The sequence below is a fragment of the Lonchura striata genome, chromosome 5 (genome assembly GCF_046129695.1).
Source record: "Lonchura striata isolate bLonStr1 chromosome 5, bLonStr1.mat, whole genome shotgun sequence".
NCBI classification, from domain to species: Eukaryota; Metazoa; Chordata; class Aves; order Passeriformes; family Estrildidae; genus Lonchura; species Lonchura striata.
In genome coordinates, this window is record NC_134607.1 from 33,842,599 (window position 1) to 33,986,777 (window position 144,179).

Below are 144,179 nucleotides of genomic sequence, written 5' to 3' on the forward strand. Positions count from 1 at the left end.
TTACTGATTTGTGATTACTGACTTAAATATATTGTTAATAAAAACCAACCAAACAGGAGTATATACCTGGCATAACAGCAGTACCCAGAGACAAAACCAAGAAATGTACCCAGTTCTTTCACAACATTTATAAAATGTTTTTCCTATACAATTAGTATTTTCATCATCAAAACTAATTCTTTCATTACCTTATGTAAAATTCATACCCCGTCTTTCAATAATATTACATTATTTAGAGTTTAAAATACAGAAGCCGGTGGTTTTAGAAATGTGATGCTGCAAAATAAATTCATCTACACTTTCTAGTATAATGTATGGGTTATTCTATTCTTTTCTGCCCTTTAATTACATTTTAATAAAATGTAATGGCAAACCAAAATCTTGCGATCTGTGGAAATGCTGCACTATATTTCATTAGACATCTTGGTATTTGTTGCTTATTTACCTCTTACCACAGTTACTGAAAAGATGGTTGTCCATCCAGTAATCACTGGTAGTCCAATAAGATTATAAATGTCTATTTTTCCTCTAATTACAAGTTAGACTTGTAAAACCCACACTATTATAACTCTACAATATCAGTGAAACACTCAATGCCTTTTGCAGCAAGCTCTGTACAGATATAGTAAGCCATATGGCCATTCAACAATGAAGTGAGAAACAAGGAGTGGTTAAGTAACTGAAAATATGGGGAAAGGTGTTAAGAAAGAGCTAACTGCATTCAGCATACTATCCAATACCAAATACACACCAATAAAACAGAGTAACTGTCCAGCTCTGAGAATACCAGCCAGCTGAGCACTAACCACAGAAGGAGGAGATTTGTTTCACCATTTTTAGCTACTTATCTTTTAATTAATAATATCACTTCAAGAGAATAATTTGCCACTTCTTTATATCACTCTTACAGTTTCTCAGCTTCTCTAAGATAAGGGCTCTGCCCCAGATTGGTACATTATTTAGCCATTCCACACCCACCAATTAAAAAAAAAAAAAAAAAAAAAAAGGTATATTTACTGGGACTAAGTATGTGAGTACATTTATAATATTGATGTTTGTTGGGCTCCTTATATATCAGCACATTAAGTCTTTGACTTCTTATGAAAAAATCAGTATCCTAATGACAAAATACATGTTCAAGATACCTCTTATTGGAATTATTTTTCTTTTTTTTTCTTTGCTAGCCTTCTATAACTTCAGCTGAAGTTCTTGTCTTGAAGTAATAGATTTTTATAAATAAAATTCTCATCCCAAGAAGATACATGGGAAACATATTAATTCTTCATACTGTGCAGCATTTGGGCTGGACCATTCACACCCCCCTGGATTCAGCCAGACTGGTAAAGCTGGTTCGAGGTACTGGTTGGTGTCACTGTTTCAGAATTATGGGGAACAAATGACCATGTTCGGGTGGAAACAGATTAACTTTGCAAACAGCCACTAATAGCCATATCTAAAGCTATTACCCTGAGCCTGTGGGTTTTTTTGGCTGTTTTTTTCCCACAACTGCTTCAGGTGGAAACCAGTCAATCACTTTAAAAGGGAAAGCCCATGAAGGAATAAGGGCAACCTCTTTCATTCTGAGTGGAAGGCAAAAGCACAGGGGCAGGATCATCCTAAATCACCACATATGGTTGTTAAACAAACATGTATCAACTAAACATCTGCAAAAAGTTTAGTAATTGGGGAGTAGCCATCTGTAAAGGTTCCATAGGGTAAAGCAAATTAACAAGTTTCACACATAGGAGAAGCAAACCACTAGAGTTCAGTGGGGAAACAGCTCTGTAGTCACGCAGCAAACATGGTGGGATAAGAGTCTTGTCATCATGTTGTCCTGGTGAATGGGCTGAAGATACTGCTAAACAAGCTCACATGCTTATGGGTGCAACTCTAGCTACAACAACATAATCTAATTATGCTAAATTACCCTATCACAGAATGTAGATTAGAACCTTCCATTTCCTTAGATTAGAAACCTTAGTTTCCCTTCTCCAGTGCAACTTTGAGCTATGATTTGAATATCCCTTTTGACTGGACTATATTCTGCACAGTGTCTCTGTATCGTGGGAAATAAGGCTTGGTTTAAAGCAAAGTCCATTGTCTAAAAAGGCTGCCTACCAAAGGTAGGTGTTGCATAGTACTTCTCAGACATTTTAACCTCCTGGAGAGTATTTGGGAGGTTTTGCAAGATTGTTCCTAGGTGTTGCCCCCTGTTTTTTATCTGGACTACTCCAAGGTTACTTTTGGCGAAATCAGAACATGCCCAAAATAATCCACAAATATATGCACTTTATGTCATGTCTTCTCCTGTATGAAACAACTATCCCAAAGAATCACAGATTTATGTGCAATGGACTTTTTGCGTGTACCACCCATGCCAGGGACTCAGTTCCTCAGCAGTAATATGAATGGATATTATTCCTATCACTTGCAAACTGGTGGAATTACAGCATGTTTCAGATACGGAGCAACAAAAAGCAGGTCTCTAATTTCTGGATGTGAAAAGACACATATTTTAATAGCCTCATATCAGATGATAGAACAAGTCATCAATAAAGAAAAACCTAGTTCCAGTTCACACCCTGGTTCAAAAGTGGATGGGAGCTCAGAAAAATGGCCACATACAACCCCTAAGATATGCAGAACTGTATTTCAACGAAGATAATTCCTCTAAAGCACTTGGCATTGCTGTTGTGGAGCTGTTTTAAGTAACTACATAGGCAACACTACTGCTGAATTTCGGAGGCACAGCATACCTAATGATTATGGGAGGCACTTAAGAAATACACACTCCCATCAAAATACAACTTTTCATTTTAGAGGCTCGACAGTAACAGAATTGTAGGATTGTATAGGTTGAAAAAGACCCTTAAGGTTGTCAACTCCAATTATTAAGCCAGCACTGCCAAGTCCACCACTGAATAATGTCCCTTAGTGCCACTTCTGCACATCTTTTAAGTAGTTCCAGGGATGGTGACTCAGCCACTTCCCTCGGCAGCCTGATCCAATGCTTGACAAACCCTTCTTTGAAGATTTTTCTCTTATTATGTGGTATAAACCTCACCTGGTATAACTTAAAGCATTTCCTTTTGTCCTATGACTTGAGACACAATTTCCTTTTCAGATCATCATGGAAAGTTATAAGGTCTCCCTGCTGTTTCATTTTCTCTAGGCTAAACAACCCCAATTCCCTCAGTCATTCCTCATAAGACTTGTTACCTTCCAGAATAGATCCCTAAATCAGCAACCAGGTTTCCATACGATCACATAATGAGTATTTGGTTAATTAATTCACAAGTCCATTCAGCTTCAGAAAAGCACCAATTTTGAGCACTCCCATGGTTTTACTTGACACCGGATACTTCACCCAACCTGACCATTCTATCGAGTCTCCTGACTCTTCACCACAGCAGTAGTCAGTAGCATGGATGGAGAGCTGCACCTTGCTGCTTGATGGTGGAGTCAGTCGTACAACCAACAGTTTTGTGCCTAAAATGTCCACAAAGACGTTGCTGCCACTAGATGGCATAAGGTGCCCATGAAAAGCAATAGCGTATTTCTGCGAGCACAAGTAATGGTCTCTTCATTTAGAGGAGTTTACACCCTCATAGGGAAACAGAGGTAGGAAGGCAACAGGACAGCACAAAAGCCCTGCCTGAGTACATAGTGTCTTTGAAAAGCTGTACTGTATCCCAATGCTGTCTAATTCTCCACCTCCCATTGCATCAAGCTATCATCAAGTTCTAAAGCTGTTTTATCATCAAGTTTTAAAGCTAGCTAACAACAACAAATGCAACAACAAATACAACAAAGTTGTACATCCCAAAGGATGTTCAGGGAAGCTTTAAAGACAGTGTACAATAGAGTTCAGAACTCTGGGTGCAAGAAAATATGAAGTTGTGAGGATAGTGAAAGATGAGGGAACATAGGAAAATCCCTAGCCAGTTGAAAGGATTTACTCCAGAAGTCTTATTGTTGACTTGTGGAGTCATTATGGGACACACCACATGATGTGAACAGAAAATAACACAAAATGACCTCACCTACACTAGGCCTGGGGACAGGCAACACTGTGAGAGTCACTTGAGAAAACACTGGCACCAAACACCTATTACCACAATGATGGTGATGTAAGTTTTCTTTTCCAAACATACAGGGGAACAGATCTCCCAGCATATTTCCCTCATCTATACAGCATCATCTCCTTTTAACACTAGGCTGGGAAGTGACTCTTACTGTCATTGCACCTTTGTGAACACTGAGATGTCTCTGAGGGCTGAATGACTGCAAGGGTCACATGTTAACAGTGCATCAAGGACTTGAGCTATATACATCCTGGCAGGTCTGCTACAAAGGACTGTTTTAGCATTGCAAGGTGGTAGAAATGCTGAAACCTTATTTGAGACATCCCCTTCAGAAGCCACTCAGAGTAAGGCCACAAGAACAGCCATTTCATGTCCATGCACACACACACTGGAGATAGCTCAGCAGAGGAAAGATAGGAAAGGTCTTTGCATTATATATTCCAGCAAGGGTTTTGTTACATCCATCATGCCAAACGATCCAGAGACAAAAGACCAAACCATGTGGTGTGCACGACTTAAGTGTGGGGTCAGTAACCAATGACCTGAGGGCAGAGGGGTGGGCAAAGGGCAGGGCAAAGGGCAACAACCTGTAGGGGGGATGAGGGATGAATAATTGGGGTGGACAGTGTCAACTGGCCAATGGGGGAGGCAATCTAATGTAGATTGGCTGTAGTGCTGCAGGGCATCATGACTTTAGTCTTCTCTATCAGCCTATGTGGGGGAAACTCTATTATATAGAATTCCTTGACGGGGAGGAGTCAGAGGATCCCACAAAGGACCACATTATTGGCAAGTTTAATTTCTTCTGGCACAGTGCTACACACTGAGCCCTTTCATCAAACCCCCTTTCCAAAATTTCTTCAGACTAAAAGACTTTGCAACACCTTGCAAAGTACAATGACTCAAGAAAGGGCAAACTGAAGATGCCCAGAAAGCAAGTGCAGAACCTCTGGACCTTCACATTCTCTTGTGGTTTGGACCAACAGGGATGTCTTTTCAAGTGTGTTCGTAGCAGGCCGCACGCTGTCGCTTGGCTGGTGGAGCAGTGGAACACAAAATCAGCATTGGCACCTGGCATAGCAACACGTGTCAGCAGTTACGATGGTGTAGGGGGCCAAAGGGTCTGTCTGGTCTTCAAGAGGGACAGAGAGTTGGAGAATTGTCCTGGAACTCCGGCATTGCAGCTTTGGAGCGATCATCTCCGAGACGACTGAGAGCTCCGGGGGACCCTGCCGCTCGGAGTAGGATCCGAGCCCACCCTGACCTTCATTCCGAGGACGCGAGCCCAGCGACGCCCGGGCCATACGCTGAGGGAAGAGCCCAGAGCGGAGGAGGCGAGCGCTGCTCGAGTGCCGGCCGCAGCCTCCGGCCCGGCCGGAGCGGCCCGGGGCATGTCCCGGGGCAGCCCGAGGCGGGCCGCCGCCTTCCCGGGCCCCGCCGTGCCCTGCCCGGCGTCTCCCCGCCCGCGCCGCGGCCTCTGTGACGCGCGGTGAATCCCGCGTGCCGCCGCAGGTTCTGCCGGCGCCCGGAGCCGCCCAGCCCGCTCCGGGGGCAGCGGCACGGCCCGCGCTGGCAGCGCTGCGCCGCCTCGGAGGATCCGGGCCGCCGCACTGCGCGGGGCTACCTTTTCTGCCTTGTGCCGAGTGCCTGTTCTGGTCCTTTTCGCTTCCCTGTCCTTCATCCTCGCCCTGTCCCTCGTCCTCATCCTGTCCTTCATCCCCATCCACACCCGGGGCCAAGCAGCCCGCCGGGTGCTTCCTGCTGCTGATCGCCCTCAGCCGGGCCATGTCGTCGCACGCCCTGCGGAAAGGAGTCGGGTGGCTGTTCAGCAGAAGGCGACAGCGGTGGCCATCCAGTAGCCCGTGTGGGCAGCCCTGTGCCGCCGCCGCTGGTGCCTCCGAGCTCAGTGACAAGGTCCCGGGCAGGCTGCACAGCCGCGACGTGCCATGGCTGAGGCGGTGGCGCTGCTCTTTCAAGAGGTTCGGCAGGGACCCGCGAGGCCAGCGGAGGCGGTCAGTTCTGTGCGCCACTGATGGGACACCTTGGCTGCTGCTGGCAGGCGCTGCCGCGGCATTTTCTGAGCCGAGCTTCGCTAGTCCTCAGCAAACTTCTCTTGGGGAAAAGGCATCAGCATGGTGCGACCACCTCCTCTCCCCAGCGCCTTTAGATGCCACGTGGAAGCACCCGCCCTTAAGGCCGTGTGTGGGGTCGCGTTCAAGCTAATGGCTTGAAAAGCGAGATTTGTCCTGTCAGCTGGGAGAGTGAACTCTTAGAGTTTTTTGTGGCTTGAAGTGGCCTGGATGGTTCGAGCACTGTTGGAACGCGTGCTGTCAGCCTGCCGCTTTGCTGTGGACTCTGCAGGACTGTTTCGCAGCTGCTTAGACCTCACCCATACTCTTCTGTTCTGTGGTTCTTCCAGTGTGACTGGTAAATGCAGGTCTGCTCTTGGCTGCTCAGACCTTCAATAGACTTGTACTTTGTCTGCTGAGGACTGCCAGAACGTGTTGTCTGTGGTGCACTCTCCTCAGATAGACCCAAACTCACTGGGAAACTTGCCATTATACCAGCAGCAAGGTTGCTCTGCTTGGGGGGTTTTAAGGGGGTTTTAGCAAAGGACCTAAGTGCTATGAATTGGGAGCATTGGGAGAAAGAGAAACAACTTGTCCAAGGGGACTTGATGGATTCCAACCACACATGAAGCGAAAACATCTTGCATATAGATGATCAGGCAGCTGAACAGCTTGCCCCAGGAGTTCATACAGCTGCATATGGGGGGGATTTTAAAGAGTAGTTCAAGGAGCACTAAACAGCATGGCCTTACCCTGTAGTAAAAGCTCCACTGCAGAGGCAATAGAACTGGAGACATCCTGAGGTTCCTTCTAAGCTGAATTCTCCAAGCTTCCATGTACATGGCTGTCCTTTCATTGTACATGCAGTAAAGAGGGTAAAAGATTTGGGAGCAAGCAGGGGGGAAATGATGATGAATTTGACATGTTTCCTAACAAATTTTAGATGCTTTAGGACTGCTCTTGAGGTTACTACAAGCCATGAGGCTGATGTGGAGGAAGACAATCTGTGCTTGCAGGAGGAGTTGGAGAGGGTTGAAATGGAGGTATGGAGAGCTTGTTCCTAAAGAAATAAACCATAAGGTGCTTGATGCTTTCCTGTCCATCACAAAAATGGGTAAAAGAGTATCCTGTGAGCCAAAAGAAGAGAGATCTTAGGAAGTGGATGTTAGTGGATGTTACATTGATGCCTACTGCCTTTGTGTCCCACCATGCTGAGGCAGAGCTGCCTCTCTTCAGGGTTTCACCACTTCCTAGTCAGGGATATAGGATTCCTCTCTCTGCTCTACATTCAAGATCTTCCTGGTTTAAGAACACTACCCAAGCACCCCAGCATGATTCCCAGCTCCAGAGCAGGTCTGACAGCGTAGTTCACCTGGGAGCCTTTGCTGAAGTGGTGCTCACCAGGATATAACTGCTGCCATCCCTCCTGGTCCCACCATGCTGAAGCAGAGCTGCGATTCCTCAGGAATCTACTGCTTCCTGTTCAGTGGGAGCTGGCACCTCTCTCAGTGCTGCATTTGAGGTCTCTGCCACTTCAGAAAACTCCCCATGATGCCATGCTGTGCTCCAGAGCAGTTACGGCACAGCAGTAGCAAATAAAGTGAATGCAAAGAGTATTATCACAGGTTCCCAAAAGGGTTGAAGCAGCAGTGTCAGTGCTTAGAACCATGTTCTAGGAAATCTGTGGAGGGATGGGAGAGGCCGCTCTAGAATATTGGGAAGTAACACAGCTTGTGTTCATTTGCTAGTAGAAACAAAGCTTTGAAGGTACTTGAGATGATTTAGAGTTCTTTGGGCAGTGGGTATGGGCAGATATCTGCAGCATGTGAATCCTTGGGCAGTAGGTGACTGCCCTGTATAAAAGCACAACTGAAGACTGTGGATTCTTTCTGTGATTTCTGTGATTTGACAGTTGCGAGAGGTGGAAGAAAAATACCTAAATTCTGAGCGTTGTGTTCGGAACTTGATGGCTACCTTGAATGATAAGGATAGAGAAGAGCTAGCTGCTGCCCAGGAACTGCAGGACCAGCTGTTGGCATATTTGGAGAACCAGACTACCATAAAAGGACTGGAAGAGCACCTTCAACGGTAAGGGAACAATGCAGTGGGATGAGGTGTCTGTTGCTTGCAGGGGCTGGGAGGAAACCACAGGACACATACTCTGATTTTGAAAGACACTCTTGGTTTTGATTCTGTTACTTCACATAACATCTGGAATTGGTGCTCTTCTTGGAGAATTTTCTTCAATAAGACGTCTCCTTCTCTTAAAGCCTTGAAATTCAAAATACCAGATTGGAAGCCACTGTTCAGCAACAAAGTGACAGGATTGAAGCCCTGCAGAGAGACCTGCAAGCCTCTGCTTCAGTAAGCTGCTCATAAACTTCTCTACCAGAGATTCTTGAGCCTAGTGACCTATTTCTGTGCGGAAATTTTATTGTGGATTTTTCTGAAGACCTGAGGGGAGCTCAGGTGCCACCGAGCTAAGCTGAAGCCCCCTGGCTTCCCCTGCCAGCAGAGGCACGGTCAGCTGCGGGGCTCACTCCCCTGGATTTCGAGGGGAGTCGGGGAGCAGCTGATGCAGAAAGTCACACTGCCTGCCTTGTTTGGGGAGAGGCGGTGTCCGAGGAGATAATGAGGGAGCTGACTTAAGGCTGGGGAAACAGTTTCAGGGTTAATCCAGGCTCTGGGAAGCTCCGAGTTACACACTGTCCAGCAGCCGAACGTGCCTTGGAGGCTTTTGCAACATCTTAAAAACAGGGGTGTAACAGGGGGAACACTGGTCAATGGAACACACATTGACCAATGGAGGGATCTGGGGGAGTGGAAGGTGAAAGGATAGACAAATACAAAAAACAATAAGCGAAACTTAAGGGAGGGACCCCGGACCCTCATCCAATCCCTCGACACCCAGGGTAGAAAATTCTGGAAGAATAGGATGGGGAGCTGAGTGATGGACAAGGTACCAGGGAGGGGAGAGGGAAGTGACCGAGCTTTGCCAGGGAGATTGACATTGAGCGAACGGCAGGAAAACTCGGAGTGGAACCATTGGGAGAAAATGGGAGGTGGAGGGGCAAACCATTACAGAACTATTACAGAAATATAAAAATATAATACAACACTCAGTGCCTGCATTCTCCTGAATACAGGCTTCTCAGAAAGCATTTGAGGACCTGGCATTCATAGCAAATGGTCTTTGAGTGGCCTTTCTAGTCTCAAATAGAAGCAGTGAAGTTTTCCTTGTTTCCCCCGTCAGCACTGGGCTACTTTAGTGGAAAAGGAGAAGAGATTTTTCATTGGTTTTTTGGCTACCTGTTGGTGGCCAGCAGCATTTATTAGTTTGAATTCACTCTGAAGACAGGTGTAATTCTGCAACTGAAAAAGCACTCAGCAAAAACTTCATGCTTGTGGAACACCATTTCCCTAGGACTCAGTGCCACACCTGCAGCAGAAGGTTGCCAGTGCAGTTCTAGAGCAATCTACATCCCAAGCTCCACTGGCAGTTACTATGAGCCTTGAGGCTGACTTGGAAAATGGTAGCCTGCATTTGCATAAGGAATTGGCTAGGGTTTGAGCAGAGTTAGGGAAAGCCTGTGCCTTTAGAATCAAGCTGTGCATCTCTTCCAATAGATCCTGAAAAAGAACAAGACAGTATTCCAGGGGGAAGGAGAGAGACATAGGAAGAGATGGTTACATTGAGCTTTGACCTGCATCTGTCCCTCCTGCCTCCTCTAACCATGCTGAGGTAGAGCTGCCTCTCCTCACGGTTTCCACACTCCGCTGTCAAGGGCATGGGTTCCTCTCTCTGCTCTACATTCAAGATCTTCCCGGTTTAAGAACACTCCCCAGGCACAAGCACCCCGGCATGATTCCCAGCTCCAGAGAAGGTCTGACAGCGTAGTTCACCTGGGAGCCTTTGCTGAAATGGTGCTCACCAGAATATAACTGCTGGTCCCACCATGCTGAAGCAGAGCTGCCATTCCTCAGGAATCCACTTCTTCCTGCTCAGTGGGAGCTGGCACCTCTCTCAGTGCTGCATTTGAGGTCTCTGCCACTTCAGAAAACTCCCCATGCTGCCATGCTGTGCTCCAGAGCAGGTCCACTGGAGCAGTTTTCCTCTAACTCTTCCTAGACTCCTTCATTCTTTAGAAATAAAAGCATTTCAGTTCATGCAGTAGCAAATAAAGTGAAGACAAAGAGTATTATCACAGGTTCCCAAAAGGGTTGAAGCAGCAGTGTCAGTGCTTAGAACCATGTTCTAGGAAATCTGTGGAGGGATGGGAGAGGCCACTCTAGAATATTGGGAAGTAACACAGCTTGTGTTCATTTGCTAGTAGAAACAAAGCTTTGAAGGTACTTGAGATGATTTAGAGTTCTTTGGGCAGTGGGTATGGGCAGATATCTGCAGCATGTGAATCCTTGGGCAGTAGGTGACTGCCCTGTATAAAAGCACAACTGAAGACTGTGGATTCTTTCTGTGATTTCTGTGATTTGACAGTTGCGAGAGGTGGAAGAAAAATACCTAAATTCTGAGCGTTGTGTTCAGAACTTGATGGCTACCTTGAATGATAAGGATAGAGAAGAGCTAGCTGCTGCCCAGGAACTGCAGGACCAGCTGTTGGCATATTTGGAGAACCAGACTACCATAAAAGGACTGGAAGAGCACCTTCAACGGTAAGGGAACAATGCAGTGGGATGAGGTGTCTGTTGCTTGCAGGGGCTGGGAGGAAACCACAGGACACATACTCTGATTTTGAAAGACACACTTGTTTTCAGTTCTGTGACTTCATGCTGGGATTGGTGCTTTTTCTGGTGGATTTTCTGGCAGTAAGACCTATATTTCTTTTTAAGGCTTGAAATTCAAAATACCAGATTGGAAGCCACTGTTCAGCAACAAAGTGACAGGATTGAAGCCCTGCAGAGAGACCTGCAAGCCTCTGCCTCAGTAAGCTGCTCATAAATTTCTCTATTGGAGACTCCTGAGCCTAGTGACCTATTTCTGTGCAGAAATTTTATTGAAAACTCCTTGTGCTGCCATGCTGTGCTCCAGAGCAGGTCTAGTATAGGCCTTGGATTCAATTAGAAAGAAACCAAAAAATTTCTAACCAGCCTGAAAAAGTTCTGAGAAAGAATATAACTAAGTTGTATTCTCTCACCTTCTAATTCAAAGTCTCTTCATTCCCATCCTACCTCAAAAACATCAGTCCACTCGAGCAGTTTTCCTCTAACACTTCCTAGATTCCTTCATTCTTTAGAAATAAAAGCATTTGAGTTCATGCAGTAGCAAATAAAGTGAATACAAAGAGCATCATCACAGATTCCCAAAAGGGTTGAAGCAGCAGTGTCAGTGCTTAGAACCATGTTCTAGGAAATCTGTGGAGGGATGGGAGAAGCTGCTCTAGAATACTGGGAAGTAACACAGCTTGTGTTCATTTGCTGGTAGAAGCAAAGCTTTGAAGGTACTTTAGATGATTTACAGTTCTTTGGACAGAGGGCATGGGCAGATATCTGCAGCATGTGAATCCTTGGGCAGTAGGTGACTGCCCTGTACAAAAGCACAATTGATGACTGTGGACTCTTTCTGTGATTTGACAGTTGCGAGAGGTGGAAGAAAAATACTTAAATTCTGAGCGTTGTGTTCGGAACTTGATGGCTACATTGGATGAGAAGGAAAGAGAAACAGTAGCTTCTGCCCAGGAACTGCAGGATCAGCTGTCGGCATATTTGGAGACTGTGAAACAACTTGAAGAACACGTGCAACGGTAAGAGAACAACACAGTGGGACAAAGTGTCTGTTGCTTGCAGAAGCTGGTTGGAAGCCACAAAATAGAGCCCTTGTTGCATCAGAGCAAATCATTATGGTTCTGAATGATGCTTTTGATTCTCAGTATTTTACTCTGTTCTTTTGTAATTGGCGTTCTGGCAGATTTTTATAGTAAGACCTCTATTTCTTTTTAAGGCTTGGATTTGAAAATACCACTTTGGAAGGCACTGTCCAGCAACAAAGCAATAGGATTGACGCCCTGCAGAGAGACCTGCAAGCCACTACTTCTGTAAGCTGCTCATACATTTCCTTATTGATGAATCCTTAGGCTAGTTACTTATTTCTATAGGGAAATTTTGCAATGTGGTTTTCCCAGCGAACCAAGGGGAACTCAGTTCCTGCATTCTGCTGAATAGAGGCTCCTCAGAAAGCAGCTGAGGACCTACCTGGCTTTCAAAGCAAGCGGCCTTTGAGTGTTCTCTGTGCCTGTCCTACAGAGATCATGCCCTTTCATTAGTAGATTTGAACAGTATTAGTAATCTGGGCTTTGTCCTGAGTAAACAGACTTACGGTAGTAGCTCCAGAGCTCTGCCTTAACTGCTGATGATAGTGAGGAGGCACAGCTGCCTCTGTAAGCCAAGCTGGGCTCTTGAACTTGGATACATGCAACTGACAGGTGGGGAGAGGTTTTTTTTTGTGGTGGTTGAAGGTGCACTGTCTCTTTCAGGCACAGGCAGCCACTCACGACTTCATAAAACAAAGCAGAACCAGTCATCATGACTCACTGACCAACCAGCTAAAAGACAGAATTAGAGATCTTGAATGTGAATTGGAAAGGATGAAAGATACTAAACAAGAGACTACTTTTCAAAAACAGTGTACACAGGCAGAAGTGGAAAAGTACAAGGAACTGTATCTGAAGGAAGTGAATATCAGCAAATGCCAAGCAAAGGAACTGGAAAGGCAAGTCCATATTTTTTGGAGTGGTAATAAAAGTGACTCTTATTTCCTTATGCATCTTCCTTCCAAATCACTCTTCTTCACCTGCTTAGCATCATGTGTGCAAGCATAAGGTGGCATAATTCTGGTGAAAGACCCTTCCCCGTCATCAGCTTTCTCTTCATTTCTCTTTAATGTTCCAACAGCAACACCACAGTAGCAACATCATGGCATGAACAGGATACTTTTCAAGCTGATGATTTTTTAACTGGCAGCTTTTTTACCAGTCTCTAAAATCTCTTCATTCTGCGTACCACACAAAAGATTAATTTAATGTCCATTACTATTTGAGTATAAATAGGCCCTTAGAGAACAGAATTGGATTCTGTGATGCAAAAATAGAAATTATCTTTTTTGGCTTCTGTTTAAGCAGTGGCTCTAAGCTTTGAGCTTTCCTTGGGAAGGGGGATTCAGCCCAGAGTTGTTTCAGAGGTGACGTACCTTCCAGAAGGTAAACCATGTAAACACATGGCTTTCACAGAAGGCTTTGAAGCCCTCATGTTGAGCAGTCCTAAGCATTGGTGATGCTGCTCCTTGCACCTCGTGTGACGTCTTAGAAACAGGCCCTCCAAACAAGCTCAGGTCAAATGATATACTACTTTCGGAGGCTCTTCATCTCAGAAGTTAAATAATAGTTAGGACCTGAAGAGTAACTTTGGGAAAGTGTTATTACCAAAGGTAACTTTTTGTGTGTTTTCAAATGTTTCAGAGCTAATGAGAGACTTGAAGAAGCCAATGCTAAGCTCCTCCGGGAGCGCCATAAAAGCAAATCGTTAATCACAAGCAGCATTGTCAGTGGAGGTCTGGCTGCAACTCCAGTTCTGTATTCAAGTGCACTGGGACATCTTGGCAACAATTTGGGACTGAGCAGAAGTCTCAGTCTAGCAGGAAGCTTCCTAAACCAATGTGAGAAGATCATATCATCAAGAAAGAGGTTTGCAGCCTTTGTGGCCAAGGTAAGTATTTTGAAATTTCTCAACTCCTGCTGAAGAGTAGCCATATGCTAGGTTCTCCTTTTTAGCCTGAAGTTAGAATCCATTTATTGTTCCAGGCCATATTGTCTTATGGGCCAAAGAAACTGCGAATCCTCAGAACAGTGCACTGCTGTATGTTGTAAGGCTGAAGATTCTTGGTCATCAGGGTTGTAAAACTTTTAAACTCTTAAAACCTTTTCTTCCCTCTCTGAGTCATAAATAGAAAGTACTGTTAGTGATCTGTGTACCAGAATTTGGAAGATGGGGCCTTAGGCAGAAAATGTCTCTGCTGCAAGTATTGCAAGAAGATTTTGGGACTCAAGGCCACTTGTTATATTTACAAACTTTCAAGCTTCCATCCTAACAGCTGTGCCAAAAGCTGCTGCAAGTGAATGTGGGTGTCTTGACATGGAAAAGAATAGTGAACTCTGCTAGCTGCAACCAGTGTGAATTGGTGGATTTATGAAACTAGTTTCCCTACATAATGTGAGAAGGCGAATGTCAGCTCCTATGCTCTCTCTCAACTTCTATTCCTTTTCTGGTTTCATTTTCGAAAAGCCTTCCTGTATTTTAGTGTTCTTTCTATTGTGAGCTTTTTTCCTTGCCTCATGTATGTGTAGGCCATGTTCTTGTGTCTCAGTGAAGACCTTTGATCTTAAGGCTGTTTTTCTTTCTTCAGATCTTTAATAAAAAAATCTCTTTCTTCTCTGCAGCCAGATATGTGACAAGGTTTGTAGCCCATACTGTTTAACCTTGGGTGCTATTACAAATGTTTTGTCTATTTATGCTGCTAGGAGCATAACCTGGAGACACTTTGAAATTGCTGGTTTTACTTGAGTAAAAGACCAACTTGCTGCCGAGTAGTTCTGTGCTTTATGTCTTTGTGAAGTTATGGCTTCTGTGGTAGTTCAGCTTCTGTAAGATGGCACTGTATGTATAGATTTCACCTCTTCTGATGGAACTTGGTTAAACTAGAGGAGAAGTCTCTTTACCACCCTTGCCTGTTCTGACAGACAAAAAGTTTTGGGTAGCAACAGCAGTTGTGTGTGCAGTAGCAGTATTGCTCTGCAGTTGAGGTCCTAGACCCTGAGTCTTAGAAGATCTAACTTAAGTCAACATCACCTCCTGAAACAGAATTACTGAGATGGTCACTGCAAGTGACCCAGTATGTTACTGCTTGAAGAGCTAAGCAGTGAGAGGTACCTGCTCAGGAGGTTTGGGCTAGTCATCTCTGATACCTTCTCCAGAGGGCTGGGGACCAGGAGAACAGTGGAGACACTGTCTGAGTCCTCAAAGGTGTATTTTCATTCAAAGGCCTTTTAATTCATTTCCAGAGAAATCCATGTGTTGACTTTCTTTCCTCACACAAGGATGAGAATCACAGAAAGGTTACTAAAATAAATAATAGGCAAACAAGACCTTTTTATTCTCTTGATTCATCTGAACATGTTGCAGAGGGTCCTGTGGGCCTTCTTGTCATTGTGAAGGCTTCATAAACTGGGGAAGGTGCTTTCTTCCAACAGTTCAACTACTATGGCTTTGCTTAGGATTAGTCCTGCTTTTGGTCATCTTTTGGTCTAGGCCTGAGATTTTCTGCTTTCTTCCACTACCCGTATCTCATTTCATGTTCTGGAGGGATCCCTTTTCCCCAGGACTTTACTGTCCATGCTTGAAAAAACTTGAGTCTTGGGGGAAGTTGTTCTTTTGGCACCACTAAGAAGAGTTCAGCTCCATCTCTGTTGCTCCATCCCCCTGGTAGTTAATACACACAGACAAGGTCACCTGAGCTTTGTCTACTCCAGGAAAGAAACAGGCACAGCTCTCTCAGCCTTTCCACATAGCTCAGGTGGTCCAGGGCCTTTGGCATCTTCTTGGCCATCACAGGCCATCAGCTCTATTTGGGATGATATTTTTAGCTTTTATCACGTTGTCTGTGGGGTGTAAGAATGTTCTAGGAGTTTTAGCAGTTACATTTGGGTCATATTATGACTTAACTGTATATTTGATGCGTAATTCTAGGTACAAGAGGAATTGGATGAAAAAATCACTAAGGAGCTGAAAGAAGGTAATGTGTCATTACATTTGGAGTGTTGTTAAGGAAAAAGGTGATTGTTTCTAAGTCTTGACAGCTTTCAAGATATTACTTTCAACTTATTCTGCTAAGCACAGAGATTTTGTTCTGCAAGCTCTCCAGTTTCGACTTGAATGTGAAAAATTCCCGCTTTCCAAAATACTGCATAGAATGTTATGCACTTGCCTAGGAAAAAACAAGCAGAAAGAAAATTCATCCACTGCTCCACACAGAAACACTTGGCTTAAGATGAAGATGCTATTCACTGGAGTTAATCTCCAGCAAAAACATCAAAGAAGCCCCCAGATTTTTTACAGATCATTATAGACTTCAGCCATCCCTTTCTTCCCTGTTCATGGGTTGCATTCAGTACTAAACCATATCATACATATTCTCTGCTGTTCGATCTTGATTTTTCTTGCTATGATGCATGGCTTGTCTTTGTAGCTTAGGTGTTGCAGTCAATCTTGTTTTGAACAAGTAAGAAGAACATGATCAGGAATAAAAGACCGCATTTCTTTAGGAAGAGATTGTTCAATAGTGCTTAGGCAAACATGAGTTCAATGCCTGCAACGTGGAGCCTCAAACACACTCTGTAACTTGAGGCCAGGCATCCAAAGAGGAAATCCACTTGTTACATGATAGCTGGTCCTCCAGAGTCACTGCTCTGCAGGAACTGCAGCTGTGTAGTTGTAGTGTTCCAATAAAGTACAGCTTTGAACGTTTAAGGAAAGCAAAGACTTCAGACTGAAGAGCTCTGCAGGGGCTACATTAAGAAGCACTGCTAAGGGCCACTGGAGTTGTGTGGAGTCCTGCAAGATGTTCACTGTAAGAACAGTTTGTGGTGATTGGGAATGGGTTTGCGGGTGACCCTTATCCCTAGTGGGCTTCAGCTGTGTAGGATAGTTGAACAATACGGAAGGCAAAGAGACATGGAATGCTGTGTACTGACAAATCACCAAAGGGTAGAGAGGGCACACAGGTGTAATGCATGAAAGATGAAGGGTGTAAAGTGTACTGAAATAATGTGCTGATGCTTAGAACCTTCTTTGGAGTCAGTAGTACCTCTACCATCATGTAGCCTCTGGAATGTCTGTCACTAGCTTTAGAAATGCTGTTGACTGATAAGCACATGTGCACAAAATCTGTTTCTTCCTATTTGCCAAGCTTGTCCCTTGTTAGGTGTCTTTGGAAATTTTGAAGTCTTGTTCAGGATTTCAGACTCTCAAGTTATGTAAAATCTTCTTACAGTGCCTTATTTCTCCCTGTCTGCTATAGAAGTAACATAAGGAATCTCATCTCTTTTCCTCCCAGCTACTGCTGAACTTGAAACTGGATGTACTGGATCTTCCAAAAACCTTCATGTGGACCAGGATCCCCTTTGCAGAGCAATAGAAGAGTACTGTGATGTTTTAACCAAAGATTACATGATTTGAATGAAATGCTGTGGAAAGGCTCTGAACATTTTTTGCTTTTATATAGCATCTATGTTTTCCCTTCTCCACAGTTCAGATGTGAAAACTTGTTCATTGCAGTCTGAATATAAACTATAATAAATGTGTGTCAAGCACAGTGCACTCATCTGTTGGGTTTTTTCTGCATAGCTGGCTTCTTTTGCACTCACAGTAAGAACCCTATTCACTTTTTCGGACCAGCAGATTGACTGATCTGCATTCTTGAACTTGACAAAACTGTCAAAAATGTTTCCTCTTACAGTAGCTTCATTATGTTGCATCACTCATGTTATGTGTTTTAACGAAAGTGTTCCCTTTGTTCTTTCTCTTCCTTTCTCTTAATGTGTTTGAAATGTTTCCAGTGTTATTTTCATGCTTAGAGACATGTTCAAGACCTGGAAGTTGAGAAAAAACACCATTCTCAGGTCTAGCTGGGACTTAGATATCTATGGAAGTCCACCTAACCAGTCCTCATCTCCTCAAATTCATGAAGGCAGGCATTAGAACTTTGAGACATCACTCTCCACACATACACCAAAGTACAGTTGGCAAAAAGTGCATTAAAATAATGTTCTGCATCCTCTCCAGGTGATCCATGTGAAAGTTACTTATATTAGTGAATGTATAGGTTGTAAATCCCAAATGCCCTTTGGAGGCTACCAAATTTAATTGAACAGTTCATTGCATGAGTTCTTCACATAATTGAGAACGAGACCTCTGCTAAGGAGCAACAGTACTGTAAACTCTAAGTAAAGGCAAATGATGTAAAAAGTAGCAGTAAACTCTGTGATGCCATGTAAGCTGATGAGAACTGGCTGCTTAGCAATTTAAACAAGGACTATGCAGTATAAGTAAATCACTTACATATGTGTTTTGATTTTTGATTTAGCACTGATTTCTTTTTGTCTGATTCTGGTTTGATTTTAAACAAGTATGCATAATTATTTCAGAAAGTCAGTCTTTCAAGAAATTGAAACTAATTTGAACTTGAAAAAAAGGTTAATAATCAGTATGTGAGGGTCACAGAAAAACCATTTACCAACTGAAGCTTTCAGGGGACATTTCTGGGAACAATCACAATCATGGTTCTGTCCCTCAGTGTCTTTTGAAAACCATGTCTAAGCTAATTTCAGACTCAAATTTATCAGTATCTGAAAAGACAGCTGGCACAAACTGTAAGCACAACAAAACATTTCATCAGACCACAAAGTGAATAATGTCATCATTAACTTTCTGCCTACTCTCTTGTTTGTATAATTGTTCACTGCTGGATGAAGGCTCCCATACCTCTCCATCAGAATGTTTCTCACACATTCTCTGTACTCAAGCACAGCTCTGAGCAGGGCTGATATTTGCACTGCAGACTCAGAATAATTGATGCGTTAAGCTCATTGGGGATGCACCAAGCCCAAACATAAGCTAACCCTACAAAGCATTTTAGCTCAAGTTATTTCACTGCCATTATTGGAATTGCTGATAGACTCTCCATTGAAGAGGAATGTACAGTCTTAATGCAGTTGGATTCTGAACATTCAGGACTTTTCAGAAGGAATAAAATTGGAAAGAAAGATTAGTTCTGCCATCATTGCTGCCATGAATAAAACTTTCTACTTGATTGTTTGGCATTGTTCTGCCTAATTTAGCCCAGGGTATCCCAAATATTGTCTACCTGAGTAGGCAGCCCAGGACTGTGCTTTCAGGACCTGACATTTTGTGGTATCCTAGAGAAAGTAGCCCAGGACTGCATTCTTGGGACCCAAGAGCACTACTCAACAATAGCAAAAACACCTTTACACTATCATCATTGTGTTCAAAACAAATCCAAAACACAGTCCCATGCCAGTCACTGTGAAGAAAATTAACTCTACCACAGCTCTAACCAGCACAATAACACTCTGATGCTTTGTCTGTTGCTGAGCAGTACTTATCAGAAGTCAGGGAGTTTTCAATGTCTCATGTCTCAACCAGTGAGGAGATGCACAAAAAGCTGGGAGGAGACATAGCTAGGACAGCTTACCCAAACTGGCCAAAGGGATATTCCACACCATGGAAACTGGGTCAAGTGAAACAGGATGGGCATCAATCAGTGGGTGGTGAGCAACTGTATTGTGGCTCACTTGTTCCTTATGGGTTTAATTTTTCCTTTTTTAGAAATTACAATTCTTACCTTTTTGTTTGTATCAATTCTTAAACTGCTCTTACCTGAACCCACAAGTCAGGATTTTTTTTTTTTGTTGTTACTTTTTCTAATTCTCTTCCCCATCCCACTGGAGTGGGGTGGGGTGGTGGTGTGTATGCAGGGGGTAGTGATCACACAGCTGTGTGGTACCTCAGTTTTGGTCTGAGATTAAGCCACAGCATTTGGGAATTGAAATAAGTTCTCAATGGACTGTAGTCCTACTGTCAGCAGATATTTATAATTTCCAAGTAGTTTAATAAAGAGAAGGAAGACAAAGGTCTTATTTTGCATTTTTCTCAACTAAAATGAACCAAAACTAACAAATGCAATTGCGACCTACCTGACTCCATAATAAGACAGAGTTCATTTCCATGATAACTGTATATTGGTAGCCTAGAAAGTGTGAGCCAGTGAATTTGTGTGGTTCTGAATATATGAGTAAGCTTCTTCTGAATCATAGTATCACAGAAGATTCTGAGTTGGAAGGGACCCACAAGGATGGATCATCAAGACCAACTCTTAAGTGAATGGCCCATAAAAGGATTGAACCTATAACCTTGGTGGTGTTAGCACCAATCTCATAGAGTAACTCTTCTACTGTATTGAAAAGAAAATAAAATTTCTTGTTCATGACTTAGAGGAAGCCAAAATAAATCCCTTCTACATTCTGAATGGAAAGCTAGCTGTTAATCCTACCATGTGCATAGGATATGGTGTGTCAGGCTGGGCTGGGAGCAAGTAAAACTGTCCCCACTTAACTCAGCAACTATCCAATGACTCTGGACGGCTCCAGAGGTGGCACACCAGAGCACCCCCACAGCTGCAGGTCTGCCCTTACAGCAAAAGCTGCTGAAGTCACTGTCTGCAGAATGTGTTTTAACTACCCCGTCCCTTCAAAGCCTCAGAGTCGGCATTACTGAGACATGCAATCTTCCAGGCAGCTTTTCTAAACTGTACCACTCCTATAAATAGAGCAGTTGCAAAGCAGGTGTACTAAACCAGATTTTTAGCAGCATATTGCTATCAGCCCAAGTCTCTACTGACACTTCCTTCCTGGTAGACAAAAACCACCAGGTGTCTAATAGGGGAATTAGCCATATTGGCAAAGGGGAATTTCAGACTAACATTTCATACTTCAGCTGTACAAAGACTGTGAGCTAAATTATCCGGCTACAGTGAATCATGTTGAAGGAAAAGTGTACCTATAGCAGACTAATCCAAATACCAGTGCTTATGCAACATTTAAGTCACATTTAAGCCCTATTTGGAAATCTTCCTGTGGTACACAAGTCTTGTAATGAATCAAGAATTCGGGTACAGGAATGAAACATTTCAAACAGACAGGAAAAGAAACAGCGCTGCTATTAGATGATATTGAGAAAACCACAGATAAACATAGAGAACACTGAGCAGGAAAAGCAACATAATAGGAAATACCAAAATTTAAAAAAAAACCCAAACCTAAATCCAAAAAGGAACTATAAAAATGAAATTTAAAATAGACATGTATCAAAACTAAAAGCATACATTTTGATATCTTCAACAGCTCCCAGAGCCAACACAACTAAAGAAGTAGTATTGATAAACAGCTGACAGTTGCTTTAGTGACAGAGACTAGCTATTTCTTTTGCATCTTTCTTGGCTAGTAAGGAATGAACAGTTCCTGTTGTACCCATATGACTCTATGACCCCATCAGCATCCCCTTATCTTCAAAAACATGAAACCAAATTTTAGCCTATTCAGCTATCAAAGTCACCAACTGAAACTGACATTGTAATCACAGGGGTTTTTATTGATAACATTCAGAAATATTTGACATAGAATTAGGCTCTCGTGGTCTTAGTTGGAGAGTATCCTGTAAAAACAAAACTATTTGTGGCTGAGCATGTGTCCGCTTGAAAAGCTGAGATTAAATACTTCCTCCTGAAGAGCATAGAGATGACTCATGTTTATCCCATGTTGCCATCTTGTAAATAAAAACTTGCCTTTCTTCTAAGATGGCTGGAAGAAAACAAATATATCCAGTTAAAAAAATGCATTTTGCTCTCCATTGTTCTATTAAATGGTCAGGCTGACTACAGAGACACTCTCAAAATGGTTACTAATAGTTGTTTCCTAATACTCATAGAAATATAGGTTCTGCAACCGGAATCTACTTAGCTGTGGTTTCAGCAAAACAGTATTTTCCCATCTTTTTAAAATTATTGTTATTATTATTTTGGCTCTTCTTTCTAGACATCGGGTCTGAAAAAACAGAACACTGCTAATACACTGAGAATCAACTAAAGAAAGTATCTGTACAACAACCACCTCAGTACAAAAGAATACTGTCAGAAGAACATTTGATGAAGCTGTGAAGCTTCATTCTGGAAAGGAAAATAAAGATTTTAATACATGTACCATTCTTAGTGATGAAGGAAAATATTTCAAAGGGCTGAATCACCTCCCTAAAAAGTGGTAATATATTCCTGTCCAGTTGCAATAAGTATTTTTACTGCTCATTATAGTGAAATGCATTCCTCTGTTTGAATTAGGTTTTGTTTGCCATCTGTTTTTCAGAAATTCATATGCAAAAAGTAGTTTCTAAAGATAGGAAGAAATGTTCTGGCAGGGTGTTCCATTAGCCAAATACCCTAGGGTATACTGTACCATGGCATCACCCCCAAATTATATGGTATCTAAACCACTGGTATCTGCTACCAGTGGCATCACTGTAGCCGTACAATATTATTCCAAACTTACCAAATATTTTGCTTTCTGCACTACATTTTCATACAGGCTGCTCGCATGCATGTTTGTATTTCTCCGTGTCAGTGCCAACTCAGCCCCATTTACTAGAAGGCAACTTTCTGAGTCTGCCACGGGTGTTAGGGAAACGTCCCAGTCTGAGCATCCACAGAACTCTTACAGTCACATACCCCGAAGGTGTCACAGGGACAAAGGCTCCCACTGCTGGGAGCGCAGCCCGGGCACGGCGGGCGGCTCCAGCGAGGCGAGGGATCTCCCCACACCCCGGCTCTCACACGGTCAGACCAGGCTTCCTCACCGGTTCGACCCCGGTTTCCCATAGCGGAATCTCAGCTATCTCGTTCCATAAAGCAATTTATTCCTGTGCAGCAACACAGAAATATCTTGAGCTGGTGCCCCTGAGTAAAGCACCAACATAAAGAACCTATGGGCTTCTACAGCCTCACAGTCGTCCCCTGAGCCAGTCTCGCTCTTCCGCCCGAGTCTTCGGCTCTTGTCCCACTCTCCATGTTCAACAACTACGCTGGCGTCACCGCTCTCCATCTCCTCTGTTACCCAAAAAGTCGGCAATTCCAGGCTCCTGCTGTGTCTCCCAGAGTCTGTTCACCTGGCTAGTGTCACCCATCTCCGCGCCCTTGGATATCCCGAAGGTTTGCAGTTCACGGCCTCTTGTCTCGGGCTCCCACCCAAAGCTTAACCTGCATTCCAGTCGGCAGCTGAAATGCGGGTTAAGCTACCCGGACCAGACGCATTCCTCAGCATCTGGTCAGGCACGTCAGTAGATGATGTGTGAAGCTCCGCTCCATCCCCTTCCTCTTGTATTAATCCTTACTGTCTGTTCTCATCACCATTCACCCAAGCCCGACAGCAGCACCCACGCAGCACTAACTGCCCGGGGACATTAATTCCGTCCGAGAGCGACTCCATCCCTAAATCCCCGCCTCCCGCGGCCGCGCCTGCGCGTGCCCGCCCGCGCCTGCGCGGAGCTCGCGGCGCGCGGGGCGGCGGGGAGAGGCGCCGGCTCTGCGCCGGGGTTCCGCCGGCTCTGCCCCGGGGTTCCGCCGGCTCTGCCCCGGGGTTCCGCCGCTCTGCCCCGGGGTTCCTCCGGCTCTGCCCCGGGGTTCCTCCGGCTCTGCCCCGGGGTTCCGCCGGCTCTGCCCCGGGGTTCCTCCGGCTCTGCCCCGGGGTTCCTCCGGCTCTGCCCCGGGGTTCCTCCGGCTCTGCCCCGGGGTTCCGCCGGCACTGCCCTGCGGTTCCTCCGGCTCTGCCCCGGGGTTCCTCCGGCTCTGCCCCGGGGTTCCTCCGGCTCTGCCCCGGGGTTCCGCCGCTCTGCGCCGGGGTTCCGCCGGCATTGCCCTGCGGTTCCTCCGCTCTGCGCCGGGGTTCCGCCGGCATTGCCCTGCGGTTCCTCCGCTCTGCTCTGGGGTTCCGCCGTGCCCGAGGTTCGCTCCGCAGAGGTCGCATCGAGCCGAGCTCGCTGCCGGGAGCTCCCCTCCCCTGTCCCCGCTTGAGGCACGATACAGCCCACCGTCGCTCTCCTTAGACGGGACTGTGCCTGCGTTCCTGCTGCGGGATGAAGAGGATCTTCGGGTTCGCGAGGAAGAGGAAGGGGCAGCCGCCCCCCGGCAGCGCCTCCCTTCGCTGCCCCGCCGGTGCCTACGAGCTCCGGCAGAAGGACCTGGGCAAGCTGCACCGCGCGGCCGCCAGCGGAGACCTGGCGCAGGTGCGGCAGGGGCTGAGGAAGTCCGGCATCGACGGGCGGGACAAGGCGGAGCGGTAAGGGCTCGGGAGCCCCGGCGCAGCTCTAGCAGCCCCCGGGAGCTCCCCGGCGTAGGAGCGGAGCGGCGCAGCCCTTGGCTGCTGTGGGAAGCAGGCTTGAGCTGCCAAAACCCCCCTGAATTCGGCCAACTGTCGCCTTACCGTTTTTGACCCGGCTTCCTCGGTGCCCTCATTCCCGGGCTCCTATGTCCTGGCGCAGGGGTGGAAGCGGGCTCTTAGCCTGGCAAAGGAGAGTTGCAGGAGGAGCCTTGCGGCCATTCTCTAGCCGGGGTTTGAAGTCTGAGCGTAATCGCATCCGTCTCTACCTAAGGGCACCTAAGGGCTCAGCGTGCAGGTTCAGTAGTTGAGCCCGAAGGATGTGCTGTCTCAGCTGGGAGCAGCTTAAAGAAAGGTAGGCACTGCAGTTAGGAAGGATTCATAACGCAAAATAAACATGTTGTTTATTGATGCTGCACTCATAGTTGCCTTTTTTGAGTGTGATGTGGCAGCCTATGCCACAGTGTGGTTTTAGGTTGCAGTTGGTTTTTTGCTCTGAGGCTTTGGCAGGTACTGAGGTACTGAGGCTTCCAGTACCTTGGACTGGAATATCTGGTCAGTGACTTGCAGGAGAAGCTGTTGCTTTCTGGCAGGTGTTGTGTGAGGGTTTGAGCCAAGCACAACAAGCACTTAACAGTTCTGCCTTAAGGAGAAGCCCTGGGCTGCAGCATAGTTCCTAGTGATCTATCATAAGCGAAAGGGAATCACCTTTTCTGAAGAGGCTCAGAGTCAAATCCTTTGTGATGTTCTAAAGAGGGGCTGGTTTTAGCAGAGTAGCTCAGCTTCCTAGGCTGGCTGTCCAGAAGGCTGGACTTCTGGTAGCAATAAAACTCGCCTAGTTTTATTGCCCTAAAAGCACCTACTAGATTTGTACGATAAGACACTTGTAGGGACTTCGTCATTGATTGTGTCTTTGTTGTGTACAAGTAGACTGGTTAATTGATATCAGACTTAAGATGTTGTGGTTTAAAGGACTGCTTTTCCTTCTGGCAAGGCTTTAAATTGAAAGAAAAAAGTTCAGTTTTGCTGTGCTGGTTATATAGTGCAGAAACACAGTATTGCCTCTTTGGAGAGGACTTAATGTGTAGTAGGCTTTTTATGACCATGATAGTTAAACATTACAAGAAAGTCAAAAACTACTTTCCTGTAGTCAAGATCAAGGTGTTCTGCTCTCTGGTTTGCTACATGTTGTTAGAGGCACTTTGTTGCAAATGTGTTCCTGGTGTTGCTTCAGTAGTAAAAAAGCTAGAGAAAAAGGAAAAATTCTCAAAGTGAGGGGAAGCTCTAATATTCTTGCAATTCAACCCATCTCTCACGTCTCCAATACACTCCTGGCCCATGAATGATAAAACAAAAATTTAGAAATTGACTTGCCATAGTCCTCAGATTCCCTAGCTTTGGTCTCTCTTGCTGTGCCACATGTGTAGTCCCACACTACAGAGAACAATACCCAACACCTGGTCACAGGAGTTTCTGCAGATTTTGTTCTACAGTGAAGGAAATGTCCCCTTACTAAGCAGATGCTGTGGAGGGTTTTTTCTACCAAGTCCCAAGCATTTGGTGTGCAGCTACTGGTACTGGTAATGGAGTGGGTTCTTAAGCTTGAGATTTGCAAAGTGAAACTTGTGGTCATATCTGTTTATCAGCAAGAACCTTGAAATTATCCCTGTCTGTGCTAATTCAATTTATTTAATTTTTAGGACAGCTCTGCATCTTGCTTGTGCAAACGGCCATGTGGATGTAGTTACATTTCTAGTAGAAAACAAGTGTAAGCTCAATCTTTTTGACAATGATAACAGATCACCACTGATGAAGGTATGTGGACTATGGTATGTTCTTGCAAGCGAGACGTACTGCTTTTGAACTAAATTATGTATTTTTCAATATTCTTTATGTAGACCTTTGTAAAATCATGCATATTGTGATTGTTGTGGAATGGGCATGTGTTAGCCAATCTTTGAAGGTGCTCTTCAAAGGGAGGATGGAGGAATTGCAACAAAGTGAAACTGTAAATGCTGTAAGTTTGTTGTGTTTTGTTTCCAGGCAGTACAGTGCCAGCAAGAAAAATGTGTGGCTATTCTGCTAGAACGTGGTGCTGACCCAAATCTGGCAGATGCTGATGGCAACACTGCCCTTCACCTGGCTGTCCTGTCTGGTAATACTACTGTAGCAGGGCTGTTACTTCAGCATGGTGCCAATATTGATGCCCAGAATAAGGTAAAGTTTTATATTTTTTAATAAAGTGCTTCCCAAAAGTTGCATTCATATTTTTCTTAAAGGTTTGTTTGTTTTTTGTTTTAACTTTGATTTTTAACTTTATCTGCCCTTTCAGGAGGGATGTACCCCTCTTATTCTTGCTGTCTCCGAACATCATGAAGAGATAATGGAGTTTCTCCTTAAAAAAGGAGCTGATGTGCATGCTCGAGATCAATGTGAAAGGTGAGTGCTGTCAAAATTTACATGGGTCTTTTTAATATTCTTCAGCTTGGCTTGAGAGAGACATGGGAATGAGGTTTGAAAAAATATAAAAAAAGGAGCCACACAGAAGCAGTTACTTCTGTGTGACTTGTGAAAGATGGTCATACCTCAGTGGCTTGCTGTCATATCTCATTCAAAGCTTTCCACATTGAGGACTGCAAAATGTTATTGACTGTGATGGCCTTCCTGGCAGGAAACCTGCCACTAGCTCAGTGGCATTCCCTCAAATTGAAAACCATCTCCTGCATAGTAGTAGAGTTTCGAAGTGTTGTCTGTGTGGAAGGTTTGTTTTACGATTAAACATTTAATTGTTTTGAGACTCTCTCCCATTTTATTGTTTAATGAAAAATGCTTTTTCTTTTGTTCATTTTAAAGTAATGGAGAGTTTACTTCTTTGAGGGCAAGCAGAAACAAAAATATTTACAGTGACTGTAAAGCAACCCATTTCATATCATATGTCTTGGATCCTCCAGAACCCCGCTTATGACTGCTGCTTCTGGCGGAGAGCTTAATGTGATAAAGGTTCTTCTTCGGTATGGTGCTGATGTTTCCCATAAAGACACTAATGGATGGACAGCTGAGGATTATGCTGTTATTCATGGATATTCCAGGTAAATTTAAAACTGTATCATTAGAGTAAGTTGAAAGTTATCAGTATGGTTTTTGATGATTTTTGATAACAGCACCAAGGTTTAAGTGTGCTGAGACTTGTGTTGAGGATGTGCTCAGTGATGTCTTTATAGAATCATTTAAATTGGAAAAGGCCTCTAAGAATCAACCTGATATTGCCAAGCCCACCACTAAGCCATGTCTCTAAGTGCTAATCTACAACATCTTTCATATACCTCCAGGGCTGGTGACTCAACAGCTTCACTGGTCAGTCTATTCTAATGCCTGACAACCCTTTCACTGAAGTAATTTTAACTAATATCCAGTTTATCCTTCCGTGACACAACTTGTGGTCATTTCCTCCTGTCTTCTGATATGTATCATTCCAGTACCTATTGTTAACTTGGAAGTGGAGGAAAATTTTTAGCCAGAGTTCTCTGTTAGATTTCAAGTTTTACTGCTAAGCTCACATTTGCTCAATATAAACTCTAAAATATGTCTGTATCTTGCAGTTATTCACAGGTGAAACTTGACAGGTACCAAGCAGGAGTTAACACCTTCGTAGGTTTGAACATGACTGTAGAGTGAGCATGACTGTAGTGAATACTGAAGTGTGTAATAATAATGCAGTAAGTGCATATGAGTATATAAATCTACATGGCTATGGATAGGATAAAGATAGGATAAGAATAGGTTGGATAAGAAGTGGCTGTTAACTCCTCTATTAAAGTATGTGCAGGTATTTAGCCTAATGCATTTTCTCTCTTTTTCTGTACAGTCTTAGCAAACAACTGGCAGAATATGCAGACTGGGAAAACAAAGGAGAAGCTTCTACAGGTGGTGGTGCACGAGGCATCACAGCACTTGGCACTCCACACAGGGCAGCAGCTGCTGGCTTTACATTAGGTGCTCCTGCTGTGGACAGAGGAGGTAAGACCTTTCATCATGGAGTATCTCATGAGGAGAATCAGCATGGCTTTTTCTTAGTGGGTTTGTGTTGTAGCACTTACTGTGTTCACCATTGGCTTTAGTGGAGGCATCAGATGGAGTAGCACAAGCTTTGTGAATGTGCTTATTTGCTGATAGTGGGAAGTGCTGCTTGTCAGGCTGTGAAAGCATTTGATTTGCGTTCTGTGTTCACTTCTTAGGGTTGTTACTTTCTGTCTGTCAGACTGTCCACTTATTTGGGTTTTCCTTGAGAGAGAGAGGAGGATAGGGAAGAAACTAGGCAAAAGTGTTTCCTTTTCAAGTGTTTACTTCTACCTAGAGATGGCAACTCAGATTGTGAAAATCCAATTACAAAAGCAGTAGGTTCCACCTGTGTAATTGTTCCTCTTTCTGTACTTGAGAAGCAACAGAGAAAATGAATGGAAAGGTATGTGTCACGTTGATTTTCATGAAGTTTGTGTCTTCATTTTAATGTTAATAGTTCCATCTGCAGTAAGGCCCTTTTGGTACATCCTGTTTCTCAAAATCAGTTATAACTGTTTCCACGTAGGTGCTGTAGAGACATACTTAGCAAATATTATATTGGAACATATATATATGTTATATATATGTATTATAGCAAATATTATGTTGAACAGCAAATATTATATTGGAACTTTGTTGGCAGTAACATTGCAGTGTCTGTGAATGATTTTTTGGCTAGAGTGTATTTTGATTTACAATAAAAATGATGCTTTTCTTTCACTTTCAGTAATTATAATGATTTTTTTTTTAGAAACTAATTATTACCTTATGGTCCAGAAAAACAATTAAATTGCCTTCAGTGAGTTTTAAAAATTCAGTCTATAGTTATGAGCTCAGAGTCCCAGAGGAATCATAGAAAATTAATACCTTAGTATAAATGAAATAGTGTGTCTTATACTTTACATTTCAAGCCTTACAAGTGGGAGATTTTATTCTTTCTGAATTTTTAAGGGTGTTACTTTGGAGCTATGTAGTAAATGGGCAGAAGATACTGCTCAAAAACAATTCATTATTCTTTTAAATACAGTTATTTATTCCATTTTTAAATATGTAAAAAAAAAAGAGCAAAATATGGGATATTTTTCTTCACTGACTTTTCCTAGATACAGGAATTTAATTTAGAGTCAGACTTTCTTGCTTTGACTTAGGAGGACTTGATTTGACCTAGTCAGAGATTTAGAAAGTTTCTTGATAGATTGCAGGAATATTTTCTTTTTTAAAGGTTTTTGTACAGGTGGTTTAATCAGGAATATGTTGCTTTTGCCCACGCAGGGCACACTGTTACTGTCTCTGAGAGATTAGTAACATAAAGAGACTATTTACCTGCATTAATTCTGCAGTCTCTAGTTTTGCACACAAAAAGTACAGGTCTTGTATCATGAGTCCTTCTGATATGCTGCAGTAACAGACTGTGAAGCCTCTGTTAGAGGAGAAGTTGGAATGATCTCAAGAGACCAGAGAAACCCATTTTGGAATTATTTTCATTTTTGTTGCTCTTCTATGCAGTTTTTCTGGGATCTTCAGTGTTGTCTTTGTTTTCCTGCTTTTGCACTTGTTGAATATTTTTTCAAAATACTCTCCTCTAATGAGCAATTCAGCCTACTTCAAAAGTTTGCTGTTGTTTATTTGAATATTCACTGTGTGTTGTATTGTTCCTTTTGTGTTTCTGGGTCTCTATGGAAACTGATGAGTTTCCATCACAGAGCTCTTTGAAAATAATTAAGTGCTTCAGTGATTTCTATCTCCCAAGGTCAGTAAAAGCTGTGCTATATTATCCCTTCAGAAAACTGAGAAATGTAGAAGGGATGAGAAACCATCCTGAGGTCCTTTCTTAACTCTTTAAATGTATCTTTTTTTGATACATGTAATCTTGCCACATTTGTTCCATGTGGTAAAATCAATAGAAGGTTGTCTCTGTTCTGTTCTGAGAAAAATATTACATCATGAAGAAATTTGGTGTCAGCTGCAATAACAGAATGAATTGTAGCCTTAAAATACAAAATTTTATGAAGTGGGATGGGTAGAGCAGATGCATAGTGATTTATATTCTGAACTTGTGTTCCACAACACACAGACATGTGCACACACAAACACATAGTCATGATACACCAGTCAATGCACCTATTTCAGTCCAGTTGTGGCCTGCTTTATAGTCCTAGGGGAACATGCTGCCCTCTTGTCATGTCTGTGTTCTGGCTGGTGGCATAGCTTCTGTATGTGGATGGTTCAACATGGTCAAATGAATATAAGCAGGACTTGAAACAGAGGTAGAAATAGCCTATGTTTGTATCAGGCACCAACTGACACAACTTTTAAGATGAGCTGGTTTAAGGCAACAAGTTACTGGGTTCCTTTTTTAGCAACGGATAACAAACATGCTAAAACTGTAACTTGAGTATGTGTAAGTAACATAATATCTCAAAGTTTCATGCTGGTCTGAGTACAAGGACCCAAGATTTGAAACTTCTGCAAAGTCTCTGAAGTTTGATTCTTGACACATATGGATTTTTGAGATGCTCAGAATAAGGAATTTTGTGTGCTGTATGTGTAAAGCACTCTACAACCATGAAGCAATTTAATGTGCATCTCTGCTAGACAAGAAGTAGTCGAGTTGAGGGAAATACAAAATTGTCAAGAGTGTATGTTTCTGATAATATGTTTCAGTGTTTCAAAATACTGAAATATGGATGTTTTACATGGAGCAAGTACATTAAGTTACTGTTTGACACTGTCCCTTGAAAATGGAGCTCTTTAGACTGTGGTTGGGTTGTTTCCAGCACTTCTAGCTGTAGAATAGGCTGATAGTCACAGTATATTCTCCCATTGTTGTAGCTGTTTTGATGTACTGCATATGTTTTCCAAGTTTCTGGAAATTCCAGTTTATTCTGATGTCATTGTTCCATCTGTCCTTTCCATGCCTTTTCCTAAATGGATATAGGAATGCAGCAATCTCCTAACCAGACATCAAGAACAGGAAAATCAAGGAAAGGTATTTTATACAGTAGCATTTAAAATGTGAAACCTGTTGTACATTATACCAATATCAACACATCTATAATGGTTATTATCCTGGAGGCCCCTATTTTCATGGTACTGGTTTTATGAACTACTGGTTTTATTTTGAGAGCAGGTTTTGCGGTTTTATTGTCTATTTGCCTTGGTTCTTTATTATTGAATTTAGTCTTTGCTTTGTGTCATTAGTGATAGTAAATAATGTTTTAATAAGCCTTTCTGTTACTCTGAAATGCAAACAGGCTTTAATTAAAGTAGAAATAATCAATCTCCAGAGACTGCTTTTCTAGACCCCATTTCTACTGTAATCAGAGTTCTGTCTGAGAGGCAGCTCATGAACTTTCTCTCTTGCCTTCTAAAGGACAATGTGACTTGTTCTTGATCAATGCTTAAAATCACTATTCACAGAATGAAAGAATATTTAGAATTAGAAGGGACCCACAAAGATCATCAAGTCCAGCTCTTAAGTGACTGGCCCATACAGAGATTCAACCCACAAACTTGGTATTATTAGCACCATGCTCTACCCAACTGAGTTAATCTGAAGCAAAATTCCAGAAAACTTACTCAGCTCTTATGATTGCTTATAACTGTACTAATTGAAAATATAACTGAAGTCACCCATCAGGAGTGATAACTGATTGCTCCATACTGGTGGAGATATTTTTATTCAGCTTGGGAAATCAGCAGGTAGGTTAGACTGCTGGTACTGGTACTGCTCCATACTGGTGGAGATATTTTTATTCAGCTTGGGAAATCAGCAGGTAGCTTAGACTGCTGGTACTGATTGAGTTAACAGGAAACTGTGGTGTGTACAACTAATTAATATTATTTAAATATTGTGTGTTTGCAATAGGAAACAGTAAAAATTAGAGACTGTGTTGGTATTTTAGCTGTTAGCTTGTCCTTGTTTCAGCTTCTAGGTTTTCTCTACATCACACGCACACTGTATTTCATTGTCCAAAAGCCCAGTGCAGATGAGGAGATGTGCTCATCAAAATTTCCACATGCACCCTGTCTTTAGAACAGAAAAAATTTCCATGCTCTTTTGTGTTTAATGATAGTGGAGAAGGTGTCTTCAGGCATGATATGCCTTTGTTTTCTTTTCCCTTTAATGATTCTGCCAAAACATTGGATTGGTTGTTATGATAGTTGACAAGAATTAGTTATCCAGAATTGAGGAATGCTGAAATAGCTGCTGTGTGGATGTTGTGTTTTTTTCTCCTTCCATTTTGGGAATTGAAAGAAGAGCCCTTTTATTTAATCTTAGCTGTTGATAGTTGAGAGGTTCTAGCACTCTTGAAGCTGCATTCCTAGAGGTCAGGTTTCTTTAGTAGATCAGAGGTGTGCTGGAGTGCACTCCCAACAAGTTTGCAAATAGCCATAAGTTGGGAGGATCAGTAGATGCCCTTCAGGGTAGTGCTGTCATTCAGAGGCATTTACTCTGACAGACTGTGTAAATGAACTCTCAGGTCTGTCTAGTAAAATTAAGCCAGGGTAAATGCAAAATCTGCACATGGAAAAGATCAACCCCTTGCTACAAAGCATGTTGGCACTGCCTGGCAGGAGGGATACCTTGCAGAGAAACCCTGATGGGTCTTGGTGGAGTGAGCTGAGATTGAGCCAGCAGCAGGATGCCCTAGCAACAGTGTCCTGAGTTGTATTAAGAGCAGCATAGCCAAGAGATTGAAGAAAGTGATTATCCACCTCTACTTGGCACTCTCTGGATTATGCCAGTGCTCTGGTTGTAATTTGAGTTTCCAGTGCAAGAGGATTTGTCTTATGACAGTGAGCAAGTTCAGTGGAAAACCATCAGATTTGTCAGGGACAAGAATATTTGCCCTTTGAGGACAGGTTGAGGAAACTAGAATTTTTCAGCCTAGAGAAGTGAATTTGCAGGGGACCTAGCAGCAGCTTCTATAGTATATGTGAGAAGACAAAACCATGTGCTTCCCAGTGGTACATTGACAGGAGATGGAGATATAAGAGGCATAAATGGCAACAACATTGTTTCTATTTGGATGTGGGAACAGTAAAACAGGGAGGTTGTACAGTCTCCCTCCTCGGAATTGTTTAAGACCAGACTGGATAAAGCCCTGAACAACCTTATCTGACGTCATAACTGAGCCTGCTTTGAGAAGGCTGGCTAAGAGACTTCCTGAGGTTCCTTCTGAACTGATTTATCCTATTATCCTATATGCAAGTCACGTTTGTAACACCAGTGAAAGCTTGGAGTGTGCTATAGAGTGCCCTGGGTTTGCCACTTTTGTCTGCTGAATTCCCTTTTTGATGCAGTTTACAGAAGTGTTGGTAATTCTGGTACTTCAGCTTTAGAGCTTGATTATGCTTTTTGATTTTCATTACCTTTGCAAAACAATCTGTAACTGGCTAGAGCAGCAGATAGTGTAATACCTAGCATAATGTTATACATAATGCTGCATAAAATAATAAATCTCTGCATGTGGTGTGTATTTGTAAGATGAGTACTTTGGAAGTTCTTAATGTCTTGCTAAACCACCACTGTTTTGTTAATTGTTTACTATTATAGGATATTAATGCTACAGGTTTCTTGGGGTTTTTTGTTTGGTTGTTTTTTTTTAGTTTAGTTTAGGTGTGTTTCTATGTTTTTTAAACTTAGAGATATAAGACTCCAGAAGAGATACAGCTCTGGTATTTTTCTTTTGCTTTGTTGTTTTTGTTTGTTTATTTAATTCAGTGTTGTTTGAAGATGCAGTTTTGTTTTGGAAATGCAGTCATTTATGCCGCCTTGTACTGAGTTTACTACCCAAAGCATTATTCTATATTGATATGTAGAGTTGCCCTTGTGAAATGGTTAAAATTTAAATGGTTAATCTTTAGCATGCTAAATTTAATTTCAATATTTATTAATGTTTGAACAGCAGTAGATGACTTCTCCCAAGGAGACTCAATAAGGTGAGACTGTAAAAATAATAACACTTACCTGAGGAATGACTTGAGAGACACAGTACTCATTTTGCTTTGCTTTTAAAGAAGCTCTGAGAAAGAGGGGAGCGATGACAGTTGGCATACCTCTGAGGAAGAGGAACTTGATTTTACCCCCAAGGTATGGTGCATTTACAGGAAAAACAGCCTGTAAAAATAAGGGGTTTGAAGGCAAATTTTCTTTGGAACTGAAAGAAACTGCAGCTCCAGCCAATATTGTTTTCTTTTTAAAGTAATCTCTGGCCTGCCAGCCTTTCTTCTGCTATGAGTTTTTCCTAAAGTACCTGTAGCTGTGACAGATTGTGCAGTAGATTTGCAATTTGAAGCCCAAAAGCAGTAGATGACAAGATAACCATATAGTTTTATATTTTTTCTTGTTTATATGAGTCAGGTTTGCAGAGTTAAAAAATTTATAAGTTATTATTATAACCTATCCTGTTCTTGTCGAATCATCGTTATTGTTTTCTGTAAATTTGGGGATAGATTCCTAAGTGATCAAGGACATTTATTTATCAAGATCTGCAAAAATCCTCATCACCTAGTTCTCCTTTCTCAGCAGGTTCATCAAGAGTGCTCAATGAATAGATGAGTTACTTGGATGGGTCATCTATTTTCTTCTATAAGATGACATTCAGTACCTGCATGGGATTTCACACTGCATGTTTTCCTTCGTGTTTTTTTTTTGTTTTTTTTTTTTTTTTTTTTTTTATGATCTTTTTGTTAGATACAAGCTCTAATGCTTACTGTTTTTACTAATGATCTGTAGAATTATGAACATCTGAGTGATGTCTGGAGCATCAACTCGTTTGCATTGGCATTGTGCTGTGATGTAGAACCTGAGTGTGGTAGTTCAACCCACTCTGTAATGCTGGAGATGCAAGCATGTTTTGCTTTAACTTGATTTTATTTTCTTGCACTGATTTAAATAGAAATGATAGATTTTTTCTGCCATGGTTTTGAAGTTTAGGGGTATTTTTTAAGTGTACTTGCAGGGACTAAGTTTACGCATTAAGTATGGGATCTTAATAGTTACTTACCTTGTGCACATTTGCAAGTAAGCATCTTGAAAATGCACTTTTAAATATAATTGAATTTTACTTAAGTATTACAAATATTAGAAGCAGCTTTTTACAATAGTTAGGTACATAAACATTTTTGAAAAAAATTTTCAGAAGGGTGCCTGCACAGTGTGAAATACTTACTGAATTGGATATAAGAGGAGTGTTTGTGTAGTTAGAAGTATAGAATGGAGCCACCACTGTCATAAGGACAGTCTAGTTATATTTACTGCTCAAGTTTTGATGAGAACAAAGGATTTGTTGCTGTTACTGTTAAAAAAAAATCTTAAACATTTATTTACAGAAGCTGCAGAAACCAAACCTGACACTGTTAATGAATGCTTCACAGCAGTTCAGGAACAACAGTAAGTTAATTTGCAGAAGGTTGCATGATACACTGATATATATAGAGTAGACTTGCTAAGTAGGTTTTTTGGTTAGTTTGGGGGGGACTTTTAAATAATAAATGAGAAAAGTAGCATTTTGTAAACATGGCACTTAATAATTCAGAATAAAATAAGTCATTAATATGAAGATATTAATCCTCTCTTTTAAGCCCCTTTCCTTTATCAAGTTCATCCTCTATCCTGCCCAACCTCTCAATTTCTAAACATTCCCAAATGGCTTCTGTCTTGTACATTAATCTGATAACATGCCTGTTACTGTTTACATAATTTTTTTTTTTTTTTTTTTTACTTCAAGATGATGGTGGTGGTTCTAGACTTGGAAGTCCTAAGTCACCAAAGAAAAGTCTCAAACAAAGAATCCCATCCAGTGTAAATGTGAACAAAGGGGACAGTGAAGAATTGTTTCATCAGGATGTCTCAGCTGCAAGCAACCTGGATGAAGAAGAATTGGAGGAGGAAGAGGAGGAGGAAGAGGATGAAAATGACAATGAAGATGGTAATGAAGATTATGAGGAGGAAGAGGAGGAGGAGGAGGAGGATGATGAGGATGACGATGAAGATTTTACTGAAGATGAAAAGGAGGAGGAAGAGCTGAAGGATGAAGAAACTCAGTCTAATGAAATACTGGAAGAGGAGAAAACAGAACCTGAAAGGGCAATTAATCAGAAATTAGAGTATTTCAGTAAAGCAAAGTGTGAAGGGGATGCTCGATGTGTAATGGGCAATGTCTGTGATGATGATGAAATAAATAAAGAACATGATGAATCTGTTGATACTCCTGTGTCTTTCATAGCTGAGTCTTGTGAAAGGTTTCAAGAAAATAAAATGGCAATGTCTCCAAAGATGAATAATGAAGTATCTTGCAAGTCAGTACCAAAACAAGCTGTCTTTCAAAATCTAAATAATCTGCAAGATATGCAAGAAACCAAGAACAGAAAAAGCATGATTGAAGAGAAATTTCACAGAAATGCTGACTCCTGTTTTCCAAACTCTGAAGTGACAGACTGGAAAAAAGAGATTCCTCAGCCTCTCTTAGATAGTTGTGGTGTTAAGGAGAAAAGGTCAAACTTCAGTGATGGCTTTGAAAGCAGCAATAATCCTTGGTTAGCAGAAAAAAATCTGGGACCTGAAAGACCAACCTCTGTTGTACTTGAACGTGTGGATGGTGAAGATACTGAAGAGGAATATAGAGTAGATGATAAAGACTGTCAACCACTGAAAAAAGAAAGTGAAAACTTGCAGTTAAATAAGCAAGAAGAAAATTTGAGAGCAGCATTTCATTCAAGCAGCGAAGTAAGTATGTAAGGATGATTCAATCACAAGGGTATTTTCTAAGGGTCAGATAGGTAAGGAGCACATACTAAACCAGATTTCTCTTAAGACTTATTTTTCACATATATCCATCTTTTGATCATCTGTTTTTGATGTTAGTGTCTTACTTGGAGTCAAAACAGTTTTTTTGCTATGGTATGGTAATATAGTATGGAAAAAGAATAGGCAGTAGATTCTGGAATCAGTTAGATTTTTCTCATTTCTGTGTTACAGTTTTTATCTATGAAGTTTTACTACCATTTAGGAAAATTCATTGTGTGATTGGTGAAAGTGAGGAAACAAAAATAATTTTGTATAAGACTGAGAGCAGGAAACTAATAATGATTTTCCATGGAGCAAAGTAGAGAAAAAAAAAAATACATTCCAGAATGTTGGAACTTAAATGAAGCTGGAGTTAGACTGACATGAGGAATTGCTTATGGAGGAACAGCAATGATACTGTTTTGTATCTTTGTTTGTTACTGTTCTTTTCAGCAGTTTTGGTTGATCTCTTTTAGGAAGAATCATCTGAACATGAAGAGAAGGAGGGTTCTGGAAAGAAGCTACAAATTACAGTTGTTGAGGATGTGAAAAATTCTGTTTGTAATTATAGGCATGAAGTCGACAAAGCTTCAAAGGACAACTCTGGTGAGAGAAATTACTTTGTAAATCCTGACCCAAGTTCTTCCTCTACAAATATTAAAGCATAGAAAATGAACTAAAATGGTGATTGACTCCTATGGTAGCAAAATTTTCTCTTTCCTATGAGTCCCAGTGGGCATTGGCAGAGAAGGAAAGCAGATTGCATTGCTTTACATTAGTTCTTTAAAACCTGAAATCGTTGTATATGAAGCAAGTGCCATTCTTGATTTGTTGCTATGTTCTCCCTGAAGTGATCTGAACAAAATGCAAAGATGACAAAGGGAAGGAGGACTAGAATGTCTTAAGTGACAACAGTATTCCCTTTTATGACAAGTACTGTCACATTGAATGGCTGTAATTGCTCTTGGCTGAAGCCTGGGAAGGATTTGAGTCAAGCTGAGAGAAAGCTGTTCTAGTGGCTCACCTTGTCCAGTTTTAAAATGTGGAAGGTCTCTCCAGCACCACATGTGTGTGCTTGAAAGCATTACCAGCCTAGTCAGAGTAGAGCACTTTGGTACTTATCTGAGGTCTGACAGTAGGAAGACAAAGCACTATTTCCATTGTCTGTCTCCAGTGAGTAGCTTGTTGTAATAGATGTTACCAGAGCATGTGTAGCTGCTGCTCAGATGCTGTGCAGGGGGCACTGACAGAACCTGCTGTATCCTAGTGTTGTGCCTATACCTGCTTATCTGCCTATATGTGTTTTACCATAAATATGTATTTGGCATAGTGTAAGTAGTCAGAGTTCAGATTGGAACCATCAGTTGCCTCTTCTGGTGTGGGTGCCCTCACAGGCATCCAGCTCCTTCCCCCTTCTTTATGTGTTTGTATCCACACAATTGAATCCTGAATTAGTTTTTTCCTAATGAAGTAGCTTAAAATAGAAATACAATAGTAAAATCTAGCTAGTAACCCCCTGAGACTGAAGCTTAAAATTGTCTTTGAATTGTAGGGAAGGGGTTTGAATTTAACCCTCCCAAGACAGCAATGGTTTTTGTGTGTTTGGGTTAAGTGTTTGAGGTGTGAGCCTCTATTTTTAAATGGCAATGATTAGGTGTCTAGCTTCTGGGAAGGGGCCGGGTAACAGCTTTGTCAGGGAAGATCTTTCCTAGTAGCACAACAAAGGGAGCATTGTTTCTTGGTGATTTTGTGCATGTTAGTGTGAGGAGGCTTTGGATAGTGTTTCTGTGGTACCCCCTGTACAGTGGAAAGTGATAGCAAATGCCAAATTTGGAGCTGTAGGGTGGAGAGACCTTAACTCTGTATACAACAGAACTGCAGGATACTGGAGTATCTTCCTGAACGTTACCCAAGCATGTTGACTATTGCCTGTAGCTTTGTTAGCTGTTGTGCATAGCCATCTTCTGATAGAAAGGAAGCAAAAGGAGTTGGAAGTATAAAGGAGATAACATGATGTGTCTGACTGGGAAGAAACACTTGAATAAAACTTGCTTCTTAGTTTGTCGTTATCAATGGAACCTGCATCTTTGGATGTACAAACAATCATCTCACTTCTTACCTTATTTCTAGGTGCCTTTCCAACAGTGGGAACAGAGCAAGAGGAAGATGCTGAATCTCCCTGGGATTCTGAGGTACTTTTTGTGAAGGACACAAGGGTTTCCACTGCAGGAAGTAGAAGTAAGGTCCAGAATCACTTGAGAGCGTCCTTTTCATTTGGACACTACTGTAGGTAGTGTCAGTAGGACACCACTGTTGATAAGGCTTATTTCCTTTTTTCTTCCTTTTGCCATATGTTTATAACTTTTGCTCTAGGCCAGCTGCTCGGTTAGGATTGGGATGAATTTAGGTTGAGCTAATGGCTTGGGTCACAGCAACTGGCCTTTGAGTTTGGTTTCTAGTATAGTCCAGAAAAAGTGAAGTTCCTTACTGCTTTTCACAGAGGCTGGCAGGATTGTTGCTTTTTCACATACAGCCCTAGTCTGCTGACCTGGTTAGCTGTTGCCCTTGGGGTCTACAAGCTAGGTGGCTAGCTGCTTCTGAACAGATCCTCTCTACCTTTTGTAGGTGTACTCTGGCCCTCTTTAAAATCATGTTCAACAGAGGCACTGCACATGCTGGCCTTGTTTGCTTTTTTCATTCTTTCTGTGGCAATCAGCAAGGTCTGTAGCTAAGTCCCTCTGATTCTTCTTTTGAGAAAAAAGAATTTTCCCATCCCCTTCTTAAAAATACAAGGCTCAAACATTGTTAATTTTAAGGTAGTTTTGAGCTCCGCCTTGCTAATCTTTGTTCAGACAAAATGGCTCTTGCAATTGGAGCAGCACTGTGTTCATTCACTACCACAGGATATTTGCCTAGGGAGTGTCAGTACCAACTTGGATGTCATACAAATTCAGTACAAATGTTGGACCACTGCAGACATGTATCTGTTGGTTCACAAGCTGTATCTTGAGTTACCATGTTAATTCTTGTTTGTGGTTGTTGAGTTTGTAAGTGTGGCAGATTAGTGGTATGAAGTTTTTGCTTAAGGTCTGAAAGCAAACGCAATTGCTGTGATTTCCCAATATACCATGTTTTGATGCATTCTTGCCAAGGGCCTTAAAAACCATTTTTGTATCTAGAATATACTTGATACTGTGCTACATTAATTAGTTTAGCAGGAACTTTTTGTATAGAAGTGAGTTGAAAATTAATTCTGTACCATTTCTCATTCATGTGTTTTAGGTTACACAGGCAGATTCTGAAAGAAAAATACCCTGTGATGTGCTGCTTCCAGCTGCAAAGAGACATGGAGCATGCTCCCAGTTTGTTTCAGAGGAAAGTGACAATGGTAACTTCCTGCTGGGCTAATGTTTGTAAGCATTTATAGGCTAAAGTAAAATTCTATAGCTGTCAGTCTTGGAGATGCTGTCACGGTGTGAGTGCAAACCATACCAATTAAGTGCTTATTGTTTGTTAATTAATGCCAGTAATCACAGCACTTGCTGGCCGGTTTGTAAAGAAAATTATTTGCATTTTTTGTTCTTCCAGTGAGTATCTAGTTTTTTTGATTCAGGTTCATGTTTCATAGCAATGGCAGTGTATGTCTGTTAGGACTGACCTCTCTCATCATTTAACATTCTTAGATGATAATGCAACAGAAGACAGCTAACCTTTGATAACCTTTGATAGCATTTTAATAGCTTTATGTTCTGCTTCGTCTAGGAGCTGAAGTAGGACTACATGTACAGGAATTTTTGCTGAGGATTTCTGCCTGTGGTTTGTGACACTGTCTCTTGAGTGTCTTGAGCAAAACTTTACAAGCTTCCAGGAGTTTCAAATGCAGTTGTTAACTATTTGTCACAGAATTCTGCTTAGACAAGAATTCTACTAAAACAAGTTTAGGATCAGTGTGAAAAGATGGTAAAAATGGTTATGGCAATCTTTCTAAGACTGTTTGTTTTTTAATGCTGTTTTTTTTTTTAATATAAAAATATTTAAAAAAATTATTTAAATATAATTTTTTTGCCCTGGAGCCATTCTTAATAATTCTAAGTATTCTTTCATTTACTTATTTAGTCACATACAACTGTATGATGACTTAAGCAGAGGATTTGAGTAGTACAGGTGGGATTGTGTGGGTTTGGAAATTATTTAATATTAGACAAAATATTAAAACATATTTGGAACTATGTTCTAAATGTAGAATAAAGCCAGACAACATTTGTCTCTGTTGTTCCTCTGCAAGCTAAACCACAACAATCAGATGAACACTGCTCTGATTTTAACTTGTTAGACATATATGAGGTTTCTCTGTCTGCTCCCATGCTTTCTTAGTCCCATCAATGGAAAACAAAATGCTCATCAATATTAAGCGCTTCTAGAATAATCACACAGAATCACAGAATGATTAGGTTGGAAGAGACCTTCAAGATCATCAAGTCCAACCCATGCCCTGAACACCTTAGCTAGACCATGGCATCAAGTGCCATACCAGTCATTCTTTGAACACATCCAGTGATGGTGACTCCACCACCTCCCCAGGCAGGCCATTCCAATTACTCTTTCTGGCAAAAACTTCTTCCTAATATCCAACTAATCATAGTCATAGTGCTGTTTTATGATCATTACAGCAGACCAGCTTTGGCTTTTGAAATAATCCTTTTAGAAAGCAGGATTCAGCTCCTCACAAGGACTAAATATTTTAATCTTGTTCTGTTAACAAGCATGATCTTACTGCTTCACCTGTATTGTCCTAGTTCTGTGATAATTATTTTTTAAATCAAAGATTTTCTTTTATTGTATACTAAGATACATGATGCATGATAAGGTAAATGCAATGTTAAGTATTGTACTCCTGATGAAATAATGCTTGTGACTGATACTTAGTTGTAGAAACTACTAATGTTGAATGGAGTAAAAGGTACCCAACATTTTAAAAAATAACATTTCCCAAAATATTTTTCACTTACAGCCTTTTTGGAGAAACCAAATAATTCACAGGTAAACATTTTTTCATGTTAGACAGACTACTTATTCTTCTCATTAAATAGTTTGTAGTTACTTTGATTTTGGCGTTTTATTATGGAATTGTCTTTCATAGCTGAAGACTCCCATATCTACTTTGGAAATGAACAAAACTTCTCCTGAAAACAGACAGCAGAAATCAGGTAATATTTGCCTTAAGTGGTTCTTCGTTTAGCTTCATAATCTTTTAGGAGTATTTAATAAAGCATCTGTTTTATGTTTTGCAGATCTATTGCAGGAATTTGATTTAGAAGATGTCGAGGATATTGAAGGTATTCATGACCATCTCTTAGTCATGTTCTTTTATGAACAGACACATTGTAATTGTGATTTATTGAAAAATATGGATATTGATCTAGTACCGATATCCAACTGTGACGGACAAAAACTCTCTAACAGTTTAAAGTTAGAAAGTGTGTGTTTATTCGACACTGGGCAGTGTGCAGGATAGCTCCCAAATACACACCGTGCCTTCCAGGTGATTACAGAGTCTTTTTATCCAGACAAGTATTGAATACACAAAATGCAAATACATATTCATAATTTTGGTACATCCCATTCCCTGCTTCATATGCTAATCGCTCCAAAAGCTATTCAGCATGTGTAGTTTGTTCCTTGAAATGGGTCAGTGTCCTTTTCATGGGGAGGGGTCCCAAAATGAGGAAGTAAATGAAGTCTTCCTCGTTTTGACCTTTCTACCTTTTCAATGCAAATATGACAAATGAACTCTTGGTAGAACTCCCATTCCTTGTCTTCAATTGGTTTCAGAACAGAGGAGGCCCACAATTGTCTTATGTTCCTAAAAGCTATTTGTCAGTTTCTATATTCTTCATTATAAACCCAGCTAACTAAACATTGTGTTGACAAACAATCAATTATTAGTTAACTACTAGCTTCTAACTTCATCAAGCCTACTCATTTATTATTATTATTTTAATTAACTCTAGTAAGGCTTATTTCTAACTAAAATCTTAGCTCCTCTAAAATCTCTAAATTCCTTAAAGTTTACGTTTCAATTGCAAATCTTTTCTTAATTTTAAATTAGTGGTTCTAACAAGGTGCTCTGGACGCAAAAGGACTACTGAAATATACACTTGTACCTGTTTGCTCCTTCCTATAGTCTGCCCTTCCATGATGTTGGCTTCCTCAAGCATATATGTTGTCATCTCCCCTTTTCAGGCAGTCCTGAAGATGGAGGAATGTTGATGCTTTGTGTCTTTCCTGCCTTTTCACTTTATCTCTGTCAGCTACACAAAAATTTCAAGATTGATTAAACACTATGTGAAATAGATCTTAGGGGTTTCAAAGAGCCTAAAATCTTACTTGAAGGCTGAGACTTCAAATTCAACATAGCTGCTGTTGAAAACTTCTCTGATGGGCAAGACTAAATGGGAGCTTGGGTTACTTTTGATTACAGCAGTCTTGTTAGTGATAACTTAGGATTCCCTCTGCAGTAATTTCTGTGTGCTACCTGCAAATATTCCTAGACCACCAGCACATCTGTCTGATTTTACTGCTGGCTGGAGCCTTCATCTGCACCAGCAAGCTGCTTGGTATTGGGATATCTATAAGCATGAGTAAAGTCTAAAGCTCCTCTTGTTAAAAAACAAGGAAAAGGGAAAAATGCCTGTGTTCCTTATAGAACATTATCCTTGGATAATCCCTAATTATTGGTTGTTGGAACTCAAAATGTCCCTCAGACATTTTTGGAGGTTTCAGGCCTTGATCAGAAGCATTTTAGACCCTGGCAAGCAGCTGGAAACAGCTGTGATTTTGAGTTTGAGCCGTGGAATGAGTTACCAATTTTGAAGGTGGAACAAGCAGTCACAAAGGGTTAGATAGTATAGTAGAAGTAGTTACAAAGTAGAGGGGAAATTTTTTTAGTATTGTACAGGGGGGTTTTAGCACCTGTACAGGGGGGTTTTTACTTTGTACATGGGGGTCAGAAGTTCTAAGATGGAGGAAAGTGGGCTGATCCTGTTCTTCCTCCTCCTTCCTTACCTCCATGTTCTTGGTAATGCTGGCACTTATGGATTGGTTTAGAGTAAAAAAGCACCTTGTAACATAGGTAGTAGGTATTAGGGAAAAACTGTAAACATGGAACACGTAATATATCATATAAAAGATAGCAGCAGCCCTGGGTGGGAGGGAGAAGAAGAAGACAGCAGATAGAGAGGATGTCAGGGTGTGTGTGTGCCTCTGCCTGGGCCACTGACCAAGCAGCCGCAGCCCGCAAAGACAATCTTTTAGATAACTCACAATAAACTGCCAAACAGCAAGAGGCTGCAGAGTCTTTCATTGGAAGCACGGGTTGGAGGAGAGACTTTACCACCACATGGGACCCCTGAACCAGGCCGGGGGTTCCCACAATTACTGTTATTATTGTCTTTAGTATTTATCAGACTATCTGAAATGCATCAGAATTATCAAGAAATCATCATAACAACCCTGTGAAATGAGTGCTGTCAATCCACTAATGACTGCTGTGTAATGCCTTGTACTGAAATACCCAACAATCAAATCTACAAAAGATCTCAGAAATTTTACCCAGCAGTGGAGATGGAAGGAAAAGGTTGTTACTTCACACTGTGTAACTTGGGTTCAGAATTGACCTCTAGAGACCTTTATGACTGACTGAGGAGCTCGTACTCCAGACATAAAGTTGTAACTCTGAGCTTGTATCAAATGTTAAGAACGCTTCAAAGAATGAAGGCTTGCAAAAGTACTCACCCAAAGCAGAAAATGCCAAGAAGTGAGGTCGTGCCCTTTTGTATTTTTGTGATGATACCTACCTATTTTTCTCAGTCTTGCTCATTTTTCTTGTAGGAAGGGTATTTTGTCTCTCTTTAGCAGTGAAGTGTTGTGTATAGAAAGGCTATTGTGTAGAATCCACAGCGTTATGAAACAAGACAGGAGGTGCAGAGTGATAAGGGTGAAAAGCCTCCATCTCTTGTTTTTAGATTCCCCAGTTGAGTTGCTAAGACTTGTTTCTTTGTGAAAACTTGTCACTTGAAAGTGTACAATGTGCCTTCCACAAGAACAATGACAGTGAGATGCTGCTTCTAGATTGTGTTTGGGATTATCTGGAGTGCAGTTTTCTGGTGTAACAGAGTTCAGGGTAGGCTGCCAGACTGAATACATCTGAGAAGTTTGTGACCTGCCCATACTGTATAGAAATTCTGAGAGAGGGAAGAGTGGAATCCGGTTTTCAATAGTATAAGCAAAATGTTGAGAGTATGGATTGTTTCTCAGCATTATACAAGTCTGTCCTTCAGTTTCCATCTGTGTCTTCTGCAACAGATAAGGTAGCAGTTTGAAATACTCAGTCCAGATTCACACCTAGAGACAGATTTGTTTCATGGATAGAGTAAAGCAGGGCCTTAAAATATTTCAAAGCTATGATGTTTTTCATTATTTTTTGTGTGGTGCACATATGCACTTAGGGAAATTACAGTTGCTGGAGACATGTAACTGTATGGCACACAGCGTTTCAAAGAGAAGGATCAAGATAATGCACCTTTAAGAAGCAGGATTGGTTGATTTGTGACCACTTGCAGTAATTTGCAGCAAATTTTCTTTAAATGCCCTCTATAGAAAGCAATGTACAAAGATGCATCTTCAATCTGTTTTATGGTAATTTTTGTCTATAATAGCTCATCATAAATTGAAGGCAATGCATTATTTTGTGTCAAGATTTTTCTCACAAATATGCTTCAAGATGCACTCTAAATGTAAAAAGTAGTATTAGGTCATGCTGGTTATCAAAATACAGTTTTTTCACTGTAGGTGAGTACTCGGGATCTACTTTTCATATGTCAGCAGCAGCTGAAAAAGAAGACGATAAGGATGCCATTAAAGACTATGGAGTGTGGGTATGTAACATCAAAGATTTTGAATTAAGAGTCTGAATCAGTAAATTTTACTATACACTGTAAAGCAAAGAATTATATATTATACACATGTAAAGTGAAGGAAACTTACCAGTCAATGAATAATTCTGGAGAATTCTGTAGATAAACATTGTATAACAGACTGAAGTAAAATGGGATGCAGTCTCCTTATGGTGGGGAAAAATCCCTATTATTATATTGGATACTTGTTGCTCTAATTTGTTTCCAGCTGGTTTACATGGACTTTGCTCTGTGTTTTTCTTTTTTCATAGTGCTGAGAAACAGTGCAGTCAAATTCTTTTCTTTCTCTATGCAAAATGCACATTTAAGTAAAGAAGGAAATTTGTGTATAGTATGCTGATCTGTTGGATTAAGTATGCCTGGTCTTCCACTTTGTAACAGAAGAAGAAACAAAAAAAACTTGCATTTTGTGACCTCAGTGCTTTCCCTGTCTCTGCAAAATACATGCTTGTTTGGGCATGTTACTGTTTGAAAAGGTTTTTTACAGAAGGCATTTTAGACAGGAATAAGGCAGGCATCCTATTTGTGTTGGGCCTACAACAGGAGAGGGAGAGGGCTGGATAGAGGGGTCTGGAGTCTTCTGTAGCACCTCAAGGGACAGTGGAGCAAATTACTTCTACTCCACACCCAGGTGTGATAAAAACGAAGATGCTGAATATTGACAGGCAGAGCAGGGAACTTGGGCCTGCTGGCAGTGGTCGTGCTTGGCAGTGAACTGGGGAATGGGGAGGCTGAGGCAGATGGGACCTGGCTGAGGTGCTCCTTGCCTGTTCTGGAAGGGAATTCCCTGCAGGAATTTTGGCAGAGTGAGAAGGGCTTGGCTACCGAGGGAGGAGTTGAATGGCCTTAGCCATCGGTTGAATGGCCTTAGCCCATTGTGACTGAGGCTGCAGGGCTGCTGGAAAGCAGCAAATGGGGAAGGGGCGTGTGAGGAGCAGGGTGTGGGCTCAGGGACAGGAGGAGACAGGCGGCATTGAGGGAGGCGTGGTGTGGTTTTCACATAAGTTTGGGTTCCTGACTTCTGCGATGAAGGAGGGAATGGTCAGTTTTCCCTCATAAATGCTTTTCTTTGGATCTTGGAATGAAATTTAACATTTCTGTGCCTTGGGAGGAAATAGGCCCACTTCTCCATGTGGTGGACAATAAAAAGGTTGTCATGTTCATTAACACTCTTATTAGCTTAGCTGGCAGGGAATTGTAAAATGCCAGACAGTATGGAGAAAGGAAGGTGAGGAAACACGGGCAGTTCCAAAGAAAAATGGTATTAAAGCAATGAAACGTGAAAAAATAAATTGCTTTCTAACAAAGGCCACTGGTTACAAAAAGCAGGCAGGCCTAAAGGTGAAAGTAACCCTCACCTAGAAAACTTCATTTCTAGAAAAGCTGTTGTCTCCAATAAGTCCTAGTAGCTAGTAAGTCCTTTTTTTTTTAAGTAAAAGGTGAGTCAGTGAATGTTAATTTAGTATTCTTTGAATTATATTATAAAAATTGCTTTCAAAATATCTTGATGCTGTTTTTTCTGTTACATGATAGGATGAGTTTGCAATGGAAATTACCTTGATTAACTGTAACTTCCTTTTTCTTGGTAATCTTTTTGTCTGTACCGGTATACTTAAGGATAAATATATTTTAGAAACTACCAGCTTGATAGAAAAAACAGCACATGAAAATCAGACTGACAAAGCAGAAGTTTCACATCAGGAAGCCCTAACAAAAAAAGAGGAATTGCACAGTGCTGACAAGGAGTTAATTCTAAAGCCTTGGGAAGAAAGATATGAAAAAATGTGGGTTGAAAATGAGAAAAGGGAATTGAAAACAAATTTTAAAAACATTACAGCAGAGTTGAAGCAGTTGTTTGGTGAAAATGAAGCTGGGGAAGAAACTGCTTCCCTTGTGGAAGAAATACCTGAAAATGGCTTTGGTGAAGAATTGAAGAGTTCTCACATTATTTCATCTCCTGTGACAGAATCAAATAATTTAGAAAGCCAAGGTGAATTTGGAGGTATTAAACTTACACTTGGTGGAAAAATACCCAAAATGGAAATTGCATTTCCAAGTCGTGGTGTTCTTCCTGATCAAAAGAGCTTAAAGACAAATGTAGAAGATACCTGGAATACAGATGAAGAAGCTGGCATCAACAATGTAGATAACAGAAAGGTGTCTCTAGCTAAAGGAGAGAAAAAGAAAACGCTTACTATGGAAACAGAAGAGAATGATAATGGAAAGAGTAGAAATGCAGAGGAAGGTCCTGCTTACTCCCTGAGACATAGCTTAAAATCAAGTATTTTGGGTGACATTTCTAATATTCTTCCTAAAATAAAATCTGTTTGTACAAGTGATGAAAGTGCACATTCTGTAACAGAAATGAAACTTAAAAAGTACTCTGGATTTAATGATGATATTCCCAAGGACTGCCATATCAACAGTAATATAGGAGAAATAGGAACTGAAAGTCTTTTTACTAGTGCTCAGGAATCATGTGACATGCTGGAAAGAAGTCTTGATGAAGAGCTAAAACGAGATATGAAAAGATTTAAGAGTAAGGTAGGAATTCTGCAAACAGTATTCCTGGCTTTGGAGAAAGAGAAGGTACAGCTGCAAAAAGAGGTAGTTCACGTGCTACTCGTTATTCTTTAGTCTTTCTCCATATCAATGGTCCTGTTCACTTCAGCTATTCATCATTAAATGAAGATGCTTTGTGCAAATTAATTGTCGTTTGAATGCAAAGACAATATTTACTCATAAAGAGAGCAGTGGAGAGTTGCCTTTTCCCCTTTTTCAGGAAACACAGAATCACTATTGTTCCAGTTTAACAGTATGTGGCACTCAGTTTAAGTGTAAGAAGTTATCACTTCATTGACATAAAAAGAAGTGCACACAGTTAAATCAATTTTGATTCTGAAACAAAGAATGAAAATAGCTTCTGAACAGGGTCTTGACTGAAGTTGTCATTTGCTATGATTTCTGCATGGTGTGTCTTCATTACCCTTCCCTTAAATTCCTGTTTGCTGTGAGTGGAGTTGTTTCTACTTGTGGATTTGGAATCTTTTTCTCTGCTACCCTGCCTACCCTCCGTGGAGGAAGCAGTATCCAAGCACACTTCCATTTGATTTTTTTTAATTTCTGTTTTTATAACAAACATTGTGCAGTCCTAACTGTTTAATCCATCAGTAATTCTTTTACATTTTTGTTGTTCATGTTTCAAGATGCACTGTTTTCTTCTTCCTAAGGACTCTGTTTCTGTTACATCACAGGTTCATGAGTGAATTTGAAGTACTTTCAATTACAATAAATTTTGTAATGTAATTTTTGTGAAAATACGTGTCTATATGTTTTTTCATTTTGCACTTCCTTCAGAGGTAAACTCTGAATTATTCAATCATGGATATTGTCTTTCTCTTTTATGGAAAGACTGAATGATACTTGAAACTTAACTTTCTTTTTGTAGGTTGAGAAGGAAAAAAGCAAAGAAATATGTTTCAATACACAGACAGTGACTAAAGAGGAAAATGTTGATAAATTAAATACATCACCAGGCAACATTAATAATCAGCAGATGACAGAAAAGCTAACACTGAGGAAGAATGACTCTTTGAAAATGGAAGATGAAAACACTACAGAAGAAAAAGCCAACAAGAATTTTTCACCTGAGGAGAGGTCAGAAATTATTAAAATGCCAGTGAAAGTAGAAACTAAAGACATGATCTCTAATTTGTATTTGTAGTATTACTTAAGTATCTTTTAGGTTTTCTAATATTGTACTAGTTGAAACAGTTTCTTTGATGCTGAAAGCAATAATGAGTAGGCCACTGCTTCACAAACATTTAAGAAAAACACTTTTTATTTTTTTTTTATTTTTTTTTAGGAAAAGGGAAAAGATATTACCAAATGAATCTTAAAAGTTTGAAGGAAGCATTGATATTTTTATGAAATCCAAAGCAGGAGGGTTTTTCTGTCTGTCCTTTAAAGGAATCTCTGCCCTCATTCCTAGGGCAAGGTTTTTTAAATACTCCACAATCCTTGGAGTTAAGTCTGTGTTTTATTCAGAGATATTTTACATCTCTCTGGTTTCTGGACATCATCTTATGTCCGTTTCAAATAAACATTTTCTGTTTTGTTACTCAATAGGTAATTTTTTTTCTGTTTAATATAGTGAATTTGCCCTGAATCATGATGTTGCAAAGAAAAATAAAGGACGGACTTCAAAGCAGAAGGCTGATCAGCAGATGAGCTCTTCCAGTGGGAATAATTTTCAAGTACCAGATGATAGCACTTTCAGTGAAACATCTCAAGAGGAAGGAAGGTACTGAATATAAGGAATGTTATAATTAAAACTTACTTAATGATAAAAATTGACCTAAAGGTAACTTTTTTTGTAAACCTGATGTGCACAGTTGTTTTTGTTCCTTCCTGTGACAATATTTTTGTATTCCAAAACATATCTTTTTTGCTTTATGTGCTTTGAACATCTTAGCAAAGTTCATTATAAAGGCAATGTGCACAAGTGCTGAAAAATTACCGGAAGGTCAGTGTATATGTAAACCTATATTTTATATTTTTAAAAAGGGAGAGGAGAGACTTCTGCAAGAACAAAGTTGCTATTTCATTACATGCACCTTAGGGTTTGAGTTTTTTTCACTTTTATGTTTTTTCTTCAGCTGTTTGTCCTCTTGACTTCTTGCCTACCTCAAACTTAACTGTAGGGGGCAAAACGAGAAACAGAAATTCTCAACAGGTATAGGCACTTAAAACACTGGTGTGTAGTCAACATCATTTGGGTCAGAAAAGTAACAGACAGCATTGTGTGGGCTGTTTTGAAGAAAATAAGTCCATTCCAGTCAGCCTAAGCCCACTAGAGATCGAAAATTACAGTTCTTTGACCTGTAAGGGGAAGAGTTTAAATACTGAAGGGAACTGATTCCCTCTAGTATTAAAGAGGGAATGCACATAACTATGTATCTGTATATCTCCATGTCTGTAGCTATATGATTCTTATCACTTTGAGTGAACAGTTACTTCACCTATTTGCATAATATCTTGTGAAAAAAATAGTCTTCCAATAAAGATGTCTTTTAGCAGTATTCACCTATTTCTAAAAAAACTCTTGTATTAAAATTTACTTTAATTCCCTACTGAAATTAGGTTTTCAGAACAACTTTAGGTATTGTTCTTAATGCAAGATAAACATTCCAGAACTGAAATACATTTGTTTTCCAGACCTGCAGCAAAAACAGCGAGTGAAAAGAACAAGGTACTGTAAAATTTGTTTCTTGATTAATAGCTTTATCAGCTTCTAATCACTCAGATGGGATCAATCAGATAAGGACTGTGAATGAAAGAATGAGTAATCTGTAATATTACATAGTTGTATACAGAAGATACTGTATTGTTTATAGGTCAGCATACAAATGGATGTGGCTGACGACCTTGATTTAACTCACTCATCTGACACAACATCAGAGGATGTCAAATTACCAACGTCCACCTACAAAGAGGCTGTGTTGCTTTTAGAACAGCTTACTGTGGATCATACAGGTATGTTCTAAAGTCACTTTTTCCTCAGATGTTACAAGTTTCTCTTTTAAAAGATTAATTATTTGTGTGCACTCCTAGATATCTTGGTTCATATATGTTTGAGAAAACACCTCCCCCCATCCCCTTCATTGCTGACCTGTGTGTTTACAGAGCAGCTGTTTTTCCTATTTGTTGCCTTTGCCTGAGTGGTGGTTTTGTCTTCTCTTGAATATATTTTGATGAGGTGCCACCAGCATGATGAAAGGCACAGTTGTGCCCTGCAGTTGGTCCATTGTCTCTGTCTGGCATTGGGCAGCCCATGGCATCTTCTCACAGAGAACTCTCACTGCCTTACTTCAGTCCTCCCACTAGCAAAACTTTATCACCTGTACCAAATCAAATAATTTACACATTAGAAAGTATTTATGCATATGTGCATCTCTGTCTTTTCTATCTCAAAATAGGTTCTGCTATTTTACTGAAAATTCAAAACATACTTCTTAAATATGAACAAATAATAGAGCATGAAAAAAATCGGTATGCAACGGTCTGCAGAGAAGTAAGAAAATTGGAAAGCGAAAAGGAAGAATCAAAGTTAAAAGCTGAAGAGACTCAAGATTTGAAATCCATATTGGCTCATCAAGAAGTTGAATGGAAAAGTGATATCCAAAGCCTTAAGTATGTAGTCTTCTTTTCTGATAATGTGTTACCTTGTAACAGTGTATTTACTGAGATAAGCTTACAAGTTGTGAAACAGTCAATAGTTTATTTGGATATACTGTAAATGTGATACCATGGATAATGGAATGACAATAGAATTCTTTAAAAAGTTAAAAATTAGAGTGAAAGTATTTAACATTTTTGTTTGAGTTCTTTCTGCAAGCTCATAGTGTAGAATATCTAATTTTTATATCAGTGCTTTAGTTTCTAAACTATACTGTTAATTCCCAGGTTTACTTTGAAACAAGAAGAAGAAAAGAGGCTCAGAGTAGAAACACTATATGAGAAAACAAAAGAAAAACTCAGAAGGAAAGAAGAGCAATATTGTAAAGAGATGGAGGAGAAACAGCAACTTGAGTTACAGTCAAGGAATTTAGAAATGGAGTTGGTAACACTGAGAAAGCTCTTCAAACAGGTATATTAGATAATGACTTAAACACTTGTTTTCTTATTTTCTGCTTTTTTTTAATTGGTGTTGTATTCCAGCATGCCTAAAGAAGAGGTACTTTGTACATGGAAAAAGCGTTGGGTAACTATTGTCAGATTTTGCAAACAGCTAGTTTCAAAGTAGTGTATCCCTTTTTTTTTTGTTTGTTTGTATTTCAAAGCCTAACTTTGCGTTCTTTTTAAAAATTATTACAAAATAATAATTAAAATAACTAAATTATTCTATATATCTTCTTAATTTTCAGAAGAAAATTAAAATTTATGGATGGATTATTGTAACTGTTGAAAGCAAAATAATTTAAAAGAATAAAGGGGAGAGTGGAACAATATTGCTAGCTTAGATTTCTCTGAAGCTGCAAGTAATTTAATTGTATTATTGTAGGTTGAAGAAGAGCGTGATGAAACACAGAGACAGCTCTCTCAGGAAAAGAGTGCCAGGGCACTGCAAGAAGGCATTCTGAACAACCACCTTTGGAGACAAAAGGAACTCGAAGAAGAGACAAGAAGAACTATAGGAAAAAGTTCAGATGTAAGCAGATTTTTTTTCTAATTAATTAAATTTCCCTATATTTGTTTTAAACTTATAATAAAACTTATATTTTTTTTCTGCTTCTTGATGGATTATTTACAGTTTACCAGTGTAACTTTACTGTGCAAGTACCTTTTCTGTTTTCCCTTATATCTATAAAAGTTATGGAAAGCAGAATCAGTGCTGTATGTACAAGTAGAAAGCTAAAAGGAAACACTATTTAGAACATTTTTTTAACTGTCTTGTTTTTATTTCCTTGACATTTTATCATCACTTTTTAAGGTTTCTGTCAGTGAATCATGTAGCTACCTACATCCAGACTGACCAGGAAGGAAGCTGACACTCACTCTGTGTTCCCATTACTTGGGGTTTTTTAAATTATTTATTCCCTTATCAAACTTGAAGTATGAAGTTCTTTTCCATCTCCACATATTAAAGTTTTATGAAGGAAGATCAGCAATAAATTAAACTCTCAATACTAGTTAAACTAATTGAAGGAGAATGAGCAATCATGAACACTATTAAAAAAAAGAAAAGAAATCTTGAGAAGTTTAATGAATTTACTAAGAATGTGAAATTCTTGGAAGAATTTATTTGTTCTTGGCCATGTTACTCAATAACTATAGGGTGAATATGTTTATATGAAAAAAATTTGTATAATAAACAGGTACTATACAAGACTCTTGCATTCCAGGGATGATTCAGCTGTATAGCCAACTTTCAGTAATGGCAAGAAAAATGTTAAGAAGACATTTAAAAAGGAAAATACCCTTTTTAGCCTGGTAAACAGATTTTAGTAGAAGCTAAATTAAGCTAAAAGGGAATATTTTAAAGGCATGCACACACAAGAAAGCACTGTTATTTTATAACCTTTATACCTGAAATATTTTAAATAATTTTATTACTTAATTGTTGGTTAACAGAAAAAAAGGCATTATGTATTTGACATGTTTATTTATGGATATGTTATGCTTTCATTCTGTGCCTGCACTGGAACACATGCACTGGTTCATAGAGTAGCTTATGTCTTATCTGAAATTTCACTCTCATCTTTGGAGTCATGTTGCGGTGTTAGAAATATTAAAATGCAGTTTAATGCTGAAGTGGTTTTGTAGATTTATTTCCCACATGGATATTTATTCATGTTCCCTGTCATTCAGGAATCCGACACTGAGAGAGAAAAGGATCTGTTGTACAAAAATCAGTTACTGCAAGATGAGATTGCCATGCTAAGACTAGACCTTGATCAAATAAGACTTAGGCACCAGGAGGAAGAAGGAAAATATTTAGAGGAAATTGAGACCTTGAAAGAAAAAAATGAAGATCTCCAAAAAGAACTTAAGCTGAATGAGGAAGCCTTAACACAAACAGTTCTTCAGTACAATGGACAACTAAACTTACTAAAGACAGAATCCACAATGCTAACTTCCAAACTGGAGCAGACAAAAGAAAGCAAAGACAGACTAGAGACAGAAATTGAATCATTTCGTTCCCGCCTGAGCACTACTGTTCAAGAACTTGAACGTCACCAGTCATCAAGAAGCGACGTCGAACGAACATTTCAGAGAGAGCGTGATGAATGGCTTCGCTTGCAAGACAAACTCCATCATGACTTCTCAGATGTACGAGAAGCCAACAAGAGCTTGTCTCAGCAGCTGAGTAATGCTGAAAGCAAAGCTAATGGTCTAGAAAATGAGCTTCACCAGTTAAGACAAACACTTAGAGAGAAAACATTGCTTTTAGAAATGACACAAAAAGAATTAAGTCAAACCCAGTGTCAGGCAAAGGAATGTGATCATGCTCGACAGCTTGAGAAAGACCAAGTAAGCAAACTTTTAATAAAGCAGGAATCCATGCAGGAGCGATTGGCACAGCTCCAGAGTGAAAACCTTTTGCTCCGTCAGCAACTGGAAGATCTGCAGAACAAGGGGATCATCAAAGAAAAAGTAGTTAATGATGTGCAAGATCGGTTTAATGATATTTTCAACAAACTCAGAGCTGATACGGAAAAGCAAGTTTACCTAGTGGAAGAGAGAAACAAGGAGTTAAATGCCAAGTGTATTGATTTAAGAGAACAAATCTTCAAACATGAGACTGACAAAATAGAGAGAGAGGTAAAATACAGACTTACAGCAATTTAAAGTTTTCCAGTTCTTGAAATTATTTTGTGTTCCTAAAGTGTATCAGATATAAACCATATGCATGGGACCAGATAATGATGTTTTGGTCTGGTTTTACTGTGTTTCTCTTGAAACTGTGGAAGGGTTTGGTAAATGGGGTGTTACTGCTCAGATCTGAGCAGGGAGCAGAAAAAAGGTATCCAAGTCTGCTTGGATCAAGAAAGGTGATTCTTCTCTAGAACTTCTTTCTCTCTTTAGTCCATTATTTGCCCTATAGAATTGATTAAGGTATTTGATGATTTTTTTAAGTATTGCACTGATGACACAAGTAAGAGTGATGTAAAAGGAAGAATGATCTAATATGTGACAGCTGAGAAATGAAAATGCAGATGAGTGTATTGTGTGAGATGAACTTGTATTAAGTTCCTGTAGAGGAAAAACACTGCTTTTCCCTAAGTTGCTATCAAAATTGAAGAGTGTTTTATTGTCCAGGTACTAATTAATGATTATTCTGGGGGCTCTAAGGGGTGTGCCTAGAGAATGCATTATTATCTGTGTTCCTAGGAGTAGGTAGGGTATTCTGTAATGATAGAGTGTTCTGGCCAATTTCAGGTAGAGAAATGACTTCAAAATTACCCTGTTCAATCATCCCTTACTTTCTAGAAAATAGGAACTAATAAAAGTCAATATTTAGACACACTGATGTACAGTCTTTCACCTTTAATGATTTGAACAGTGATTTAAAATTACGCTTCCGGAATTGCAAGTCTGGAATCTTTGAGTGAGATAAATATAGGCATATGTGAGATAATTGCTTTATTCTTCATTTATCAGTTACTGTGAGGTGTGTGTGGGGAGAAAACTCCAGCAATACTGTCAGTCATTTTAATCTGTGAATTGCTGTGTATTCTTTATACCAAAAGTACAGGTTCCCTCTGAGAATACTACATCTATATAACAGAATGAACTGTCTAGATTTTAGTAAACCTGGTATGTCAGTATAAAGGCAGTTGTTATTCTAAAACATACTTATTGAGACAGCTGTAAGAGGATGTGATTCAATATATTTTTAGAGTATATCTAAAGAGAGCTTTTAGATATAGCTATTAATTTAATTATATTTGTAAATTGTAGGAATAGAAAAAAGAATGATACCAAATCCTGCCTTTGGTCAACAAAATAGTATCTGCAGTGAGATTATGGCCCTTGTATTACAACAGATTTATTTTGATTATGTTAGTAAAATTCCCATGATTGCATCTTTTTTATGTATGGAAACAAAAATCCTCATGAACTGCTGCTGACAGTTTGGGGGCGCTCAGCTGAAAAAGATGGAGATGCGATTGTGCACATGCCTGCTGGTGAAAGAAAATTTCACTTGAGTTCAATCCAAAGACAAGTCTAACTCTACAATCAAGTAAAAGTAAAGGTATTTTTCATGTTCTTACAACTTTATTCATGCTCATTTGATTGCTTCATTAGGGCATGATCAGACAGCTGCAGCAGGAGCTTGCTGATGCTCTTAAAAAGCAATCTATGTCAGAAGCTTCACTTGAAGTTACTACACGCTACCGCAGTGACCTGGAGGAAGACAAGCTGCGATTGCAAAAGGAATTGGAAAAGACTAAAACCAAGGTACATAATGTCTGTAATTATAGCAATAAATCTTAGGGTGGCTGTTAAAAGTAGGATTGGATGTTTTCCTAAAGCCCCAGGAAAAAATTAAACAGGATAGATTTAATGATGTGTGAATCAATTGCATTGTTTTATAAACTTGGTGTCCAAGTTTATGCAGACATTATGCCCTAACTTGGGCAAAACTTTTTATTTGCGAAGGTGCTTTTCACAGTAAACTTGTTCCTGTGTTTATGCCTCATTACCTTTGGTTTAGCCAAGCAGATTGTCTGATTTCTGAAGAATAGTAGAAGTATTGGACTGCTGTGTTTGGACATTTTTATGCTCCTGCTTTCTCCCTGCCCCCACTCCCCCCACCCTGCCCTGTCACCATGTAACACGTCAAATTCTGAATGCTTTTGTAACTTACTCTGCATTTTTTCCCCTTTGACCCTTCTATAATTTAATATCCTTAAGTGGCTTTCCTAGAAGGAAGTATAAGCTATTTCTGAGTTAGGGACTACCTTTCACAGTGTTTTTCCAAGATATGGTCATATAGAGGCCTTGGAGTTCTTAAAGGAAAATAATTTAAAATCTGATCCTTATGAGGGACTTGTGAAGTCACTACAGACAGATGAACTTCTTAATTCATATTTTCACGGAGGAGCAAACAAGTGAACACAAAGAGCATCCTGAGTCACCAAAAGGGTCAAAGCAGCAATGTTAGTGCTTAGAACCATACTCTAGGAACACATGGAGGAATGGGAGAGGCTGCGGTGGAAGATTAGGAAGTAACACTGCTTGTGTTCATTTGCTAGTAGAAGCTTTGGAAGTCATTAAGATGATTACAGTTCTTTGGGCAGAGGGCATGGGAAGATATTTGCAGCATGTCAGTCCTTGGGCAGTAGGTGACTGCCCTGTATAAAAGCTCACTTGAAGACTGTGGACTCTTTCTGTGATTTTACAGTTGCGGGAGGTGGAAGAAAAGTATCTTCAGTCTGAGCATTATGTTCGTGACTTGAAGACTTCCTTGGATGGTAAGGAAAGAGAAGCAACAGCTTCTGCCCAGAAACTGCAGGACCAGCTGTTGGCATCTTCTGAGACTAACACTACTATAAAACAACTGGAAGAACACGTGCAACAGTAAGAGAACACAGTGGGGCAAGGCATCTTCACTTGCAGGATTAGCTGGAAACCACAGCACAGATAGGTAGCCTTGTTGCATCATAGCAAATTATTAAGATTTTGAAGGATGTTCTTGGGTTTTATCATTTTGCACTGTTCTTTTGGAATTAGTGGTCTGGCAGATTTTTATAATAAGACCCGTATTTATTTTTAAGCCTTGAAATTGAAAACACCAAATTGGAAGCCACTGTCCAGCAACAAAGCAACAGGATTGAAGCCCTACAGAGAGACCTGCAAGCCTCTGCCTCAGTAAGCTGCTCATAAATTTCCCTTTCGGTGACTCATTAGCCTAGTTACCTATTTCTATGTGGAAATTTTATGGTGAGGTTTTCCTAGAGAGCCAAGGGGAGCTCAGTGCTTGCATTTTTCTGAATAGAAGCTGCCCACATAGCAGCCTGCTCTACTTTCCAGCCATCCAGTTTTGAAAATTTTCCCATGCTCTATAGCAAGTCAAACATAACACTCTAAAAGGTAAGGATTTGACAGCAGTACACCAGTGTAACTATTGTCTGCTTTAAACCTTTCATAACATCAGATGCTGCTTTGGGGACTGCCGTGTTCTATTTAATTTATTAATCAAGTTAACTGGTGGAAATTCCACAGGGTATATTGATGCCAATCTCTTTATGCCAGAGACCTGGCTGATATCATCAGACTGAAACAAAAATTACGTGTTCCAGAGCTTTTGCTGTGCAGAGTTGCTTTTTCTTTGTCTACTTGCTGTGTGACTGTTCTCGTGAAACAGTGAAGACGACTGCTTGTGGCATCTGCAAAACTCAGTGTGAGCCTTTGAATTTACCACAGCTTCTACACAGTGGTTAATTTTAGCTCAGATAAGGTGCTAACATCTGTGGCCTGAATGAAGAGATTTTTTTTTTTGTTGTTTTTTGTATTGTAGCCACTGAGCTAGGGTTCTTGTTACAACTGTAGTTGTCAATTATAGCTGAAGGTATTTTGAAAATCACTATATGTGATAGTCAAACTTTGTGATGTGCTGATACTGTCGAGAGAAGTGGGAAGGCAGTCACAAATCCTTTTGCTTTGATTAATAGGGCATTATTTTCAAGTGTACTGGGGATGAGAAAAGCTACTCCTGCCTGTTTTCACTGAACATTCTTTATATCCCACGTGGTCCTCTCTCTCTATCTCTCTGCATCAAATGGCAAAGGTGATGATTACTAACAATTTTGCAGTGGAATCAAACTAAGGCCATTTTGATCATTGTTGCTGAGTGTAAATAGTGTAGGAATAAAGAGATGAAGAGGTTTTGTGTAATACTCTTGTCAGCGAGGTGTAACTTCAATGTGGAAAGTGATCATGTGCCTTCTTTCTTCTTGTAATGCTTCTATAGGTCCATAACCGCCTGGAAGACTTGATAATGAGCTTACAGACAGCACAGGCAGCTGCAGAGGATCACCAGAAGCAGGTACGTGACAGGCTTCTGTGAACGGCTGTTTTAATCTTTAAATTTTTTGTATATAGGTAATTGATTAAAAGATCATGTGAGTTGTGTAAGCACACAGCCTTTTAAATACCCATCTGGTTTTAGGGCAAGGCACCCTCAAGGGAGAAGGCTGTAAATTTCCTCATTTTCCTACCTCTGTGTTTTGTGTGTGTTGTGGTGTGCAAGACAGTTGTGTTCATCAGTGTGATTCATCTGATGAATTGTCTTCCCCATCCCACCTGCAGGGAGTGAGCAAGTGGCTGTGAAATGCTTAGCTGCTTACCAGAGTTAAGCCATAGCACATGACTGATAGAGTGGATTTTGTGGGCAGCATGGAGATCTGTGGTTGAAAGCTGAGAGAGGAGAGCAGAATTGACAGATCCATATTTTCTTTGTAATTTTGTCAGAGCTTGTCTTGAGGCCATGTCAGTTTTTGTCATGAGACCCAGTGTTTTACTGCCACTTGAGAAAGTGATACACCCTAAGGATTTTTTTTTATCTGAGACTTTGTGTGAAGTGCTTTGTCACTTTCTGTAGCCAGTAAACATCTCTTGTTTTTTCCTTTTTTGATTTTGTAATTTTCTTTTTTCCTTAAAAAATGCCACTAAAAGCATCTAGTCATCTTCCAGTCTTTATACTTGAACTAACTCAGCAAGCTGTGTTCAACTCAAATGCATCTGTTAGGCAAATTTTTGTCAATTTCAAAACATTTCTTGCTCTCAGGAGATACACAGCTGTCACAGAAGCCATGAGGGTAGGGTATATTCTGTGGTGGGCACTAGAAATGAAGACATTACAAAGTATGTAATGAACTCTGGAGAACCTTTGGAAGAAAGCTGTAGGGTAATTTTGTGTGTATATTTGTTATTCCCCAGAGTTCAACCTCATCTAACCACCCATATAGTATTCATTCATCCCGTTTGTCTTCTTGGTTATGTTTTCCAAGCGGTGTTTTACATTCCACATTAACATTTACCATAGACATTGGATGAGGAGAGAAGAGAGTTTCCATTTAAGTTACAGCTTTCAGTTGCAGTGTTTTCTTTATGGTCACCTTAGTTTCTTCTTTTGTCGTTGTTGCTTTTACAGGTGCAAAAGCAGAATCTGCTGGCTCTGACATCGAAGGACTTGCAGAGTTTATGGGAAGAGCAGTTTAAATCAAGATCTAACCTTGAAGAGCGTGTTGCTCAACTTGACAGGGAAAAGGCAGATCTCTTTGAACAGGTAAATCCAGAAAATTCTCCAGAGACCTAAGCCAGTACCTGTGAGAACTCCATTAACCCTTTGGTCGAGTTCTTAGATAAAGAGCATTTTTTTATTACCCCTGCCATTTAGGCTCTGGATATGTTGTGATTTGTGGATCATACAGGAAGCAAAGGAAAGCTATCTGTGTATCTTGTGTAAGTTCTGGAGTGATTCTCTTTGAAAGAGCTCCCAGTATGGTTTGCATCAGTTAAGCACATCAAGCAGGGCTGCAGTTCCCCAGTTCTTTCTTGGGTTCCTTCTGGCCATCTTCTGACCCCTTGTTTTCTGGGCAGGATTGAAGTATTTTATTTTTCCGGTGCAGTGCAGGGAGGAGCAGCAGCATGTTTTCAGTGTGCTGGATGTTTAAAAGCCTTGCAGAAAAACATAGTGAAGGAATTCTGGGGAAATGAACTAGTGCTTGGGAAACAAGAAATGACTGACAGTTGCAAAGAAGCAGTCTTTCCCTCTTTGTCTGTAGAGGAATAAAGGAAATGCAAAGCAACTAGCACATAAGTAAGTAGCTACAAATAAGAGGTGGAAGGGATTAGTATATTGAAAAAATTCCCAAAGATCAAATTCCTCTGCCTGCTTATCAGAAAAGATCCCATAAAAGCTTTAGATTAATTTGTATTCTACCGTGATAAGCATACCTAAATAATCTTACTATGAGTTGAGAACTCTTGAAAGAAGTCCAGCATCTTTTCCGCCTTGTTTAAGGGGAGGCATCTATTTCTGCTGTTCAATATTGGCCCAGTTTGCTGTGAAACCTAATGTGTAACTTGGCTAAAAGATGGAGATGGATTGCAGCTTCTCCATGGAGAACACTACGGATACATATTGCACATAGCTCTTGTTCTTATGTGTTGTGTGTGTCATGTGTCTTTTCTGTTTTGAAAGTGTGAGAGTGAAAGAAAGAAAGTGAAGAAACTGATAGAGTTAAAACGCCCAGTTGAACTCCGTCTGGACCAAGAAATGAGACGAAACTTAGAATTGCAAAAAGACTTTAAAAGGTATGACTTTTTGATATGGTGAAGAGATATCCCTGAAGAGAAGTCCAGTTTTATTGAACTGGAATATAAGAATACTCTCACACATACTCTGAAAGCAAACTAGGGTCTCGTATTAGTTCCTGCAAGGTACATCTGTGCATGAGCCTATACTTATAGCTGCAAGAGGAATTGCTAATCCAGGTTGCCCTGCAGTTCTCCAGGGGTGGGGAAGGAAATCTTCAGTTTGTCTTTTCAGCTGAAATTTGGATGTGCCAGCTGATTTGTGGCACAAGAAGAGCAGGTTTTTTATCAGCAATTCCTGATACTTTCAAGTATGTTAAAGATAAGAAAACTATGTCTGCACGCCTTACTGGAGAGCATATGGAAAAGGTTGCTTGTTCCTGTGTTTTCCAAACTGATTTGCTATTTAGGTTGAAGAGACTTCTCAGTAGAGCTACGAAGAAAATAAAAGTGTATGAGGAGAGAGAAATGGAGTCGCAGCTTAATTTGAAGGGAGAAATGAAGAGCAGATATTCTGAAATGGTCAGTGAAGTTGATAGATTGAAAACAAAGGTGAGCTTTGCTTAATTTGGGGTTTGTTTGGTTGTGGTATTACTTCTTTTCAAACCTGTGTGAAGCTTTGCCTGTATTTCTTGTCATGTTGATGATTTGCTTTCCTTGGCTATATTTTACATTTCATTGGTCTCTCTCAATGGTTTTTCTACTGTTAGAGAAGCAGGTGACTATAATAACTGATGTAGCTGTCCTTATGGGTAAAGATGCAGTCCTTAAATGCAAAGCAGCATCTGCAATGGCACCAGAAGGGCAGACTGTCATGCAGAGGAAGGGCAAGCCAAGAGTGGCAGCAAGGCTGGCAGGGTCCGTGACCTTGTGGGCCAAGGAGCCATCCCACAGGAACTCACCAAGAAGAACAGAGAAGGTCCAGTGACAGCAGGCAGGGTCAGCCAAGAGTGCAGATCCTCAGGCTGGGCCTTAGGGATGGGCATTTCTGCTGTCCTCCCAGGACATCATGTCCATGGGTGAGGGTCAAGGCTGAATATACAGATGATAAATACAGTCTCCATGAACAACCCCTTTATCAATTTTAACAGAATTCACTGCTTTTAGATGCCTTTGGGTTTCTTTTCATTTCCCCCTCTCTCCCCTCCCCACCCCCCCCCCCCCCCCCGCCAATACAGGTTGCTGAACTTTCCCAGCAGCTGGACATGGAGTCTAAAAAAAGCATGCAGCTAGAAGCCCAAAACCGGGATTTGCGTGAAGAGCTATCTACCCTGCATGGGAACTGTGAAAAACTGGAGAAGAGCAAATGCCAGCTGAAAGAAGAAGTGGCAAAACTCCAACATCACTTGGAGACTAACATGGTGGATCACAGCCAAATAGAACAATATAAAAGAGAGGTTGATGAACGAGCAGGCCAAGAAATAAGACAAAAACTACAAGAAGTCAATCTGTTTTTGCAGGTGAGTGACTTTCTGACACGTCTCTGTAGACTTTGGTTGTGGTTGCCATTTTTTTAGTGTTTTGCTTTTGGTACCTGATTCTGTGTGTTAGCACTGTACTTGTGTCTGTGCTGAAGGTCAGTGGGAGAAGGGCATATGGTGAGCAAGAGTGCTCCTAGAGTGTGTAATTTGCTGGCAGGTCCCTCAATCAAAGGCTTGCCCAAGGTAAGTTTTCATTTTGCAGTGCTTGGGGCTGTCTCTGCTGGTCTGCTTCTCCCTGTTCATGCTTGAAGTGGTTTTGCACCTTCCAGCTGTCATGGCCAGACCTACAAGTCTGGTTTTGTCCTTGTGTGGGGGAGGGTGCTCAGGAAACAAGTGACTGAAGTTGTAGGTGTGGAGATTGAGAGGAGGTGAGGCATCCTGCTAAGGTCTTTGAGGAATCCTGTCCTCTATGCCCTGTCCTACAGAGATAATGCCCTTGCATTAGTGGCTTTGAATAGTGGTTCTGATTTGGGCTTTGTCCTGAGTGAAGAGAATTATTTACCCTAGTGGTAGCTCCAGGGTTCTGCCTTAACTGCTGATGGTAGTGAGGAGGTGCAGCTGTCTCTCTAAGCCAAGGAGGGCCCATGACCTTGAGTACATGCAATTGACAGGTGGGGAGAGTTCTCTTTTTCTTTGTGGTGGTTGAAGGTGCACTGTCTCCTTCAGGCACAGGCAGCCTCCCAGGACAGACTAGAACACATCAGAGCAAGTCATCATGCTTCTCTGAGAAACCAGCTAAAAGACAGAATTAGAGATCTTGAATGTGAATTGGAGAAGATAAAAAATACTCAACAAGACAGTACTTTTCCAAAAGAATGTGTACAGGCAGAAGTGGAAAAGTACAAGGAGCTATATCTGGAGGAAATGAAAACTAGACGATGCCTAGCAAAGAAATTGGAAAGGTAAGTCTGTCCTTTTTTTGGACTGGTAATAAAAGACTTCTTTTTCCTTATGCATATTTCTTGTTAATTCTTCTGCACCTGGCCAGCGTTGAAAGCCTATGATGACGTGTGTGGGAAAACAAACGTTTAGCAGGCCTCCATTTCTCTTTAGTGTTTCAGCAGGAACACAACTGATCATGGCATTAACAGGAGACTTTTCAAGTTGATGTTGTTTTAAGTGGCAGCTTTTTTTGCCAGTCTCTATAATCTCATTCTCTGTACAACAGAGAAACATGAATTTCATGTCCTTTATTTTTTGAATAAGGGTAGGCCTCTCAGAGAACAGATTTCTGTTCTGTGAAGAAAAAATAGAAATTATCTTTTTTTGCTTCTGTTTAAGCAGTGGCTCTAAGCTTTGAGCTTTCCTTGGGAAGGGGGATTCAGCCCAGAGTTGTTTCAGAGGTGACGTACCTTCCAGAAGGTAAACCATGTAAACACATGGCTTTCACAGAAGGCTTTGAAGCCCTCATGTTGAGCAGTCCTAAGCATTGGTGATGCTGCTCCTTGCACCTCGTGTGACGTCTTAGAAACAGGCCCTCCAAACAAGCTCAGGTCAAATGATATACTACTTTGGGAGGCTCTTCATCTCAGAAGTTAAATAATAGTTAGGACCTGAAGAGTAACTTTGGGAAAGTGTTATTACCAAAGGTAACTTTTTGTGTGTTTTCAAATGTTTCAGAGCTAATGAGAGACTTGAAGAAGCCAATGCTAAGCTCCTACGGGAGCGCCATAAAAGCAAATCGTTACTCACAAGCAGCATTGTCAGTGGAGGTCTGGCTGCAACTCCAGTTCTGTATTCAAGTGCACTGGGACATCTTGGCAACAATTTGGGACTGAGCAGAAGTCTCAGTCTAGGAGGAAGCTTCTTCACCCCAGCAGAGAACACATTATCCTCGAGAAATAGGGTTGCAGCCTTTGTGGCCAAGGTAAGCATTTTGAAATAACTTTCTTGACTCCTGCTGAAGAGTAGCCATGCAAGGTTCCCTTTTAGCCTGAAGTATTGTTCCATGCCATATTGTCTAATGGGCCAAAGCAACAGCAAATCCTCAGAACAGTGCACTGCTGTATGTTGTAAGGCTGAAGATTCTTGGTCATTAGGGTTGTAAAAATTTTCAAGGGGGTTAAAGGCCATAAAGTATTTAATGACATTATTTTACAAGAAAAATTGTGACAAGGAGTACTGTGGCATAGGGAGTTCCCAGCTAAGCTCATGAAATTTCAATATGGTTTGGCTAACCTGTTTAAAATGGCTAACATCACATTGAGTGATAAATCCAGTCAGACATCTGAAACACTTTTTTCTTCTTCCTTGATCTTCACTCCAGAAGTTTCTTCACAGAACTTGTGTTAGTATGTTAATGCCAACAAAAGGATGCTTCAAAAATAGGATTTTATGAATGGGATGGCATAACTTTGCTCTTAAACTTCAGTGCAGAACAGATGCTACACATAGGAGACGTTTGTTCTTGTAAAATATGTACAAAATAATAAAATAACCTACTCTTTGGCAAGTCTTCACAGCTTTCTGGTTTTACAGCAATGCTGCAACCTCTGCAATACCTCTGGTCCAAGTATGCCTTATAATTAGCAGTCACTGTGATAGCACATCTGTCACAGAAGACTGAACATTATACCATGAAAGCCCCACACCAATAGTTGCAATTGGTGAGAGACACACGTAACATGGCCAAGCTGCTCTGTTGAGTCATTGTACTCTGTTATCAAGGGAATGTGACAAGTATTTGATCACCTTTAAGTCCATCTCAGTTTGATGGTCCCCCCCTTGTTGGAAAGAACCCATTTAAACCATGTGTCTACATAGAGCACCTGTTCTACAAATCAAGCCAAAGAGAACAGGTGGGGCCAAAGCAGCATAGGAAGTGCGTAGCTGTGGCAGTTACAGAGATGAACTTCTCTGTGTAGCCGTGAATGATCTTTTGAGGGCAGAGAGGTGGACAGACATTACTGGAAGAACTCATGAGGACATTAGTACTGTATAGTCTGCAGGGGCTATTCTGCATGCAAGCACTAGAAAGGAAGGAAAATTCAGGGACCCACTGCGAAAGGGAAATAAAGAGGAGGGAGGGGAGGGAGGGATAGAGAGCATAGAACAAGAGAGAGATGGGAGCAAGACATTAAAAAAAAGGCAAAAGAGGAAACCATTCGTCTTCTAGGCAAAAAAAAGCTGCCCTAGGTTAAAAGGAAAAGCTTAACAATTGTGGCTTTTTGGAGAAGAACAAGGAAAACACAGTGAAGGGAAAGAAAGTGGGAGTACTTGGTACTTCTTAAAACTCAATTACAGCAGCAGTTTTCAGGTAGTGCTTTTCATTTTCCAGAAGACATTGTAACTCTCTGAGAATCTCAGTTTCCTCAATTTGCTGCCTTCCCCTAAGTAAGGAAATTTAATTACAGAAATTAAATTTTTCTCCTGGCTACTTTGTGGCTCATTGTTTTATACAGCTGCTAATAAATAAGATGTATAGTTCAAACTGTAGTGTCAGCCTCTTCAATGTTTTTTTGAAAAATGCTTCTAAATCCACTTGTGAAAAACATTTGAGCCTATTCCAAGACAAGTCTGCTTTATATCTGAGAATGGTGATACTGTTGTCTCTCAATGTCCTGACTTCAAGACCACCACAGAATTTTGTCCAGAGCATGTGTGTCTCACAGCTTTTAAGCATACTCTCAAGGAAGTTGTTGAACAATTATGTATTGACGTTTTCCCAGTCTTCAATTACTGATGTCTAGTATTTTCTTCTTAATTTGGGGACTTTCTTCTATTCTAACATTGTTCCTTCCTAGTGCAGTTTTGTTGGTACAACTTAATCCCATGAAGTTCTCTCTGCTCTTGATCACAACCTATGGTTGTCATCACCAGGGGAGCTAAGGATAATTCACTCTCACCATACACAGATTGTCTTCTTAGGATTCCCTTTGAGCTCTAATATTGTATCAAACTCTGAAGTTTTCTTCCTTGAATAAGGGCAAGTCAAACAACTGCTATGCCCACAGAAAACTTACCTATTTCTTACTGTGTCAACCAGGTTCTTTTAAGAGAAAAATGGAAATCTCAGCATGCCAGATTTCTCTCAATGAAAGCAGAAGGGTGGTGTCTGGGACTTAGATTTCCTGCTGTGAATTTATCTGCCTTCATACTAAATTGAGCTGCACATTCTATTGTGAGAAGTCTTTCTAAAATCACCAGTTAGGGAACTGAAACTGTCATGGCACCACCTGTAGCCTCAAGTACCTCAGTGTTCATTCAGGAAGTCTTAAAATATGGTCTTCCCTCTCTGAGTCTTGAGTAGGAAGTACTGTTAGTTGTCTGTATACCAGATTTTAGAAATGTAGTGCATAGCCCAAGGCAGGGAATGTCTGTCTGCTGCAAGTATTGCAAGAAGATTTTGGGACTCAAGGCCACTTGTATTTACAAACTGTCAAGCTTCCATCCTAACAGCTGTGCCAAAAGCTGCTGCAAGTGAATGTGGAAAAGAATAGTGAACTCTGCTAGTTGCAACCAGTGTGAATTGGTGGATTTATGAAACCAGTTTCCCTACTTAATGTTAGAGAGGAAATGTCAGCTCCTATGCTCTCTCTCAACTTCTATTCCTTTTCTGGTTTCATTTTCGAAAAGCCTTCTTGTATTTTAGTGGTGTTTCTATTGTGAGCTTTTTTCCTTGCCTCATGTACATGTAGGCCATGTTCTTGTGTCTCAGTGAAGACCTTTGAACTTAAGACTGTTTTTATTCCTTCAGATCCTTAATCAAAAAATCTCTCTCTTCTCTGCAGCCAGATATGTGACAAGGTTTGTAGCCCATACTGTTTAACCTTGGGTGCTATTGCAAATGTTTTGTCTATTTATGCTGCTAGGTTTTGATTCAAACTTACTGATGCCTCACATTGGCCTAAACCAAACGTTGAATTTGCTGATTTTACTTGAGTAAAATCTGACTTGCTGCCGAGTGCTTGCTTTATGTCTTTGTGAAGTTATGGCTTCTGTGGTAGTTCAGCTTCTGTAAGATGGCACCGTATGTATGGATTTCACCTCTTCTGATGGAACTTGGTTAAACTAGAGGAGAAGTCTTTTTACCGCCCTTGCCTGTTCTGACAGACAAAAAGTTCTGGGTATCAACAGCAGTTGTGTGTGCAGTAGCAGTATTGCTCTGCAGTTGAGATCCTAGTTGAGTTCCTGAGTATCATCTCATGGTATCTTAGAGGGTCCAACTTACTCTGTGCTCAAGAAGGTCCATGGGTAAGTAAGTTAACATCACAACCTGAAATAGAGTTACTAAGATGGTGACTGCTGCAAGTGACCCAGTATGTTATTGCCTGAAGAGCTAAGATGTGAGATGTACCTGCTCAGGACACAGACACTGACTTGAGCAATAGTGGAATTTACTATAATGTAAAACTGCAGAGAATTCTGGAAGGATATGCTCAGCTAAGCAAAGCATATAATCATTAGCAAATAATTATAAAGGATAAGCTAAGCAATGCACCCAGTGATTACTACAAAAGAATGCCTTTAGTGATAAAGGAAGATACATCACTAGTTACTCCAGTACTTTGCCATAATCCAAGTCTGAGATACCTCAGCTGTCAGGGGAAGGTGTCACAGTGAAGGAATGGAGAACCAAGGTAACTGGGAACTCCTGTGGTGCATCCACCTTGCAGGCTATCAGGCTCCCCCAACTTTGCTGTGAAAATAGCCCAGCTTTTATACTGTTAAACAAACAATCTGACATAATGTGTAATTTCAGCCTGTTGGCTTTCTCCCAGAGCCTGGCCAGGGCTCAAGGAGGAACCAAGGGAGTTGTCTTTGATCCTATACCTCCTTGGTTAGGCCAGATGTGGTCTTATCTAGTTTCTAGATCTGGAAAGGTAAATACATGTTTTGCCAATAAATGCACACATTTAACAATACTTTGTTAATAAGCAGATATATATATAGATAACATTTGGTTGGAAGGTTCATCTAAGGTCAACTTTGGTTCTGGGCCTATTGTTTAGGCCTCATTAGGGCCTGTTGTTCAGGCCTTGGTATTTCATGCAGGAGGGGCAGGAGGATGGTGGGGACATTGTCAGTCCTCAAAGGTGTATTTTTATTCAAAGGCCTTTTCCTTCCTTTTCAGAGAAATCCATGTATTTGCTTTTTTAACACACTTGAAAAAAACTTGAGTCTTGGGGGAAGTTGTTCTTTTGGCACCACTAAGAAGAGTTCAGCTCCATCTCTGTTGCTCCATCCCCCTGGTAGTTAATACACACAGACAAGGTGGCCTGAGCTTTGTCTACTCCAGGAAAGAAACAGGCACAGCTCTCTCAGCCTTTCCACATAGCTCAGGTGGTCCAGGGCCTTTGGCATCTTCTTGGCCATCAGCTCTATTTGGGATGATATTTTTAGCTTTTATCACGTTGTCTGTGGGGTGTAAGAATGTTTTAGGAGTTTTAGCAGTTACATTTGGGTCATATTATGACTTAACTGTATATTTGATGCATAATTCTAGGTACGACAGGAACTGGATGAAAAAATCACTAAGGAACTGAAAGAAGGTAATGTGTCATTACATTTGAAGTGTTATTAAGGAAAAAGGTGATTGTTTCTAAGTCTTGACAGCTTTCAAGATACTACTTTCAACTTACTCTGCTAAGCACAGAGATTTTGTTCTGCAAGCTCTCCAGTTTCGACTTGAATGTGAAAAATTCCTGCTTCCCAAAATACTGCATAGAATGTTATGCACTTGCCTAGGAAAAAACAAGCAGAAAGAAAATTCATCCACTGCTCCACACAGAAACACTTGGCTTAAGATGAAGCTGCTATTCACTGGAGTTAATCTCCAGCAAAAACATCAAAGAAGCCCCCAGATTTTTTACAGATCATTATAGACTTCAGCCATCCCTTTCTTCCCTGTTCATGGGTTGCATTCAGTACTGAACCATATCATACATATTCTCTGCTGTTCGATCTTGATTTTTCTTGCTATGATGCATGGCTTGTCTTTGTAGCTTAGGTGTTGCAGTCAATCTTGTTTTGAACAAGTAAGAAGAACATGATCAGGAATAAAAGACCACATTTCTTTAGGAAGAGATTGTTCAATAGTGCTTAGGCAAACATGAGTTCAATGCCTGCAACGTGGAGCCTCAAACACACTCTGTAACTTGAGGCCAGGCTTCCAAAGAGGAAATCCACTTGTTACATGATAGCTGGTCCTCCAGAGTCACTGCTCTGCAGGGACTGCAGCTGTGTAGTTGTAGTGTTCCAATAAAGTACAGCTTTGAACGTTTAAGGAAAGCAAAGACTTCAGACTGAAGAGCTCTGCAGGGGCTACATTAAGAAGCACTGCTAAGGGCCACTGGAGTTGTGTGGAGTCCCGCAAGATGTTCAGTGTGTAGCCTCTGGAATGTCTGTCACTAGCTTTAGAAATGCTGTTGACTGATAAGCATGTGTGCACAAAATCTGTTTCTTCCTATTTGCCCAGCTTGTCCCTGGTTAGGTGTCCTTGGAATTTTTGAAGTCTTGTTCAGGATTGCAGACTCTTGACTCTTACAGTGCCTTATTTCTCCCTGTCTGCTGTAGAAGTAACATAAAGAATCTCATCTCTTTTTCCCCACAGCCACTGCTGAACTTGAAACTGGTTGTACCGAATCTTCCAAAAACCTTCATGTGGACCAGGATCCCCTTTGCAGAGCAATAGAAGAGTACCGTGATGTTTTAACCAAAAATTACATGATTTGAATGAAATGCTGTGGAAAGGCTCTGAACATTTTTTGCTTTTTTAGAAAGCACATCTATGGTTTCCCTTTTACCCCATTCAGATGTGAAAATTTGTTCATTGCAGTCTGAGTATATAAGTCTATTACTTGGCTGTCAAGCACAGTGCACTCATCTGTTGGGTTTTAGCTGACTTTTTTTGCACTCATAGTAAGAACCACATCCATTTTTTCTGACCAGAAGATTGACTGATATGGATTCTTGAGCTTGACAAAACTGTCAGAAATGTTTCCTCTTACAGTAGCTTCATTATGTTGCATTATTCATGTTCTGTGTTTTAACAAAGCATTCCCTTTGTTCTGTTTTATCCTTTCACTCAATGTGTTTAAAGTTCTCCAGTATTATTTCAATGCTTAGGACATCATTTGATGTTCTTTGAGCCCAGTGCTTCAGTCCTGATGCAGTGACTAAGTTCTGCTCATTAACTTATAGTGGTGTTCAAGCTGGAGAAAAGGGCACTTTACATTGTTGTCACTTTAAGTTTAAAATGACTGTGAGTGTGTAGTAGTGCCAAGAGTTGTTTTATGGTCTTTTTGATATTTTTATTTTGTATCACAGAATGAGTGCGGTTGGAAGGGACCTCTGAAGGATTTTTGTTTTAGCCCTCCTGCTCCAGGAGGACCAGATCTATGTTGGTTTTTAAATTGCTTTAAAAATGGAAACTCCAAAGCCTCCATGGGCAACCTGGCCTCATGATCAGTCACAGTCACAATATGCTTGAATATCATGAGGGTATTCAAACTTAGTACTTCTCATGGTATTAATGTTGATTTCTGTATTAAGAATTGCTGGAGTTTCAGATTTTTGCAGCTCTTGCTTAAATACATATGGTACACTTCCAGTGGGAGGGGTAAAAAAGGAACATTAATATTAACAATTTTCCTCAGTACTCTCTAGAACTTGTGTGATAGGATACCAAATCTTTCTGTTGCTGCTAGCAGCTGATGATATAGTATCTGTAGCCCAGATGTAGTGGAAAAATGATAGCAGCCACATAAGCAGTTTTATTTATTTCAGGGAGTTACTGGTTTTTAATTAAGATGTGTGTTGTCATTTCCCACCTGCAAAAGTCACCAACAGAGTAAAGAATGAAGTCCCAGTTCTGGAAAAGTAAGAATGATTGTACTGAGATGAAACAAGACTGAAAGAATTTTTAGGATTGAAAAGCATTAAATGCTGCTGTACCACTCTTCCTTTTTATATTAATACATTTTTGTGAAGCTATTACCGTGTATTTAATTGACCTTGATATTTAATAAACTTTGCAGTCTAGAACATGGCTTTGTTTTATTGTTCCTCCTCTTGACACTGCTTTCCACCCCTTCCCTGCTCATAGAACTCTCCAGAGCTCTCCTGTGCACACAAATGCACCTTGCCTGTCCTGCTGTAAGAGACTGGCCTGCTACAGAGGAATGACTCAAACACTGGACCATTTTCAGGAACTGCCCAGGTGCTCCAAGAGACTGGACTGGCTCAAACAATCAGCTGGGTGCTTGGCTAGTGATGCACAGAGCGGCCTCCCCGCTGCAGGTGGATGTGCACACCTGAAGCTACAAACAGGGTTCCCAGATAAGGGAAGAGGCTGATAAGAGGCAAATCCTGCAAAGTGGGATAGTCCTTCTTACCATGCCAGTATCTTCTCTTACATAATGGCTCAGCTGTGAGAACTCCCCTCTGAAGTACTATAGGATGAAGGTTTTTATCTCAGCTGATTGAGCTATAATGGGTAAGAGACTGCTGCAACACCTTATGGAATGTCCCATGATCCACTACTACATCATCCAGGGGAATTACAGGGGCCTTTCCACCTAGACTTAGCTAATATAAGCCCCATGGACCTGGTGGGCTCTTTTGTGGGCTCTTTCCGCCCCTCTTGATGGATACAGTCTGCAACCACCACATCAACAGGACTGCAACCACCAACAAGACAAGAGAACCTGTCATTGGAACCTATGGTGATACTTCTGATGTTTATTCTGTTTCTCAGTCTCTCTTTCTCCCTTCTCTCCCTCTCCTCCTCCACTTGTCTTTTTCCTATCTCTCTCTACCTCACATTTACTGTTAAATAAAAATCCGTACTAATGCCTTTGGCATATTGTCTCACTTGCCCCTTTAGTCAGGCAGAGGCTTGTTTGTAATAGTTTTAATAACTGGTCAGATCTTAACAGCCAGAGGCCAGGCAAATGTGTCCTACAGTAGAAGCTTTGTCCTCTTAGAAGTTTGTTGCTTCATTAAATTACTAAGGCTCAGGTGGCCCATGGCAGAGAGCATTTCAGTACTTCATAACTAACACTCTGCTGGTTAAAGACCCAAGACAATGGAGGGCATTGCTCAGACATACCTGTATGTTGAAGAGTGCCATTAACAGTATGGTAGCCTGGTAATTCCCTTTTAGCTAAGGGCCATTTTGCTGCCATCTGCACTTTACTGTTGAAACTCAGAAAAAGTACAATTAGAAAAAACTATTGACACATACAGTTTAGTTATAAAACATTATACATGTCTTATCCATAAATGAAATGGATACATGCAAACATATTAATGTTTGCCTTTCTTACTCCTTTCTGCATTGGCTGGACTTCCGTAAAAGGGTGAAATCAAGTTACAGCATAAAACTCAAAATTACTTCATGGATGTTATAAATTATGCAAGAAGTTAAACTAGTCTCTAGACAAATCAGGAAACTGTCCCCTTCAGCCACATAATGATCATCACTTAAATTATAACAATCACTCTGTTCCATTTCTTATCTGTTTCCACTTGGATCCTATTTTAATTGAATGTGAGCTGATGACTTTTTAATGAAGCTGTCTTGAAAATCAGCAGCGTAATTCCAGAGTGATCCTAACTTATTAGTTACACAAAATAATGTTAAGCCTTTCTTTTCAAAGTCCTTGACCATTTGCACTTCCTAGATTTAGACTGCATTTATGCCTGACTCATATCCAGGATGAGTTAGGACAACCTGTAGAAGAAACACAGCAAAAAGCAAGAAGGCTGTTTCCGTTCAGCATTGATGAGCACACATGTTCATGGATTTTGCACTTGCACTTTAATCATAGAAATCGTTCTGCACGCTCCTACTGCTAATGATGCGATTGTTAGGAGAAAGGCTGGCCCCAGTCCTATTGACTGTTTACATCCTAATGTGCTGTTTTTGAAATCTGTTTCCAAACTGACTGAGGTTCTATTGTCTGATATTTCCTCCACAGCATCACACATTTTCAATCAGCATCAGCTTCTTAGCCATAATCACTTCCTGCTTTGGCTTCTGTTCAGTCTTGTAACTCAGTGCAACATAGAACTGTAGCTTTGGTCTGTACGCATGAAATGGTACAGATGAGGTGGTATTTACATGGCAGTTGGCAAGAAATTGTTTTATTAATTGGAAATGCTACAAAACAAATTTGAAACTATTATGGATAGGTAGGGGGTTTATTGCTGCATATTTTTCCTTGTCTTTTGCATGCACACTGCTTTGAATACAAGCTTGACAACCTGTCCCCTGTATCCAAGGTCTCTACATCACACACATGTTCATCAGTGTGAATGCTGCAGATCCCAGCCATACACCACCAGCGGCTCTGGCCAGTCTGCAGGAACATGGCAATATTTATGTGCATACAGGTTTCCATCTGCATCATAAACAGAGCTGAAGTCTGAAAATTACACAAATGAGAATTACCAAAAATTTAAGCACAAAAATACAAAGCAATAACCATAATTAAAAAGTAACATTTTAGGATAGGAAGCTTCCATATAAAATTCCAGTGCCTTAAAATATTTCTGAGTAGAAAACGTTTTCTCACAATTTCTCAGTGTTTCTTATAAGATCAATGATTTATACAGATACAATAACTGTACCTGTGTTTAAGAGAATTTCACTACAATGACCACTACTATAAAGGCCAACTTTGTTCACATACAACAGGTTTCCATCCTAGTTATTTTTTATGCATTAGAGTACTTCAGGTCCAACTTCTTCAATTTCTCCACTGAATAATTTCAACTCCCATTTCTACACAGAGCACTGTAATCATCACTGCTGGATTCAACACTAACGATAAAATAAACCTAGAGTACAAAACAAGATGGCAGGAAAGCCATTAAAGAGGTTTTAGCAGACAAAAGCAGTACATGCACATGTGGTTGTCCTCCCTAAAGTAATGAAAGCCTTTCATCTAAAAGTGCAAGTAGCCGGAAAGAAGTTGAGCACTGAGTGAAATTTTTTTGGCATCCAGTGGCACTGTTACTGATGTAAGGCTGAATGGCAGCAGCACATTGTTCCAAGCAAGTTCCAGAGCTCCTGGAACGTGCTGCAATGCTCCAGGAAGGAACATATAACAAGTAGATAAGTCCTGCTTTTAGGGCTAGTAAGCAGGTTTTGCCAAAAGTTTGAATGCTATTGTGTTTTCAGCTTTGATTTTCACCTGCGTCAGTGGAGCTTTTATTTCCTTCAGGGAAAATGCTACTGATGCACGAAATATCATCATTTCTGCCATTACTGTAAAATTACAGAAAAATAGGCCCCTGAAAAGGACCCTAAAGCAAAACACAGTATGCTGAGAGAGGCCATCAGGAACAGAATTTCCAGAACAAATACCTGGCTCTTTACTATCTTCTGTCATGTATTTTTAACCTAGGTCTGGTACAAGTTTTCCCTCCCTCACCTCAAGAATCTTGAACTTCTGGCACATCTGGGTTTCATAGTTATTTCTCCATTAATACCTACCTGATATTTGAAGTTATAATGCTTATTATTTAAGCAACAGAGAAGCTAAAACTAATTGGTATTACATAGTTTTTCTGGCTACTGCAAGTTCCACTTAATCCACCAAATTATTTTCTTTATTCTTATCAATAAGCTGCAGTTCTCTCAACTGGAAAGCAGAAGTAAGAATCCATTAGTAAAAATTAGTAGAGTAGCATACACAGGTGCCACAAATGTATCACAGACCAAATGTAACTAGCAAACATACCTTGGTATTCTAACTGGCATAACTCACATTCACATTTTCCAAGTCTCTTCAACTGAGGCTTCTCCCTCTTGAGAAGTGTCTTTGTGGTCATTGTAATTTAATTCCTAAAGGAGAAACAGCACATGACCTAGTATTTGTCATGTTAATAAACAATGGAATAAATTAAATCCTTTCATACCAATGCATGGAGAACACAACCCTGGTATTTAAGGATAATTTCTGTATTAATCTGCAGAATGAAATTCCTGGCAGAGTGCAGCAGCATGCAGTGGAGGCTAATTGGTGGAATTATATTGCCACAGGTACAAAACACCTACTCAGACACACAGACCTAGTACATCTGCTATGAAAGTAGTATGGCAATGGCCAGGAGATAAATACTATAGTCCTGCACTTCATCTAGCTCTTAATTGTCCAATGTGTATTTCAGCTGTTTATTTATAAAATGGATTGAAGAATAAACACTATCTCCAGAGCTAAGGACAACAGGCTGTAGTTGATAGCAAAGGCCAAGTTGTACAGAAATTGTCCACTGTTGGATTACATCCTCATAACATTATCTATGTTCTTGCAATCCACTACAGCCAGTAACCCACTTGCAGGCAATATTTGAAGCACTTGGATTGCAAATATGTGAAAGGGACAGGGAGGTAAATTTAACGTGGATTGCAGTTAGAGAAATTGCCTTTGGACAACAAAAAGTAGTTTCTGTGTTTCTTCATGCACACCAAATTAAATTACTTAATCTCTATAAACCAGCTCATTCATTTCACTGGAGGATTTTTCCACTACTAGTCAAGAGCTGTCTTTTCACTCCAAGATCTCTATTAACCAAACAAAAGGAGGAAGTGACCAAACTATGACAATGCAGGAAATTTAATGGCATATGACAACTCCAATTCAGCATTACTTCCTTTTGGCCTTAGTATCACCTTTCTCTGCCCTTCTCATTTTTGTAGAGTATGTTTATTACCCTGCAAGGACTCACTGGATTTTCACCTGTTATTTACTGAATCTTTAATCTAGGCTCATTGCAGGAAGACAGTTTCAAGAAAAAAAGTATTCATGATCTCAGCAGGGCTCTTCATGTACCCCATGGAACCAGCTGACAGCCATAAGGCACCAGCAGTCAGAACTCTTTAGGGAGCACCTTCAGTTCCAGAAAGAGAGTTACTCTTTTTTTGTTGAGAGTACTTTTCTCTCCAGGAAGAATAAAGCAAAGGCTTCTTGCAGACAATACTACTTATCTGCCAGGAGAAATTTGCTTTGCTACATCTCTGCAAGCAGTGTTAAACAGGAGAACCTTCAAACCAGCCAGCTGGCACACACAGTGATCAACATACCTTCGCAACACAGAATCTGTGGTGCTCTTTTCTCATTCCACCCAGTCCACTTTCATATCTCTTCAGCATCTGAGGAGTTCAGTTTTCCTCTCAAAAATTCAGCTCTTCATTTGTTCTGTTATACCTTTTTACTACCTTCACTGTGCTTGCAACACTGACTGCAGAGTTCCCTAAGTGTGAAGACACATACACAGGCTTTACATGTGCTGAGTTTCCACCCCACTCTTCCACTGGGGACTAACACTCTCTTTCTTCAGAATCACTAATACTAGGCCATCAGTCTATGTCCACTTTGTGGTTTCAATTGCATTGATTTTTCCCATCTTTCTTCATCTTGCCATTGAACTTGCAATGAAAAGTACCAAATCCCACTTAATAGTAAAATCGGTATAAAACCCCCTAATATGCACATTAAAATTCCTTTGTTTGTTTTGACAACACATTTATATACAGGAGAAAAATACTGGGCCTGTGCGACACTGGAGAATAACAAAACCAACTTTGTTCAAGAGTACAAACTTCATGCTGATAATGGCCTCAAACACACTATGCTGCACAGACCTTGTCCGACTTAGCTTGGCTGTGGCTATGTATAAGAGGTCTATATGTGATCCTTATATTCAATATTAAGGCAAATTTCTTTGAAAATAATTTACCTACCTAATGGCAGTCTGGGTCTTCTAAATTACATTCTAAGACAATGGTTACTATTATCAAACACAATTCTCTTTCTGTAGATCTTACCCAAATTTTGAGCAACACAACAGCTGCTGAAAGGTAAAGATAGAGAATGAGTTGGTCTGGAATTTAATGGGCTTCAAATAAATGCATATATAGGGGTTTTTTGTTTGTGCTCAAAAGTCTGTTTCTCCAATTTTTCTGCAAGGATTAAGGCACTACTAACTCCTGCACCTCCAGTAGAGTCTTGGAGAACAAAGAGGTCTGACACCACAAAAGTATTATGTGCATAAGTCATTAATTTGACTGTGACAGCTTTTAACATTCTTCCTTTCTACACTACACACATACACAAAAAAATTACAAAAAGTTGTCTACATAAAGCCACACAATGACCTTCAAATAATCCTGGGTTTACATGAAAAACCTTTGTTTACCTTTAGGAATGAGATCTTATTTTAAGAACAAGTTGTATATATACACAGTATCAGGACCATCACTCATACTGATTGCATTTCCCAGTGAAATTATGCAGCATGAAATCCCAAAAGAAATTCAATTAAAGTATCTTTAGCAAAATGTAGAAACTTTAATTTACATGCAAAACTACAACATATTCATAATAAAAAACTGGTGACCAAACAAATTAAACACAATTTGTAAAAACTGTGCACATTGCTAAATAGGTCTGTACAACCAAAGATTTACAAAGTCTTTTATCTTTTCAGTGCACAACTGAGTTTAAAGGTTCAGCTCGAATATTCCCCAAGTCAAGAGCAGAATCTGTCTCTTCATCAATTTCACCAATCACAGCACTGCAATAAAAAAAAGAGATCAGGTTATTATTTGTTGAAATCAAATCACACAGTTCTAAAACAAGCTGTATTTTTTCTTCTAACAAGCCTTACTTCCTGTTGAACTATACCAACTTCTGACTGAAGCTATTTATTCCATTAAAGCGTCTAGTGATGCACACTGGAATGCTCAAAGTACTTTGTACCATGTACTGTTTCTTTCATTTTTCAACAGCTTCCCTATTTCATGAGAGTTCCCTATTTTGAAGTTACTGTCACTTAGCTGTTGATTCTTTTTACTTCTTCCTATAAGGACACTGAATTTCAGCATGTTGAAGAGTTGCATGAATACTAATTATTATTTGCAATAAATATGTTTGAGTTTGTTAGGATTGCAAAAAAAATGTATTTCACAGAAGCGTATTTTGAATATATTTGAGTAATGTGGCTGTATGATGATGTCTTTCATCATACATTTCAACTCTATGATGAAACAGTGAAGTAGTAAACCATTATTTGCTGTTTTATACACATTTTTACTACCTGAATGAAAAGCTACTGGTATAGGGGTATGCATAGTCCCACCTTTGTACATGTGTCAAATTACTTCTTCTTAAAAGTTTAAATTGAAAGTGATGAAAGTATTCAGAATTATCCACTTGCACCTAGATATCAATTTAAGCCTTGGTGTTTTGTTGTACAGAAGCATACATTAGAATTAGAAGATGAAAATTCCTATCGAGATTTATGTCTTAGCCACTGCAACACACTTTTTTCAGCTGTGATAAAAAAATAATCTTACTTTTGCAGCAGCATTGTGAAACTGATGGCAAAAGTAATCTTCCCAGCTGGCCCGCTTACCAGGCCTTCTTTCCACTTCTCTGGTAACCCTCGCATGGGTTTGGCACACCAGCTACTTTTCTCCGCACTCAATGAGCTTCCACCCTCATTTTGTAAGGGAAGTTTACATCAAATACCAACTCATACATTTGACTTGTCATTACATTGGCTTCAACACTTGCTACACTGTCAAGTCAGAACCTTCAAGGATTTTCCAGATTATAAAGTTCTCTGCGAACATCTGCTCTAAAGAAAAAAAAAACCCAAACTGATACCAAATTGATGACTTTTGGTACACAAGTTCTATCTCATTTTTTAGTGATTATTCTGTCTTTTCCTTCATCATCTCCCAGCCTGTCCTTGTAGGAGAGATGCTCCAGCACAGAGATCATCTTCAATCTCAACTTCAGTCTCAACTTTTAGAGAAGTGTAGACGTTTGGTCTTTAATACAGAATCACAGTTGTTTGTTTGGAAAGATCAAATCCAACCATTACCTAACCCTGCCAAGTCCACCACTGAGCCATGTCCCTAAGTGTCACTTCTACACATCTTTTTAATACCTTCAGCTTTGACAATACTTTCAGTGCTACCCACAAAGATGCAAGGTGTGTGGGGCTATCAAGATTTATACAGATTATGGATATATAAATATACACACACACAAACACATGCATCCACACACAAAGTCTGTATGAAAGGATTTAAACAAGAACATGCTATACTTACACATTATCACCTCTAACAATGTATAAGCCTAGCACTACTTGCTCAACTCCTTGTGAAGAACTGAACACTCGTTCATGGCTTTCATCCAAAATCAAGTTTATGGTCTGATCAAAACCTTTGAGTGTTCCCTGAAAAAAAAAAACACAAAAAAGCACACTGCCGTTGCCCTTAAAATTCTTCCCCTTTGCTGTCAAGGACAGCACTCTTAAACAGAGTGGCAAAATAAAGGTACTAGAGAACAGATGTTCTATTCAGATTTTATTCTTTGGTTTAAACACAAAAGCTAAAGAATGAAATTTTAAAAGCAATAACCAATTTAAGAAAAGCACCCTAGTATTACTTTGTGTTCATGCTAAAAGACAATATGCTTAAGCATTAAAAAAGTAATTTTTTTATTTTATCAGTGATGTTCCTCTATATAACCAATTCTACTATTTCTACAATGGTTTTTTGTATGGACATTTCCAGAAATTAAAAAAAAATATCAAATAAACAGAAAACAGACAAGTTGGATTCTTGTGGTCAACAATACTGAAACCATTCCTAACAAACAATTTTTAAGGGGCATCTCTTTGAAGATTACTTTGTGTTTACTGATTTTTTTTTAAATACATTAAAAAATACAAGATTTTGTGGCAATTAAGTACGTGTTTGGATAATTTTTAACATAAATTTACCATCACTAACTGATTAAGAAACTCAAACTTACATAAAACAGCCCTTGAAACAGTCATAATATTTATATCATCTAACAACGAGTCATATATACCAACTCCATTCCAATCTTTATTGATAGAGGTATCTTGTAGCACACACACACAAAGTTTATCAGACTGACTTCAGCCAAGCAGATTTGGTGAAGCCAACAGATTTCTGTTTTCTCTTTCCAGAGGCTGCACAAAGCTCAGTGTAGACAGAAAGATACAATCCTCTTGCAACAATCATACTATTAAGTTACACTCAAAACACAAAAGAATAAAAGATGGGGAAATGCAATGCAAGGAAAGAAAACCCAAAACACAGAAGCATAAAACAAAAAATATTATGCAGTCAAATATATCAATGGAAAAAAGCTGACATGACATGCAAGAAACAGTAAGTGTTCATAAAATTATTCTTTAAGCTTTATAGCAATTATTCTATAATACATAATTTAGTAATGTGAGTATGTGAGACTATCCTAACAGAGCTTCTTTATTGCCATGATGTCTTTATGGGGAAAATAAAATGTTAAAAAAAAGAAGTCTTACCACAATCATTCTTCCATCAGAAGTAATTACTGCAACAGTACCTGATATTTAATTAAGGAAACATTTAGTTATATCTGAAATAGAACCATTAACACTTTCTGAAGCTTTCATATGTAATACAGGTTTTATGAGCCATTTAGAGCCTAAAAAGCCTATCTGCACTTTTTTTTAAAGCAGCATGGCTGACAATAACATGTAACAATACAGTATTTTTCATTAACATCTCTTTGAAAGTTTCTCTTCACCCAACCATGGACAGCCATAAACAAACATGAAAAGCCTTAAAAACAGAATAAAGATTTGAGCTCACCTCTCTTCCCATTGCTAACTGCACTGCCTCGAAATGGAAAGTTTAATGAACACTTTAAGACCTTAGAAAACCAATCTTAAAGTCCTTAAAAAGCTCTGTAGTAGTGATCCCGAGGCTAGTATTCTGCATCTCTTGTTCCTGAAGATCGGATTATCCCTATTCGATGATCATATATTCATCGTCTTAACTAATTCCGGGTTACTAGTTTACTGTTTGTGAATAAAACTGACAATGTCTGTGGGTTACAAGGAGCACAAAAACCGAGTACCAAAAGCGTTGCAAGATCCCCCAGCTCAGTTTTGAGCAAGTGCTGCGAAGCTGTTATCCAAACTCAGGCTAAGAGCCCTTTAAGGGCGCAGGCCCACGGCGAATCCCGCTCACCACGGGCAGAGCTCAGCCCGGCAGCACTGCGAGCTGCAGGGGACCCTATTGCCGCGTACGCTCCGGCCTGCCCGGCCAGCCTCCGGAGGAGAAACCCCCACCGCCAGGAGGGACAGGCGCGGGCCCAGGCCCCGGAGCCGCGCTGCCGCGCCCCGCCGGGGCCCCGCTCGGAGCGCGGCCGGAGCGCGGCGCGCCGTGAGGCGACGCCAGGAGGATACGGTTGATGTAGGTCTCCAGCGCGGACGTCATGGCGGCGGCTCTCACCGCGGGGCGCCGCGCAGGCGCACAGCCCGGGGCCGCCTGCGGAGCGACGAGCGCGCATGCGCGGGGGACAGGAAGCGGCCAGGAGGTGCGGGAGGGCTGTACCAAGGAGCGATGCAGAGCCGCGTGGGGGGCTGCGGCACCGCCCCTCCGCGGCGCATGGCACCGCCCCTCCGCGGCGCATGGCACCGCCCCTCAGAGGCACACGGCCCCGCTCCTCAGAGGCACACGGCCCCGCCCCTCAGAGGCACACGGCACTGCTCCCTCAGAGGCACACGGCACCGCCCCTCAGAGGCACACGGCACTGCTCCCTCAGAGGCACACGGCACTGCTCCCTCAGAGGCACACGGCCCCGCCCCTCAGAGGCACACGGCACCGCCCCTCAGAGGCACACGGCACTGCTCCCTCAGAGGCACACGGCACCGCCCCTCAGAGGCACACGGCACCGCCCCTCAGAGGCACACGGCACCGCCCCTCAGAGGCACACGGCACTGCTCCCTCAGAGGCACACGGCACCGCCCCTCAGAGGCACACGGCCCCGCCCCTCAGAGGCACACGGCCCCGCCCCTCAGAGGCACACGGCCCCGCCCCTCAGAGGCACACGGCACTGCTCCCTCAGAGGCACACGGCACCGCCCCTCAGAGGCACACGGCACCGCCGCTCAGAGGCACACGGCCCCGCCCCTCAGAGGCACACGGCACTGCCCCTCAGAGGCACACGGCACTGCTCCTCAGAGGCACACGGCACTGCTCCTCAGAGGCACACGGCCCCGCCCCTCAGAGGCACACGGCACCGCCGCTCAGAGGCACACGGCCCCGCCCCTCAGAGGCACACGGCCCCGCCCCTCAGAGGCACACGGCCCCGCCCCTCAGAGGCACACGGCCCCGCCCCTCAGAGGCACACGGCCCCGCCCCTCAGAGGCACACGGCCCCGCCCCTCAGAGGCACACGGCCCCGCCCCTCAGAGGCACACGGCCCCGCCCCTCAGAGGCACACGGCACTGCTCCCCCAGAGGCACACGGCACCGCCCCTCAGAGGCACACGGCCCCGCCCCTCAGAGGCACACGGCACCGCCCCTCAGAGGCACACGGCCCCGCCCCTCAGAGGCACACGGCACTGCTCCTCAGAGGCACACGGCCCCGGCCACAGGGACGGCAGGAGGCGCGGCAGGGGCGGGTCTGGGCTGGCGTGGGCGGGAAGGTTTATCCCTGCAGCCGGGGTCCGCCTTCAGCGCCTGGCTGCTTGGTGCAGCGATTCTCTTCGCAGTGGCCACTGGCAAAGATAAGGAATCATTGTCCACGTGGAGACCAGTGACTGGTGGTGTCTCTCCAGGGGTCGGTACTGGGGCCAACACTGTTCATCCTTGTAGGTGACATGGATAGTGGAATTGAGTTCACTCTCATCAAAATTGCCGATGATACCAAGCTATGTGGTGCCATTGAAATTATGCCATCCAGAGGGATCTGGATAGGCTTCAGAGATTGTCCCATGTGAATCTCATGAAGTTCAACGAGGCCAAGTGCAAGGTCCTACACCTGGTTCAGGGCAATCCCAGACACACGTACAGGCTGAGTGTACAGGTGATTGAGAGCAGCCCTGCAGAGAAAGACGTAGGAGTAATGGTTGATGAAAACTCAACATGAGCCAGCAGTGTGCACTTGCAGTCCAGAAAGCCAGCCATAACCTGAGCTGCATCAAAAGCAGTGTGGGCAGCAGGCTGAGAGAATTGATTGAACCTCTCTCCTCTTGTGAAACCCTGTGTCACAGGTTCTCCCAGCAGAAGGAGGACATGGAACTGTTGGAGCAAGTCCAGAGGAGGGCCACAAAGTTGATAAGAGGACTGGAGCCCCTTCCTTATGAAGACAGTGTAACAGTTGGGAATGTTCAGCCTGGAGAAGAGAAGGTTGCATGGAGACCTCATAGCAACCTTCCAGTATCCAAAGGGGTTCTACAGGGAAGTCAGAGAGGGACTCTTTTTCAGGAGCTGTAGAGACAGGACAGTGAGTAATGGGTACAAACTGAAAGAGGGAAAATTTAAGCTAGATTTTAGGAAGAAATTCTTTACTGTGAGTGTGGTGAGATACTGGAATACGTTGCCCAGGGAGGCTGTGGATACCCCAGCCCTGGCAGTGTTAAAGGTCAGGTTGGGTGGGTAAGGCCTTGAGCAGCCTGGTCTAGTGGAAGGTGTCCCTGTCCATTGTAGAAAAGGTTGGGATTAGATTATCTTCAAGATCCCTTCTAACCTGTAAATTCATATGAGTCTTGCTAGTCTGGGAGCCACGTAATCCTCCCTTGGTTTTCGGTGGGCTGCCAGTGTCAGGTGGGCAGGAAGGAGGCCTGACTGCTGCCCTTCCACACAGCCATGTCCCACACAGCTGCTTGCTCATTTCCCACTCAGTGGGATGGGGGAAGGAATTGGAAGGATATAAACTGGAAAACTCTTGGGTTAAGATAAAGACAGTTTAGTAGGGAAAGCAAAAGCTGTGCACACAAGCAAAGCAAAACAAGGAATTAAATCACTGCTTCCTATGGGCAGGCAGGTGTTCTACCACCTCCAGGAGAGCAGAGTCCCATCACATACAATGGTGACTTGGGATGCCAAATGCTGTCACTCCAAACATCCTCCCTTTCTCCTCCCCCCTGCCTTATGTACAGAGCATGATGCCACATGGTAGAGAATATACCTTTGGTCAGTTTGGGTCACCTGTCCTCGCTGTTTCTCCTCCCAACTTCCCAGTTTAGATTGTCCCTGTCAGTAGTCCAACTTCCTTTTATTTCAGTAAAAGAGACAAATTGGCAAGAGGTCCAAACTAGGACTTGGTGTCCAGCCCATGGTTTAATTCCTGTAGGGAATACAATTTCTGGAAAGGAGAATGCTATTGTTTATTCTCCTAGCATGCCAATTGTTTTCTTGCACACTATTGCAATCTCAACTACAGGGAAAGCAAAATTAATTTTTTTAAAGCAAATCAGCCAGCCAAAACAAAATAGATGTTCTTTGGCACCTCTGAAGTTACCTACACCAAAGTAGTCTCTGAAGAATTTGTCTAATGGCTCAGCCTTTATCAGAAACATGACAAGAAATGTCAGAGAAAAAAATACTTTTGGAATTGGGCATTACATAATTCTCATCCTCTTAAGCTTTTATTATAAGAAGCTTAACAACTTCCACTAATGGTTACACCAGGACAGCAATAATTATTCTGTATTTCATGTAAGAGTCTAAAGGGCTTTTGTGTGAGGGGTTGACATTTTCCTTTTTATATTTTTTCTCTCTGTAAAGAGACATTCTCAAAGACCAAGAACATGAGATCGTTGGGATACAAGGATATAGGATGAAATCTTAAAATATTTGCAGGACACTGCCACAATACCTGACGCCAAGGATCTCCGATCCATCTGTTTATATTAAGAGTGTCCCTGAAAACCAGAGAAGGGATTTTTTAAAAATCGCTTTTGTTTTATAAAGGAGGATTAAAACTCAAAGAGTAAGGCCAGACTTCTTTAAAGAAGTCCAGTGCCCAGGCTTTGCCAAACCAGGTGCTTAAAAGCAGTTAGCATCCTCAGTAAAAAGGAACTCTGAAAAGAGAATTCCTGGCTTCATCTACTCTTAGGCTCTTCCTGAAAGCAGGCAGCTCAGCCCTTCTTCTTACAGCCCTAACTGAGGTTCAATCTTCTGTTTGAAGCCACCACTGCTCTTATTCTTTTCTTACTAAACACCCACACACACAGAGGAAATGGGTAAATCTAATTTAAACCCGTATCTTTTGGGGGGAAAAAAAAATATACTGCCTCTCCTCTTCAGGAGCAAGGTTTGGCAGGCTAAATTACAACCTGGGGGCACAAGTGGCGTCATTTGTGCGGAAGTTGTTCCCGGCGCGGAGAGCGCGCGGATCCCCGGGGGAAGGCCGGGGCTGCGGTGCGGCCGCGTGCCCAGCAGGGGGCCCCCGCGCCTCCGCAGCCGCCGCCCGCAGCCTCAGCGCGGCGCCGGGTCCGGCGCACGGAAATGCCCTGCCGCAGAGCGAGATGCGTTTCCCCCTAAAAATGCCTGCGTCTCTCCAGTGCTTACAAAGCGAGCCTGCTGTGACCAACTCAGACACGGACGTTTCACAGGTTCACACTTTCATTAGAGCAGACAGATTTTATTTCTGATGACTGTATAACATTGGCAACATTTGGGATCAGAAAACTACCTAGCAGCCCTTTGCCTGTTCCTTCTCTTCAGTTGCTGCAGAGCTGTCCTTGGGGACATACTAAGTAATAATAATGCCCGTTAAGCTATCAGTTGAAGAAACAAAAGACCCTTTTAAAAAGGCTTCCTTTTCTCTTACATTGTTTACCTATAGCTTACTTGCTAATTACATTTGGTCTAGTAATTAAAATCAGTTTATTTCTGCAGATGATTCTCCATATGTTAAGGTTGCTATGGCAAGTGATTGTTCCATGTTATGCTTCCTGCAGAATATGTGACTAACTAATCATTCCCTGTAGTTTCTGCACACTTCCCAGCTTCCTTAAAGCCTGCCAGGGCAGGAAGGATGCCCTGGTACTTGTAAGGTGTGTGCAAGTGGCTGTGTGCAAAATTGTTATCTTGCCTAAGACTGGTAGAATGGCTGAGTAAATGCTTTGTTGCTAGTCACTGTATGATGCTTATCAGTTTTACATCTCCTAAACTATGCTAGCTGCTGCTGACTGTGCTTTCCTTAGTTACCAGAAGTAGCCAGGTTTTATAGAGCCTGCCATGCTGAAGGGTGAAATGGCTTTGTGATGCTCTCGTGAGAAGAGGGGCCCTGACTGCTACTGCTGTGCCACAGCATGTCAAACCATGTCCCTGTCAGATCAGATCATCAAAAGTGCAAGATTTACTCCTCCAGCTTCCTTGGAAGCTGAAAATATAGTGTAATCACCTGATGACTGTTGGAACAGGAGCTTTAAAGAATTTACTATAACAAAACTCCCCAAATTAGTGACATCTGTCTTCCAGCTCAACAAGAATTTCATCCCTTGGTTGCTGCTCAAGAAAAAAAAGTAGCACCTGAGGTAGGGAATAATGGAGTGGTATGTACTGAAGAAGAAGAATCAGGCAGTATGTACTCCACAAGAAAACTAAGCATCCCCAAATCCCACATATTTCATTTACTTAATCCGATAGCCTTTCTAATACTTTCTGGGACTCAAAGTTTTAAATCTCTCTGATTTTCATCTACATGCCCAGAATATCACTTCACAGAAAGAGCTTAGCCCTTTATTTTGTCTTTAGTTCATACACACCCAAGCTGGCTAAACATGATTGATTATGAGTTCAGGAATAACAGAAATATCCCTTCATTACTTCATTCCTCTGAATCTGTAGAGACTTTAGGGCCCATTATCAGCAATGCAAGGACATAGATTTTTTTTTCTGGTATCTGGAGAAAAGTAGCAAGATCTCACTCATCTCATGCATTAGCTGCAGTCTAAGCTGAGATGTGTTTCATGTATATTATTGTATCAAATGACAGGGATTTGCAATGAAACAACTGGAAAACATAGAAAGTTAACAGTCTGAAAAGGATTGATAGACTGTGAATGTGTTACAATTCATTAGAAACAAATCTGTAGCATGAGGTCTCAAAGTACTTTTTATTTATCTTTAGAAATTCATTAGCAAACACTTGATCTAAATTTTGTTATGATAGCAACTGCTGCTATGGGAAAAAATTTAAAAAATTTTACTCAAATGCTCCTTTACATGAGAAAGTGTGTATTTTCCCCAGCAATTTTTGCTGAAATATGCAAAATACCATAACAATCTTAATGAGAGTATCCCTACTTTCTGTGTTAGCATAGAAAAATAACTTTACATGTTTCTTTTGGCAGGAAAACAAACTTTTTTTTTTTTTTTTTTTTTTTTTTTTTTTTTTTTTACAGAAGAAATGGATAACAGCCATAGGAGTTTAGTACCATTATCCTCTTAGCTAATAATTGTAGGGGATGTTAGGAACTATTGTTAGGAAAAATGCCATTGGTAATGGGTAGTGTACCTACTACAAAATAATAGAGCAAATGGATTCTTGTTTTCAGTTGCTCTAAGCAAAGCATAAAGACAATTCTGTTGAACATAGAATAAATAATAAGCTTCAAGTAACTGACATTTACTAGTATGTCATAGAATCATTTTTACAGTCATAGCTGAAATTGCATTTGCTAAATTGCTTTCATGAAGCAGGCTTTTCCTTCTGATAGATTCTCTACTTCTCAAAGTATAATTCATCTTCCTGTAAAAGCACTGATACTTATCTTTAGTCTGTGTTAAGATGACTAGATCTCCCAGTTTTAATTATAAAGTCTTTTATCTTAATCCTCTGCAGAGATGCCCATTTGACCCCATTCCACTTCTTGTTTCATATGCTCTGTGGCACATAATCACCATGTAAAAGAAACAGCACATTGATAAAGGGCTCTGTTCAGAGATGACTTACATTTTGCCTGCTGCCAGATATAATGTAGATTGCAGTAAAAAATCAATAGATTTCTCTTTGTAATTTATATAGCATCATTATTTCTTGAAATAGGTTATCCATTGTACCACCAAGCAGTCTTTGGCACCAGGACCTTTGAACCAATTGTGGAAATGGAGAAATATTATACTGCAGATTTTGACCTGCCCAGAAGTGGTGTTGGAATCCTTATTGGAAACCTCAATGAAAAATGACCAACAGGAGAAGAAGATAAATAGGATTACCTGCTTTCCTTTAATTGGCACTGGTTTTTTTCTGATAAAAGATATAAGACCAAAGGGCAGCAGGATGCTGTTTTTCTTTTCACAGCTATGCTGTGAAAAGCAAATCTTGAAGGACAAGAAACAGAATTGTACCAATAGAATGAAGAGAGGTAGCACACAAGGCTGTCAGATGCTATTCTTTCTTCAGATCCTTGAGGCAGGCTGTCTCTTTTGTCATTATTTCTAGCCTAGGATTTCACAAGCTACTGCTTCAACTGCGTATTTTCTCTTATTACTTCCATGATCTCCTTGGTAATCACAGCTGGCATCCTTGTTCACTGCCAGGGTACATGCTTGTACTTTTAGACACTCTCTTCATGTCCTCTGGTTCATGTTTCAGCTGGCACTTGAGCCACCTTCTAGTGATGATTCTTTTTAGCTGCTATCGTTGAGATACTGATGTTCATTAATGTATGGGGAGCAAAAACACCTTCAGTGAGATATTTGAGCTTTACTGAGGACCTTGCTTGTCCCAGCTGTGGTTGCTCATGATTCACTCAGGTGGGCAGCTGATGCCAATGGCAGGCTCAGCACTGAGGCCTTTGGTATGAAGAAGATAACTCTATATGCCACACCCTGGAATCTGTGCTGCAGCCAGCACAGGGCATCTGGAGGGGAAGTAGGAATTATGATTACAGAGATTAATAGATGTAAAAATAAGTGACAGCAGGAGAAATCCTTTTGGTTTGCTTTCTGTTTGTAGGGTTGGTCTAAATTGGGGAAAAACTTTGTAAATAAACAAAAAAACCAAAACAGAGCTTTGAATCATGAAAAGACAGAATTTTGTTGCAACTTCTTGTTTGAAGAAATATTGTCATGGGTAAAGCTTTTTTTTTTGAGGCCAATCAGCTTCACAGCAAGTTGCACAATGGTTAGGGTTTTCCCCCTTGTTAATTGCAGGACAAGGATTTTTCTTAAACTCTGTGAAATTTCTGGGCTATTTGAATTGGTACATCTAACACCTGACCTGAAAGTACTAGTTAGTTTTGGAGCTCTATAGTGCTGTAGTAGCTGAGGAGGTCAATGATAAAAGGCCTTGAGAAGTGTCCTTCTGTTGGAGTCTTACCTGCTTACCTGGCTCTGGTGTAGAAGGGTTACCATCCCTGCACAGTATCCCACATGAGGGAAGAGCAGTGTCTCAGAGAGCACAGTGCTAACCACTGGTAACTTCTGCCTTTTCATTGTCATTCGCTGTAATATTGTATTATTGTATTATTGATTAATGCTCTTGAAAGCCGTCCATGTTGGTGTCTTATGTTCTTACTGAAAAACACTTACTATATCAGCCACATCTAGTTGAATAGAAAAAGGAATGAGTGAAATACAATTCATAAGCACTCTCTTTATAGTCATTGACAAAAATATATATGTCACTGAATGTTGAACCCATCCTGAAGGCATAAAATTTCCATTTTTTAAAAAATATTTTACTCAATTTCTGCTGGCTATGGTGCTGCTATTAATGTTCTGGAAAGTCACATGCTTTATTTATTGTAGAGGCTAAAAGTATTATTTCAATTTAGCTGAGCATTACCATGTCTCAGAATGATTGGTAAATATTATTCTAATAACGTACTAAATCTGCAAGTTGAACTACATAGATGTTCACTGAAATATTAAAATTTCTTTTGAATTCAGTGGTGGAACTATAAATAGAAATTAGTTAATTTTTAAATATTGGTATTACAAAGACTCCAGAAGGCATCAGTCAATATTAGGACCTATTATGGTAAGCTCTCTACATAGGCATGTGAAGAGAGAGAAAAAGTTCTGGCTACAAGTACTTTGCATAGTTAATAGTCAAGAGAAAGTGCAGAGGGAAGAAGGTATTAGTGTCTCCATTTTGAAGCCCTTAATAATATGCCTTAGCTTTTATTCAGCCCAGAAGTGGTTAGACAGACTACATGATCATTAAAGCTCCCTCCCACCTGAAAATATTCTGTTTTATTCTATACTAGTTTACAGAGAGAATGCAAAGAAAAGCAGTTTGCTTCTCTGTTCCACCCATAAAAAAACCCCAGATTTCTGAACTATGTTCTAGGCAATTTGTAATACCTTTTGGTCTTTGATGAAGGCTCCTCTGCTTCCCCCTCAGCATGTAATTTGATACAGAATATGTAAGATCATTCCCCATCTTACCCCTTCTCATGTCCTTTCCAGAGACTTCTGGACTTTGCTAATCACCTTCATTCTATTTCAGCTTCAGAAAGAGAAGTTTCAGAATGGAATATGGTTGCTGCACATGATGTAAGTAATTATTATCATCTGCATCACCTACTTGTCTGACTTTAAATAATTAAACAAGAAAACCAACAAAAAGATAATTACAGGTATCTGAAAGAAATAATTAGAATGGAAATAATATTCATTGTCATTCCTGGTGATACTGGCATGCCATACTAGGGTCTTTCTACATCTTTCAAAAATGGTTTGCGATTTTTAATGTCAAATAAGTGATGGGGCAGGTACCACTCTTAGGCAAAAAAGGCCACTGCAAATTAAATCACAGTATCAAGATAAGGCTGTCACTGTTCAAGTCTCTGCTGCCCTGAAGCTAATGTGCACAATCTGTTTTTGCAAGTGCTTTCGTATTTTTGCTCTTCATTATGAACATATACAGCGTGTAAGTATTTTTAGTATTGGCTGACTCTGGTATTTTGTAGTCACGATTGTGGTATTTAAACAGGAGATGATCTGTTCTGCACATGGAAAAGGGGCTGTGTTAAAGAGGAAATAATTTTAAAAAACGTTGCTATTTTTTGGCAAGTGGATGTTATGTTTATCTCTCAAAGAACATATTCAGTGTTCATTATGTTCATGTACAAACCCATGATGATTTGAACCTGATTTCTTATTCCCTACCTCAGAAGCATTATCACTGTGTTAGAAATGCAAGTATGCTATTAAATTGCAAAGTTCTTACATGTATATAGTCTCGTCTATTTCAGATTTTGTATAACATTACTTCCCAATTTCACTCTAGGAGCTGTGATTACTTAGATTAAATAAGCAATGTCACTTGAATTGTACCTCCCATAAATAATGGGGATATTTTTATAAAACTTTATCATATTGGTAATATCTGAAATGCATTTGGTATGGTAAAACAGCACATTGCCATTGGTTAAGAAAATTTTGTTCAAAGAATCTGCCTGGCACTGATTTTTAGAACACATTCCAAGACTTTCTGAAAGTCCTGAAATACAAATATGACATGATTGTGTTATGAAGATGTGTTTTATGAAGTGAAAGCAATGAAGATTTGAGAGGAGTGAGTACTGATGTTATTTCCTGAATAAATTAAGAATCAATAAGTTTCTTAATGGAGAGCAAGAGTCAAGGTGAAGGTAAGAGGGACAAAACAAAAGAGTAGAGGTGAGAATTAATCCAAACTGGTCCTAAGGCAAGGAGGAAGTACTTTCTCTCTGGCTGAGATCTTCTTTAGATTTGCTTCTATAGAATATGATGGAATTGCATAAGGACATAACTCTGAGCTTGGTCAAGGCACAGGTTTGACATAATAAAGGAAGCTATCTGCATGTGATCTAAAGATAGGTAAGTAAAAACAGTCATCTTTTGTTTTTGTTCAGCCATTTTGGTAACTTCTGTTTCTATTCAGCAACTTTAAGTGAGAAGTATAGTGCCCTAGGCATAATTTCCTACCAGCAGATGGGTCCTCTGGCAGGGTGGTATGGATATCAGGAGATGTGAAAAGTTAGATAGGATGATTAGACCCTGAAGGAATCTTAACACTCCCTTTCACTTCTTCCTGCCCATCAACTTCAATAAACAAGTGCACAAAAGCTGTTTGGAAAACATCCAATTCAAAACAAAACTTTATGTGTCATTGTAGTTATATGAATGCTAAACAACACATACATTGAAGCAAACTGTGGAGAAGCTGTTGTGCCTTTTCAGAAACATTTCATAGAGTTCCATTAAAAAGAAGGTAAAACATCTTTGGTAACAAGTCTAGCCTAGAAACTTTCCACAGCAGCTTTCCATGATGGTTTCATTGGAATTTATGTTGAAAATTCAAATATCAGCAGAAATTGTGACTTCCATAGGTATAAAGTGACTCAGTGTGGTATCATGGTGATAGAACTATGATACCATGGTATCATAAAAAAAACACATAGGAACTTCTGTTACACTTGTGTGAATAGGTGTGCAGAACAAAAAAAAAAAGTCCTCACTCAATGTCAAAAATGTGATTCTGTCAGAGGTATTACCCCATCTGGCCTGATATGATGGCATAAAATTGTGCAGCATCTCTTGACTTAGTAGGTCTTTCATAGCTGATGCTTTCTGAAGCTGTGTGCCAAACAGAGTATCACTGTCTTTCAGTTCATTCAGTGACAGATGGGGAAGACCTATCAACCTTCCCGTGTGCTGTGGCCCAAGCTTGTCCTGGAGAAGATAGTGAAACGTGTGCACATTGGCTGTCATGTCACCCCAGGAGGCACAACGCCAAGGCTAGACCGTAATCTTTATCACATGTATATCAGTAATTCCTTTCTCTTCAGTGGAGTTTCACTGTTGTTGTGAGGAACATCACCTACAATTCCTGGCTATTGGAAAGCAACCAGAAATTTGATTTCTATAGATGAAACAGTAGTTTAAAACAACAGATTCACTAAGATGTTGAATATCAGCTGAAACCTTTATATATAAGCCTAAGTCTTATGGCTTTAAACTTTATAATTTTAATGTAGCCTTATTTTTAAAATAGAACTCATTCATGTTACTGCTGTGTAGTAATGTTTTACAGGCATTGTTAATTCTTATCCAGGACTACAAATATGCCTAAGAATGAAATGGAAATAGATGTTATGGTATTAATTTAGGTATTTTTGGAAAACATCAAAGTCACATAACTTTATGACTAATGATTTAATTTAATTATACAGTTCTGCATTTTCATCTTTAAAGAAATCTGCAAACAATTACTAATTAATCTTTGCAGCAGTGCTTTAAAATAGATAGACGTAATTAATTCCATCTAACCAATTCCTTGCCCAAGGCAATACATTGAATCAATATTTAAACTAAGATTAGAGGCCATTCTTACTCTTCAGTCATTTCTCTAAAGTAGTAGTTCCCAAGTTTCCTTGCTGTGATAGTTTAGATGGACATATGCTTTGGCCTGTGCCAGATCTTCAGTCTCTATCTTCCACCTCTCTGTCAAAATGCTTCCTGTCCCTCTTGCCTTCAAAAATTACTTCCACTACAGTCAGACCACATGTGGAATAGCCTACTTTTCACCTCCAGAATCCCATACCTGGCTTTTTCTTGCTTATTCATATCCTGCTTTAACCAACTCCCTGCACCCACAGTCCTCCTCCCACATGTTTCCTGTCTTGCAGATGCCATTGCCCCTCTCTGGTGGATCCTTGCTTCTGTGCTTGGCATGCACGTAGCATCCACTAGTGAAATACCATCTATTCCCCTGCTCTTGGCTCCCCCAGAAGCCATGAGGAAGCTCTGCTGGTGTAGCTGCTTTTCTCTTCTAGCTGGCTCACTCTTGTATGGTGGACAGAGAGGTAAGCCTTGCACCATTAACTAGCACACACTGTTCTCATAGGCCATGGCCCATACCAAGGTGCAGCCTGCAGTTGACGTGTCTATTGCTCTAGGTGGAGGGTCCTGAAAGGCTTTGCAGCACACTGTGAGTCACAAAAGCAGTTTATAGGGTCAAGGGCAGGCGTTGTCATTCAGTTAATATTGATGTCCAAGGAAGTTTATGAGTGTGGAACCAAAGAGAATCTTATATAGTAAAAAAGAATACTAGTTGCCTTAAAAATAGACTAGTGATAGTATTGACTGGAGTGAGGCAGGTCTGAGCACCATGGTGACCAGCAGGGATTGCAAAATGACAATAGTTTTCCGTGGCAGACTGTGATAATATCCTGATTTGACAGAAGAAACTAATTTGGCATTGCGTGCAGTGATGGATGTGGTACAAGAAAGGAGAGGATAAACAATAGAAAAGAGGATTCCCATCTCATGTCATCAAAGATTGGCACAAAACCCTGAGAAATAGTGCCAGAACCTGGATTTCCCACTGTGGTGGTGTTTATGATCTGGTCAATCTTATTTGGCTATAGCTTTTCTTATCTGGTAGGAAATAAGAGTTAATATGGTGCATCCTGTAACTTTAGATAATAAAGCCACATTTGTATTTGTCCTTTGATGTAATATGTCAGACTAGAAAAAGTATTCACAGAGACTGTAGGGAGTCTGCTACCCAGCAAATTAGTGAAGGGACCAGAAGTATTCCTGCCCTCACATGACCTGCCAAACATTTTTGGACCCATCATCTCCTTTACTTTATAGAAAATGTTACATCTTCATGTAACTGCAGGAGACAAGTGAAGAGGATACACAGAGAACCTGAAATTCTTCAGCAGAATTGCACAGTAGCTAAGGAAATATTCTAAACCTGATGCACTATTGCAAAAACTCTGATTTCTCTCTGCATTCCTAAAAGTATCATTTTTTATGGGTGAGACTGCTTAGTTATATTTTCTGCTTGTTCCATTTCCTTTACAAAAATGATGCTCTGCCCCTTACTTTCAGGGTCTCTGCAGCTGACTGAAAGGGCAGATAGCTTCCTAAAATAGCCTGACAAACACAAATTGATTGAGCTACAACTACATAGAATTTTATGTGGTGCAGAAGGTCAGATAGATGATTGTAATTGTCCTGCTTGGCTTTAGATCACTGGATTTACTTAGGTACCAAGTCTCTCCATTCAGCATGATTCAAGAGAGTAAATCCAGATCTCTATAAAATAGGAATTGTCCATTCAACCAAATGGAGAATGGCTGATCATAGACATATGGCAAATTCATTTTTTGCAGGCTGTTGATAATCTCAAAGAACATGTAGTAACAGAACAAATCAGCATGATGGTGGAGGTTCCCCCGCCACCCACAATGGGTGATATTTTGGGGCATATAAACAGGACTGAGTTACAATAACGCATCACTTTCAATCTGAGTAATTTTCATTGAAATCCAAAATGACTGGATGCATCTGGTTCTTTCTGGTTTAAAATTATTATATACTGCAAATACATTATATACTGCAAATACATGCAGGAGAAGGCAAATCACTTAAGGACTTGTCCTGGAGGAAGTAGCTTAGTGAAAATATGAATGACTGTCAGTTTCTTGATATAGTTCAAATGTTAAATGACAGGTAACCTGAGATCACCCAAACTGCATGGCAAACCTTTATTGTATGATGCTGTTAATGAAATTCTGCTTCTTGACAACTGAATTTTTTTTTTCACAGTGATTTTTAAGGTTGCTGTTCTCATATTTTCTCTTGCACTTACATGATTCTACAAGTGCATTTATATAAAAAATGTAGTGGCAAAGATTTGTTGTAAAAAATCTTGAAGGAAATTTTCTTTTAGTTTAGAAGCATATTTTTTTGACTTCTGGAATTAAGGACCTGAGAACAACTGATAAACACAAGGCTAAAGCCTCACCCCACTGAAACATTACCAGGTACTGTAGTGAACAGAATCCTTTAATATGATGACTGCTGAGATATATTTGGTGTTCTCTGTCTCTCTTGAATGGAGAGGAGAAAATGAAATGGTGACTTTTCATTATGCAAATTTTGCAGGCAGTTTATTGTGTTTAATGAACTCTTACAGCATATGCAGATGAACACTTCCCACTTCCCACCCTCTTGCCACAGTAATCACATTTTGTGTTTCTGTGCTATATAATGGCTACCTCTGCCCACAGAAACACAGCCCTCATAACTGAAACAGAGGTCTCTAAAGACTTCACTTTGCCAAAGGTTAGAACTGTCTCTACATCTCAGTCAGAGAAACTGACTGGTGATGTCTTCTCAGCTTTAAATCAAGCCAAAGGCTAGGCGGTAAGTAATAAATTCTGCTGCCCTTTCTGTCCTACAACAAAGACCAAGGAAGACCATTATTATTACCATTTTGTGTAGGCATTTTCCTTCAGAGTCACTGAAGTCATGGAGCTTTGAGCTCCATCTGGCCAGAGTGACTTTGCCAGTGTCCTGTTGGAATTGAGGTAGTCCTACTGTACCAGTTCAGGTAGAACAAAGCCTATTAAGCACTTTTGGTATAATTCAGCTCATTGCAGAGAAGACATATCCATCTGTAGGGTGTCTCTTAAGGTCAGCTATGCATAACCACAGACTTTTGCAGATCTCCTTTTTGCTTCTCACATGTTAGACATAGTACTTCCATTCCTTCCTTTTCTCTCTTTGTTAATACATTATTGTGTCTACATTTGTGTGTTGAAGAATATTAGTTATTCAGAACCTGTAGATGACTGCATGATGACTTTCTGTCTCTTAGCTTAAGAAGTACTGGTGCTGCTCAGGTTACATCAGAGTATGAGCAAGAAACTTTGTGACCAAGTCAGTGGCTAGACTGCCAGGTGGCAAATGCTTATGCTGGGGACTGTTTTTCTCCATTTATACTACTAGTCCCATCTTCATTTTGGGACTGGTATTTGGACAGGTCTTTGAAAATGTTTTAACTATCCTACCAAACAAAAACAAAAGTGAACAACTGAACTGAAATATCTTTCACAGTGACAAATTGTTCACATCTATCTATCTATCTATCTAGCTAGCTAGCTAGCTATCTCTATATCATATATAATAGCTATGTGTATACCTTATGCATAAAATAGCTATGCATGTACATCCACATATATATAAAGTGCATACACTAGCATTGCCTCCAACAGTAACATACTTCAGCTGTGGTCCAGACAAAACTGTAAAAGTATTTTAAGGAATGATTCAATGGATCTAAGTTGCCAGTCTTGAGAATTGCTAAGCACGTATGCTTAATACACTGTAGAGCTCAGACTCTTTAATTATCTTAAGTTAAATTTATAAAAGTGAGAATACCTTATGCCAGTAGACACTTGCAAGTTTGGTTCTCACAGATGTGCTAGATTTTGCAGTCAGCAGCTTTGTAGATGAAGATGTTCAAAGTCCAGATTTTCAGGGAAGCTCTTTCGTCTCTTTAAAAGAAATCATCAGCTCTGTGCTGGGTTGGGCTGCAGTTAGATCAGCTCTCCAAACCTCTTCCTGATCATGCTACTCCAGTGTAAAACCAGGTAACAAAGCTTAAGAAAGAAATAGAACGCATAGGTGGCTATAGGGCTATTGTCTTCTGTGCCTAAGAACAGCTTGTCTTTCTGTTGATTTTGCCCCCAGCCTGTTTGTTTTTACCTGCAAAACAGTGCAAGTAGATACCATAAGATAATAAGCATGTAACATACTGCAGAAGTGACATAAGAAATAAATTAGATCAATGCTGCATACCTTTGTTTTTCTGTGAATCAACTTCAGCTCAGCCTGACTAGGAGTTCTTTAACAGTACCTGGCCACCTCTTCCCCCATGAGCCTGGGAAGACCTGTGTCTTCTCCACTCTACTGGAGGTTTTGAATCTAAGCATTGCCTCTAAGCATACTATAAACATGCCAGAGACTTACCTGTGGAAAACCAAAGACAGAAATTCGTGCAGTCAAGATGATTTTTTAAACTTTTGCTCCCAGTCCTTGCAAAAAATCATGATATTTAGTGATCCAACAAGTCCATAGCCCCTGCCCAGGAAATAAAATGGTAGTATATTCTTATCAGGGATGAAAGTATATTCTTATAAGGACATTGACATACTGGAGAAGAAGTTGAACAAAATGGGGATATTGTGTAACAATGAAATAAATCAAGCTATCTGAGTTGCCCAACCTACAATTTCACTTCACTTCCGTGTGAAGTTTTCAGAATTTGTTTAGCAGCTTTATATTTGTCTGCTGTTCTAGGGGCAATTAGAATAGTTAGGCATTTTTATAGCTATTTGCTTCTCCAGCAGCAACATAAGTCAGTTTATGTTTTTCATGAATTTAAAATACTGTTGTCCTTCTATTTTCTTCAGCAGTGATGGCTTTAAAGAAGCCCACTAGAGGGCAAGCTGACAGCTGTAAGCCATCTGATATTTTGGGATTTCAGTCCTCCAGATGCTGAGGTTAATGAGAAATTATTAGCTCAAGTGGTGCTAAAATAAACGTTAAAAATCCATTCGCTTCCTCAAATTCTTAAAACTTCCCCAAAGCCCTTAAATATGGAAAAGAAGTTATTTAATTTAAGATTTTATGAATGACTGTTAAATGTAATTTAAAAATTATATATATATTGTTGATCAGTTTTATAGAACAAGAATATACAAGTATCACATCACATCACATATCCTTCTTAAATTGTCTGGAGTTCTCTAATGTAAATAAATGGCAGATCTTAGCAATTCTCTTATAGTTAAATAATGTATTTCAACATACATGCAATATATATATATACACACATCTATTCATGCCTTCGAATACATTTACTTCTACATTAACAGTATAGATGGAGTGCTGACAAACATGAAAAAGCTGAATTTGATTCCTAATATTTTATTGTTCCCTAGAGCATCAAAAAGTGCTTTAAAAACTACCTAATACAGTACTACAGCCAGAGGCTTAGGGCTTGTTCAATGCCATAAACAAAGCCACAGTGGTTCTGGTCAGTGCTTGAATGAGAGGCCTCACAGGCAAGAAGGGAGTCTGTGGGATGCATGTATTTTTTTGCTTTTAATCCTGCTACTCCTTCAGTTTCCCGCAGAAGTTCTTGTATTTCAGTTTGTTCTCATCAGGAAACCTTTGTTTCCTTTTCTCCTTGTATTTTGAAAAGAAAATTGTATACAAACAGTTGGAAAAATCCTGCATTACCAGCTGGTATTTTATTCTAAACACTACATGTATAAGGCTTCAAAGGGAATAATAAGCAGTGTTTATAATAAAGTCTTTAGCATTTGGCTCATTGTTTAAAGGATACTATGGATAACATCTCAATTACCAAGTTACTGTCCCCTCAGCCTGGATCCTTTTCCCTCTAATTTTGTCCCACATGTGCACTTTTTTGTTACACTTATACAGTGTTCTTTGCTTTACAAGTCCCTAAACAGACTTCATGAGGCATACAGCATGTTGATATAGTAAAGGGGTTTCCTCCAGCAAGAATTCTGCATTAAGCCTTGGAAAAAATAAGACTTTCAACAAAACTTGGAGGCTTCCTCCTAGTGGAACACCCTAAAACTTTGAGCTCTTCTTGTATGATAGAGCAGGCCTGTAACTCCTGCCTGTCCCTATATCAACACCCTTAAATCCTGAAATTGGTGTGTCAGGTCCAAAAGTAGTAGACTTTTGTGTCTGATAGGTCCCCATGAGCAGATCCTGTTAGCCATAAATCCAGCTGAAAAGGCTGCCCTTTCTTCTGCACAGCTCAGATCTCAGATGAGCTCCAGAGCTGAGCCTAGAGGGCCATCCAGTTCCTGCACAGCACAGACATAGCAACAACATCTCTTAGGAAGGTTGCATGAGGCCCCTTTGCTATGGAGGTGACATCCCTGGGGCTTGGAAAAATGAAATGATGGATTATTGAAGTGGGGGTGAAAAGTCAGACATTTCCTTTTAGGACAAAGTGGGCTGTGCAGATATTATTTTTCCTGTTTGTCTTTTCTCTTGCTGTTAGTCTTTCAGCTAATCTTACTGTTGGTAACAGTGGAGCATCAGAAGCATCATCCTTTATGATCCAAGAGGGGAAGGGGGATCCCATTCAAGGGACTCTTCTTTATGAAATCCTGAGAGATCCTCCTTTGCTGATGGAATTCTGCAAGTAGTGATTGCAGTGCCCCATGGTGTATTAGTGGCATTGGGGACCAGACAGCTCTTAGAAGTTAGCACAAACCCCAGAGGAGCCCATTGGTTTTGGAAGGCTTCTGTAGGACTGAGTAATTTATTTGATGGACTGGCGCACAGCTAATATTTCTCCAAGGAGCTGGATCTGTAATAGGCGGGGTATGACAACATTACCTGGCTTGACTCTGCAGTGGATGAAATTTCCCAAGTTATTTGGGAAAGAGTGCTTCTTTAGTTTCTGTCATTTGAAGTATTCTCTATAAAAGTTGGCATCACCACTGTTAATCATGCACATTTGAATAGCTGTGTGCCCAGTACATTAAGATACATTACATAGGATAGTGTTATCTAATGATGATCTTTATAGCTAGCTGGGTATAAGTACAGCTAGTCACATTTTCAAAAGCATATACAGACACATGCACACAAATAATCTGTGAGAGTTTTTCAATGTCTTATTACTTAATTTTGCAGGTAATAATTAATTTTCTTTTTTGTCCAGTTTCTCAAATTATCCTGTGTCTGGTGATCTACCTACTGCTAAATAATGCTGATCACTGGATTTTCTGACAACAATGCACCAGTGGAGGTTTCTCAGGACAGCATTTCAAGAAAATACAGGGGATAATGAAACTCACAAGACACCTGATTTTATTTCCAAACATAAAATTCTGAGGTTCGGAGAAAATGTTTTGTCTTTCAGGTTTTCATATTTAATAGAAAAATCAATGGACCAAGAAAAACAGACCTTGGAAAATTAACCAAAGCCATAATTTTTTTGCAAAAAGGTGCTTCAGTAGAAATACTTTAATCAAGCTGTTAAAAGCATGAGTCTCCCTGCTGATACAGTGCTCTGCTCTGAATTGGAAAAATGAGTGTGCATTCTTAGACATTTGCATACATACATCCTTAAAACACAAGTCAGGTTCCAGCAGAAGTTTGTTTTCATGCAAGACGTCAGTCCCTTGGACTCCACTGAAAGCTTTTACTCCCAGGTAATACCTGGGAGATGTACTTCCAGCTCTTAACTCTCCTTTTGTCTGATCTCTCTCAGAGTTAATAAGAAGCTATCTGCACTTTATGACCAAGATGCTTCTGTCAATATTAAACAATAATTGATCCTCAACTTCACCATTTATATCAGCAACAAAGTAAAGAATAGATTATCTTTTTGTAACGCTTGAATTGGGCAGTGGTTTGCATCAAATATTTTTTAATGTTAATGATATCCTTGCAATTCCTTTCATAGTATAAAATAGTTAATTATCAATGACAATCCTGCTATGGGTTTGGATAAAATATTTATCTTTATTAGTCCTGTTGTCAAACAGCAAACAAAAACTCTAAGTGGTTTCTCTTAGTTCCTGTTGCTTTAGAATCTAGTTACATGTCTTAATTTGTAAATTGCTAGTCTTTTTTTAAAAAAATAAATTTCAAAGAATCTAGGCTGATTTTTTTAAATCTTTCTTTCTTTCTGTATTATCATTAATATGCTACGTTTAAGAGCTCTATTTCAAATTTGTAGGCTGCAGCTTCTGAGTCTTTTCAGTCAGCCTTCTGAAAGCTAATTCACTCATAATTCAATTTAGAGCAGGACTTTATCAGCAGAAAGTCATAATCAGAAAGGAAGGATGGGGTAATGACTAATGAAGTCTTTTTCCAAGGTCTTCACCAGTCTTCCTTGGTGACCTAAGAAAATCTATGTAAGTACTCTTATTTTTTTTCCCTGTGTCTGTTTTATCTAGAGAAGAAATATTTTGATCAAGGACTATCCCTGTACATGAGAATTACTTCAAAGTGCTGCTGTCCTGATAGTATTCTTCAAATATGTGTCATGTTGCTTTGAGTCATTAATGGGTCTCGGGAGCTTTTCCTAACATAACCAGGTTAAAGTGTCCTCTGTTACTTAAGGTCTTGCTAGTAAGAAAGTAGAAAACATGGAAAAATCTTTCAAAGTCCATGGTAATAAGGTCTCCACTATACAATTTTAATGCAGCATAATTGTGGTTATTTAATTGTAGCTTTTAAATGGCATTTTAATTTGTTTTAAGATGCATCTGTCTAGTTAGTGAGACTGAGAAGGAACTTACATGAATATCAGTTAAGTCCATGTAATTTTAAAAAATAGTTGCTTTGGGAGACAAAATGTAGAACAGGTACACATCCATCCCATTACATTTCCTTTAAGCACACTGTTGAAAACACATCTTTATCTAACATCTAGCAATTGCCTAGTTCATGCAAAAAAACTGCTAGGGTGCTTTGTATTCTGTAGCATACTCAGACATACTGAGTTATTTTTACATTGGAAGGCAGCAGGGAATCTTATTTTAGTGCTACCTATTCACCACAGTGCAAGATTTCTGGCATTAATCTGAAAAAGGCTGTTTTATTTTTGCAAGGAGTTGAAATGACTTTGAAAGTTACCAAGCTGACAAGTCTGAAGGCTGGCATCCTGTTTTTATCTGCTGGATGAGCACACTGCTGGCAGTGACTGCTCAAGCTGTCCTGCTTTGTTCTATTGCCATGTATGCCAAGCAGATATAGAAGGCCCACCCATAAAAAGGAGAGAGACAACCTTCATGACTTCATCGTGAAGAACAGTAACAGCCTCTGCAAGGCTTCTAAATACTATAATCTTCTGCTGGAATGACACTCACACCACCATATTTATTGACATCTGTCTTGACTGATATAAGTTGAAGATAATTAAGTCAATTGAAATAAGATATTTTCACCCTAATTTTTATATAATCAATACAGAGGTGAATTCTGCCAAAGTAAAATTCAGAGCCTAAATTTAGGAGCAGCAAACCTCTAATGTCACTCCACACTCCCCATCAACTTGAAAAAGGTTGAGTATCCCCTACAACAGACTTAGACCTCAACGCACCAGTCTCCCTACAAGCTCTGAAAGTGATTACTTTTAGGCATTCTTCTAAACTAACTGAAAGGAGGTTGTACTGAGATGGGAGTTGGTCTCTTTTCCCAAGAAACAATTAATAGAATAAGAGGAAATGGCCTCAAACTAGAGGAGGTTTAGATTAGATATTGGGAAAATTTTTTCACTAGAAGCAGTGAAAAGATTTCACAGCCAGCACTAGAACAGGCCACCCAGGGAAATGGTTGAGTCACCATTCCTGGGTGTATTTCAAACCATGTAATAGATTGATTTGGAAGGAATCTTTAAAGGTCATCTAGTTCAACCCCCCTGTCAAGCAGGACATCTTCAACGAGATCAGGTTGCCCAGAGACCCATCCAATTTGGTTTTGAATGCTTCCAGGGGTGGGGTATCTACCATCTCACTGGCCAACCAGTGTTTTACCACCTCATTGTGGAAAAGTCTTCCTTACACTGAATTGAAATTAAGCCTCTTTTAGTTGAAATCCTAAAAAGTTTGTTCCCATCTTTTTGGTAGGCCCACTTCAAGCACCAGAAGGCTGCAATAAGGTCTCCCCAGAGCCTTCTCTTCTCACGGCTGAACCATCCCAAGTTTCTCAGCCTTCCCCCATAAGAGGGCTGCTCTATCACTCTAACATCTTGGTGGCCTTTCTCAGGACTCACCCCAACAGATCTGTGTCCTTCCTATAAAATAGATGTGGTAATTAGGAACGTGGTTTAGTGGGACTTGGAAGTATTACAGTAATGGTTGGATTCTTAAAGGTCTTTTCCAAGTAAATGATCCTATGAATCTAGGATTCTAACCCACAAGGTTCCAGTTTCCTCCCCAGGAAACACTGTACAAGATAAAAGTTATGTGAATAATATATGGTCTTGAGAATGCACTTTTTCATATCCAGTTCCCAAAATACTTCAACAGAAGAATGCCTTGGTACTTTAATATTCTGAAGCAATGTATTTGTATTTCTCTGAGTATAGTCCAGGACACTGATACTAATGAGTCACATATTCTTATAGGATTGATATATTTTAATTTTACCTAGATATTCTGAGTTTGTAATACCAGAGAGAGAAAATTTTAAACAAAGTACTCAATTTAAAAATGCCCAAATAAATACTATTTACTATTGTAAATATTTAATGACAGCCTAGCTACAAATGTTAAAGAAAACCATCTATTGATCCCACGCTTGTATCAAGAAGTCATCTAGCTCACAAGCCATAAACACTAGTATGTGATGCCCAGATGCCCAGTCCATATGATCCATATGAAGTAGAATTTGCACACAGTATCTGCAAATATTGCATTCCTGGGAGATGGTATATTAATAATGTTGGACTGTAGAAGAGTGGGTGCATTTCTTTTTAATCTTTTTGATGATGTATACAAGGGAGCAGCAAGGTAATAGGACTGGGTTTCCACTGAGATTTTTCCTTTGTGACTACTGATCCTTAACTTTTTCAAGATGGAAGTTGATCCTCATAGACTGCTTTTCCTTGTATGGAAATGTTAATGCCCCTTTTACAGTCATCTCCTCTCTTATGGTAAACATGTCTTGTTTATCATGGCTTGACGAATTTGCTAGCAAATCTTTACTGCAGTGAGAGGTAAAATGTTTTTCCTACCCTGGCATTCTGTAGAATTCATCCTGAAGCCATTCTGTACAGGACGCCTTAAATTTACTGTGGACATGTATCAACATGGGATTTGAGTGCTGTCTCATTACTATGACTCTAGAGACTAGAGTGTTTGATGATCAGTTTGGGATGGCTAATTTCCAAACCTTGTCCTTAATTGGTACAATGATTACTACTACATCTGCATATACACACACATTTCCTGCCCTGCAAATAGCCCATTCTCTGTTTGACATTTTTCTTAGTTAACTAGCTTCAACTTTTTTAAGCATCCCTTTCAATTTACTACTGCAAGGTACATGCAGCCAAGGTTATGAAGCTTTCAGAAGTCTGAGTGTTAGATTGAAATGCGTGACACAATTATCAGACACCCAGGACAGCAGCTGAAAGTTGTAACTATCATAATTACATTTCCTTTCTCAAGTAAGAAATATTTATTCCTGTTTAGGATCTATGTACTCACGTTTTTCACAGAAAATGTTTTTCTGGTCTTTGAACTGCCAATTTCTCAGGTCTCCATAGGAACATACATTAAAGGATGAAGCCTGATGTTCTTGTGAAAGCTGAAATCTGCAGTATTTGAAAGATTTAGTTCCTAAAAATGTGCTCCTTGACCTATTGTGAATAAGCTATCTCAGTCTACTTAATGCATGAATAAAAATGCTCAAAATATTTCAGATGTATTAGAGACTTTTTCAAAAGCCCAACAGAATGGACGGTATTAAGTTATTCTCTTATAACCATTTATCTTAGTATTCCCAGCAAAAGTAATGAACAGCATTCTGAGTATAAGAATATATTGACCTCAGCAGCATTTAAAACCACTTGTCACCTCAATGAGCTTGGCAGAATAGTGAAGGGTTTTTTATATAAATTATCTCATTTTGTTACTCTTCCAAGGATTAGCACTTACTGTTCCAGACCTAAATTCTGGCTACCTCAGAAGAAAGGTAATTATAAAGTTTTAAAAAAATATTTATAACATTATACTTATTGTTACAAATTAAAAATATGCCTGAGTACATCTAATCAGGTGAAACGTAGTTGTACACAAAAAGGTTTTGCATGCTGATGGTGACACTGCAACATGCTGAATGTCAGAAAAAAAGGAAAAAGAAGTGTTTCCTCAGGATAATTTTTGTCAAAAGGGAATGAAATATGTATCTCAGATTTTCTCTTTTGGCATGCATTTAGTCAGAAGTCATTGGGTAGCAAAAGATGCTGAGTGACACAGAACCTTAAGGGAAAAGCCCAAATACTGAAAAGAGGCAGAAGAGAAATCTTCACTTGCAGGATGTTCTGGAGCTTGTAAAATGCAATCAGAGCCTCTCTTCACTGTGGATAAAAGGGTCTTTGAGAAGCATTTCTACTCTGGTTATATTTTGCTTCTTAACAATGCACTAGGACTACTTAATTGCTCCATCTGCCTATATACAAATTCTTAAACGAAAGGCCTAATGTTTTTTGAACAGATGAACTTTTCACATATCTTTGATTTTTTCTAGTAGAGATGGAAAAAACTCCAGACTACCTCTGTGAAAAGAGCTGTGATCTCTGTTAAAATCCCTATCCAGAAATTTTATACTTATTTAATGCCTATAGAAGGTTGCTGTCTCTAACAACAGCATTATTAGAGCCATAGACAAGGAATATATTGCTTTATTGGAAAGATTTCTGCAAGAGCATCATATTTTTCAAATTGTAAATAAAGACACAAATAATGTGCAGATGTAAAATATAATTATTTTTTGTATCTGGTGGAACATATTATTTTTATTTATGCCTACAAGTAGTAGGCAATGAGGTTAAACTTCCAGTGGGTGGAGACCAAGATAACACACAGGACTGAGACCAGAACATTAGAAATATTTAGTTTCTCCTGCCGTTGTTTTTGGATGACAACAGTATACTTTCCTGATATTTTATGAGCTTTCTGACTGTAACTCCTTCTTCCATCTTTATCTCCTGGAACATATTTTGAGTCTAATAGGTTAAAACACTATTGCTTCAAATTAAAAGGTGATGCTTTAATCTAAAATCTCTCTTAAAAATAGTTTTATTTGAGATGATGCATTTTTATCAGGTTTAATTGCACCATATTTTGTTTGGTGTTTTGAAATATGATTCACATTACCTTTGTACCATTAATGTAAGACAGTTTGATAGTTCATTCATCAGCAATTAGAAAATAGAAGGCCAAAGGCCTATCTTAACAAGTAACTAATGCAAGTATGAAGCAATGTCACCATAGCAACTTGGCTTGCACACAGCATGCTGTGTTTAACCTTGGGGAGCTCTTAAAAACTCTTGATTCCTGAAATAAGTGAAGTCTGTGTGATAGTGGGGCTCTGCCTTCAATGTTATAAGAGTAGATTTATCTTAGAAATGTGCAATTGCTTTGGCCCAATATAACTTATGAGAAACCAATGGTGTATGAGTACTAAAAGACATTGTCCTGGGTTGTAAGATAAGCTTGTATTCCATTTGCCATCTGTCGAAGGCGAACCGGTTGGACAGGTTTTTTGTTATCTCTCTCAGAGACAATGGTTTGTGTATACACCTTTGACTGATTCAATGAAGGGCTGAAAAAATGTAACACCGTGAGGGGTCCCACCCAGAGGGGGGAAGCAGCTCGCTCTTCTTCGCGGGACTCCGAGAGAAGCAGCTCTCTCTCTCTCTGCGCGGGATTCCCGGGGAAAGCAGCTCTCTCTCGCTCTCTCTTCGGCGGCACTCGCAGCGAAGCAGCCGGCGCGCGCTGAGCCGACGGCAGCGGAGCTCAGAGGCAACCCCGGCGCAGAGGAAGACCGGCCCCCACTGCCACCAGATCTTCAGAGGAAAACTATACCCTTCTAAAGATCACCACTTCAGCTGCAACTCATCAACTATTGCAAGGGAAAGCAATTGTCCCAGCAAACCTGATACTGGCAATCCTCAGGTTCTAGACTTTTTTTTTTTCTTTCACTGGTTTTGTTTGTACCAATTGCATTTGCCTTTTTTCAAATTGTTGTCCAGTTTTCTCCTAGTAAAGAATTGTTACTCCCACTCCCATATCTTTGCCTGAGAGCCTTTTAATTTAAAGATCCTGGTAATTCAGGGGGAGGGGGGTTTGCCGTTCTCCATTGTACAGGAGGCTTTGCCCTCTTTCACAGACTCCTGTCTTGTCTAACCAAGACAGAATTTGGCGCATCAACGTGAGGCCCGAGGGCATTGAGAGGGAAAAAGGATTAACAGTTCTTAAGTAATTTGGTTTTGTTGTGTGTAAAAACATCTTCAGCATCACCATGTGGTCTAGTTTACCTTGGTTTGGGTGGCATGTGATCGTAGCTATACTTTTCCCATTTGCAGACCCTTATCTAAAAATGGGTCCTATAACTAAGGCTACGGTGTCTGTTATCAAGTTTGGCTTCTGGGTTAATTGGGTGAGGAATTCATGGATCTTTAATTTCCTCTGGAAGGCAGGTACATGGATTCATAGCTATCACACGTTAACTGTATGTTTTTGGGGTTACTTTAATAACGGTACCTACTGCGAGGAAATAGCACCTGGGCAAACTTTCTCTCAACCTTTTAACCATCTTTTTGGGTCTGCTCCACCAGTTCTCAAAGGGTTAAGATCCTTTATAAGTGCTAATGATACCATACAATGGGTGGTGTTGCTGATAGTCCTGTTATATTTAGCATTCAGAGATAAGGGAAGATTAACCTGGATAACTACCCTCACACCTACACCACAGACTCGAGATGCTGCTGCTCCAGAGCCTGACCCTGCCCCACAGCCCACCTCAGAAATGAACCGCCCAGATTGGGTGAGGGTTCTGGTTAAGGAGATACGAGAGATGCTGAAGGAGTGCATTTCCCCAGCTGGTGAGAAACCGGCCCTTTGCCTTGAGGAGGGACAGTCTAATAGTACAGCTGTGGAACCCACTAATGTTACAACTGTCCAGGTTCCAGCTGAACCACAAGGGCAGTCATGGTCAGCAGCAGTGGCCCCGGTAGAAACAAGGAAGTCTAAGGTGAAAGCAGAGCACCCTGCAGATAGGGACAGGAATGGAGGAACCTCACAACCCACAGGGGAGCCAGAGATTGCTATCATCACCGAGTCCCTGACGTACGAAAGTCTTCGCAATCTGCATAAAGACATTGTGCGACGAGGGCGTGAGGCTTATGCTACCTGGCTACTCCGGGTTTGGGATCTTATGGGTACAGGCGTGCAGCTGGACGGTGGTGAGGCAAGGAACTTGGGACCCTTGACCCAGGACTCGGGTATAAATCAGGTTTTTGTAAGGGAACCAGGGTCCCTTTCTCTCTGGGAGCGGCTCTTAATGAGTGTCAGGGAGAGGTTTATCCACAGAGAGAGAATGCAAGAGCACCATCATAGAATGCGCTGGAAGACCCTCGAGGAAGGGATCCAACAGCTGAGAGAAGTGGCAGTATTGGAGGTACTCTTTGGGAGGGATGGACGACACAATAATGATCCTGACAAGGTCAGGTGTACGGGACAAATGCTGTGGAGTCTGGCAAATCTTGGGCCATCTCAATACGCCACCTTCATTGCAACGATCAATGCTGACACCCACCGGGAGACAATAGGTTCTGTTGCCAACAAACTTAGGAATTATGAGAGTATGATTAATGGCCCAATGCAGGCTCATATCTCAGATGTGATTAAGGAGTTTAAAGAGGAGATGAGGGAGGAGATAAGGAAGGTTAATACAGCACCCGTGAGAGTCACAGGCCCCAGAATCAGCACCCAACAATCCCCAGCTAGAGAGAGAGGGTACACCCCAAGGGCTAATCTGTGGTTCTTCCTGCGTGACCATGGGGAAGACATGGGGAGGTGGGATGGGAAACCCACTTCTGTCCTGGCAGCACGGGTCCGTCAACTCAAGGAGGGAAACTCTAACCGGGGGAGTTCCACCAAAGTGAAGGTAGCCTCAACCTCCCGTGACCAAGCTTGTGGGTACGATCTGTCAGACCCCCTTGAAGGGACCTCTAGTATGTATGCCCAGGGAAGGAATGATAACCAGTGTTAGAGGGGCCCTGTCTCTAGCCAGGGAGAGGCACGGGAAAACCGGATCTTCTGGACAGTGTGGATCCGATGGCCTGGCACATCAGAGCCACAAAAATATGATGCTTTAGTTGATACTGGTGCACAGTGTACTCTGATACCATCGGGACATGTGGGGGCAGAGCCTGTTTCCATTGCTGGTGTGACAGGGGGATCACAACAATTGACTCTGGTGGAAGCTGAGGTGAGCCTGACTGGGAAGGAGTGGAAGAAACACCCTATAGTGACTGGCCCAGATGCTCCGTGTATCCTAGGCATAGACTTCCTCCGGAACGGATATTACAAAGACCCAAAGGGACTCAGGTGGGCTTTTGGAATAGCCGCTGTAGAGGCAGAAGACATTAAGCAATTGAACACCTTGCCTGGACTGTCAGAAAACCCCTCTGCAGTAGGACTCCTAAGGGTGGAAGAACAACGCGTGCCAATTGCGACCTCGACAGTGCACCGCCGGCAGTATCGGACGGATCGAGATGCCGTGATCCCCATCCACAAAATGATTCGGGAGCTGGAGAGCCAAGGGGTGGTCAGCAAAACCCACTCACCCTTCAACAGCCCCATCTGGCCTGTGCGCAAATCTGACAAAGAATGGAGATTGACTGTGGACTATCGTGGCTTAAATGAAGTGACTCCACCGCTGAGCGCTGCTGTGCCGGACATGCTGGAACTCCAGTACGAGCTGGAGTCCAAGGCAGCAAAGTGGTATGCCACCATTGATATTGCTAATGCGTTTTTCTCCATTCCTCTGGCAGCAGAATGCAGGCCTCAGTTTGCTTTCACCTGGAGGGGCGTGCAGTACACCTGGAACCGACTGCCCCAGGGGTGGAAACACAGCCCCACCATCTGCCATGGACTGATCCAGGCTGCACTAGAAAAGGGTGAGGCTCCAGAACACCTGCAATACATTGATGACATCATTGTGTGGGGGAGCACAGCGGCAGAAGTGTTTGAGAAAGGTGAGAGGATCATCCAGATACTACTAGAAGCTGGCTTTGCCATCAAGAAGAGCAAAGTCAAGGGACCTGCCCGAGAGATCCAGTTCCTGGGAGTGAAATGGCAAGATGGACGGCGCCAGATTCCCACTGAGGTCATCAACAAGATCACAGCTATGTCCCCACCAACCAGCAAAAAGGAAACACAAGCTTTCCTGGGTGCCATAGGTTTCTGGAGAATGCACATTCCTGAGTATAGCCAGATTGTGAGCCCTCTTTATCTGGTTACCCGAAAGAAGAATGATTTCCACTGGGGCCCTGAGCAGCAACAAGCCTTCACCCAGATCAAGCAGGAGATCGCTCATGCTGTAGCCCTTGGCCCAGTCAGAACGGGACCAGAGGTCAAGAATGTGCTCTACTCTGCAGCCGGGAACCATGGGTTGTCTTGGAGCCTTTGGCAGAAAGTGCCTGGGGAGACTCGAGGCCGACCACTGGGATTCTGGAGCCGAAGTTACAGAGGGTCTGAAGCCAACTACACTCCCACAGAGAAGGAAATCTTGGCTGCCTTTGAAGGAGTTCAAGCAGCCTCGGAAGTAATTGGCACAGAAACACAACTCCTCCTGGCACCCCGACTACCGGTGCTGGGGTGGATGTTTAAAGGAAAGGTTCCTACTACCCACCATGCCACTGACGCCACATGGAGCAAATGGATTGCCCTCATCACTCAACGCGCCCGTATTGGAAACCTGAATCGCCCTGGGATTTTGGAAATAATTACGAACTGGCCAGAAGGTGAAAACTTTGGTCTCACTGATGATGAGGAGCAGGTACAAGTGGCAAGGGCTGAAGAAGCTCCACCATACAACCAACTACCAGCAGAGGAGACCTGCTACGCTCTTTTCACTGACGGTTCCTGTCGCATCGTAGGGATGAACCGGAAGTGGAAAGCAGCCGTATGGAGCCCCACACGCCAAGTTGCACAAGCTACCGAAGGAGAAGGTGGATCGAGCCAACTCGCTGAACTCAAGGCCGTTCAGCTGGCTCTGGACATTGCTGAAAGGGAAAAGTGGCCAAAGCTCTACCTTTATACTGATTCATGGATGGTAGCCAATGCTCTGTGGGGCTGGCTGGGAAGGTGGAGGAAGGCCAACTGGCAACGTAGAGGAAAGCCAATCTGGGCTGCTGATATATGGAAAGACATTGCCTCTCGGGTGGAAAAGCTGACGGTGAAAGTCCGTCATGTAGATGCCCATGTCCCCAAAAGTCGGGCTAATGAGGAGCACCGGAACAACGAGCAGGTAGATCAGGCAGCAAAAATAGAGGTGTCAAAGATAGACTTAGATTGGCACCATAAGGGGGAGTTGTTCCTGGCTCGATGGGCTCATGATGCCTCAGGTCATCAGGGCAGAGATGCCACCTACAAGTGGGCACGAGACCGAGGGGTGGATCTAACCATGGACAGTGTTTCCCAGGTTATCCATGACTGTGAGACGTGTGCTGCCATCAAACAGGCCAAGAGAGTGAAGCCCCTATGGTATGGTGGGCGGTGGTCCAAGTACAAGTATGGGGAGGCCTGGCAGATTGACTACATCACACTGCCCCAGACACGCCAAGGCAAGCGCTACGTGCTGACCATGGTAGAAGCCACCACTGGATGGCTGGAGACTTTCCCTGTACCTCATGCCACTGCCCGGAACACCATCTTAGGCTTGGAAAAACAAGTCCTGTGGAGACACGGCACCCCTGAGAGAATTGAGTCTGACAACGGCACCCATTTCAAGAACAGCCTTATCAACACCTGGGCCAGAGAACATGGTATCGAATGGATATATCATATTCCCTATCATGCTCCAGCTGCCGGCAAAGTTGAACGGTGCAACGGACTCCTTAAGACTACCCTGAAGGCACTCGGTGGGGGAACATTTAGAAACTGGGAAATTAACCTGGCAAAAGCAACCTGGATGGTCAACACCCGGGGGTCTGTCAATCGAGCTGGCCCTGCTCAGTCAGAACCCTTACACGCAGTAGATGGAGATAAGGTCCCTGTAGTACATATGAAAGGTATTTTAGGGAAAACTGTTTGGATTAATCCCACCTCAGGCAAAGACCAACCCATTCGTGGGATTGTCTTTGCTCAAGAACCTGGTTACACTTGGTGGGTAATGCAGGAAGATGGGGAGACCCGCTGTGTACCACAGGGAAACTTAGTCTTAAGAGAGAACTGGGTGTAAGATTTCATGGTGTGCAGATGGAAATAGAATAAGGGGTGGATAATGTCCTGGGTTGTAAGATAAGCTTGTATTCCATTTGCCATCTGTCGAAGGCGAACCGGTTGGACAGGTTTTTTGTTATCTCTCTCAGAGACAATGGTTTGTGTATACACCTTTGACTGATTCAATGAAGGGCTGAAAAAATGTAACACCGTGAGGGGTCCCACCCAGAGGGGGGAAGCAGCTCGCTCTTCTTCGCGGGACTCCGAGAGAAGCAGCTCTCTCTCTCTCTTCGCGGGATTCTCAGAGAAGCAGCTCTCTCTCGCTCTCTCTTCGGCGGCACCCGCAGCGAAGCAGCCGGCGCGCGCTGAGCCGACGGCAGCGGAGCTCAGAGGCAACCCCGGCGCAGAGGAAGACCGGCCCCCACTGCCACCAGATCTTCAGAGGAAAACTATACCCTTCTAAAGATCACCACTTCAGCTGCAACTCATCAACTATTGCAAGGGAAAGCAATTGTCCCAGCAAACCTGATACTGGCAATCCTCAGGTTCTAGACTTTTTTTTTTCTTTCACTGGTTTTGTTTGTACCGATTGCATTTGCCTTTTTTCAAATTGTTGTCCAGTTTTCTCCTAGTAAAGAATTGTTACTCCCACTCCCATATCTTTGCCTGAGAGCCTTTTAATTTAAAGATCCTGGTAATTCAGGGGGAGGGGGGTTTGCCGTTCTCCATTGTACAGGAGGCTTTGCCCTCTTTCACAGACTCCTGTCTTGTCTAACCAAGACAGACATGCCTCATGGAAATCTTGACTTGCAGTTAAAAATGTTCAAGATTGCTTGCTTTTTTTTGGAACTGGGAAGGAGTTGGCTGTAGAGTTTATTGCAGTAAGACAGAAGCATCTAAGCATCTTAACAAAAAATATTCATAGGAATTTAATTTAATTTTTTTTTTTTTTGCTATTCCACACACACCCTTCTATCTTCACAGTTACTGAGAGCTTTGTTAGGTAAAGAGGGAAAAATACACATGCTTTTGAGTTTCTCTTGTGGGTTTGAATTTTCTAGCTCCTAAACTAGCTGTGTAGATAGTACTAATTAATAATGTGAATCTATATGTCCTCAATTCAGGTAAAAATCTTGTGAATTAGCTTCACTAGAGGGTCATGCTGCTCGTAAAACAAGCTCTAGGCAGCCAGTTTTTGAAAAAAACTGACATTTCAATAACCTTTGTTAGGGAACACAGGAGTTTTAGAAGTGTGAAATCATAGGATCAAAATTAATTCTTAGAAGGCACAAACAGTGGCAGGTTTGACTACTGTGTGGGTACTACTTCCCCTCAGCAGTCAGGCTGTAATGCTTCACCATGTCCCCATCTAGCTTAAGACTGGCTAAGATGATAAAATACCCAGGTCAAGAAGCCAGATTTGGAGAGCTTGTTACCTAACTGTCTTTCAGGGTGCCTAAATCACATCTTATTAAGAGTTTCACAAACCCTTCTCAAGCTACTTTGCATCTACAACCCCTTGGCACCTCATTTTCCAGTGGTAAGTTGCCCCAAGTTCTTGCATTTCTGCAGAAACTATGAGTACTCTACTTCCAAGTGTCCACCTCATGCCTCCTGCTCTGACAACACTTGGCCTTTCCTGTCTGTATCTCACCTATATATAAAAGTGCTCATGTCTTTATACCTAATATCTGTGGAGAATCATCAATTTGGAGCCAGGAAACGTGAAGGTTTCTCAGTAGAAGAGACAACTTTATGGACACCTAAATTCCAAGGGAAGATTTAACAGAATAGTCCCCTTTAGTCTTTAAAAGAAATTATCAGCAGGTTTACCAGTACTTAAAAAAACACTGGTGTTCATAACATAAAAAAAAAGTCACTATTATAATTCCTGAAATAGTGTGGATTTCAACTATATAACTAAGAAATATGCATAAAAACAGTTGTGTTAAATGTTTGGGGTTTTTCTCACACTCTGTTATTTCACTCTTATTCAGGACATGGGTTTGTACAATGTTTTAGTACCCTCTCTGAACAGATAGTTTAAAACCCTCCATTATATTTAAGTGTATTTTACATTATTTCACAATCCGAAACTGTCATGAAAGTAGAAAAGTGCTGAAAACCAGTCTGTTAAATTAGAGAACAAAAAGGAGCATGAGTACTTTAAAAATTCCTGCCAAATATCAAAATCAGGTTACAAGACTAGCTGAGAGTATTTTGTCCACCCCATCAGTTTCCAAGTCAGTAATCTGTAAAACTGTAGATTCTTTTAAGAGTCAGGTCCCATGCCTAGTGAATTCAGATGCCAGAGATTACCCATTGCAGCAGAAAAGAAAGGTAAACTCTTTTTAGGAGGGATAAATATAGAAAATTTCCTGCTTCAAGACAAATACATTTTGGCTCAGCTTTTCAGTAAGGTCCTATTATTTGCTGTGCTGCTCCAGTGACAAACTTCTCAGTGGATGACTGTGATTAGAGACTCTCTGTCTTGGGGCCAGAAACATCCATCTGCCTGTCTGACCATCCTGCTGGGACATGGGCTTCTTGACTAATTCAAAAACCTTAGGCACAGTGGAAAGACTGTTGAGGCATATACAGTCCCTGACTGTGACTCATGCTATTCATATTACTCATCCATGTGGGCACTAATGAAGTGACTGTGAGGTTCTGGGAACACAGGGAATGGAGTCCAGGTCATAAGTGATCCTTGCCAATACTCCCATTTGACTGCAGAGGCCTACCCTGGGTCATATGAGTCATGAATTTGGATGCCGATCTTTACTAATAAAGTCAGCACTGGGCTTCAACTTCCTCAAAAATAACACACTGCTTTTTAAAGGTGGAAGAGGGATACTGTGACAGAGAAACTGTTTAATACCAGTGCTCAAGCTGGGAGAAGGACTTTGATCTAGGGTTAAAAAGATGTGTTCTCAGCATCCAGAGGAGTCAACTACAGAATTTCAAATACTGTTTCAAATGTTACATGCCATTCATGTCATATTGCAGAGATTAGCAAAATGTCTAACCTGATTCCCAGACTGACCTTCAGCTGCAGATCAGACCATGACTTTCATGTTATTTAACATTACTGTCATGAAAAGTTAAAACTGCTTGCAAAACACTCTCTGAATTCAAGGAAGGAAAAGTAAAACAAATAGCACTGTCTTATAAATTCATAGAATTGCAGAATGTTTGAGACTGGAAGAGACATCAGGTCTGTAATCCATGCCCCAGCTTGAGCAGAGTCAGCTACTGCAAATTTCTTGGGTCTATGTCCATGTAGGTTTTGTGTGTCATCAAGCTGAAAACTCCATAAATTTTCTGGAAGACTTGTTAAAGTTTTTGGCTACACTCACAGGAAAAAAAAGAGTAAAATTATTGAGTGTTTGAGTATAATTTCCTAAATTTTGGCTTGTTATCACTGCCTCAGACTGTCAGGAGACGACTGAGAAGGGTCTGGGTCCATCTTCGTTACTTCCTCCCAGTGCATAACTTTTCTGGAAAGATGGATATTGGGAAAAGGTGTCATAACAGACTATATAATGCTAGGCACTTCCACAGCCACTATGGTAATTTACCCATATCCAGGTAAAGTGAGTGCTGAACCCCCTCTTTGTGGTTATGGAGCAATTCCCAAAAATAATTTTCAGTGATTCACTGTGAGAAGCAGGTGAGCAGCACTGACAGCAATGAGCCATGGAGTGCCCAGGTGCACTGAGCAACCACCAAAGGGAACAGAGGGCACACAGGTGCAATGCAAGAACAATGAGGGCTATAAATGTTGGGCTAAAGAACAAAAAGGACAGATGGTTGCAGCCTTCTGAGATGATGTTGCTCTGTATGGGTAAACACCTGAAGCTTTCTGATGTGGTTTGGTGTTACTCTATGGGTTGAAGCTTTCTGAAATTGTACGGTGGTACTCTGTGTATTGTGGCCCATTTTGGCTGTGGCGTGTGCTGTGACCTATGTTGTAACATCATTTCTTCTAAATAATTTTATTAATGATTGAATGATGAAGTTGAGGTAATACGTTTAGAAAAATCTACAGTCAATATGAATGGAGAAGTTGCTCTGACTTTGACAGCATCAAAAGTGGAAAATAATGAGTCTAAAAAAATCAGACATCCCATGAAATTAAAAGCAGGTGAACTTCAACAAAGACATGAAAATAGACATGTAAGAGAAGTGACTTTACACAGAGAAGGATCTGAGGATTGTGGCGAATCACAAATTGACTATGAGTAACAGCACAGTATTTTTTTCCAAGAAAACATCTTGGTCAAAAATACATTCCTAGGAATATTGTATTCAACCCTTGGGGAGTAACTGTTTTGCTCTGCTTGGGAGCTAACTGTCTGCTTGGGAACCAACAGGTGTCCACGTTTAGATGCCACATTTTAAAAAGGACGACTTGGAGAAAAATCCACTGTATGATGCAAGGAATGCTAAAGGATTTAGCAGATATAATCCATAAAGAAAGGTAATCCCATTCCTTCAGGCTACAAAAGAGAACATTATAAGGGGGTGCTTAAATCTTCTAGTATCTGAAAAAGGTAATTATAAATAGAATAATGGTCACTTGTTACTTAAGATCAGAAAGAAAGGACAAAAAAACTGTTGCAACTAAATATTGTGATTTCTAAATTGCATTATTAGTGAAGTCCTTTAATAAGAAGTATTTTGACTGTTGACGTATTTAATACTGAAGTATTTAAGAATATGTATGAATGTGTTTCATTGGATGTGTTTAAGGACAGTCCACACCAGCACCTGTTGGGGACAGTGCATGGGATGGACAGGACAGCATCCTGTTGTCTTTCCCAGATCTGCATCTCTGTGGTTTTAGGACAATGAGTCTCAAAGTGAGTTAACAGGCAAATTTAAATTCTGGCTCCAACAAAGAACACACCCCTCCAAGGGGAAAGGTTCACATTTACTACAGTCTATAGATAGGATGAGGATAAGCAGGGACAAAAGCCCTTTCTCAAGTGTCCTGAAAAAATATAACCACAATTTTTCCTATACAGACCCCAGACCTGGTGTAAATCAGTGTATCTCCATTGGCTAGAATGTGCACTTTGTGGAGACAAATGGCATCAAATTTTTGTAGGTAATTAAATTAAAGGTATCAAAGCCGTGTTCTGAATCTCGCAACAATTCTTAGAGACAGAAATCCAACTCTAATTTACCAGTCTTCAGTGTAAAGACAAGGTTATTAATCTGGTACATTCTGTCTTTATTAGTAAAACTTAATTACACAGCAAAGCTCTTGTGAAGGCAATGGCTGCTACTGCTGTCCCCCAGAAAATGCAGTTGCAGTGCCAAACCAGCTGCGTACAGGCAAACAGAAGCAAATATGCTGCTTTTTGTCAGCCAGAAGATCTGAAATGAACTTTGACTAAAAGGCACAAGCACCCCTGGGTGTTCCTTAGCTAAAACCTTGCTCTCTTTCCAGCTGGATGGGCTGCACTTAGAGCAGGAAAATCCTTCTTCTTAGTGGAGCAGCCACTGATCTCAGTCAGTGTGAACTGGCACTCAGTCTTGTGGATGCTGTGTCATTCCTCACCAGAACTAAAACAATCTAGGAATATAATGTTTTCTTGATTTTTTTAAAGTATAATTCCAAATGACCTAATATATAGTGCATACTGATCCCATAAAACATTTTTGTTGCTGAATCTTGAAACAGTCTTGCTCCCTTTTGTTAAAATCTATAGATTTTGTCCCTAAAAGAAGCCATCCCTAAGTGCCTTTCTCTATAGCAAAGTCACTTCAGGGCAATATGCAGAAATTTCTTTACTCATACAGTGTAACTTCATCAACATCTCTCTAAATAATTTAATAATGAGCTTTGTGGGACAGATTCATTCCTGAGGAAAGACAGCAGAAGTCAATATAAAAGTCTGTATAAACAGAGTTATATGAGTGCCTTTTTTACCACAGTTGAATTTATCAACAACTCTGCAGTTGAAAAATTTGATCCAATAGTAAGGCATCTGAGAATGAAAATGCAAACTTATAATAAGATAAAAACACTGTAGCTACCTGATAAAACCTATGTTAAAAATACTAGTGTTCCTTCAAACCCAATTAATTCTAATAATTACACAGTCATTAAAGCAACAGTCTAAAAGTGAAAATACTTTCATAGAAGAGTTCATATGAACAGTTATTTAATCTGCTTTTTAGACTATCTAGATGAATGACTTATTGCCTAATATAGGACACTCTATTATCAGGTCTTTGCAGTCATTCTACTTAATTACTTCTCTGCCAGCATCATTTGTACTCCTAGACCTCCATATAAGGCTAGTTTAGAGCAAGAAAGTTTATTCCTGCAGCTCTAGGAGAGACCTTTTCATCACTGTGTGAGTAGTTTCACACTATATTTTCCTTACATTATCCAGCACTAAATAGACAACTATTAATTTCCAGGTAGACTTTTCAGTAGGGTGTCTGGGGGCTGCTGCCGCAATCAGATTTGAACATTCAAATTCCATTTTACCTCCAGTATCAACTTTTCAGTCCTAAACACAGATCATTAACACCATGTCCATGCTGCTGCTTAGCCAGAAATGCTCACATATTTCAAAAGGATGTGTTCCTCTCACCCACCTTCCCCACTAGGCTGTCTAACAGCCCAGTTATAGACACATTTCTTCACTTCCATTCTCTCAGGAACCCAATGAATATTCATTCCATGCAAAGTGGAACAGTTTGAACAGAAATAATGGGATGCCTCACCCTTGTGCCTTAAAATAGCTGACCTTTTGTGATCAGCATATTCACCTCCAAGTAGGAGATACCAGGTCAGATTCCCTCAAGCAGCAAAAGAAATTTAACTCAAGCCTCCCAAAGCCTTGCTAGCACAGGTGGGTATTATGATCCCAGCTTTTCTTTGCTATGTCTTTCTGGTCATCTTGGCTTGGCTTGTGTCTACATGTAACTGTTGATGCCTTCAATAATACTGGTCATTTATTAAATAAATAGAATGGTTTCTGTGATGCATGGCAGGGCTTCCTCTCTGTGGAAGCAGTGTGCACAGAGGTGAGACCCCCAGCCCTACCTGAGCAGGACAGATATATACCCAGACTGAGAAATGTGAAAGTGGTTACTCTACATGGTCTGGATGCTGTCATTAAATAAACTGACACACTGGAATCTCTAGGAGATGCCTGTCTTTCCTCATGCTACATGGAAGGCAGACAGAGCTTCACAAGCTTTTTAAACTGGACAAACAGCTAAGCCTCTGGAAAGAGGTCTGTCTTGCAGCGTTGCCACACCTGTTGTAATTCAAAAATACCTACAGATAGTTTATCCTGGAATGCTTGTTTATTTCTTTTGCTTTTTTCAACTCTCCTTGCTTGTGTGTGTAACAATATAAATACATGTAGGGGAAGATGTGGCTCAGCTTTGGCACAGAAGATTTATGCAAAATCTTCAGATTTCTTGCAGACTACTAACTCAGACTTGTGGATCCTTTATATACTATGATGGCTATCTGTTCCACTGCCAGAATCTCTGCAAACTTGCAGTGATTCATGACTGTTAATGAGCTTCTCTTCACTGCATTCCTGTAGAAATGATTTGTGCTAAAATCCCATTGTCAGAGATGTCTGCTGCTTTTAGAAAGCCACCTAGAAAATCATGTTCAGAGCATTTTTTAGTGAAGAAACCTTTTCATGAAGTTTTATGCAGTGGGAACCACCCCCACCTGGAGCTGTGAGTGTTCACTATGCTTTCAAATTCATCCACAGCTGTTTCATATTAGATACCCAGAACATGAAGAAATCATAACTTGTGGCCACTTTTTGAAACCTGTGGTTTGGATGACCTTCTCAGCACCATGCAGAGCTTGAGGAGAGATGCAGGGACACAATCCCAGCTCTGGATGCTAATACTCAGATTTGGAATAGAAGAGGCAGGTGTTGGCGGGGGGGCAATATTTTCCTCTGGTTCATACCCTTCATTTGACATAGGACAACACAGACTGCATGCACTGAATGTGTCAGAATGCCTGTGACAATAAATAGTATATGATCATTGAAATAAAGGCTTCATTGTAACATGTTTTATAAAATCAAAATATTCTTTAAAAGCAGTAGTAGTCCAGGAACAGCCTATCTTGTTCCTTCTGAGTGCTCGCATTTCTGGTCAGTATGGGCAAAAGGAGCTGTGGCTACAGAACCAAATGTTGGCTTATCAACTGATCTGGTAATGTAGTTTGGTTTATAAAGGTTTAGGGGAGCTGAGAGATGAGCATGGCTATGAATTACTTTATGTAGCCTAAACCTTAGGAAGTGAAGCAATTATAAAATGAATTAATTTGAAGTTTTTTTTCTTTTCTAGGAGATGTGAGAGTTGAACTTACAGGAGATTTTAATAGAAAAATAATACCAAGACTCACTCTAAAACTTACTTTAATCTCAATGAGAAGAGCAAGTAGACATTGATAGAAAGTGGGGACAGATAAGAATTGTGAATGTTACTGCCTGCAGTAATGGTTTCATGGTAACCTGGGGTTAAACTTGATGGTAAACTTAATGGCTTGTCCAGAGGAGCCTGTGTGTATACACAGAATCTGTATGCACACTGAGTTGATGGCAATGTCAGGAAAATACCTAGAAATATGACCCAGAGAACCAAAGCCTGAGACCTTCTGAGGCACTGAGGCAGGAAAACTTCTACATTTGTTTATTCTATGGCTGGCAAACCAAAATTACATTTTTTTTTCCTCTCTTTTTCTTTTGTTAAATAATACATCAAAGCAAATGTCCCCTTTTTCTCCTTCTTGCCCCCATCCCTCCTCTTTTGTTAAGTAAGATTAACTTTTATTTGAATGCTTCATAATTATTTTACCAGAGAAACAGCAATGGTAAAACAGACTTCAGGACTGAAACAGTCCTGCAAATGCCTTGAAAAGATATCACCTGAAAGCAGTAGGGGAAGCAGAGATCTCAAAGATCACAACAGATAAACCTCTGAATTAAATAGTAAGTTTTTTTTGGTTTTTTTTTGGTTTTGTTTTGGTTTGTTTTTTTTCTGTGATTCTGATTATTTCTGGTCATTTTTGTTTCTATTTATGCCTTTTCCCCTCCCTTCTTTTAGGAAGTGCACAGTAATATTAATGGAAATTTATTATGAAAATAATAAAATTTGGGTTGAATTTACATTCTACTTCAACTGTGACTTTTAAGAAACTATCTGGTCTAGTGTAAAGTATGTAAATTTAAATTTAGTAGCATAGTTTCTAGAAGATTTAGAAGACTATTTTATTCGACCTGTTGAGATTATTAGATATGCCTAGACTTAATAAAAGCTAATTTTAGATTTTTGTGAGGCAGTGTGGTTTCACTGGCAACTTGACTAAATCAAACCTTGACCAAAGAAAATTAATGTTGGGGAAAAAAAACATCTTTACAGATACTACTTGATAAATAGGGGAATCATGTGGTGATTTTATATATCATAGGCTGGTCCTGAGCCTACCAAAATAGAAGTAGTAGAAAATGTTTCAGCAGAGATGCTGAAAACAGTTTTAGAGACTTGGTTCTGCTGGTTCTACTTCAATATCATTCCTTGAAAGTAGTGATTCCTGCAACACAAACTGAAGTGCATCTACGCCTCTTGTTCTTGTTGCTAGTGCAACTAGCCCAGCAATGCAGAGTAAGAATATACTGCTGGTATGGCAGCTAAATGGAAATACACAAATATTGTTCCAAAAGTAATGACTTCAATGACTACATTAGATTATGCAGAGGGAAGTCATGAAAAGTCAAGACCATCTTGGATGGGGTTCTGAGCTACCCAGTCTAGTGTTTAGGAATAGTGTTTCTTTTAATTTGTGGCCCACAAAAAATGCTCTAGTAATTTTCTGGGAATTTTTTTATAGCTTCTCTAATTAATTCCTGTTGCTTCTATTGACATATAGCTGAATGGGACTATTTAGTTCCCGCCTTTCATAGTACAACTTTATACAAGGGAAGCTACGCTTCTGCTGCAATATGAGCTACCAGTGGGGCCCACAAGAATAGGGGTCAAATCTCTTTAGGAGGGGGAGTTTGTTCTTCATGCCTGATTCAACTCATCTCAGACAAATAAAACAAGAAATGTAGTTAAATGTATAACAATAAAACAATAGCAAACATCGGACATGCAATACTTAGTGTTATTATTGACTGGCTAAAACACAGACAGTATGTAGTACACTACAACCATTTTCTGAGAATTCCTACTCAAAGCTTGCTCTTTCTTGCTATTAAGATGAAGGTTTAATAAATCAAGAAGTCAGAATTGCAACTAGAAAATTTTGGGGGGGAAAGGACAGATACATCATTTACACAAATAAAAAAAGTCACTCTTACAAATAATTATAATGATTAGTCTGTGAAACATGACAGAGGGATGTGGTGTTTACTATCACATCATGGATGTTGCCTTTTTTTGCCATAGGTCATTACTTCAGACTAAAAGGTGATGGGGCAGAACTTTCAGTAGCAAAATGTATCCTTTCAATCCTGTACATGATACAGATGACATCCTTTCATTGGCACCACTGTTAAAAGGTTCATAAGGTTATTTATCTGTAATCCTTGAAGAGTAGCTTTTTTTTACCCAAACAGAAGAGATTACTTACGTCTATGATTTTCATTGTTGATTTCCATTGGTGAAGAAGCACCAGGCAATGACTCCACTAACAAAAGCTAAAATGTGCAGGGCAAGGTCCAGGACACTTTTTCTTTGGTTTGCTCTGTGTGGAAACAGATTTGTATGGCACTCTGAAAAGATGGAGAATGAGTATTTGCTTAAAAAAAAGATGTCTAATACTGAGTTTGCACAAATTTTAATTAGGTAGATGATAAACCCTATTTTTATTTTGCCTTTTATGTAGAAAATAAATTATTTTTGTAAATTATTTTCCATGGATAATCCCCAGCAGACAATGGTGAAATGATTTGAAGAAAAACAGAGAAAGACTGAGCTTTCATCTTTCCTCTAAGGATATACAAGCAGTACTCATGAGAGATATGGACAGACTGGCAGGGCAAGAGATACTGGGAAACCTAAGCATAAAGGAATATGAAAGATATGGCAGGAGAGAGGGAATTTTTAAGTGGAATGCAAAATTATGCAGAAAACATGTGAGTTACATTCTCTCAAAGCTGAAAATTACTCACCACTTTCAAATGCAAATATTGTAAAGATGTCTTCTATCTGAAAAGGTAAGAGCACTCACTAATGACACATAATATCAAACGTACTTTAATTCAGTCTATTTGGAGTCTGATAGTCAGGAAATTGATCTAAGCAGCAACAAAAGCCATTGGAGATATTTACAGAGGTTTCAAAAATAGGCCATGCATTTTTACCAAAAGTCTATATCCAAGAAGGTGGAAGCTAGAATTAACTCCAATTTCCTTGGTGACAGTAATGGCTGCATGAAAGTTTTCCTATAGCGTGGTAAAGCTGGTGCTATTGTGCAGCCTTGCAAAAAGTTTTCCCTTTAAACCGGTGCTCAAGATTTTAAGTGAAGTACTAATGCAATTTCTTATGCTCAAATCTTAAGTGAGGTATTTGGGGATTTGGTTGCATATAAAAGAATTGATTTACAATTGAGGGTGAGTGGATAAATTGGCGTAACAATGTAATTAAAAGATAATTTACAAGTGAAAGTTTAAAAATTCAGAGTCTGACTTTATTTGCAACATTCTTCAATGAATCACGAGTTTAATTCTCTCTGGGTAGAAAATTATTAAACTCCTCAAGTTTCTGTTGGGATACATTCAGCAGGGTGTCTAAATAGCTAGTCTACAGAATTATTTGCAATTGTCAAAATGTTCAAGTAAGCTATAAATAGGCAGAAATAAAGTCAAACATCTTGCTGCTTCCACAAAGTTGTATTATTTTTCCATATGGTACTTCACGCATGTCAGGAGAATCCTTTGTTATAATAGGGTCTCTGCTCCTCATCAGTCAAAAATAATGGGGTTTGGAGACTGCACTGTGCAAACGTGTCCCTGTCACATCACGGCTGCACTGCTCCCACTGAGCCAGCCCTCCACCTGCACCCTCTGCTGTCACCTCCAGCATGGATTCCTCAGCTTTGTCAGAACTCTTGCTGGCAAACAGATGCATGCATGTCAGTCTTTTCCATGGTCTTTCTTCTAAAAGGTTTCATCATGTGTGCCAAAATTGTTCTGACTTAACAAAATCTCAATAGCTTAAAAAAACTGCCATCAGTTGTAAGAGGTCAATGCTAAGAATGTGTGGATCTTGTCCTCTGTAAGACATCTTCTTAGAATAAGAAGAATCATAATAGATTTTGGTAATACCACATAGGTATCTGCTGCTACATCTATTTTCCAAGGAACCACAGGCCAGAGGGAGCAGTGGAGGAACTCAACACTTTCTCAGGCGTGGTGATGTGCTGCCCATCTATTCCTCTGTCTGCCTGGCTCCCATTGGTCACAAATCCTCCAGCTCAGAAATTCTAAAGTCTGATTAAAACTCTGCTGATGTCAGAGCTAGTCCATTTTCTCTGAGGGCCAGATTTATAGCTTTTAGCACATCAGTAATATTTTTGTGCATTTAAAATTATCACATATTTTGCTAAGTATATTTCAGAGGCAGATTATCAACTTGTGGATCTATAACCAAGACAAGTTCATTAGTAATAACACTATGACAAATTTTATTTTATGCTTTTGGGGGGCTCCTAATACTAGTCTACTGCACAGTAAGTCAATGTTACAGTGTGTGTGTGTAGGATATACAGACAACTCAGACTGTTTACCTTTCTCAGTGAGTCTGAGTCATGAAATAAAAGGTTCCTTTCAGATCTTGCAGTATCATTTGTTATTTAGCACAATTCTGTGTTTTGCTTTGTAACAAAAATGGTCTTCAACAGCTTTAAGTGAAGGTGATCTCTATTTGTGTATGGAAAGGTGTGGAAAACCATTAGGAACACTGACTAATGCTGAGGGAAGCTGTTTTTGTTGTTGTGTTTAAAGAGGATTATGCAGTAAAATTCTTTTATTTTAGCAATCAGGAAATTTTAAAAGAAGGCATCTGATCGTGGCAGCTCTGTGTCTCCCTGGAGTTATGCTATTCAATGGTAAAACTGGCGTTGCTATGGCAATTAAACATTTTTCAACATTTTGGATTTCTTTAGATTTCTTCAGTTATTAATCATTTTCCTGAAACAGTTTGGAAAAATACTGATACGTTAAAATATCACTTATTCCTCATAAATAGACTATTTAGAGTGTAATCCTTGGTTTTTTTTTAAAGTCTGTGTCAAATATCCCACTGACTTATGGAAACCTGGCTTGACCTTAAATATTTCAGTTTCTATATTATTTCCTTTGAGTATATGCTTTCTAATCAGAAATATTGAAAATGCCATGGTTTCTGACAGATGAATTCCACCAGGGCTTTTGCAGGAACCTTGTTTGTGGCATCACAGTTCAGCTAACTTGGGAAGCCCCAAGGCTTGTCTCACCTCCTGCCAATGCAGTGTTGCCTTTTGAGGCACCAAGCATGGTCATTCTCAGCACACAGTGCCCAAAACCAGAGTTTCTTGTATGAACAAGACAACTTTGTAAGAAGGAAAATATATGAGCTTATCATAGAATCATAGAGGAGCATGTGTGAAGGAACCTCAAGAGTCATCTGGTCCAACCTTTCTTGTCAAAGGCACAGTCTAGACAAGATGGCCCAGAACTATGTCTGCTGAATTTTAAAAGTGCCCAATGTTGGGGCATCCACCACTTCCTTGGGAGTGGTGAAAGCCGCCCCTGCCTCTGGGTTCCTTTCCCCCATAACTGACTGGCAGGATGCAATGGAGAAATTCCTCTACATGGAGATCCTGGAGTCAACTCCCAGACTGGAGCTGAAGGCTCTGTCACCCATCTCTGCAGCACCCAAAGCGAATGTCTCTGCTCCCAGGGGAAATCGGAGACCCCAAAGGCTGCCTGGGCACCACCAGGCAGCTCAGAACAAATATCACAGTAGCCTGACTGGGTGAGGAGACTCTTGCCTGTGTTTAGCTCAGACTGTCCTTTTGGATGGCCACCTTTTCAGACATACCAAGTGGCTGAGTTCTGTGAAAAGACAAACTGGGCTGTCTTCCATCTCGGTGAGAACATTTGAGTGATTTAAAGTCTCTTCAGTCTCCTCTTTACTTGGCAACTGCCCTGATAGCTAAGGTACTGTATAAACAGTGACCAGTCACTACTGCCACTGCCGTTAACAGCAGCTGCTGTTGCTATTTCATTAAATTCAGTGTATGTGCAGATCAGGCCTCCAGATGGGTCTCCTAAGAGGCATGCCTGTTTTGTGAATCTTAGGATGGAGATGGAATCTTAGGTGGGAGAGGGGATTATATCATATGTTTAGGTCAAGTTAGAAAATTATATCTCTGACCATTTGCACAAACGCAGAATTTGGCACCCCAGTAAGTTTTCTTTGGATAAGGCCTAGGTACAGACAGACTTTCAGGCATCAGAAGAGGGGTCAGGATTTTTTCTTTTGAATTACTGTCTTTAACCTTCATGTCTTCTGCTTCAGCAGTGCTTTAGATGTCCAAATGTAGTTTTTGGAACTTGTCCTTAAGGAATTATGAGACTAATTGACATGTCTATTTTGCCAAATACATAGTGTCCGTGTCCTGTATACAGTAATGGAATCTTTATGAGACTTCTGCAGTAAGATGAGACCAGTATAGACAAAGTTTTTCATCTTATTTTTACTAATTGGAAATTCTACCTCTTTATTGAGAGCTCAGTGAAAAAAGCAAATGGTTTGGTGCAAGATCATTCCCCAAGTTGAAAGAAACCTCTTCTTCTTTTCCCTGATGGAATCACAAGATCTTTAGCACATCAACCTTGAAGAGACTTCAACCCAACATGATCTTTCCAGGCTGTTTTATTTAACCAAAGACCATGATCTTTCCAGGCTCTTTTAGTTAACCAAAGACAGAAATTATTCCGTGACACACTGTTCATTCTAGTCTTGCATTTTCAGTGCCCTGATTTTTAATACAGGGTTCCTGCAGTATTCTGAATTTTTTTTTTTCTGAAATAATGTGCAGAGGTAACTTGTGTACTGGTAACTTGACCTACCAGCATAGGTCTTCTCAGCTTCTCCTCTCTTTTCCCTTCTTCAGAATGGTAGTTTACATTACTTTGGTGCAATGGGCCTTACAGTATATGTCCTTGTTTGCTTACTCAACAGTCGAAGATCTACATCTTTAATTCCCTACAGCTTGAAGGTAATTAATTATAGGCTTCAAGATTCTGTCTCCCAAATGATCACACTTAGTTCAGCTTGTAAAAGGAAGAGCATAAACAAGCATTTTTTCACTGAAATGCTGCAGCAAAAGCTGGTCTCAATATATTGCCTCAAATAAGGAGCTGGCCTCAATATATTGCTGTGTATGTCCCCAGTGCTTTGAATTATGCCCTCAGGTGATTGATGAAAAGTGTGGTAACCCAAAGTTTCTGTGGCAAACGTAGTAAAGTCAGCAGATGACAACTTCAGAGAAAAGAACATCCATGGACCATTGTCTGGTCCATGGCTATATGTCAGTGATACAGACTGACTGGCTCAGAGTTCAGGAAGTTCTTGCATTTTTCTGTTTTGGTCTCAATGATTTCTTTCCTTTTCTAGGAAAGTGCGTCTGTCAAAAGTGTAGTCTGTAATGGTATTGATTACGGCTGTTGTTCACAGGCATCACTGCTTTAGGTAGGATGAAACCAGTATGAGAAATTTAGCCAAAGAATTTGCCAACAATACCAGATCAACATCATTGTTCTCTTGTCTTCTGTATTTTGAGTGAAGTAATTTATGTTTGGTTAGATAGAGCTTCACCAGATATACTTAATACAAACCAAAAATCAGCAAATCCCACAAGGACTAGTGTATATTTTCATGGGTTATCTGAACTGAATTTCAGATTAAATCTGAAACCGATTTCATATGCTTGATTAATATTCATTTGTGGTCTTTTGAGCTAGCCAGACTTGCAAAGTGGTTAGACACTAGTGATAGCACTAACCTCTTCAGTTAACAGAAGTCAATTCCTGCCAAGGCCTTTCACTGGAAGTCTTCACTGCAAGCAGTTAAGGTTTGCAAGAATGAAGCTATATAGCGTGTAACAGTGAACAAAAGATCCAGAACAGATTACTTGCCTTCTTAGACTTGACAGGAGCTTCTGGAGATTTTTACAATTTTTACCAAAGTAAATTGTAATTCTCAAGGTAGCTTTCTGAGCTGTACAAAGGATGTGATAAGATGGTTTCTGAATGAGAAGGATTTGCCTAAACCCTGGACTAGCAATAATATTTTCTCAATATTTCAGTTTCTTGAACAAGTGTGGCTCAAAGTTTTGACAAATATTTCTCTTTCAGGAAGAATGCAAAGGGTGCACACTCAAATTCAGAGTTCCAGAATCTGGAAAAGGCTCAGGTAGTTAGATGTGTTATCTCTGCAGGATGGCTTTACTACAATGACCGTGGCTTAGCACCACTTGGCAGGCTATAACAAGGTCATTTTTTTGATAGTATTCCTGAAAGCAAAGAGATTTCAGTAAGCAGAAGGAATCCATTGCCTCTCAAGAATGAATGCCCAGTTTCCCCAGCCCAATAAACACTTTGGGAATTCTAGAACTCTTTTAAACACTATAGCTTGAGATTTGACCTTGGTCAGCTTTTGATCAAGGACTAAATTTTTATTTCCACAGTAGTTCAGCAACTTTCACTCAAGGCCTTTGATTTTACAGATAATAAGGTCCCGTTTTTGTACCACAGCTGTTCACTTAAAATTCATGAGGTATTTAGGGACCCTTACTCAGATCAATAATGTCTGATCGATGGGCAAAGATTGTGAAGAGCCAGAATGGGCTTGCAGGAATTTCCTGAGGAAGAAGGACAACAGCCCTAATGCTCCTGTTAAACAGAACTGAGTGTCCAACGAGTCACTTGAGCATCCTTTGCAAGTACATGTACTGGAAGAGAGGTGTCATTGGGGCAAAATTAAACCACTCACAACATAGGTTTTCACAGAAATATTTTTTTAATGAAAACTGCTAGATGTAAGATTGATCACTGTATATACTTCCATGCTAGATACAGGGAGCAGATTGCTAAGGACAAATTGGACATTTTTAAGAGGTTCACTGTGATCTGGTGATAAGGTCTGTTTAATGATGGCATGAAATAATAAAATAATCATTGTCATTTGGCCTAGCGAGACTGTGACAAATGTCTTGCTGCTCTGGGTGCTGCTCTGTTTCAAACCTGTTGTAACTGTCTTCATTGGTGTCAGGCTAACAATTTAGGAGGAGATAAAATATTTATCAAATTTCCTAACAAAGTATTAAGTATTCTCTTTGCTTCTTCAGATTTTTTTTTAAGGATTGTATAATATTTTGGGTTTCTGGGTCAATGGCAGAGAGCTAGTCAGATCCTTTTCTGGTTTGTTTGGGTTATTTTTTTTCAATTTTGATGCTCACCCAAACCCCTTAGATTTTACTTTCCACTTGCTTCAATTAGAAGCAACATGAAAAATAATTGGTTCTGGAGTTGTAATTCTGTAAGCAGAAACAATGCCTAAGTAGGCTAAGACCCTACTTTTTGCTCAACTCTTTCATTGCTAATGTAAAACTTACTGTTAGCAGACCTTCCACTATTGCCCCATGCTAATACCATACAACAGGTTTATCGTATTAAAGACACCTTCTATAGAGCTGCTTGATGTAGTGTATCTTTATTCCAAGAAGGGCTGCTTCTTGGAAGAGGAAAGGATTGTTGCAAATAGGGGAAAGGTTGGTATGTAATTATCTATTTCAAAAGAAAACAAAATCTTTCCACGTAACCGCAACAGAGAAGGAAGACTCCACTTAATATATTAACTAACTCTATTTATACTTCATTTGAAAAAGATATACTGAATATGCTGGTGGTGTTACACAATGTTTAGCTTGTGTAGTCTGAACTTTGTGTAGATCTTGTGTAAGGCTCTGACATTTCCTTTCTAGATTTTTAATATCTTCCAGTTCATGCTGCTGGAACATTTAAAAACTCCTGCATCTCATATTTATTGTTCTCTATTTCACTCTAGAGCCAATCTCTCTCTAAAGGGGCCTTCAGCATTATCCAAAGGACAAGTTGCTTAAGGCCTCTCTTCAATATATGAGTATCTTTAACAGTGAAATTTGATGGATACTCAGGGATTACTCTTCCCTGGAACAAGGAGTTCCAGAGTGCAGTTGGATGTTACTCAGGATGAAAAGTAGGAAAGGCTCTTGGGACACCTGCCCCACTACCATAGGACTAACTGAGAAGGAGCAAGCAGAATCACACAATGGTTGGGGTGGGAAGGGACCTCTGGAGGTCAGGATCACCTAGAGCAGGTAGGTGGATGTCTATGGCTGCTTGGGCCTCAGATCCTGCGGAAATGCAACAAAACAGGCAAAATTTGGGCTTTCAAATGTCCCAGACACTTCCCTGACCAGAAATATTGAGACAAATGAAGATTATTAATAAAATAAATAATAATGTATGAATTACAAAACTTGCTCTTTTTTTCACTTGAAGACCTGACATGTGCTAGAGCGACAGCCACTCAGCACTCACCAATTTAGGTTGTTTAAAGCTCAGTCTTTCTGAATAATTATTATAGTCAATGCATCAGACATAATTTTTGCTGCTGCTACCTTACCTGGCCAGCCACATTATTCTGGGTAAAGTTTGGTGTATAATGCATTGCTTCTGAAGTGTAGGAACATCAGACAGTGGAAAAAAATGAGAATAGTTTCTGATTAGATAAAAACTCAGATTTAAATCATGTCACACCATGTAATGACAGGCAAAAGAGTTGCTGTATCAGAAATACTATTTCATGGCTGGTGGTATTTCGTATCCACTGCTTGACTTCTGGGAGGAATAATTGTGAGTAAAGGTAGACAGACTCCCACTAAATTGTATTTACAACCCAAATTTGAGATCTGAACTAATTATACACAGTCCTAAGTGTTTTTCTCTTTAAAAGTTTCTAAATATTTTTATTTAGATATACACTCTGTATCTCTAAATGAGTCTCGCAGAAACATTGAATTTCATCTCAAAAAATGAGAATAGTGTTCTGGAGTTGTATCTCTATCTTGAGCTGATTCTAAGTTACTGTAATTCCTGAAAGGCTAAGGTCTACAAGTATTATTTCTAATCGTGACACTGTATGTCACATCAATACTTACAAACAGACATGAAGAATTAGTAAATTGTAGACCAAAAAGACAGTTAACAATTCAGTATTATGCGAGAAAGAGCTCCCTGGATTGTGACAGACAAAGAAGGGTCAGAAAACCCAGCTGTGTTTCATGCAACAGGGCTGCTTGTGAGTAGGACTAAGAAGTAAAAATACATTGAGCTGTTGACATTGACTGAGCCATCAACTAAACTAGAGAAACAGTGATAAATAGAAGATAGTAAAAATAGAACATGTCAATTGAAATACATGTGAGGGAAGATAGTCCACTCTGCAGAATAGGAGCAGAAGTAAGGGAAAAAGGTATCAGAGTTGGAAGGGAAGGTCTTATGATGGGAGAGAAGGACAAATGAAGCAAAGCTGAATACTGAAAATTAATCACTGATGTATCAGCACATTAGTCAGAGGATCAGAAAGTGAAAAAGGAGAACAGGTGAGAAATCATTAAAAATAATGACATCAAAAATAATGTGACATTATAGGAAGATTAAATGATGAAGCACAGAGGGAGGAATAGGAAACATGAAGTTGAACTAGAGAACAGAGTAAGAGAATAACCAGTGCAGGCCAAATTGTGAACGAGAACACTGAACTGGGACTGGGAACTGGGACTACCTTTACCTTAGCTATATAAAAGTTGTGCTGTGAAGATTTTCTGCTTTTGTGAAAGGGGACATCCAGTGCTTAGCTTGTCACAGTCTCTTTTTTCTCCTTCTATCACTTCCAGAGGTATTGTGTTTGTCCTCTGGAAATCATCCTTGTCCTGTAAGATGTTAGGCAGCACACTTTTCTTTGTGCCTGATAAAGAGCTGCAACAAGCTATTTCAGACTAAGGTATTTTTAGGGCCTCACCAGTCACTCCTTTAATAGGCTTTTGTGGCTCAGCACGAATTCCCTTCAGGTAGATACTGAAAGACTAATCCAAAATTGCATGAAGACAACTAAAAGAAGTAATATAATATTTGCAAACACATCTACAATTCCTTTGTCCTGAAAGAATGTGATCAGAGGCCTAAACTAAAAATACATTTGTTCAATATGTTTATCTTAGCCCTTTGAGAGAAAAATAAAGTAATAAAAATATAAAAATATATATAAAATAGTGGAAACAAGAAATATGGGGTATTAGAGCTCTTGCTACCTAGTATAAAGTATAGCAGTAGGATGTCAGGCTCTGCTAAATGCATCTCCATTGCTAGATAGTTTATGAATGACCATTTCTTTTCAGGCATCAAATCTAATGAATCTAAAGCTTTAGTCTTAATTTTTATCTTGGGCCACATTTGGGCAGTTAATAGCATCAGGAAAAAATTCACCTTAAATGTTGAAATGTCCAGGTGCAGCAGATCTAATTTAGACGGGAACTACACGACCAGACACATAGTCATGTCCCTTTTCTTCAGCAAACAACTGTTCCATTGAAAATTTCAGAAACTGCTACCAGCTGTGTGATAACTCTTCCAGAACATATCAGGTTCCTAATGAATAAAACTGTTCACCCCAGCTTTTTAACGCACCAAACCGTGGCACCCTCACTAGTAAGAGAGCACAGACGGTTGCTGATCCCTGCTGCAAGAGACCTTAAACACCTGACCGCCCACGTCTGCTTTCCATTCTTGGCCACCAAACAGCTGGTGAGTTCTGGCACAGTGATGCTACCTGAAACTAATCAAAGCTCATTTTTCCCTTAAAAGTACATGTGTTAAGCCTATCACTCAGCCTCAGTGTATTTAACCCCTCAGGTATGGGGGTGATCAAAAGCTTCCTTTTGGAATTAATTTCCATTGAAAAATGACAGTTTGTTGGAAAATAATTCCTCAAGCCAACTCTTCTGCCAGTTCAACCTTCTCTTTGATTTTATTCAGTCTTTGCTTGTTTCTGGTGACCTGGAGGTAGTCTGGAGTTCCCAAGTCCCCAGCTGGTGGTTGCAGGGAAAAGGTAACTGGTGTCTGAGCAATACATAACTCAAACTGTCACTGAAGTTGGGGTTCCTGGGCTCCCTTGGCTGGCTGGCTCTGCAAATTTCACCCCAAATTCTGGCCTCCCTGGTGACAGCAGCCTCTTGGTCACCAGGAGCATGGTTAGCTGGGTATCTGCTGCTCAGGGTCACCACATTAGCCCAGTGAAGGAGAGAGCAGTGATCCCTCCATCGGTCTCTCTTGGTAGTCAGCAAGTTTGTCCCTCATGGTCTCTGCCCATCCCTCTCAGCAGAAGAGGTTTTCAGTTCTTTGGGAGCCTGCCTACATAGCAGGCAGCCAGAAGAGCTGGGCAGCCCAGGAAACGAGCTGAAAAGATGCCTACATCCTTCCAAGGCTTTTCCCTCCCACAAAAATGTTCTGATTGTTAGCTTTTGTGTCCCAGCTCAGCATAGCTTTGCTTTTCTTTCAAGAATAAAGCCATTTGGAACAAAAGACAGTCTTCTAACCAGCTCTGGTTATTTTATTTCCCTTTATGGGCCATACCTGGATACTCACCAGGATACCCTGACTGGGGAGCCAGAAGCAATAGGCTCTCATGGAAATGAAGGTCCAATTTCCATCTCTGGATGGAAAGCCAACCAAATGAGCATTAAAATAACCTCTGGATCACAGCGAAAGCTTGGACTAGTGACTCTATGACTCTACATAAAAGAAGAAAGCTAAGTTGTGCAGTACTGGAGGTGTAGCATAAAGCTGTTTTGGCCACACTATTTTTTAGCTAATCTGATTATGTTTGGACCAGATAATTGCTTCAGCTATTTTTATAAGAATAGGTACTTCATGCTCTTAAACTCAGAGAGGGAGAGAATGAGAAACAATGAGACACTTAAATAGCAGAGCTTTAACTGTTTATTGTCAGTATGCAGACAGAACAAGTGTAAGTGGAGCTCACTCAGCAACAGTAGCAATTCAGAAAGCATCTAACAAGCTTTAGACCCATATAAAAGTCATGCTGAAAGATGCTGGAGTTTTGGAATTTGGGTTCTTTCTTTTCTTTTTCTTTTGTTTTGTTTGCTTGTTTATTTGTTTGTGTACTGGTTTTATTTGACCTTTTTTTGTCAGTGCTATTGTGTTTGGATATATATCTGTGGGGATTATTACATTATGTGTATCATAAGGAGATGCTTGGGTGTTAAATGTCTAAGATTGTTCTTTTCAGATTTGTCATGGCAGGAAGAATTAAGTACATGTTGTTACATATTAGTGAGATTGACTAGAATATTACATGGCACACATGTATCACATGTATTTTTTTTTTTTAGGCTTGTACTTCTATCATTATGATTTTTTAAACTTGATCATCTTAAAATTGTGATGAACACGTTCATTATGTTTTACTTTTCATAGTAAGTATTTTTCATAAATACAGCATTAAAATTTTGCAATGGCTCTTCAAAGATCAGACATCAGAAATGGAATTGAAGTTTAAGGAAGTACTTTAATACATCCATTGGCTGAAAATGCCTTATCTGAACAAGTAGAGAGGAAAATTGTAAAAAAAATAGCAAAGAACAATATATTTAAATTATTGTTATAAGAATTTTAAAAAGATACCAAGCAAACAATCTTTAATCAGGTTTGTCAAATATTTAACATTTTGAAGCATTAAATATATGTGCCAGTATTGAAAAAAAAATAGAAGAAGCAGTAGCTCATTTGATTTAAAAAGTAATTGTCAAGCACCTTCCATCCACTTTCTAGATGGTTTATAAAATCAGCAATCTGTCCCTCATTTCAGTAGAGAATCACACTGGAAGTCTTTTATGGCCCACCTATTGAGGTGTAATTTCTTATAAAATATACGCTAATTGTATTTTGGTGACTGATTAGCAACTCCAAAGTATTTGAAATGACATTAAACAAAAGTTATCAAATGAAAATAAGTATGGTTTGCAACGTATTAATTTCTGCTATTCATTAATTTCATGCTCATGAGTTCAAAAACTTAGCAGGTTCCAGTGAGTCACCCAGTTTTTAGTATAAAATATGCAAGGTTCAACTGTGCTTGAAGAATTAATTACTTTTTTATTTGAGTAAACTTGAAAGAAGAGAACAAAATACCAGTCTGCATGTAATTCTTTCAGTATTAAATCAGACTTTGCAGTTGTCTAAAAAGCTTTGACTTTTCACAGTTAAGTCTTTCCACTCAACCCTAAGATGAAAAGTGCAATCTTGTGTTTCTCACAGAACATAGCAGTGTAGCAATGAATGACACTAATTCATCCTGAGATCATGTAGGAGGAGAAGAGGGCTTAATCCTCAGCCATCTTATTTATACAAATAATAATGCTGCCTCATTTTTCTCATGGTGCTTTATTTGTTTTCTTATCAATCTGAAATATTTGTCAAGAAGCTGAGCAACGTACATCTTGCAGTCAAGAAGAGTTATGAAGAGAAAAAATAGTGTCCTGTGCATCTCCCTGTATGAGCAGTGAAGGCTCCAGTCACATGCTGAACTCTCCTTTGTTGCTCCTACGAGGGCACCCACCATCCACCTTTGGGCTCCTGGCAGCAATGCCTCACATCACCTCCTTAGCCCTGCATGTATTCATCACATGAATGGCTTGTAAAATGTCTGTGCAGAAGCACTACATGTACAGATAAGAGGAAAACCAAGCTGACTTCTCCAAGCCCACAAATCTGATAGAATCAGACCTCTTTTTCTCATCTTAGAATCTTGCTCCCATCTCTAATTAGATATAATAATTCAGTGCCGTCACTGGCATAATTGGCCATCTGCGTACTTTCATACATGTGACACAAATACTGGGAAAGGTTACACAGGCTGGTGCCACTAATGCTCAGGAATCTTAGGAGCTGGATTTGAGCTGAAATTCTTTTTGGAAATGAAATGTGATTTTTCTTGTTGGCTTTGAGTGTTTTGAAAGGACCAGACAGTACAATAGCAGAGCCTGATGGCTGGTAGAAAAGCAAGGGTGGGGCCAGAAGGCTTGCAATTTGTTTCAGGGGAAAAGACAATTGTGTTTTTCATACTTGTTGCTCAAGTTTTGATTTACACCTGGATAGCTTCCATTATTAATAAATATAAAAAAGGACAGTATTTCAAAAATACATCATCAAAGCAGTCTCTGAGAAACTCCAATAACAGACCTTACTACCTATAATACCTTTTTTCCAAGCTTTTCAAAAATTTAAAACTAGTATGGAAAAGAGTGAACAGAGAGGGGAGAATCTTCATTCTTACTTCAAAAGAGTTCACTGTAATAAGAAATCATTGAACAAGGCTGCCAGCCTTGAAAAGGTTATAATGGAAAAGTGAAACTTTTCTTGTGAGATAATACCTGATGAATATAAAGTGTTGACAACCATGTCAGAGCTCCATCTCCATCCACAAAACCAGGCATAAGTAACTGGTCAAAAAAAGAAGCCTTCTCTCAGCAAAAGAAAAATAGTCTTGTAAAAGAATCTACTTTCTCTTTTAACACAGAGGACTATTGCTCAGGTATAGAGATAATAGGGAATGATCAGTTGAAGTGGTTTTCATTGTTCTACAGCAGGATGAAGATAAATTTTTGCAGATCTGCTTCTTGGCACCTTCTGCCTGTAGTTTGCTTGTCTGCACTCCCAGCAGCCCAGCTCAACTCTACCAAAAGCTCAGGGGGTTTTCTTTCCAGTGACAAAGCTTTCCAAAATATTATTAAATGACACAGAAAATGGTGGCCAAGAGAAAACTGCTGCTATAAAGCAGTATGCACATGGTATTAGGCACCAACCAGGGGTGTCTGTATTGTGATCCAAATTTTGCCATGATCTTTCAAAGCTTATGTATGCATTACATGTATTCAGATATCTATAAACATTTACTATAACTCATCTTTGAACATTGAATTCAGAAAGGCATTTTGATATTGAAGTCCAGCCAGTGAACACATCCTCGCACACACGTGTGAGCCAGCTTCGCACATAGAAACACTGCTTTGCCAGCACCCACATAAACACTCACAAAAAGCACAGCCTACACAGTGCTGTTCCTCCTCTCCAACTGATTAGGATTGAAGTCCACAAGTGGAAAATACACATGTGTGTTTTATGTATTGTAGATATAAAAAAACACATTCTGGATCATTCTGATAGCAGGTCAGAGCTTTCCTGGTCTCTCCATGTGCTGGTACCCAGATATACTAGGTGTGGAGTTTCACCTTCCTGTTCTTGTTGCTGATACACCCATCTATTTTCTTACTTTTCTGCAAGTCCATCTTGAAGCTTACTAACATTCACACGTTTCTACTAGGAACAGAAGATAATTGTAAATAGAATTAAACCAGAGTATCAATTAGATTGTGGCGAGGAAGCACAGAGCTCAGCTGGGCAAGTGCACTAAAAACCTGTTTGCACATAACCATCTACTTTTGTACCCATTTATCTTCATTTTCACTTGCTTGTTCCTTCCCAATCTACCTGGAAGCCTTTCCTTTTTTTCATCCCCTAAATATACTGTGTCATACATTGTTATGGTCTCCTTAAGCCCTGACATAGTAAGGAGCATACATCCCCTAAATGCCTTTCCCAATGTCCTGTAGCGAGCCCTGTGTCCTTGTAGGCAATAACCCCTGGCAGTCTGCAGGGTCTGGGATGATATCTTCTTCAGTTAAATAGTCCTGGTGGATTTCACACTACATGTGATGAGTGAATGCTTGGATACTTTTTGGAGCAACCATTTCAGCACATGTTAATGCCTTTTTAGGGTTTCTCTGCTCCATTGTTCATCTGTTCTTTGCTAGGCCTTTGTGATTCTGGTGATTAGCCTTTAATCACATGACTAACAACCATCTTGTCTCTGTGCCAGAAAGGCCTGGAGTGTCTGATTCTGAACTGGATGTGAATATGATAGCAATCCCTTAGTGCTGTAGGAAGATGTGCAGAACCTGAAAATGCTGGTCTTCTTTCAAAATTCGTTTTGATATTATGCCCAAGCATGATGCTGGGGAATATTATACTCCTGAGGGATTATCCTCTGGAACTGCAGTATGGGGTGAAAAAGACTGTGTGCTTGTAGTGTCACTGCAGTATCATTGTCCTAGTAAGTCCTGGGACAAACTTGCATTAGAGGACATATCCTACCCCAGTTCCAAATTGGATTAAACTATTGTGCCAATTAAATATCTTCTGTTGTTTCATTGGTAAAAACAATTAGCTCTCCTTTTCTAAATGCTAGCATAGGCAATTATTAGCCATCTCTCACATTTTGCACATGCTGATGGGAGACCCTGGGGTTGGAGCCAAGGTCTTCATCACCTTCCTGAAAAGCAGGGCAGGAAACCAAACAGACAAGGCTCAGCATGGACAAACAAGACTGCACTGCCCAGAGGCCACCTCCTGTAGCTTAAAGCTATCCCATGGAAGGTTGTAGTGGTAATGCCACTGTGATGTGCTTAGAAAGATGTCAAGTCCCAAGCTACCCTCAGAAAATTGCAGAGATGACAAAAGAGAAGAACAGAAAAGCACCACTATCTTTTTTGAAGAAGGAGCTATATGCATTCTTAGACAAATCTCTTCTATTTGGGTACAACTATATTTGTCTCTATACCAAGGTGCAGTAAAAACTTCTGTGAATGTGAAAATATCATACTGGCAGAATGGTTTTTTCCATACTAATGTGGAATACTGGGATATGAAAGCAAATTATTAGTTAGAAATTTGTGAGACAGAAGTGACAGTGGTCCCCCTAGGTAATAAGCAATAGATGGAGCTTGTAAACCAGAATAGATTTTTAAAGATCTTTTGGCAATAATTTAAAAACTGAGTGCTTCAGTGACTCAATAGAAGTCAGATTAGAGACACTGACAAAAATTATTCTTTTAACACTAAACAACTTGGCTGGAAGAGAGCTTTCTTTTTAAGAAGCACTACAGAATTTAATATTTTGACATTATTGCTTTACTATAAACTATTTCTCTTGGACAGGTGTCCCTGCCCATAATACAGGATTTTGAACTAGATGATCTTTGATGTCCCTTCCAATTCAAACCATGCTCAGTTTCTATGATTCTATAACCTATATTTGTATTTTAAATATAATTATTTCAGTAGTTATTTAATGTATTTTAATTTTATACAATTTAAGCTCTAACTCTTTAATATGTGTGAGCCATTTCAAGTACTTTTTTAATAAACCCCCCTACAATTTGACCAAGGGACATTATAAAAGTATATGGCCAATGTTTGTGGATCTCTGAGTGTCCTTTGACTATGGAGAAAATGGCTTTTGACTGCCTGCACAACAGTCTGTGCTAAGGCTGTGCTTGGCCTAGCTTCTGTCAATCCTGGGACACTGTAGGTACATCTATCACCATGGACTGCAAATGTATGCTCACACACACACTGACATGGGAAATGATAATTCAGGGCTCTCACTACAGAGGTAAACTGAAATCTGATCTACTCTTCTGCCAGTACTTAGCATAGGTCATTCTGTGGGAGAGCTTCAGCAGCTTGCACTGTCTTGAATGGTAATCACTCCTGCATGTGTCTTTTCCAGATTCAGGAACACGGTGTCTGAGAGGCTCTTTATCTTGCATTATGCCAAGGTTTTATGTGCAGTCAGCTCCACTGACCAGACCATGCATTACTTTTTTTGTTAGAATCATACAATAGTTTCATTTGGAAGGGACCTCTAAAGTTCCTTCAGTCCAAGTCGTCTGCAATGAGCAGGGATATCTTCAATTAGAACAGTCCAGCCTGACCTTAAATGTTTCTAGGCACTACCTATTTGGACAATATATTCCAGTGTTGTACCACCCTCACTGGGAAAAAATTCTTCCTTATATATATTATAAATTAAGCCTATTTTAGTTAAAATCATTACTTCTTTTCTTCTCACAACAGGCCTTGCTAAAATATTTACCCCTCTCTTTCTTATAGCCCCCTTTAAGTACTGAAAAGTTGCAAATGCCACCTTCTTATTTTAGAATGTTACTTAACATCACACCAACTGGAGTTTTAAATATTTCTCCAGAAACTAGATCAAGAAACCAGTGCACTTTGTGATGAATAAATTAAGACTGCAGAGTTGCCACATTGCCACATGCATTGTCACCTAACTAAACAAGTGCACAGATGCACCACAAGAGCTGAGTGAAAAGTCTCTATAAATAATTATCTGAAGACCAAGTTATGAGTTCATGACACCCTCACATTCACATGTAAATGAAGACAGGCTATTAAATTGCACATTTGGTCTAGGGGGATGTTTGACATTAAATCTCCAATGGTATATTTGATGATGACAATGAGTGCTTGCCATTTGCCTTCTCCTGTGCTCTTTAATCCTGAGGCAAGCCCAGCAATGCATGAGTTACTCAGCCAAAAATGTTCTGATAAGCACTGCTCTGTTACAAAACCCTCATATTCTCTGCACTTGGTAAATGTTCTGCAAACGAATTTGAAATTAATTTTCAGTAATAAGCATATTTGAAGATGTCAAAATCTGCCTGCACACATTTCTCTGACAGGAAGAAATGTAAGGCAGCATTTTATCCATGACTGATTAACAAGGAAAGTGTTAGGATTTAACTTGCCTGGTGATGCATGTGTCTGTAAACTCTTAGGTAGGTCTCCACTGCTGACTTTGTGCCCTGCTGTACTTGTGATAGGATTTGAGTTATTTTTCTGTCCTTAGGGCAGGCATGCGTAATCTGCTTTCTGAATCAGCTCTTGGACTGATAAAGCTTCCAGAGCCATACATGGGGATAGACCAAAATAAGAACCTGTTTACCTTCATTGCTCAAAATTGCAACAGATGAGAAGCTCCTGCCTTGGGAGCAGCAATGGCCATAAAAGAGAGATAGATGAAGGGTAAAGCACTTTGAGCTGACCCTGCTGCCTCAAGTACAACTGAGGCCCTTTTCTTTCTCAGCTTTTGCCCCAGCACTTGCACCCACCCACCGAGGAGGGGTTTTCACTAGGTGGCACAATGTATGTACGACCTTGAGACCAAAAATTGCTTTTTCTTGGACTAATTATTCTCCTCCCATCTTGCAGTTACAGGCTAAGTCAGAGAGGAAACCCCCTGCCTGCCTTCCCACAAATCTCTCTGTACCCAGAAACACAGGCAAGTTCATTGGAAAAGTGATATGGAGCACAAGGTCTCTGTATGGCTGTAGAAAGAAGAGCAGGCCAGTCTAAATGCTACCAAGAACTGCCTTCTTGGAGAGGGCACAGGGTCTGAGATGTGGAAATGATCCCAATGACACTGGCATAACGCAGGAGCTCAGAACTGGATGGCCTCTGGACCATGCAGTGAAGATCCCCTTGAACACGGGCATTACCTGCATGAAGGCTCTCCCTCTCTGTGCAGAAGGGCCTGTGGCAGGTGCCTTTGGGGACTGCCCTTTCTAAGCAGGGGAGTGAGTGCACCTGACTCCTGACACCCAGCCAAGCTGCCTCGGTGAGAAGTGTCCTGGCTTTCTTTCCTGGTCTACAGAGGCCAGTGGCTGATGTGCAGCTATCTCCAGTTTGTGACTCAGGTCCCAGGGGTACCGAATTGTCTTCTGGTGACATCTGCATCTCACTGACACAGGACACCGAGCAGGTATCTTAGATGCCACAGTTGGTGTCTAAACTTAGGTGACATTGATCTCCCACTGCTCCGTCCTTCTAAATCCCAGCTGCCATTAGTCATGTCTTTACACATATATGGGGATTTTGTAAAGAAAACTGACATACAGACTGAGAAAAAAGAAATCGGGCTGAAAACCCTTTTGTAACTAACACTCCCACAGAGAGGTAAGAACAAAAGAAGAAAGGCCAAAACAAAATATCTTCAGGTGGTGCCAGGGAGATGGAGGAGGGAGTCATATGTCTATTTTTTATTGCCAAGCAACCAGGAAAAAAACATATGATATATCACTGGTATAAGGGATTTAAGCTTTTCAGTTTTAAGCTTTTCTGTTTTACTTTTGATATAAAGCTTACAAAGAGCAACACCTTTGCAGTAAACTTGACATCTATGGCATAGACCTACAGAAGAAATAGGTAATTTAGGAAGATTTCAATAAAAAACCTTGGTGAAAAAAGTTAAGAAAAATATCAATTGGGCAAGAGAAAATAGATGATTATACAAAGAATAGAAATCATCAGGAAC

The 144,179-nt window shown here is 40.4% G+C and overlaps 2 protein-coding genes and 1 long non-coding RNA gene across 10 annotated transcripts; 1 reads left to right on the forward strand and 2 right to left on the reverse strand.

Annotated features, from left to right (window-relative positions):
- Positions 1-21,364: 21,364 nt before the first annotated feature.
- LOC110483508 (uncharacterized) lies at positions 21,365-22,823 on the reverse strand. The gene is made up of 2 exons (XR_002467586.3): positions 22,336-22,823; positions 21,365-21,594 (listed from the first exon to the last, which is right to left on the reverse strand). It is a non-coding gene; the product is annotated as an uncharacterized LOC110483508 (long non-coding RNA).
- A 955-nt stretch (positions 22,824-23,778) lies between these two features.
- On the forward strand, positions 23,779-72,278 carry ANKRD26 (ankyrin repeat domain containing 26). 8 transcript variants are annotated; one of them, XM_021553490.3, is made up of 39 exons: positions 23,783-24,117; positions 25,857-25,971; positions 26,200-26,373; positions 26,489-26,595; positions 27,108-27,245; positions 28,022-28,173; positions 31,154-31,204; positions 34,128-34,161; positions 34,240-34,312; positions 35,554-35,614; positions 35,952-36,949; positions 37,486-37,615; positions 39,140-39,201; positions 40,292-40,397; positions 42,021-42,049; positions 42,150-42,216; positions 42,301-42,345; positions 45,860-45,945; positions 47,602-48,591; positions 49,433-49,641; positions 50,138-50,287; positions 51,202-51,235; positions 51,381-51,519; positions 51,963-52,176; positions 52,450-52,633; positions 53,048-53,194; positions 54,355-55,308; positions 56,797-56,949; positions 57,896-58,071; positions 58,269-58,362; positions 59,465-59,539; positions 60,647-60,781; positions 61,700-61,812; positions 62,223-62,364; positions 62,991-63,272; positions 63,960-64,195; positions 64,914-65,160; positions 69,739-69,784; positions 70,846-72,278. In XM_021553490.3, exons 1-39 carry the CDS (start codon positions 23,915-23,917, stop codon positions 70,965-70,967), a joined length of 7,473 nt encoding a protein of 2,490 aa, XP_021409165.2. In that variant the 5' UTR covers positions 23,783-23,914; the 3' UTR covers positions 70,968-72,278. The 8 variants fall into 8 exon arrangements, with proteins under 8 accessions (XP_021409173.2, XP_021409165.2, XP_021409166.2 ...); XM_021553491.3 differs by having other exon boundaries at positions 34,243-34,312; XM_021553493.3 differs by having other exon boundaries at positions 34,131-34,161.
- Positions 72,279-78,572: 6,294 nt separating this feature from the next.
- LSM8 (LSM8 homolog, U6 small nuclear RNA associated) lies at positions 78,573-82,611 on the reverse strand. Its single transcript, XM_021553471.3, has 4 exons — positions 82,524-82,611; positions 81,615-81,655; positions 80,365-80,492; positions 78,573-78,818 (listed from the first exon to the last, which is right to left on the reverse strand). Exons 1-4 carry the CDS (start codon positions 82,552-82,554, stop codon positions 78,728-78,730), a joined length of 291 nt encoding a protein of 96 aa, XP_021409146.1. The 5' UTR covers positions 82,555-82,611; the 3' UTR covers positions 78,573-78,727.
- Between the last annotated feature and the right edge of the window lie 61,568 nt (positions 82,612-144,179).

What these genes read in the sequence shown, in the direction of transcription:
- ANKRD26 (XM_021553490.3), top strand. Translation starts at nt 23,915, where the DNA reads ATGAAGAGGATCTTCGGGTTCGCGAGGAAGAGGAAGGGGCAGCCGCCC. An exon ending in AGCTTCAAAGGACAACTCTG is followed by an intron (nt 37,616 to 39,139) that starts GTGAGAGAAATT and finishes CCTTATTTCTAG; the next exon opens with GTGCCTTTCCAACAGTGGGA. An exon ending in CACTAAGGAACTGAAAGAAG is followed by an intron (nt 69,785 to 70,845) that starts GTAATGTGTCAT and finishes TTTTCCCCACAG; the next exon opens with CCACTGCTGAACTTGAAACT.
- LSM8 (XM_021553471.3), bottom strand. Translation starts at nt 82,554, where the DNA reads ATGACGTCCGCGCTGGAGACCTACATCAACC. An exon ending in GCTGGAGACCTACATCAACC is followed by an intron (nt 81,656 to 82,523) that starts GTATCCTCCTGG and finishes ATTAAATATCAG; the next exon opens with GTACTGTTGCAGTAATTACT. An exon ending in ATTGTTAGAGGTGATAATGT is followed by an intron (nt 78,819 to 80,364) that starts GTAAGTATAGCA and finishes TTTTTATTGCAG; the next exon opens with TGCTGTGATTGGTGAAATTG.